This window comes from Solanum verrucosum, unplaced genomic scaffold, assembly GCF_900185275.1.
Source record: "Solanum verrucosum unplaced genomic scaffold, falcon-dt-bn FXZP01000016.1, whole genome shotgun sequence".
In the NCBI taxonomy this organism is placed as follows: domain Eukaryota; kingdom Viridiplantae; phylum Streptophyta; class Magnoliopsida; order Solanales; family Solanaceae; genus Solanum; species Solanum verrucosum.
In genome coordinates, this window is record NW_026020243.1 from 444,534 (window position 1) to 554,482 (window position 109,949).

General features: G+C 33.2%; 14 protein-coding genes and 2 pseudogenes across 16 annotated transcripts; 10 read left to right on the plus strand and 6 right to left on the minus strand.

Moving 5' to 3' along the window:
- The first annotated feature begins 424 nt into the window (after nt 1-424).
- LOC125833015 (65-kDa microtubule-associated protein 3-like) lies at nt 425-7,153 on the plus strand. The gene is made up of 13 exons (XM_049512180.1): nt 425-527; nt 3,378-3,519; nt 3,683-3,889; nt 4,192-4,434; nt 4,519-4,728; nt 4,811-4,966; nt 5,055-5,214; nt 5,310-5,464; nt 5,547-5,634; nt 5,743-5,816; nt 5,915-5,989; nt 6,078-6,372; nt 6,576-7,153. The coding sequence occupies exons 2-13, from the start codon at nt 3,448-3,450 to the stop codon at nt 7,043-7,045; spliced, it is 2,205 nt and encodes a 734-aa protein (XP_049368137.1). The 5' UTR covers nt 425-527; nt 3,378-3,447; the 3' UTR covers nt 7,046-7,153.
- Nucleotides 7,154-7,573: 420 nt separating this feature from the next.
- LOC125832929 (hypersensitive-induced response protein 4) lies at nt 7,574-11,822 on the minus strand. The gene is made up of 5 exons (XM_049512108.1): nt 11,512-11,822; nt 10,077-10,197; nt 9,879-9,970; nt 8,775-8,871; nt 7,574-8,223 (listed from the first exon to the last, which is right to left on the minus strand). Exons 1-5 carry the CDS (start codon nt 11,704-11,706, stop codon nt 7,850-7,852), a joined length of 879 nt encoding a protein of 292 aa, XP_049368065.1. The 5' UTR covers nt 11,707-11,822; the 3' UTR covers nt 7,574-7,849.
- Nucleotides 11,823-12,947: 1,125 nt separating this feature from the next.
- LOC125833009 (probable calcium-binding protein CML13) lies at nt 12,948-16,307 on the plus strand. The gene is made up of 2 exons (XM_049512175.1): nt 12,948-13,438; nt 16,039-16,307. Exon 1 carries the CDS (start codon nt 12,986-12,988, stop codon nt 13,427-13,429), a length of 444 nt encoding a protein of 147 aa, XP_049368132.1. The 5' UTR covers nt 12,948-12,985; the 3' UTR covers nt 13,430-13,438; nt 16,039-16,307.
- Nucleotides 16,308-17,336: 1,029 nt separating this feature from the next.
- LOC125833008 (40S ribosomal protein S13) lies at nt 17,337-20,540 on the plus strand. Of its 3 annotated transcripts, none has more exons than XR_007443282.1 (6): nt 17,337-17,470; nt 17,548-17,620; nt 18,523-18,661; nt 18,863-19,049; nt 20,275-20,415; nt 20,465-20,540. XR_007443282.1 is itself a non-coding variant. In XM_049512173.1 (5 exons), the coding sequence occupies exons 1-5, from the start codon at nt 17,448-17,450 to the stop codon at nt 20,306-20,308; spliced, it is 456 nt and encodes a 151-aa protein (XP_049368130.1). In that variant the 5' UTR covers nt 17,356-17,447; the 3' UTR covers nt 20,309-20,540. The 3 variants fall into 3 exon arrangements, 1 of the variants encoding a protein (XP_049368130.1); XR_007443283.1 differs by having other exon boundaries at nt 17,356-17,470; nt 20,275-20,418; nt 20,469-20,540; XM_049512173.1 differs by having other exon boundaries at nt 17,356-17,470; nt 20,275-20,540.
- A 4,205-nt stretch (nt 20,541-24,745) lies between these two features.
- LOC125832996 (uncharacterized) lies at nt 24,746-30,025 on the plus strand. The gene is made up of 4 exons (XM_049512162.1): nt 24,746-25,792; nt 26,022-26,217; nt 28,300-28,382; nt 29,924-30,025. Exons 1-4 carry the CDS (start codon nt 24,884-24,886, stop codon nt 29,996-29,998), a joined length of 1,263 nt encoding a protein of 420 aa, XP_049368119.1. The 5' UTR covers nt 24,746-24,883; the 3' UTR covers nt 29,999-30,025.
- A 1,826-nt stretch (nt 30,026-31,851) lies between these two features.
- Nucleotides 31,852-36,247, plus strand: LOC125833007 (calmodulin-like). Its single transcript, XM_049512172.1, has 3 exons — nt 31,852-32,020; nt 33,784-34,153; nt 36,123-36,247. The coding sequence occupies exons 1-3, from the start codon at nt 31,945-31,947 to the stop codon at nt 36,217-36,219; spliced, it is 543 nt and encodes a 180-aa protein (XP_049368129.1). The 5' UTR covers nt 31,852-31,944; the 3' UTR covers nt 36,220-36,247.
- Nucleotides 36,248-36,972: 725 nt separating this feature from the next.
- Nucleotides 36,973-38,526, plus strand: LOC125832997 (glucan endo-1,3-beta-glucosidase 2). The gene has a single exon (XM_049512163.1). The coding sequence runs from the start codon at nt 37,049-37,051 to the stop codon at nt 38,267-38,269; it is 1,221 nt and encodes a 406-aa protein (XP_049368120.1). The 5' UTR covers nt 36,973-37,048; the 3' UTR covers nt 38,270-38,526.
- Nucleotides 38,527-38,889: 363 nt separating this feature from the next.
- LOC125832993 (ubiquitin-like-specific protease 1D) lies at nt 38,890-47,517 on the minus strand (annotated as a pseudogene).
- On the plus strand, nt 41,978-42,915 carry LOC125833003 (uncharacterized; annotated as a pseudogene).
- LOC125833010 (uncharacterized) lies at nt 43,489-44,006 on the minus strand. The gene is made up of 2 exons (XM_049512176.1): nt 43,874-44,006; nt 43,489-43,703 (listed from the first exon to the last, which is right to left on the minus strand). Exons 1-2 carry the CDS (start codon nt 44,004-44,006, stop codon nt 43,489-43,491), a joined length of 348 nt encoding a protein of 115 aa, XP_049368133.1.
- A 6,900-nt stretch (nt 47,518-54,417) lies between the features above and the next one.
- On the minus strand, nt 54,418-55,830 carry LOC125832992 (zinc finger protein ZAT9-like). Its single transcript, XM_049512160.1, has one exon. The coding sequence runs from the start codon at nt 55,828-55,830 to the stop codon at nt 54,418-54,420; it is 1,413 nt and encodes a 470-aa protein (XP_049368117.1).
- Nucleotides 55,831-65,087: 9,257 nt separating this feature from the next.
- Nucleotides 65,088-68,356, plus strand: LOC125833001 (hyoscyamine 6-dioxygenase-like). Its single transcript, XM_049512167.1, has 4 exons — nt 65,088-65,385; nt 66,004-66,311; nt 66,949-67,267; nt 67,807-68,356. Exons 1-4 carry the CDS (start codon nt 65,194-65,196, stop codon nt 68,044-68,046), a joined length of 1,059 nt encoding a protein of 352 aa, XP_049368124.1. The 5' UTR covers nt 65,088-65,193; the 3' UTR covers nt 68,047-68,356.
- Nucleotides 68,357-75,677: 7,321 nt separating this feature from the next.
- LOC125833006 (elongation factor 1-beta 2) lies at nt 75,678-79,301 on the plus strand. Its single transcript, XM_049512171.1, has 6 exons — nt 75,678-75,842; nt 75,921-76,040; nt 77,071-77,152; nt 78,396-78,513; nt 78,722-78,835; nt 78,933-79,301. The coding sequence occupies exons 1-6, from the start codon at nt 75,757-75,759 to the stop codon at nt 79,094-79,096; spliced, it is 684 nt and encodes a 227-aa protein (XP_049368128.1). The 5' UTR covers nt 75,678-75,756; the 3' UTR covers nt 79,097-79,301.
- A 1,057-nt stretch (nt 79,302-80,358) lies between these two features.
- LOC125833004 (THO complex subunit 7A-like) lies at nt 80,359-84,718 on the plus strand. The gene is made up of 3 exons (XM_049512170.1): nt 80,359-80,473; nt 81,302-81,914; nt 84,366-84,718. The coding sequence occupies exons 2-3, from the start codon at nt 81,321-81,323 to the stop codon at nt 84,513-84,515; spliced, it is 744 nt and encodes a 247-aa protein (XP_049368127.1). The 5' UTR covers nt 80,359-80,473; nt 81,302-81,320; the 3' UTR covers nt 84,516-84,718.
- Nucleotides 84,719-86,478: 1,760 nt separating this feature from the next.
- On the minus strand, nt 86,479-95,167 carry LOC125832991 (uncharacterized). The gene is made up of 14 exons (XM_049512159.1): nt 94,827-95,167; nt 93,942-93,982; nt 93,171-93,263; nt 92,812-92,886; nt 92,432-92,481; nt 91,962-92,051; nt 90,738-90,794; nt 90,006-90,075; nt 88,777-88,878; nt 88,644-88,696; nt 87,850-88,000; nt 87,663-87,747; nt 87,118-87,246; nt 86,479-86,912 (listed from the first exon to the last, which is right to left on the minus strand). Exons 1-14 carry the CDS (start codon nt 95,122-95,124, stop codon nt 86,731-86,733), a joined length of 1,476 nt encoding a protein of 491 aa, XP_049368116.1. The 5' UTR covers nt 95,125-95,167; the 3' UTR covers nt 86,479-86,730.
- A 1,713-nt stretch (nt 95,168-96,880) lies between these two features.
- On the minus strand, nt 96,881-101,548 carry LOC125832989 (uncharacterized). Its single transcript, XM_049512157.1, has 2 exons — nt 101,481-101,548; nt 96,881-99,308 (listed from the first exon to the last, which is right to left on the minus strand). Exon 2 carries the CDS (start codon nt 99,282-99,284, stop codon nt 97,026-97,028), a length of 2,259 nt encoding a protein of 752 aa, XP_049368114.1. The 5' UTR covers nt 99,285-99,308; nt 101,481-101,548; the 3' UTR covers nt 96,881-97,025.
- Between the last annotated feature and the right edge of the window lie 8,401 nt (nt 101,549-109,949).

Here is a 109,949-nt window from a genome sequence, read left to right on the forward strand (position 1 = left end):
ATCTCGCTTGCTTTCCTCCTCATCTTGCTTGCCTCTCTCCCTATTTAGTGTATCTGGTAGCACAAATACATGTATGTAGGTATATTCTCCTCAATATATGGTAGAAAACTCTTAATTAATGATAAGCTATGCACTATTTTGGAAGTATAGTTAATAATAATATATATGGTAGTGGAGTATGTCGAATTATATAGTTTCCCTAATTCAAATACTGTCACATAAATTGAGACGAGGGCCGAGGGGTAACTACTTAATTGGGCTAGGTTTGGCCCAACTCCATAGCCAAGGCTCAAGAAAAAACATTTTGGTTTTTGTGGATTTCTCACTCATAAAGCCCAGTTCCACAATATCCGTTCTCAGTTTCTTTCCATTATTATTTATTTCACTTTTAATAATTGACGCCAAATCAGGAAAACCCCAAATTTTCAAATTTCAAAATTACTTGTTGAAGAGCCAAGCTCATCATCTCTCTCTGCTGCCGGAAACTCCTCCGGCGATTTCTCTTTTTCCGGCGAGAATATACTGTTGTGAGTTTTTCTCTTTCTCGCTTTTTTATTAATTTTTTCAAATCATTTTCCGTGCTGAAGTTACAAATTATGAATTTCGGAGCTTTGTCTCCACAATTTTGTACGGTTTTTTTCGATGTGTTTCTGGCCTATTAGTATGCATTTCACGTTAGAAAAAAAAAAGCTGTAGAGCTATCGCCGTCGTCTGCAAGTTTTCATTGCTCAAGTGCGAATTATGAATTCTGAAGCTGTGTCTCCACAGTTTTCACTCAGTTTTGTACCTTTTTTCAATTGTTTCGATGTGTTTATGACCATTTAATATGCATTTCACTTTAGAAAAAAAAGTTGTAGAGCTATTGCCATTGTCTATGTGTTATCATTGCTCAAGTACGAATTATGAATTCTCAAGCTGCGTCTCCACAGTTTTTACACAATTTTGTAGGCATTTTTTCAATTGTTTGGATGTACTACTGGCCTATTAATATGCATTTCACTTTAGAAAAAAAAGTTGTAGAGCTATCGCCTTTGTCTACGTGTTTTCATTGCTCAAGTGTGAATTATGAATTCTCAAGCTGTGTCTCCACAGTTTTTACACAGTTTTGTACCTTTTTTCCTATTGTTCAATGTGTTTATGGCCTATTAATATGCAATTCACTTTAGAAAAAAAAAAGTTGTAGAGCTATCGCTTTGTCCACATGTTTTCATTGCTCAAGTACGAATTATGAATTCCCAAGATGTGCCTCCACAATATTTACACAATTTTGTTAGCATTTTTTCAATTATTTCGATGTGCTACTGGCCTATTAATATGCATTCCACTTCCGAAAAAGAAGCTGCAAAGCTATATCCGAGTTTTCATTGTTGAAGTACGAATTTATGAATTATCAAGCTGTGTCTCCACAATTTTTTTACTAGTTAATATGCAAGTTTTCATTTGGTTTTGATGTGTTAACTTTAGAAATGAGCTGTAAAGCTATTGCATCTACACGTTTTCATTGGTCAAGTACAAATTACGAATTCTCAACCTGTGTCTCCACTATTTTTTGACTAGTTAATATGCAATTTTTCATTTGTTTCGATGTGTTAATGGCCTACTAATATGCATTTCATTAAGAAAATGAAAGAAGAGAGATTAGGTCCATGAAAGCTGTAATGCTATCATTGTCTACAAGTTTTCATTACTCATTTTCAATGCTTAAGGTTTTCTGACAAGTTAATACACAATTTTTCATTTGTTTCAATGTGTTAATGGCCTACTAATATGCATTTTATTAGAGTCTCGTATTAGTTTGAGAATGAATTGGTGATTTGCTTATATGGACTTGGGCAATCTTGCCCTCTTGAGCTAGCATTTGGGGTTGAGTTAGGCTCATATGTCATATCTTTACATATTTCAATTGGAAAAAGGAAAAAAAATCAGAGACTAAGGCCATAATAGCTGTAACGTTAGCATTGTCTACAAGTTTTGATTACTCATTTTCAGTGCTGAAGGTTTTTGACAACTTAATACTTAATTTTTCATTTGTTCCAATGTGTTAATGGCCTACTTATATGCATTTCAATTGAAAATAGGAAAAAAATAATCAGAGATTAAGGCTATAAGTCTATAATAGCTGTAACCCTATCATTTTCTACGAGTTTTCTGTATGAATTATGAATTATGAATTATGAATTCCGAAGTAGTGTCTCCTTAATTTATTGATAAGTTCATATGCATTTTTTCATTTGTTTTGATGTGTTAATGGCCTACTAACATGCATTTCATTAAGAAGAGGAAAAAAACATAAATTCTATAAAAGCTGTAATGCTATCATTGTTTATGATTTTTCAGAACTCATTTTCAGTGCTGACTGCTGAAGTATGAACTTTGAATTTCAGAGCAGTGTCTCCACAATTTTCCCATTTGTTTCAATGTGTAAATGGCCCATGGATATGAATTTCACTTAATAAAAGGAGAGATTAAGGTCAGAAAAGCTGTAACACACTACCTACGAGTTTTCAGTACTTTTTTTTGAGAAAGATAATGTTGTATTCCTCAGCATTAAGGATATGCCGGAGACCTCCAAAAATTGGTTTCCAACAAGAGAAAAAAACAAAAAGGCTAATAGATTACAAAGTGCCTATAAAATCCAAAATTTGTGCAGCTTCTTCTATCCCTTCCTCTTTACACCAAAAATAAAGAGCTTAGTAAGAACTTGATAAGAACTTAGTAAGTTTCAAGTAGAATCCTTTTGATTATCCAATGACAAGTTTCGAGTTTAGGCAATCTGAAAATTAAGCATTTGATCAATTTGTTCAAGTGAGCACTGAGCACTTAATTATTTTAATAAGTTAGAGGAATAGATACTCATGATATCTCTAGAACTTAAGAATTCTCTTGATCATTTAATTATAGAGTTGAATATAGCTTAACATTTGAAGAATCATTGTGATTATCCCAATGGCAAGTTTCGATTTTTGGTGATCTGAAATCTAAGCATTTGAATTAGCTTGTTCGAGTGAGCACTTAGTTAATGTTAATAAGTTTGAGAAGTAGATGTTTGATATTTCAAGAACTTAAAAGAATTCTATAGATTATAGACTTGGCTATAGCTAAAAATTTGAACTATTATTAGTGAGTATGAGAATGGAAGGTGGAGTCTTTTTTTTAAAAATAATTAGGAGAGTTATGTCTTTTGAAATTGTATCTTAGGTGAAAAATATTGGGACTAGGCATGCTTTTTTGAAGATAAGACATTAGAAGGACATTACAAAATTGTTACTTCCTTGATCATTCATCATAACAATTGCTTCTTTACATTCCAGGCTGCAGTACTGTTTATGACTAATGCTACAGTTGATGACGAGTGAAATTGCTCACTTTGATTTCAGATTATACATTGTTTCTTTGAAGATAATCTTGTAAGAATTGCTCTTATTTGGTGATTGAAATATCTTTGATATGTCAACTCCTCAAAATGATCCACTCCTGCAAACGGAAACAACATGTGGGTTGTTGCTACATGAACTGCAGGTAATTTTCATGAATATAATGCCACTAACATGTTCATAATTTATTTAGTGGGACCTGCCTTTCTCTTCATGTATCTTTCTTTACTTGTCATATGTTATCTTCTTGATTATTTCATGATGGATAGCATGTCCATTGTCTAATTCTTGCTTTTTTGTTTTTAAAGATTATATGGGATGAAGTTGGGGAGTGTGATACTGAAAGGGACAGAATGCTATTTGAGATTGAAAGAGAATGTCTAGAAGTGTATAGACGTAAAGTGGACCAAGCAAACAAAAGCAGAGCTCAACTAAGGCAGGCAATTGCTGATTCTGAAGCAGAGCTTGCAGCTATCTGTTCTGCAATGGGGGAGCGACCAGTGCATATCAAACAGGTTAGGAATGATGTAGTCAATTACCTTTACAATTTTCAATGTGTGCTTGTTGTATGAAATAGTTATATCACAGTGGCCTTATCTGTAAATAGAAAAATAAACTGTATTGCACTAGTGCAGGTTGGCTTTATTCTTGCAACAGTATTAACTATTAAGATGACCAAGCCAGGCTCCTCTTATATTCTAGAATATACAGAAAACGTTGAATTTCAATACTCTATATATACATATTTAAAGTAAGGTTTGCATTTACCTTCCACTAGATCAGGTAAGGATTTATTTAATGAATATCTTGTATTCAGTCTGACAAGAGCCAAGGAGGTTTGAAGGCGGAACTTAGGGCCGTTCTTCCAGAGCTTGAGGAGATGCGGAAGAGGAAATCCGATAGAAAGAATCAATTCATTGAAGTTATGAAGCAGATAACGAAGATTAAGAATGAAATCTATAGGTTTACTTCTGCAAGCTTGGTAGTGGATGAAAGTGATTTATCATTACGAAAGCTTGAAGAATTGCATACGGAACTGCACACACTTCAAAAAGAAAAGGTTAACAATTTTTCTATCGCATCAAGCCAATTGTTCTCCGACCCCGTCCTTTGACTTAAGACTATTTATTCTCTTTTTTGGCAGAGTGAACGTTTGAAACAGGTTCTGAATCACTTAGGTACCTTAAATTCACTTTGCTCGGTTCTTGGCATGGATTTCAAACATACTATCAATGAGGTTGATCCAAGTCTTGGGGAATCAGAAGAAGCTAAGAACATTTGTGATGATACCATCCAAAATTTAGCAGCTACAATACAAAGACTACAAGAAGTTAAGTTACAAAGGATGCAGCGGGTATGCGGTTGAGTAAATTCTTCTCGAGTTACCTAGCCTTTTTTTAACTCTTTAGACATTGATGACCTACTGGATTTTGCAGCTGCAAGATCTTACTACGTCCATGTTGGAACTATGGAATTTGATGGATACACCTATTGAAGAGCAACAGATGTTTCAGAATGTCACATGTAAAATAGCTGCCAAAGAACATGAGATAACAGAGCCTAACATGTTGTCTATGGAATTCATTACTTATGTGAGTATAGTATCTTTGTGATCATTCTGCTTGACTTTGAAATATTCTACTTTGGGCCTGAATATGATGGATTTTTTTTACTATCAAGGTTGAGGAAGAAGTGGATCGTTTGGAGGAATTGAAAGCAAGCAAAATGAAGGAGCTTGTTCTCAAGAAGAAGTCAGAACTAGAGGAGATCTACAGAAAAACACATATGGTTGGGGATTCAGACGGTGCAATGAATATAGCTATTGAAGCTATTGAATCTGGTATCTAAGTAGTAATCACGTAGAAATTCAATTGATTATTACGTCCTTGTTATGAGATTACTTATATGCTCTTCTTTGTTCATATCTCTGAAAAGGAGCTGTCAATGATGCTGATGCTGTCCTTGAACAAATTGAACTCCAAATAGCTCAAGTTAAAGAGGAAGCTTTTAGCAGGAAAGACATTCTAGACAGAGTCGAGAAATGGATCGCTGCATGTGAGGAGGAGTGTTGGCTTGAGGAGTATAACAGGGTTTGTTTTTCTTTTAACTAGCATTTACATGTTCCATGAAGTAGGCCCAAATGCTTATTCATTACCTTGATTTATTGTCTAGGACGAAAATCGCTACAATGCTGGACGAGGCACCCACCTAACTCTAAAGCGTGCTGAGAAAGCTCGTGCTTTGATTAATAAACTTCCAGGTTTCTAATAATTTCCTCTCCATTTGTTAATGCATATTTGTTCCATATAAAGGTTAGAGAATGATATTTAGTGGTGAATGAATGAAATAAATTAATGTTGTTCAACAGCAATGGTGGAGGCATTGGCCTCAAAAACAAAAGCTTGGGAAAACGAGAGAGGAACTCAATTCTCTTATGATGGTGTAAGCATTTCGTAGCTTACTTTTTAAGATATGATAATGTTGAGGTCCAAGGTTCCATACATGTAGATCTCCCTAAAGTGGTTGTTTCTTTTTGTTAGATTCCTCTCCTCTCTATGCTTGAAGAGTATACCATTTTGCGTGAAGAAAAGGAGCTAGAGCGTAAGAAGCAAAGGGTATGAACTCTCAACTGGCTTTTGGTTGACTTTATATCTTTTCTATTACGGGAAGCCATTAACTTGCACGTGATTCATCTTATCTCAGGACCAGAAGAAACTTCAGGGACAGTTAATGGCAGAACAAGAGTCTCTTTATGGCTCAAAACCCAGCCCTATGAAGAACCAAAGTGCCAAAAAAGGTCCAAAATTGTCATGTGGTGGTGCTCCGAGCAATAGAAGGCTTTCGCTTGGAGGAACAATGCAGCAAACTTGTAAAACTGAACTCCCTCATTCCACTAAAGCTACCCCAAACACACGTCAAGCAAAGAAGTCTGAGCGCTTTCATCAACTTGACCAATTTAATCATCCTACCGATGATGGATTTGGAGCTTTATCAGCAGGTAATCTTCTCCTCACCTCTCTTGAAATACTTTTTAGAACTCATTCCTCTGGAAATTCGGCCCGAGGAAAAAGTCTTGACATACATCTTTTGTACAGATGCATATGCTGTTTGTAAATTCTAACTAGCTTTCTTTTATCATATTAAAGAATTCAAGTGTACTACCCCTTATTCTATTTAATCTTGTTATACTTCTTTGCTTAGGGAGGAGAGGAGGTTTGGGTATAGATGAACTTCCTTCGAAAAAGCAGCCCATCAGTGCAGTAAATGGTTCAGAAGTCGAGACAGCAGTAATGCGGAAGCCTTTCTCACCCATTTCTTCCAAAGGTTCTTCTAAGTCCAATGCAACAAATATATTGGGAGATATGAACAGAAAACATAGTGAAACGATGATAAAGACCCCGCTAAGTAACCATACTACACCAGTCTCCACACCTGTAAAGTCAATTTCTACTTATGAAGAAGAGAATAGAACTCCTGCTAAAGCAATGCCAATTCCTGTGCCTTCTACTCCATCAACCGTATCTGTTCCAATGCAGACGACAACACCAGGTCCTGCTGTTGTTACACCTTACAATTCGAAGCTCGTTGAAAACACCCATGTGGAGGAGGAGATAGAGTATTCCTTTGAGGAGAGTCGGCTTGAGTTTTACCTTCAGAGAACACATATCTAGTAAGTTGTCATACAAGTTAGATACCAACTCAACTATAGACTAAATTGATTGTTAATTAAATACTTTCCGTCTTTTGTATAGACGTCTATACATTTTTGTTGCTATGGTTGAGAAATGTGTAGATACGAAAAAGTAACTGAATTTGCTAATACTTGTCCCCTGATTAGTACAAGATGATGGAACACCAATATTGTTAGGACTATATTGCCTGGACTCTCCAAAAATGTTGATGCACCCATGTCGAATCCTTCCAAAATATGCAACTTTTAAAGGATCCATCAAATATCTGTTGACAATTTTGAAGAGTAAGTCTGACATGGCAGTTGAGACTTATTCTTGTTTTTGCATTTCGTTTTCACACACCTTTGATATAGAGTTGGCATACGTACTTGTTGTCGAACAAATATTTGGCCAACTCAACAACGAGGATATGTACAACTCAAAGAGCTCAACTTTGCACCACAAAAAATTTGGAAATTAAGGGACTACATCGAGTAATGAATAAAAAGAAGACATGGTAAATATGGCAAAGAAGCACATATCAACAACATATCTCGTGTAATTTTACAAGTGGGGTTTGAAGAGTGTATGTAGCCGTTACTCCAAAAATTCACTATACTCAAATTTCACTTTCCATATACACACTGTTATAACATCCTGAAAATATCACAGCTGATGGGTAACGAAGACGATCCATCCAAACAAACCTCGAAGGAAGCAGCTTTATTGTTTAGTCTTTGCCCAGAGGCAAGTGAAACATATGCATTCATCACAAGGGTATTATTTACTGAGAGACCAAAAGAACTATTCAGTGTTGACATGTTGTGCACTGGCTGCCTCCATCATCCCGTTGCGTATTTGCTGACTGATGTCTCGGACATGGCCAGGACAATGTGGTAAGAAAACAGTGGTGTTCTTTGAAGAATTTCCAAGTTCTTTGATTGTATCAAAGTACTGTGTAATCATTATGAGATCCATCACTTCTTTAGCCGAGGTGCCTTCCACTTTGTGAGAGAAATTCAATATGTTCTCTCTCAATCCATCCGTAATCGCCTGCCTCTGCCTAGCGACTCCAACGCCGCCTAAATACTTGGCTTCCGCCTCAGCTTCTGCTTTCTTAACTTGGAGAATCTTTTCTGCTTCTCCCTTGTATACACTAGCAAGTTGCATTCTTTGAGCTACAATACAACATACGACATGCAAAGGAGAAGAGTACACATTAGAGCCAAGAACAGTTTGTCTGCACGATCAACACAACAACTACTTGGAAGCTATGTTGCTCAAACTCTTCAAAATAATCGAAGGGTGTGCGTCAAATCCTCCAAAAGTAGTGCATTTTGGAGGATCTGACATGGGTGTGGCATCATTTTTGGAGAGTATGGCAACATAGCTTGGAGGCACTCTTTAAATCGAAGTTATCAACACTTGAAATTTCCCTAATATGTTTGCCCATCTTTATCATAAATTCATGAAGTACTTTCAGAAATGGCATAAATATAAAAATCTTTGGCTTTCCCCACACCAGATGCATCCGTTATCAGCACAACACACAATTATATTCCGATATGTACGACAGAACTTTGAAAGAGCAAATACTCAAGTAAATATAACCAACAATCTATTTTATACCTACTGAAGAGGTTGGGAAAAACTCCTTTTGAATTAGGGTGTGTTAAATTGTTTAAACTAGATATTGTGTTCATTTGCAACACTAGGAGCATTCCATTACCTGCATTTATCTCATTCATTGCTTTCCGTACAGAGGAGTCGGGAATAATGTCAACCATCAGTATGTGCTCAATATTGTATCCATATGCTCCCATCACCTGACAGACACACTAACATCAGGATATATCTTGAAGAGGAACACAAATTTCTATTATATAGTTGGAATTTCATGACCTTTTTGGCTCTACAATGCAAAACTGTCAAGTACCAAAAGATCAAGCAAAAATAAACAGCATATTTCCCTTTCAATATTGGTGACGACAGAAACAATTCTATGGAAGTGCAACATTTGGAATGCGAAGCACCTTCGCCTGAATTGTGAATATAACCCAATGAAAATCTATATCATAGGTGGAAGAAATAAATAAATAATAACTTAGAAACAGAAGAAGTGCTGAAAGAAAACCCCAAGAATTTGTGGAGTACTTCAAATAATTATTTTCTACTGAATCGCACTCTAGTACATGGATATCCACAATGAGAGGCACTTGCACGAACAGATCTCATCAAGCAAGCACGTGCCAATGGTCCAAGACAAGTCATCCGATGGATCTAAACTTTTTCATTTCTTGTTTAAATTTTAATGGCATTTGAAGCCTTAAATTCCAAAAGTGTGGACTTTGATATTCAGAAAATACATGAAGAAAAGAAAAACACAAACATAAGCAGCAGCGACATTTCTTTTCTCAGTTATAAATCAATCATTCAACTGTGCGCCAATCCTAAACGGCGAACAAATTTGAGAAAAGCACAAACAACCCCAAAAATATTAGGCAGAAGATCCTATTAAGCAGGGTACTAAACCATAAAATTGGAAGAGGACAGCAATATAAGATGATGTAATGCACCTCCACATTGCGGGACAAAAGGAAATGCAGAATGGTCATAGTGCGTGTACAGGCTTGTTTTGGAGTAACGTTATTTTCCTTGTGCCTAACCTGTCCAGAGCGATTTCTCCACTCTCCTATGTCATTTTGCATAGATAATAAAGTTTAAAGATTCTATTCACCTAAGAGTCAAAATACAAAAAGTAAATAAGGGAATTGTACAGGATCAGCTAAAACCTTCAGTTGAGCTTAGAAGGATCTACAGAGCATGAAATTACCTTCTCAAGTTCCTCCAAGACGGCCTTAGCAACTTCATCCTTCTGTTCGAAAAGCTCGTCCAAATTCAATTTGGGTACGTGGGCTCGAACAACTAGAATAGATATAAGGAACATCGAAAGAGATGTGTGTCATCAAAATAGCATAAATAGACAAAATTCTATGCCATATAAAAAGGGATGCGTAACACAGCAAATTACCATCGAACACATAAGCCTGAATCTGTTCCCTTGGATTTTGCAACTCATAGAAAGCATCATCAGCATTTTCCCTGATTACTCTATATTGGATTGAGCACAGCATTTGAACAAAAACATTGTCCTGAAAATTTCATTCCAGTCAAAGTTCTCCGAAGAAAGAAAAGAATCGCTCATTTTTATCTAAAGTTCCTAACATATAATTTTTCATCATCCATCATGTCAACTACTTTTTACCAATTACCTAAGTACTACAAGAACAGTAGCTTCATAGCGAAGAGTGAAGACAATAGTAAGCTCACAGAGACCTCACAATACCAGCCATTAAAATACATAATCTAAAAATTTTACCACTCTTCATGCAGCCAAAGAGTGGTAACTAGACATTGATGCTTGTGATAATGTAGGCTGCCTACATTACACTTCCTTGGGGTTCGCCCTTCAGCATCGTGCATGAATGCAGGATATTTCACATACCAGTGACTGTCTTTTTTTATGCAACCAAAGCCCCAACTATTATGTTTTGATGATAGTGGTGTCCGTGCCTGCACCTTAACTAATTGCAATGCTGCCTCTCACTAACAGGTAATTTTATCCACCAAAGCTTGGACAAATGGACAAAACTCACTTAGTGATTTTGCCTCCACCGGTGAATGTGAGACCTCGTGGTTCTCGACCACTCCATTGACCACTAAACCACCCCTTTGGATAACCAACGTCCCAATATTTAATAGAGACAGACCGACTGAAACATGATAGAGTGCAAAATACAATAGGAAAATCCAATGAAAATCAGGAATTATTAGCATTGTAAGGCTCTCTTACTCTGGGTTTAGTCTCAATTTCGACATCTAGAGAGCAGGTCCTAGTTGAGAGAATTCCAGAAAGGCATTCACCAGCCAAGAATTGAAGAAATGGAGCCCCAGTTCTTCGATCCTATCGAAGCGACCCCATTTCTCCACCACACTTGCGTTCTCTTATTCTATGCATCCACAGAATGCGCAATATACATTCCCTATTTGCCCTTCCCCGAACCCTATGTGAATGCGGGATGCTTCATGCCCCAGACAACTCTTTTCTATGCAACTAAAGCCCCAATATTCTTTAATTTTTAATAATCATGGTGTCCAGGCTAGTACACACGTGCCTCGACTAATTCCACAAGCATCATCTACCTCACACCAAATACAGGTACCAGGTAACTCTATCCATCAAAGCTGAGATATATGAATAAATTCAACTAGTGTTATTGCTTCTACTCGGATTTGAACATGAGATCTCATGTTTCTCAATCCACATTATTAACCACTAAACAATGAAGTGCAATATTTAACAGACATGATAGAGTGAAAATCACAAAAGGAAACATACATTAGACATGAAGAAACACAAATTAAAAAATAATAATCAGAAATTGGCATGGTAAGTCTTCTCTTACTTTGGTTTTCGTCTCGATTTTAACATCAAGAGAACAGATCCTAGTTGAGAGAATTCCAGAAAGACATTCACCAGCCAATGGATTGAAAAAATGGAGCCCCGGTTCTGCAAGCCTATCGAAACGTCCCCATTTCTCCACCACACCTACACTCGCTTGTTCTATACATCCGCAGAATATACAATATGCATTCCCCATTATCCTCTTCCTCCTCCTCCTCCTTCTGCTGTATTTGCCTTTGCCGTTGCCCGACGACGGAGCAAGCGGAATTGCACCGATCTGACTACCGCCTTCTCTTCGCGGGTTTTGTTTTCTCTAACTTGTGTTTTTTCTTTACCTTGGAGGTTGGGGATAAATTCAAATGTTAATTACAAAATAATCACTTTTTAAGATAAAAAAATATTTTCACTTAAAATATAAAATATAAGTTGCGAGTTTTTTTTTTTTTTTTTTTTTTTTATGACAAGGGAAATCCGCAGCCACTACCCTTTGGGTGTGCTCAGGGCAAAACCCCCGCTCCTATGCAATAGCTCGCAAATCACATAGAAGAAATAACCCGCACTAGGCAAGCCCGGTGCGACGAGCTCGACCCAGAAGGAATGAGTTATATGGTGTAAAAGAAGGAATTCATTTTTTATTATATGGTGTGTTTGGATTGTGAAATTTCAATATCGAATAAGTTAGGAATAGCCTTAATGGAAGATAAGAGGTTGGAAAAACGAGAGTGAGAAATTTGGGAATATGAACGGAAGATATACGTGTTTCAATGTAGACGTGTGAGGTTGGATATGAATAGCTTCAAAAGAGAAGTATAGGAGATCGAAGAAATATTAACACAACTTCAATTTATCGATAACATAACTTTAAATTGAAGGCTACTGAGGATGCACACTAAGTTGAGGACTAGTAGATAGTTATCATTGTGTCACTTATCGTTCAATACTAGTAGTTGTAGTTTTTAAATTTTTAAATTTCTTTTTTTCGATCTAGTAGATAGTTGATCATTGTATCACTTATCCTTCCACTTTGATTGTAATATTATTTTGTAGTTAATATTCTTTTTTTTTAAATATTTTGTCATGCTAATTTTAATAATGTATTGTGGCTTCTTTATTTTTGTATTTCTTTTACCAACCTACTTTTTATGTTTTTTCTCAAACTAAAAATCCTTCGCAAACAACTTTTCTACTTACAAAATAAGGGTAAATCTCCATACAAATTATATTTTTCATACTTTATTTGTAAGATTACACCGACATATCTTTGTTATTGTTGGAGTGAAGTTTAGTTAGATAAAAATAGAATGAAAATTAAACTATAAAACTCACATTTTTTTTTAATAATTTCATTAATATGGTTTTGAAATTTGAATAAATTAGTTAAACACCCCTCAAGTTAATATAATCACAACCCATTTCATCTGACAAAATCCAAAGAAGAAAAGAAAAAGAGAAAGACAAAGAAGACGAAGAGCACAATGGGGAAAGATCTGAGCAACGATCAAATCTCCTCCATGAAGGAGGCATTCACTCTCTTCGATACCGACGGCGACGGCAAAATCTCACCGTCGGAGCTAGGTATCCTAATGCGTTCACTTGGAGGTAATCCGACTCAAGCTCAACTCAAATCAATAATCGCCGAAGAAAAACTCACATCGCCGTTCGATTTCAACCGGTTTTTGGAACTCATGTCGAAACATCTAAAGCCAGAGCCATTTGATCGCCAATTACGCGATGCGTTCAAGGTACTTGATAAAGACTGTACTGGTTACGTTGTTGTTTCGGATCTAAAGCATATTTTAACTAGTATTGGTGAGAAGCTTGAGCCTTCGGAATTTGATGAGTGGATCCGAGAAGTTGATGCTGGATCCGATGGTAAGATCCGGTATGAGGATTTCATTGCTAGGATGGTTGCCAAGTGATTTTTGCATGTGAGTTGCTTCTATCAAACTCCCTTGAAATTTTCATATTTGCAATGTCTTATCAAATATTTTGTTTTAGCTTGTTATTCATATCATTTTCAGTAGTTATACATATATACCAGTTTTTGTAAATTCAAAATTCAATGTAGTCGTTACAATCAGTGGCCTAGGCAGAATTTTCAGCAAGCAACGTCGATATTTGTAGAAGAAAGTAAGAAGTTATCCTTGACCCATTGGTTTAGACTAGCCTTAAGCTGGAAGAGCTCTTGGGCTCAATACTACTTAGCCACAATCTTAAGTAAGTAGCATGTTATATTTTGTAAAAATATACTTGGGGTTGAGGTTCGAATGTTTAACCTCAAACAAAAATACTGGACGCTGAACCAACACGCCAAGTTTAAGACCTTTGTTGTTGTGCTGATGCCTACTTTGCAATTTCATATTTGGAAAGCAAAGAGATGGAGGAAAAAGTGTTATTGTTGGTTGGAGGATGCATGTACTAGGTAGGATAGTCGAGAATCATGCTAGCTAGCTCTACCACCACCAGTATCCTAGAAAGAAAGAAAAAATTGTGGCAACTACATGACCCTAAGCTCAACTTATCATGATCAAGGTTATGCTGAACTATAAAGTGCAAGTTTTATGAAGTACATGGTTTGGTAAAACTAGGTGGAATAGTGCATCTTATTTCTTTGCCCGGCCCCCTCTTTGTTTTTCGGTTGGATATACATCCCCCTAAAGGATTGAAGATTAGTTGCAGTTGCTGCATGCACAGGTAGAGATAGAAGCCCGGATACGGGTTAGGTCGAATCAAGTGGCTTTTGTTCAAATAGTGCATTTGTGTTAAGAAATTCATTTAAATATGTATACATATTAAATATAGAGCTTAGTTATTACCAATTGAAGCCATTCTTATAAAATTTAGATCCCATAAATTTGGAATCCTGGATCCACCTTTGGCCGCATGTTTCATATTTATATTTCATGTTGAAAAATATTGTGTCAAGTCTTTTTGGGGAAAATCTTGGTGTTTCATCTTTTGATGGTTGATATGCTAAAAAGCTCATCTAAGGTAAGTGCACAATGACAAGTGGGGTGGGCACAATATTGAATGGCTGTGTGGGTGCTGAATAGTTGCAGCAGAGTAATGTTGTTAGAAACAGCTAAGGGTGACCCTCACCATAAATGGTGATTTTCAGATAGCTTTTTGGTGCATTCAGAATGAATGATAATAGAGCTAAGCATTAACTTATCAAAAAAAATAAAATGATAAGCATCAATTTGGATCTTCCGTGGTTATGCATTTTAGTCAATTTGGAAAAGGGAGAGATTAGCTTCATCCGACGAGTTGCATCGTTGTTTTTTCCACTCATGTGACTTTGTTAAATGAAGCTAGAATGATGTTCTTAATACCTTTTTTTTTTTTTTGAGAAAGCATGTTCTTCTTAATACCCATGCAACTTCATTTGTTGTATGTGAATGTTAAGGGAACAATAACTTTGGATGGTTCATTTAAGTGATGAATAATCGACTTACTAAGCACTCACCAAAATGACTTGAAAAATGCATGGGGAAAAACAAAAATATAAGAGGCTACGATAGAGAATGGAAAGTAGAATTAAAAGAATATAACCAATTTTCTGCAGCAGATCCCTTGAATTGCATCGTTGAAAAGAAAAATTATTAGATACTTTATAATTGACCATTTCAGTTAAACCTAAACACCATTGTTATTCCTTTATATTTTTGCTTACAGTTGAGGTGCTCACATGATGACTTGGATACCTCCGTTATTAAAAAATCAAATCAAAGATAACTTATAAAAACTTAAGGGTGTGACCTAGTGGTCAATAAAGTGAGATTTTAGAGCCCGTTTGGATTGGCTTAAAAGTTGGTCAAACCTACTTTTAAGTCAGTTTTTGACTTCTGGAAGTGTTTGGCAAACATAAAAAATAACTTAAAATAAGTCAGAAACCAAAAGTAGGTCTCCCCCTACTTTTTATTTTTTGACTTAAAAGTCATTTCAGTTTGGCTTTTTATTTTTGACTTAAAAACTACTTTTTTTAAGCCAATCCAAACGGGCTCTTAATCATGGAAGACCACAATTCAAACCCTAGCAAAAGCAAAGAACGCTTGATGATTTCTTTCCCATCTACCTAACCCTTGATAGACAAAGTTGCCCGGTATACTATTCAGAGATAACAAATAACAAATACCCTGGTGGTATAGTCAAGGTACAAAGAAAGCTGCTCGGACACCACCATAAAAAAACTCAAAGATAACTTGAGTTTTGAGAAATAGACAACATGCAAGACTGATAATTAGTTATATAGTTATAACCGAGTAAATCCTGCCTCCAAATTGCTTTACTTGACCACCATATTTGGTGTTGGGAGGTTGGGGGAATCATGACCTTTATGTATTATAACCTAATATATTTAACACTAAAAATAAACTTGAGGCGGAATGGAAACAAGTTATTTGCTGATGTTAAGATGCAGGAGTAAGAAGTTATAAGAGATGACATGTATCATGCTTAATTTTGATCAGTAATAAGATTGAGTTAAATGTTCTTAACTTTCCTGACTTTGCTTAATTCTTACTTGCAGGAGATTTGCATCTTTGGCTATATTACTCAATAGCAAGAAACAGGACCTAACTTTGCCCTTGGTAGCTTTGCCCTTTCATTTGTATGTTTAAGTGTATCTTTCATTAGCCATTTTGCTAATTGTCGATTTTATTGTATTTTCCCCTTGCACTGTCATGGAACAACTCATTGTTCAGATGTTTGGATTATATCCGAGTATGTGGTATACAATCGCTTCTTGCAATGTTAAACCAGTTATGTATAGTTCAGATGCCATGTATCTTTAACTCAGCGCGTCAATGCTTTTACTTGTTGTAGTGGAATCTCTTGTTCAGTTATTAAATCAAAACTTCAGCAGTGATGAATTTTTATGTGTATTTATGGAGTAATTTTCATGTAACATCAATCGAAATAGCAAGAACCGTATGCTTTGATAGTATTATTTCTGCTAGTGTATGCTATAAAGGGTTGTTTTTTGAACTGCTTTTACTTGAGTGAAGGTCTATCGGGAAAAAAACATCTCTACCCCCAAGGTAGGGGTAATGATTGCGTATGCAGTACCTTCCTCAGACCCCATATATGAAATTATACTGGGTATGTTGTTGTGAATGCTAAAGGGTGACAATTTGGGATCATCATCTTATTACTACTTGAACAAAACAGAACTGTCAAAATAGGAGTTAAAAGTTCAAACTTTTAAGAAGCAGCAGCAGCAAGTCCAGAAATTTGTCAAAAATCGGTTAATATTTAAATAACTTATATAAACCAAATAGTATATTATAAATTGGGGTACTACAGCCCGGGAATTACGCCTAATGACATTGGAAATAAATGATCTTGAACTTTTGAGACGCTCTGATAACGAGATCTTCAAGCTTAAAAAGCCAAATTTGTTAAATTAGAAATTTTGCCTATGAAGCAAAGCAAGGTTAAAAGTTCAAGATCATCCACTTTTAAAGTTACTTTTTTTATAAATCACCCAATTACGAGAGGTTACCTAGTGTCATTTCAACCTGAATGACTCCTAAAAGAGTACGAGGCTTAACTATAACAACGCACTCCATTAGTGATATTATCAACTTTTGATCTAGACTTGCACGATTTGACAGCGTGTTGTTAAAATTGCGATTTAATTCATGTCTAATGAAGCGTAAGTTATACGATACAAAAAGCATTAAGTTACGTTTCGTGAATAAAATGATTTGTTATTTCCATAAATTAAAACAAAAGTGCAAATGACCCGTTGGATATCTAAAGATGCCAGACCCAGAATTTAACGGCCCAATCCTTTCAGCAAAATTGAAGCCCAAAATACCGACTACTCCCATAAACCCTAGGAGAAACAACCATTTAGGGTTTGTTAACTTCCTTCAACCGACCGAAGCTACGCTTTGAGCAACACAGTTCAGTGAGCTCACTCTAATCTTCGCCATGGGTCGTATGCACAGTCGCGGGTGAGTATTTTCTCCATACTTTTACTTCGAAGCAAAATAATTATTTTTTTTCACCATTTTTGGTTGTTGGGTTTCAGTAAAGGTATCTCAGCGTCGGCTCTTCCTTACAAGAGAACTCCTCCCAGTTGGCTTAAGATCTCCGCTCCAGATGTAAATTATCTACTCTTTTGTTGTTTTCTGTTTTTAATAGGCGTTTGGACATGAATTTGGTGATATTTGAAAATTTTAGTATTTAAATTAAGTTAAAAAAGTATATAGGAAAATTGAATTTGTGTATCTGGAATGTTGAAGTTTTATTAGTGAAAAGAGTTCACTTCAATGTATAAGCAATACACTTTATATGTCCAAACAGTCCCTTATGCTTTGATTGAATGGTTGTTACATATCTTTTCATAATATATTGTGTCGTATTGTATTGATGAATGCAACTTTTAGGTAGATTGTATAGTTTTCCGTGGTTACATAACGGCATACATGTGCAATTTGAAATACCTACTTATAAGAAAAGTAGGGCATAGGTTAGAGTTATTATAAAAGAGATAGGGTATAAATAGTGAAATGTCCAAACGAGTTATTAAGGTGGATACATAGTGAGCAAGTGATTCTGCTTAGAAGATGCTTCATTCAAAAGAATTGGCAAAAGAAGGTAGAATAAGACTATTAGATATAAGTAAAGATAAAATGAGAAGAAAAAATAAGGTAACAATGCGATCACACCAAATTAGTTGTTACATGAAATGGGTACATTTCATCATTAGGTAATGATGGATTTAACGATACAATACAATAAACTTTAAATAACAATCAAAACAAACATTGTATTTAAATTAACAATATAATTCAACAGGTAACAGCCATCCAAACAAGCTGTTAATGTGTACATCCTTATATAGGAACAACGAACAAATAGATATTAAGATCAATAAATGAATGATTGTGTTTAGGTAACAACCATCCAAACAAGCTGTTAATGTGTACATCTTCATATAGGAACAACGAACAAATAGATGTTAAGATCAAATATATGATTGATTGTGTTTTGATAATTTTAGGTTGAGGACAATATCTGCAAGTTTGCGAAAAAAGGATTGACACCTTCACAAATTGGTGTGATTCTTCGTGATTCTCATGGAATTGCTCAAGTTAAGAGTGTCACTGGGAGCAAGATTTTGCGTATCCTCAAAGCTCACGGTATTTTATTATATTTTTCCAGATCATCAATGCTGCTAGAAATTCAACTGTGGTTAGATTTAAATAAAATTTGGTTTAATATATCAATTAGAAGGAAATGTGCCCCAATAGTATGGAATATATCCATAATTCACTGTTTAGTTTGGAATTAATGAGCAGTTGATTGATTTAATATATGTATTTTTTTTGACAATTGGATAGGACTTGCTCCTGAGATCCCGGAGGATCTATACCACCTTATTAAGAAGGCAGTTGCCATCAGGAAGCATTTGGAGAGGAACAGAAAGGACAAGGATTCCAAGTTCCGCTTGATTTTGGTGGAGAGTAGGATTCACCGCCTTGCTCGTTATTACAAGAAAACTAAGAAGCTTCCACCTGTCTGGAAATAGTAAGTCTCTCTCTTTCACTCCTAACAATGTGACTTTGCATTTCCCCTTATTCCGTGGTTTGGTTGCTTTTGGGGTTCGTTATTTTCAGAAATATTAATCTTTAACTTTTGTGGTTGTGTCATTCTTTGTGGCTTATGTTTGCTATATGATTAAGGGATTGGATGAACCGTAAGAAAAGAGAAGGAATAGATAGAACATTAGTACTGTATCTTTATAAAGATAACCTATCTTAATGTTCCCTGTCTATTCCTTTCTTGTGCGGTTCAATGTGAATGGCTTCTAAATTATGATTCGCTAGTTATGGTGCATATTTGTTCCACATGGCAAGGATCTTTTTGAAGAATAAAGATGAAACATTGCTTTCTTTGTTGTATTCCTATCTTACTACTCCAAATGAGATACCTTTTAGTCAGTTCTTCTTCATCCTGGTAAGGACTTTTATGAAGAGTCGAGCTAAAATGCTGGTTTACTAGTGTTATGATTCTGGTACCAATTTGAAGGCCAAACATTTATTGACATGTTGCTATTGTTTGATGCTGATTTATTCCACCTTAGAGTTCCACCCCAGAAAAAATTAGTCGTTGGGTTTGATTTGCATACCTGGGTAAAACCCTTTGTTGTTACTCATAAATTTTTTATATGACTTTTAGTTCATAATATTTTACTATTTCATTATACTTTGGCTGTAAGTTAGCACAGCCAAGTTACCCTTATTCCCTCAAAACCACTGAACTATAGTCCAAGTAGCCCTTTTCATAGTCTCCACACTCTTGTCAGTACCTTTTCTTCAGGAGCCAGCTTGCACTAACTCAAGCCAATTTCAAAATCTACTTTGAGAAGTGCTTTTTGTTAGAAGTGTTTTCGGACTCTTAGAGAGTAGTAGTTTGTTATTGGCTAATTAATATGAAAAACCCCTTTATAAGCATGAGTAACAAATATTTCAACAAAGAATTTGAGAAAAAAAAAAACTAATCCTAAAGTGAAAATATCAATTGTTTAGCGTCACCTCTTCAAAAGATGCTCCTTGGCAAGAAAACACCTTAGAACCTTGATGATGACATTGAACTCACATTAAGTGAGATCAAGTGCACAACTCGTTTCAAGCCTTGCTTTAGGGCTTAAGCGCACTTTAAGCATGCCTTTGACAATTGATCAAGCTAGTGTATTCTAGCGTTCCTATAAACAACCTTTTTACTGATTATGAATGTTTTCATTATTTTACAGTGAGTCTACCACAGCAAGTACACTAGTAGCTTAAACTGAGACATGGATGGATTATAATCTTTGAGAAGATTGATCAGCTGAAGTTTCTTCTCTATGTATTCGAATAGTTCTCAGGTCCATTTTTTTGAATTTTGATACTTAATGGTGATAGTTTCTGGATACTTTCTCCAACTTTTACTAAATGTTATGCATAGATGCTTTAATTTGGGTATTGATGTCAATTTCTTTCGACTACTCAATAAATATCCAGCTCTACTCAGCCTTTTCTGGTTCACCCCAACATTCCTCACTTGTTCGATTGTTGCTAAGCCTTGGGATGTGACGGTGGACTTAAAAAGCCACCTATAGACGCTTTATGCCACTCACCACTTTGGATAATGCTTTGTATTATTACTATGGCTGTTGGCTGGCACAGAGTTAATCGATGCTTATTCCCTAGACTAGATACTTAATGGTGATAGTTTATGGATACTTCAACTTTTGCTAAATGTTATGCATAGATGCGTTAATTTGGGTATTGATGCCCAACCTTTTCTAGTTCACCCCAACATTCCCCACTTGTTCGATTGTTGCCAAGCCCTGGGATTTGACGATAGACTTAAAAAGCCACCTATAGATGCTTTATGTCAATCACCACTCTGAATAATGTTTTGTATTTTTACTATAGCGATTGGCTGGCACAGAATAAATCGATGCTTATTCCCTAGATATTATTATTTGCTTCCTTGAGGATATTTATATTAATTATTCTAATCGTGAATTTTCAAATATCTCAAAACGATATGAACTAGTAATTTTGAAAAGGAAAATTTTATAATAGAAAAACTAGAACAGGTAAGAGAAACAATAAAGGGATGTTACAGATAGTAATTACTTATTCATGTATGATATTTATGTCAAATAAAGCAACTTAATTGTAGTAATTAAATGCTTATTTTAAATACATTATTATGTGATAAATATATTCATGAATGACATATATTTTATATATAAAAATATATTCTTACTCTGAAGAGAGGAATCGTAATGTTCATATATTTCGATTGTAATGCTGATTTTCTCTAATGGGTAAACGTTTATATAACGATCACAATGTGAATTACAAAACTCGAACTCAAATGGTTGAGAAAAATCTTTTTTCTTTTTGAAAAACGATTGGATATCATTAATAGTGCTAAAGTGTTGATATCTAATTTTAAAAATAAAGAAAATAAATAGTATACATTAAGCACTATTCATAAATTTAGACCACTAAAGAATGTGAAAAAAAAAGGAATAAAATTCAATAAACAAAAAAATATTTTAAGGGTAAGAAAAAAATGACTAAGAATATTAAACTAATTGACAAGCTAATGAAAAAATTATATTATTATATAAATATGCTAGTGAATAAGATAATAAAAACAAATAAACAACAAAAAATTACAGTAACTATATGATTGGTTTCCTTTAATTTCATAAAGTTCTGGTATTAAATACATTGTAGTGAAAAATAAATATTATGATGATATATGTAAGAATGAAAATAAAAATCCAAAATTGGGACATTCATAACAAACGTTTCAAATTTTATAATAATAAATCATTTTAAAGGCAAATCAACACACTTAACTCAGTACTAATGAACAATTTATTAATGGCTTGGAGTTGGTAATACAAATATTAACATACATAAAATAAAGTAAATAAAATTGCTGATAATTTGCCAAATATGACTAATGCAATTAATTATTTTTTTTACCATAACTTCATAGTATTATATTTCGATTCACTATCTTTTATTTTATAGTCTTTTTTTACTTATAGTATATAGTAGGTAATCATGCATTGTCTTGTTAGTTATTTATGCTAGTATTCTTGTTATTGGTCGTGTAATTTTTTTGTCCATTTTTTTACCTCAATTGTCGTGTTAATTTTGTACTTTTTTATTTATTAAGTACTATTTGTTGTTTTAATTACTACTGATTCCGACTATTTTTTCTGGTAATTGCATTAATGGTCGTGTAATTATTTTATTTTTTAGTTTCTATTGATTCAAAATATTTTTTCTTGTAATTGCATTAGTGATCGTGCAATTATTTTGCTTTTTAACTTCTGTTAGTACTATATATTGGTTTTGTGTCTCAACCATCATATTATTGTGCTGTAATTTTGTTTTGTTACTATTTGTTGTTTCATGTACTTCTGTTACATTTTTTTATGCTTACTTTTGAAAATGTTTTTTCCTTGAACCTGAAGTCTATCAGAAACAAGTTGTTGTTATTAATTTTAAGTGAATACGACAATAACTACCCATTATTGTTCCATAATGTGAGATTTAATGAGGATAAAATGTGTGCACACCTAATTTCTACCTTAGCACTACCTAGACAAATAATTAATGAAAATAGAAAATAAAGAAAACAACATACTAACAATAAAATAGCAGAAAGTAACAAACCAATACTACAACAAAATAATACCATAATCAAACTATACAAACAACATATAATAACATAAATAGAAGAACAAGAAACAATAGTAACACTACGACTACTAAAATAGACAACAAATCAATATGTACCTACTAATATAGATATACTCTTACATATTACCATCTATCCTTCACACCAAAGCAAACTATGTAACAATAATAATAACAATATATTCAATATAATCTCATAAACGGTGTAGTTTAAAAAAGAAAAAAGGGAAAAGAAGTGACTAACAATAATGAAAAGACCAACAAGAATTGTCGTGGAGTGGTAAATATCCATTCATTCTTAATCAGAGTCTCAAGTTCAAGTCCTCTTATACAAACTTGCTTTTATTAGGGAGTGAAGAACAAAGTAATGAAAAGAAGTTTGCAACAAAAATAGACACGAGGCTCTAATGTGGATACCAAACAACGGTTGAAAAACAAAAATAAAATAAAATAATGAAAAGCCAAATTGTCGTGAATCTAAATTTAATCGGATTCCAACATGGATACAAACCAAGAATAAGAAGAAAAAAAAGTTAGTACCCCTTTGTCCCAATTTACATGACACTTTTTATTTTTCGAGAATCAAACAAGTCTATAAAATTTTTTCGATATAGTTATTTGAATCTCGAAATCCACCAAATGAAAAGATGTTTGGAGCCAAAAAAAAAAAGAAAAAGACGGCTTTCCATAGGAACAAGTGCTCGGTTTCGCCATTAAAGCAATTTTTTTTTTTCTTCCTTCACTTCTTCTTCAGACAACACAGAGAAAACTTAGTGTGGGTATTTTCTCTTTTCTCTTATTTTGCAGGTAAAATTTTCACGTTTCTTTTACTTTACTAAAAGCCCTTTTTTGTTGGATTCTTGAGTTTATTTCTTGGTATTGTTCACGATTGAGTGTGTATTTGTCTGTTCTTCTTTTCACTAAATGGTATACATTTTATTTCTTGTTTATACCCATGTGTTTGTTTTTGTTATATGTTTATATAGATGTTTAAAAAATTTGATCTTTGTATATAAAATTGTAATTTTAGGTCCCCCTAAGCACAACCCTTTTCCCTGTTTGATGATAAGATTACCATGATAGTTAAATTTTCTAAACAACAACAACAAACCTAATGTAATCTCACAGGTGGGGAGTGTGGTGATTACGCAGTCTTAGCCCTACCTTGGGAAGGTAGAAAGACGGATTTCGATAGATATTTGGCTCAAGTAAAACACATCAAACTTAAGTATGGAAAGAAAATAGATTTTTTTTTCATTTTCTTTTGGGTATTCTATACATCTTGAGTTTGTCCTAGCCTTGGTGGGAGGTGACATGTATCCTATGGAATTAGTCGAGGTGCGTGAAAGCGGGCCCGAATACCACAGTCATCAAAAAAATAATTCTATACATCTTGAGTTCTTGGATTTTAGTTTTTTTTATGGCCAGAGTATATGAACCTTGAATGAAAAGTCTTTTGAAGTATTATTGACAAACTTACGTGTACCTAGCTGTCAATGAAGTTGGTGAAAACCACGGGATACCACAATTTAGTGTTAGTGGATACCTGTGTTGGTGCCTGGTGGAAGGTAGTAGGTACTTGAAGGAATAGTTAATGCGTGCACATGTTGATCTGAACCCCTCTATTAAAAAAGAATCTTTGATCTATCTAAGTACAAATATTTAGTACACACTCTGTCCGTATATATCTAGTGCGAGTGTGTTCAACTTTGAGAAAGTTTGTAGTGTATTTGGAAATATCCCTACAGAGTCCCAATACATATGGCATACCATCTAATGCTGGTATGACAAGGCAATGAAGAGTTTGTTTAAGTGCACAACACATGGATTATGTATATAACTATATATGTATGTACATACACGAGTTCTTGGATTCTAATTTTTTTCGTTCTCATGGATTTTGTGTCCTTGGACATTGATTTTATTGTTTCCATTTTTTATGAGAAGTTTTTTATGGTCATTGACTATTCCTTTTGTTTTCTAGCAGCTGAAGTTTTCAGAAAAAATACTTGCACTTCATGTAGATGGTGAAATTTATGAAGTTTTTTACTCTATCTCTATGTCTATGAATGAGGGAAATTGGGGTGAAATAGCAGTGAATTTTTGTTGTGAGCTGTTCGTTTGTTGGAGCTGAATTCCATTATAATGGGGCGACCAGGATTGAGGAATTATGATGATGATTATGAAGCAAGACGTGGAAACAGAAAGAGAGCAAAATATTCCGGTGAAGTAAAGATTAGTGACAATCTCACGCAAAAGATTTCAAGATTAGAGAATGCTGATGAAGATTATGTTGAGTTTTTGAAGCTACTCTACAACTATGATATAAATTCTCAGTCATACACAAATGAACATGGAAATGATGTCAGCTATGATGAGGTTGAGGTTGAGGATGAGGATGAGGATGAGGATGAAACTGACCCGCAGTACAAGATATTTTTGGCTAATGCTAAGCGTGATGGGAGGTCATATATCCTTAACCTCAATAGAAAGGATGAGTTTCCTGTGTCCATAAAGTATGAAAAAGAGAGTGAGTGTAATAATGGGTGCAAATGTTTCTGTTGTAAAAAACAGAAAGATATGGAGACGCAAAAGGATGCTGTGGATGAGGACATCTCACTCAATAAATGTAGCAAAGATGAGCTAAAAAATCGGAGATTTCCAAGGACTGATCCCAGGTATGATAGCAATAGATCCATGGGAGGCATGGATGTGATATTTGAGCCTTCCGATCCTACTTCTCAGAGAAACAATGGGAATATGAGCCGGAAGCTTAGCACGGGGAAATGTGGTGCATCCAAGAGGCAGGGGAAGTGTGAGACTAAGATAAAGTCGTGTGAGGAGAAGATGATGGAAAAAGGGAGTAAACTAGTTCATGTCAGAGACAAAGAAAAAGCATCTGATGTAGGTGAAGATTATGCGTTACTCCTGGAGAATCTTCAATGTGAAAAATGGGGCATGAAAGCCTCGTTAAGAAGCGGTTGCAATATTAAGTATGAAGCTACTGATGATGACCTTGAAATCCTTTACGACAGTAATGATATGCTCAAGAAGGTTGAAGCTTTAACTTTACAGCTTTTTCTGCAAAAGACCACTAGAGTGTCTTCCGTCCTTTGTTTCTCCTCCCTATTTTACTCTTCCGTCCTTTGTTTCTCCTCCCTATTTTACCCTTAGTCCTTACCTGCTCTGTTTGTTAGTTTGACGTCTGTGGAAATAGTTCTTCGTGATGCTTGTATGTGAATGAGCTTCAATGTATACTAAGGTCAAGGATGTATATCAACAGAAATGTGAGCCGTCTGAGTTCAGGAAGAAAGTCACGGATCTTCTGAAGAAGCCTTACAATCCAAAGGAGTACAAAGAACTATGGACATATGTCAATGATCAAAAACCAGTGGAAAGGAATATGGAATCGCGTAGAGGGGGAGTGAAGTCTTACAAGACAAAAAAAATGGGAAAATCATATCTGGAGTACTATACAGGTAAGTTCAACATCCTGTAAGTTGCATTTTCATTGATAGTACGATTTCCAGTGGTTTCAAAGTTTTGGTACCACTGCACCTTTGCTTGGTTTCTGTTGTGTATGTCTAATATATAACCTGTTGTTCTGGTGAATTAATGCCCTCTCAAACATTAGTAAATATTTGGGTAATGGTCCTCACCTGTCATTGAGCTCAAAATGCTTGGAGTAATTTCCTTCTTTTATCTTAAAACACTTTAATTTTGCAGTCTCTGATATCATCTTTGAATGTCTTGCTAGTTTCTCTAAAGTATGCTGTCAAGGCAAAATAATAATGCAAAATGTTTTAAGATTTTACGTAGTACAAAGGCTCAAAACATGTGAGTGCTTTGCCTCACTTAATGGGCGCTTCAGTGTCATCGTAGGACACTAAACAACTGATATTTCACTCTAGGGTAAAAAAAAATTCAAAATTTCTTTGTCTATATATTTGTTATTCAAGCTTATAATTATTAGTCTTGGACTAAACATATATATATTTGTAAATTTTCTCCATTTGCCCCTTTTTTCATTTAAAGGCCATGTTTTATTTGCACTTAAAGCTCCAAAGATCCTTAGAGCTTTTTTGCGCTTTTCACTTTTGATATCACTGGTTGGCTTTAAGTTTTATGGAACCCTGGTCATTTATACCATCCATAGGCCATAGCATAATTAGTAATTTAGGTTGACTGCTGACTAGTAGCTCCAAGCAAGATGTAAAATTAGTTTTAGTATTGCTTCATACTTCTACAAAAAAATAAATTAATTTGCCTATTCCTTCTTAAAAGAATTATGAATTTGTCTATTTGTGTTACAACCTCCCAAGTATGAGGAGGTCAATTGCTAAGTGATGTTTAGGACAGTTGGCTAATTTGTGAACTAATTACGGAAAGAAAAAGAAATAGAGAATATCATGAACTACGAACAGTAAGAAACTAAGAATCCTTTTTTCAAATTGTTCGTTCGCAAAGTTTTGTACTTCTCCTACAGTGAGATCCTCGTTCCTAAGTACATCTTCACAAAAGATATGGGAATTTTTTCACCCTATATTACATTTGAAGCCAATGTCCGTCAAGCTGGAGGACTTCTAGGTCATTAATATGCACCATCTCAGGGATACTTAGTGATGGCAAACAAAAAAAAGGAAAAGCTTTCATAAAATCTGTATACTGTTGGAATTTATACTTATATCTTTCTCCAACTATGGAATTACACCCATGTTATGAACCATCAATGTCATGTCGCTAGGTTTTAATATTGATATAATGCTCCAAATGGATTTTGTCAGGAAATCTATTTAAAATTTTATTCCTCTCAACCAAAATTTGTGTACCATCTTACCACTCAAGAAAAATGGAACAATGTGATATTGTACTTTGGAGTCGTCTTAAAATTTCCACTTTAAACTTAAGAAATCTTCTGTTTCCTACGTTTTATGAAGAAGTTTACCATCTAGGATATCACTAATAGACTATATGAGAAGTTGACTATTTGTAAATAGTGCACCACAGATCAAAACTCTAGCAGTACTAAAGCAGCATTTGAAAATTATTTTCGTTTGTATGCCCACCAAGAACTCATCGGCCTCTTTTTTCTATTGGGAATAGGAACCTGACAGGCATAGAAATCATGAAGGAACCAGATTATATTTAAGTTGCATCACACTGTTCCTTTAACCAAAATAATTCACGTTTCCATAAGAACAGTTTGCCCAATGAAACAATGGAAGCTCAGTGTTGAGAGCTAGTTGTTCTTTGTAATTTTGGGAAATTTGGGATTGTCTTGCTAGAAATGTGAACTAGTTGTTCTTTGATAATTTGGGAAATTAGGGATTGTCGATTGCTAGAAACATTAATTGAGCTAGGTGATTTTCTTGTTTTCTTCTTTTGCAAGTTTGATGTATTCATATCTGCTGTATATCAATGACAATCTTCAACTTCACCTCTCTCTGAGTTCTCAGCAGTTTGGGTACTATGAAGTCATTCAAATTTGTGGTTGAATTTTCACTTTAGTTGCACTCACCATTTACATAATAGTACATCTTTTCAATTTATTTATACTGCAGACCTTAAGGAAAGGCTTAAAGAAGTTGGTAATAACGAGAGGAAGAAGTTGAAGATCATGCGTGGCTTTTCGTTTTGGTTACAGGTTAGTGGCTCATCTCAGCCCTATTTATGGAGAATAGATTGATGGTTTTCTTTCGGCATGTGCTTTTGATATGTGTATGTCCATCTGTTGCTAATCAATGAAAGAAGGTTGTTGGTCAAAAGATATTGTTGATCTATGTTTTAAATACAAGGATTAAAGCTATATCAGAAACTAATTGCTAGTTCGAATTTGATTTTCTTCATAGCATTTTCTTTCTAACTGTCCAGAAAAAACGATTTTCTTGAGCCGAGGGTCTATTGGAAACAACCTCTCTACCTCACGAAGGTAGGGATAAGGTCTGCGTACACCCACTCTCTCCAAACCCCCAATTGTGAGACTATACTGGTCATGTTGTTGTAGTTTGAATTTGAATTCTTGAAAAAAAAAGTAACACTGCAATCATTTTATTAACAACATTAACAAAAGAATGATGATGTTGATACTTTATCCAAAAAAGAAAGAAAAAAAAGGCATAAAACTTTGCCTCAACTGACAACTAAACAATCCAACTTTGAGAATGCACATCTAAACATCTCAACTCGTCCCTGTTGTGTCTCGTGGACACCCGACACTCACGTGACACATAAATTTTGGAGGTGTCTAGATGATCATTTTGTAAGTTGGAGTTTTCGACTGATACAGTGGAGACGAGTTGACGTGTCTAGATGTGCATCCTTAGAGTTGGAGTGTCCAATTGCCAGTTGAGGCCAAGTTAAAGTGTCTATCCATATTTATGCCAAAAAAGAATGATGTTGATTTGATCAGGGGGCAATCAGCAAGTACCTGATCACCTCACTTTATGAGAAGTAGCTATCGCTCTGTTTAAGTTTTGTTTGAGCTAGTTACCTATGCATTTTTACTAAAATACGTAAGAATTAAATCGATATCGAATTTAGAACTAGCAAAAGATATAAAAGGGCATACCATGAGTTGTGCTTTTGTAGCTAATGTCAGTTTCATCGTCTTCATTTTTTTTCCCTCCAAATGATCAATTTCAGTAACTTAAAAGTAAGGATGTTTTCTTCGTTATAATTAGAACTACGTTTCAGAGAAACACTCAGTGTGTTAATATGAGACGACAAAATCATGCGACTCTTTTGCATCTTGTCCTAGTTCTGCAGTGACCTAAGTTTAAATGTTCAAGTGATTCACATAATCAAGACTATTTTGGTGATTGAGGACTTCTTCCTGTTTGAGCTTCCAAAATACTGAAATTATTATATTCATATACTGGTTAAATATGAGGATTATGAGTTACATGAGCGTTGATCCCATTTGGCTAGTAAACAGAGTTTCATGATGAGTGATCAATGATTTAAATCCCATTCTACTTTTTAGTCGGCAACCTGCTTTTCACTATGAAATGTATATTGCATGTATGGTGATAATATGAAATGAGCTTAAATGTAGAAGTGAGATTCATATAGCCGACCCCAACTTGTTCAAGGACTGAGACATAGTTATTATTGTTCTATTTATTGCATCCTAGTTGTTTATAGACAAGTTTTAGTAACGTACTTTCTCATTTGGTGTTTTGCTAGAATCTCACTAATGCAGGAGCCTTCAAACCTTGGAACGATACTGAGTTTCTTGCACGGGTACGTGAATCTAGTTAAGAAGTGATGCACTTCCAGTCCAACTTTTTCCGATTGATCACTCAAACACAGCCACTGGAACATGTATATGATGTATGTTGTGGTGAAGACTGAAATCATGGACTCCATTTTATAAAAAATCAGTATATCATACAGGAAAGCAAACGTAGACGCGGATCATCTTGTGAATTTTCTGCATAGCCGCGGAACTTTTTGTTTCTTATTTTTGTGATACTTCCTAGCTTTCCCTCCTGTCCTTATTTTTTGAAGGCCCTGGGAATTTTGTACATTCTCAAACAAGGATGTAAATGGAGTTGATTCAGTGTATGCAAAAGTTTGCATATTAGTCTTTTTTGGACTAATTTTTCCTTTGTAAGGTGGCAAGGAGAATATCATAGTTCTGGGAATGGAGTCGCCTTTAGTAGGAAAGGATGTTAATAGCGCCACTTATGTAATTGCCCCTTGTTAATATCGCGATTTTGAAAAAGATCTACAAGCATTGACCCTTTGGGGTGGCCCAGTGGTTTGGGCTTGGGACTTTCATGTTGGGGGTTTCAAGTTTGAAACCCCTTGCCAGCGAAAACAAGGGGTTTCTCGGTTGAGCTCATCGCACCGGGCTTGCCTAGTGCGTGTTACCTCTCCTATGTGGTTTGTGAGCTATTGCATAAGAGCGGGGATTATACCCTGTGCGCACCTAAAGAATAGCGGCTTTGGGTTTCCCTTTTCATTGAAAAACAAAAAAGATATACAAGCATTTGGACAAAATAGAATTAGAATTTTTTGATTAGTTACTAACAATTTATTGGAAGAGGAATTTTGGAGTTGTCTTAGTGTGCCTTATTAGAGAAAATTGTTCAATTTAATCATCTACGTATAACCGATCACAACTGTATATTCAATTCAAACTTTATAAATTTTATTTAAAAAAATGAAAAATATTTGAAATTTATGGTCGCCTATTTAATATTTGCATTATAATCTAACGAACCAAATTATTTATTTTGATTTCTCAACCCTGTTGTTTGTTGAATCATACCTTCTACTAACGTCGGCTTATTTGTCAGTCGTGTCGAATTGTTGTTCAATTGAAAACAATGAAATAATCCGATTTATTTTTATATTGCACATAGTATATATCTTAACTCGAACGTCCTTTTGACCATTGCAACATTATAATTATCTTTTGCTTCTTTAAAATTCCGTTTACGATAGTTACATGATAACTATCAGAACATCGTTGTTAAAGAAAAAGTAGGAGAGTGTCGAGCATGATTTACGTGAAGCTGAATCAAATTCCTTTTTGGTGTTCTCATTGTTATCCGATCCGTTGTGGTTCAAATAAATTCTTACTTGCATCCAAAATGTCACGTACAATACAATTATGTTTCTTAAGATTCTGTTTACGACAATTACATGATAACTATGAGAACATCGTTGTTAAAGAGAAAGTAGGAGAGTGGCTAAGCGTGACTTTATATGGAGCTAAATTAGATTCCTTTTCGGTGTTCTCGTTGTTTTGTTCCGTCCGTTGTGGTTCAAATAAATTCTTACTTGCATCCAAAATGTCACGAACAATCCAATTTACTTCTTAAGATTCAGTTTATGACAGTTACATGATAACTATCGAAACATCGAGTACATTTATGTGGAGTTGAATCAAATTCTTTTTTTCAGTGTTCTCATTGTTATTCGGTCTATTATGGTTCGAATACATTTTCACTAGCATACAAAATGTCACATACAATTTTATCATATCAAAGCTCGAACTCAAAAACTCGGGATTACGAAGTATTCCTTTCTTGACTTAGATGAGTAATTTTGAGTCAAAAAGGAAAAAAGAATAAGATGCTTGGCCACCCACTATGTACCCTTTAGGAATTTTTGGACCATTATAATAACACCTCTTTGCCTTCTCCATTTTCTCACACACACACACACTAAAAAAAAGCTCTGTGAATTAATCGATAATGGCGGATCAGCTCACTGACGATCAGATCTCGGAGTTCAAAGAAGCTTTTAGCCTATTCGACAAGGATGGAGATGGTCTCTTCCTTTTCCCTTTTATGACTTTTGTTTTTACCTCAGATCCAATCGTTGAATTTTTCATTTTTTATCCTCCAAATTGTTGAACAGTGTTTTGATCTATGATTTGATGTTGATGTGCTGCTAATTGTCGTGTTCCGTGTTGGGTAGATTCATTTTTTGTGTTTGGATTTGATCTGATGAATTTATTTGTGAAACTGACAGATTCTGAGTCCAGTGTGTTGAATTCTAATGGTTAATGTTGCTTTCGATTGACAGTGCTGTGATCTATGATTTGATGTTGATGTGTTACTGATAAGAGGTTTGTTTATTAAGGGAATATTGTTGGATTTGGTGTTTTATTCTTTGTTATGCTGTTTTGATAGAAATGGATATGAAGATGGGTTTATGTTAAACTGGTAGCTTCTAGAATTTGGATTGACAGTTGTTTTGATACATGATTTGATGTTGATGTGCAAACTATGAGATTTGTGTTCATTACGGGGAAATTCTGGGATTCGGTGTTTGATCCTTGGACATGCTGTTTCTTTAGCTGGGTAGTTTCAATTTGTGTTTGGATTTGGTTTTTGATGGATCCATTGTGAAGCTGGTGGCTTCTAGATCCTTTTTTTCTTTTGATAATGGTGGTATTGGGTTAGTTTGCACGCATTTCGACTAATTCATTAGGTACTTTTTACCTCCGCCACAAGTACTGGTTAAGTGGGAAGAAATCACCTATTGTTTTTACCTCCGCTGGGATTTGAACCAACTCACTGCATTGACAAATGACAACTAGGCGATACCCTTGGGTGCAAAAGAAATTGGTGGCTTCTAGATTTTGGGTCAATGTGTTGAGTTCTTTGGCTGATATTTCTTGGTAGTTAGGGAATTTGTTTGTTTGGCAAGTTTTGAAAAACGTGTTTTTGGATGTTGCATTTTTCTTGATTATATCAAGTTATATAAGTCAATTGCCTTTTTTTTTTTTTCTTTCTATTTGTGGATTTACCTAGTTTATCATGATATCTTTGACTTTATTTCTTGATGGATTGTCTCCATTTTGTTCAATGTGGTAATGTGTTTGTGATGGTGGTTTTCACAACCTTCCCATTCATTGCTTTATCATGGGAGGGAAAGTGCGTTCAAGTCTATAGATGTGCTTGAGAAACACCCAAGTTTGTAATTATATGTATGTAACTATAAACATCCACTGGCTGGTAGTATGCCATTGGAATATAGCAGTAATAAGTAAAATATAGTGGTAGCAAGAGTAAGTACTCGAATATGAGTAGCTACTGCCTTTTGAAATAGTTGATGCTTTTAGATGAATGGAATTCAAGTGATTTTGCCAATTTTATTTCTGTTCTGTTTGGAAATGAGTTTCCATTTGATCTTCCTTATATCTGGAGATTGATGCGTAAAATTCTTATTAATGATGGTTAACTGTATTCCTCATTGTTGGGATCATTCATAGGCTTCTTATATCTGGAGATCGACTCCTAGAATTCTTATTAATGATGGTTAACTGTCTTGTGATGAAACTTGTGTTTCTGTTTCTCCTTTTCTTACATTCTGAATGGAGGAGTGAGGTAACCGGTCCCAACTTGTTTGGGATTGAGGCTTCCGTATTGTTGTTGAAGCCTTTTCCCATCTATACATAAAGAAAAACCAAAAAGAGGCCGGGGGGGGGGGGGGGGGAGGGATGTGAATTGCTAGTTGTAAGTGTTCGTAACTTGTAAGTTCTTAAAACTTAACATGTCCAATAACTATGTGCAACTGTGCTGCAGGTTGCATCACAACTAAGGAGCTTGGAACTGTGATGCGGTCATTGGGGCAGAACCCAACTGAGGCTGAGCTTCAAGACATGATCAATGAAGTTGATGCTGATGGGAATGGGACCATTGACTTCCCTGAGTTCCTTAACCTGATGGCTCGCAAGATGAAGGACACTGATTCCGAGGAGGAGCTCAAGGAAGCTTTTAGAGTGTTTGACAAGGATCAGAATGGCTTTATCTCTGCTGCTGAGCTTCGCCATGTCATGACTAACCTAGGTGAGAAGCTTACAGACGAAGAGGTTGATGAGATGATTCGTGAAGCTGACGTGGATGGAGACGGACAGATCAACTATGACGAGTTCGTCAAGGTCATGATGGCCAAGTGAGAATTGATCAACTCATCTTAATCTTTAAAATTGGAAGTACAACATAAAAGGCAAAAAAAAGGAACGGCAGATAAGTTTGATGAGGTTTCTGTTTCCGGTTAGGATGTGTTCTTTGACATTATTAGCTTTGTTTTGGTGCTTGCCTGTTCTCCTAATTGCATTGTTTTGTAGTGCTGTTCTTTGGTATATGCTTTTCTGCTCTATTCCCATTTTAGTAGTTTGGTTGTTAGTAACTCTTCAACATTTGGTATTCAAACTTTTCTACAATTAGGGACCTTGAATGTCCTTTTTAGAAACCTTTTGATTGAGTAATTTCATTGGTATTTCATATTCTTGCATTTGTTTGTTTTGCCTTTTTAACTCTGGTGTTTACTTGCTCTTTATGGTCTAAGAATATTTGAGTTTCGAGGGACTTGTGTCACTTGTGTCGTAGGTCACAAGTTCGACTCTTGTGCCAAGCGATCCAAGCATAATGTGTAAGTGAAGAAGGATAGGGGGTTGAGCCCATTGTTCCTCAGTCTCGAAGGCTATGGTTTCATGAAGTGAAAGGTTGCGGAATGAAGTTCAAAATTGTCTGCCAAAGGTGCTAGCGCGTACCTTGGGGTGATCATCACCACTTGTATCTCGGGACAGTGGAACGTGTAACCCGCCTGCTTCTAGTTTTCGTTCTCGCTTGATGATATCACTGAACTTTTTACATGCCTTCTACTAATATCACTTCCATAATTCTCTTTTTCCCTTCTATCTTCTTCAATCTCGTCCTCTTTCTTTTTATTCAAACAAATCTCCTCTGTCCAAATGCCATTTTCAAGGTGTATAGAATCTAGTTCTGAGGAAGGGAGCGTTGGAGCAATGATTTAGTTATCTTCGTATGGTATGTAGGTCACCGGTTCAAGTTGTGAAATCAATCATTAATGGCTGCGTATATCACACTTCTTGGATTGCGGCCTTTCTTTGAATCATGCGTTTACGCGGCAGTCCTTGATGTTTGAGTCATGCCAGGTTGTTTGCATTAACTTCTTTGGAGTGGTTCTTCCTTGAGCCTTACATTAAAGTGGGATTTTTTGTGCATCGAGCTATCATTTTCGCTTGATTTTTCGGTTTGAGGCATAGTTAATTATTGCAAGATATCTGATAAAGTGATAAAATCTTTAGAAAAAAAAAGTTGATTTTATTCAGTTTAGCTTATTCTCAACGCATAACTAATTGGATTTGACTTTTCACTACTTTTTGGAATAAATATATGTTATTCCCATTTAGTTGGGTTCTCTTGAGGGGGAATACTCTTTTTTTTTTTTTTTTTTTTTTTTTACAGAAAATCAATAAGAAAAAAATCACACATGATTTTCTCAAATAAAAAAAATAGAGAAATTTTTGGTAGGATAATTGTTTCTTTCCATATTTAACATTAAAGACTTATTAGAAAAGAAAGAACTATTCGTCCAGTGGTCATTAAAATCGTGCACGTGATGTGTGAGTTAGATACACGTTATAATCCAAAAGTTATCTCAAATAAAAGTTTAATATTTAACTTATTTTCTCTCATTTATATTTTAGTATGAAAATGGCATTAAAGTTAAATGAGAAAACATGATTAATGAAGATTCATTGACTGAGCTAACTTGTTTGTAGACATAACTATAGTTATTGTATTTAAGTTACAAATAGTAGAAGGGTTGATTTATTATCTATTGAATTTTGAATCGTAAAATATTTATTGATGTGCAAATAATAGAATAGATATATAGATTATAGGCTGGTCAATCAAACAATCTTCGTCAGAAAAATATCCTATCTCTATAAAGAATAATATTGTGTATATTGGTCAAAGTTTTAACTTCTAACTCCTCAATTCACATTTAGTGTTGCTTTGATTTTTACTATACACCTAATGTTTTCTAAAATCTTTGTAAATTTTTTCATAAGTTTCGTGGTTTAAATTCGCCATTTATATATCGACTACAGGAGGCGAATGAAGAAGGTACAAAGTACAAGTGTGAAACCAATTTCACAGAGCAATGGAAGAAAAGGCCGGAAGAGAGACCGATGCATAATCCTTTGATCCAAAGAAGGTTCTCTTTGGGATCGTTTGGTTTGGGAACTAAGTTATTTCAAAATTATAGTTCGTGAACTGGTTTATTCCACTTGAAAGGTAGGTTGAAATAACACCAAATTTGATGGGATACTTAAATTAAATTTGTAATTGAATTTATACTTTGTTTGATCGAGGTGACTAAACGAAGTGCAAATTTAATTTCAAACTTAATTCTGAAATATCCTATCTTATTCCATGAACCAAATGACTTGTATTCTTACTGTTGAAAAAAAAGAGATTATTATAAGTAGCTTTGTGGGTCTTTAATTTTCTTATTAGCTTATTGTATAATGTACTAGCCTTCAAAATTATTAAATAAAATTATAATGTTATAACTGCTTGAATTTTGCACCAGTCATCCTTGTAATATCCTCATTTTCACTTTCTTTTTTTCTTTTTTTAAGCACCAAAAACAAAGAAAATATAACATATTATATTATATAGAAATAAAGAGACATCTTAAATATCCAAATGATTCATAGTAATTTTATCTCGACACAGGAGAGTGTTGGAGCAACGATTTATTTGTATTTGTATGATATAAGATATAAGTTTAAGTGATGAAACTGTCAAATAATTCCTCCTCGAGTCTTAGTAGTATTCTTTTCATGCATCGAGCTATTATTTTTTCTGTAGGGAAGCATAGTAATTGCACTTTTAAAATATAAAATACAAAAAATATTTTTACGAAAATTGTTTTTTTTTCTATTAATAAAATAATTAAAAACGGACGTATATAAGAATAGAAAAATCTAAAAAAGAAGTTAGTTAGTTAGTTCAAGGCAGTGTTATTTTCATGATGCTTCCCTCGAGAACTGCGCTTTTCTCTCTCTTCATTCTCTCTCTCTTAACCGGAATCCTCCCTTCCACCGCCGTGCCAGACACCGGCGGCACTACTACCATCGGCTTCACCTACTCCGCCGCCGTGGACAATTCTCCACCGCCTGAGCATGTCGTTACCGCACTTCAATCTCTCAATATCCCCGCCGTACGCCTCCTTAATCCGAGTCCAACTTTAATCCGAGCATTTTCCTACTCGAACATCTCCCTGCTACTCACCGTCCCAAATTACCTCGTCGGAGCCTTCGCTGCCAATCGCTCAGCTGCTACTCTATGGGTTTACAACAATGTACTTCCGTTTCATCCCCGTGCTCGGATTTCACTCATTTCAGTCGGTTCCGACGTTATCTCTTCCACTGGCGGCCCCGGAATTTCTGATCCTACCACTGCCTTAGTCCCTGCTATGCAAAACTTACACCACGCGCTTATTGATTTGGGAATCCGTACTGTTTCAGTTTCTACTACTTTCTCCTTCATCAACGTGATTACGACGGCGTTTCCTCCGTCTTCAGCTGAGTTCCAAGAGCCTGTTAACTCGCTTGTTATCAGACCTGTACTTGAGTTTTTGGAGGAAACGAATTCATCTCTGTTAATGAATGTGTATCCGTACAATGTGTATCGACTCCATGGAGAGATTCCGATTAGTTTCGCTTTGTTCCAGGAAGGTCCATTTAACTTCCGTGATGATGTTGTTACAGGTGTTCGGTATCATAATCTGTTTGATATGATGGTTGATGCTGTAATTGCTGCAATGGCGATTTCAGGCTACGAGAATGTTCCCCTGATTTTGACGGAAACAGGGTGGCCAAGTAATGATGAGCACATGAATGCAGAGGAGAGTCAGATATACGCTGAGAAATACTTACAAGGACTGATTTCGCATTTGAAATCTGGCCTTGGAACTCCACTCAGGAAGGAAGGTGCTGCTCAGGCTTACATTTACCAGCTGTTTGACGATGGGCCTGAATCGAATTCGAAGAAGAACAACTTAACCTCTGATGGTGGTGAAACAGTGCATCAGTACTGGGGAGTGATGTACCACAACCTGACCATGAAGTACAACATCAAGTTTGACAATGCTCATCAAATTTCCACAATGCTTGGTTTACTCGTTCCCTCAATCTATTTTCTATGGCTTCTTTACCATTTCTTCTTCTGTCTGTTTGGTCTGGATTGATGATTGACTAGTACTAGAGAAATCTTCATGTTAATACTAATTCATTGCCTGGAGGGTAACTTTGCCTGAACCAGATCTCTGGTTCTTTCTTAAACTACAAATTAGTCTACTGATGATTGCAAGCACAATCAAGAATAGCATGTATGATACCTAGAGATTTCTGTTGCTGTTGATTGAATTTCTGTTGTAGTATTACAAGAAAGCATACAAACAATGTAGTTGTTGTATTCTTAGTCTATCTGTTGCTGTTGGCTTAATTTCTTCTTCTGATATGATATGATCACTATTGATCCCACCATGATTACTGATTCATGCTTCCATGTTTATTGAAGAAGATAACACATACTTGCAAGAGCTTTGATCTAGTGGTAATTAGAACCGTGCACGTGATGTGTGAGTTAGGTACACGTCATGGTTCTAATCTTATCTCGGAAGTAACTTATTATGTTGATAATATTAATTGAGGATAAATGAGAAAACATGGTCTATGAAGATTCATATAGTCGAAGTTTAACTTGTTTAGAATTGAGGCATAACTATAGTCGAAAAAAAATTAAATATCCAAATGAGACATAGTTACCTGTCCTTTCAATTGTATCTTTTTTTTTAAATAAACAGTATGATGCACGAAGCATCCCGAGTTCATATAGGAATCGGTAAAGATCTAAAGGTGTAACATTGTCAGCCTACCATGATCTGATTCCACAGCTCAAATCTGTGACATATAGGTTACTCAAACAAGTTTGGACCTATAAGGTCACACAATGACGAAACCCATCGTTGTTCTGAGGCTCCCCTTGGGGTAGTATCATATTTTTGTAAGAAAAACAATCTAAATGCCCCTCTTAGTCTAAACATATAACATCATCAGAATCTGAGGAGTTTCCATCAGCAGATGATGAGTTCTTGTTCACAGTCTGCAGGTCTTGCCAAAAGCTTTCTAACTGGTCATGAGTAAACCAGTCTTCCTTCATCTATAAAACAGAAAAGATTATGAGGATTTCTTGATATGAAGATTGTTGAAGAGAACGACCATATCGTCTAAAAGTTTAAACTGTTACGAGAGGGGACACTTTTATTTATTCAATTATGTCTTCAACGCGCCCCCTCACGTGCTGGCTTGATTATTTTTTCAAGAGACAAGCACGTAGATATACTTTTTGGGTGGCGATGAGACTCAAATTCAGGACCTTTGTCTGCTCGGATACCGTGTTAAGTGTGTGAGGGAACACTTCTATTTATTTGATTATCTAAATAGTTTGACAAAGTACTCACAAAGTAAGGGTAGCCTTCTGAAATGCTAAAAATTTCTGGAGCATTCTCTAGGAAAAGGCTAATGTAGAACAAAACAAATTTACCACAGTCGGTAGCATTTCTCTGTTGCGGTACCTGAAACGTTCAAGTCGTTCTGAATGAGAGGCCATCATATTGAATGTTTACATCAAGTCGATAATTGCATAAGGTGTTCAAACACACATAGTAAGTAACATCAGAATCAAGAGTGAAAAGTATTGTGACCTGAGGAACCAATAGTGGGATTTTCTTAATCAGCTGCTTGCTCTCTGGCCTCTCTTCATTGTTGAATATGCTGGAAACAAATCTACAAATCGAACAAAACAAAGCATAAACAGCAAAATAACTAGCAAAACCAAAATCATAAGGTAGGATGTTGGTCGAGGAAAATACTTTCTTATCTCAGGTGCAAATCGCGAGGAGTCTGCTATCTGCAACGAATCCAGCAACAACAAACAGGGAGTTGTTGATTCTGACTCCAGACTTTCACCGAGATGGCAAAAGATCAAAAGACACCAATGACCCCTGATGAATGACATCTCAGTCAACAAAATACAACCTCAAATGATATGTAACTTTGGCAAAGCCAGATAACAAATCAGAAACACATACCAGAGAATGATGGGAACAAAAACATATTTTTTCGAGAATATGTCTTTGTTCTTTATCCATCTCAACACCTTAGACTCATACTGTTTGTTTCTGTATGAGGAAAACCACATGGAGTCGAGGCATGCAAACGAATTTTTCTTATCCTCTGGTAGTTTCCTCCATATATTCCTACATTATCCCAAAAAGATATGTTCAAAACAGAAACTGGAAAACATATACCCAAATAGCATAATTTAGTACACAAAATCACAACCTTACTCCAGGTAACAGTCAAAGTTAATCAAGTTTAACTTTCCCTCTGATCTGGAGTTCCTTCTTTTTGGCAGTCCACGGAAGCGTTTTCCCTCTGATCTGGAGTTCCTGCTATTTGATAGTTCACGGAACCGCTCTCCCTCTGATCTGTCGTTCCCCGTGCGTTCTCCCTCTGATTGGTCGTTCCTCATGTGTTCTCCCTCTGATATGTCGTTCCCCGCGTGTTCTCCCTCTGATATGTCGTTCCCCGTGTGTTCTCCCTCTGATCTTTCGTTCCTTGATCTGGAGTTCCTGCTTTTTGACAGTTCACGGAGCCGTTCTCCCTCTGATCTGTCGTTCCCCGTACGTTCTCCTTCTGATCTGCCGTTCCCCGTGCGTTCTCCCTCCGATCTGTCGTTCCCCATGCGTTCTCCCTCTGATATGTCATTCCCCGTGCGTTCTCCTTTTGATCTGTCGTTTCCCATGCATTCTCCATTTGATATGTCATTCCCCGTGCGTTCTCCCTCTGATCTGTCGTTCCGTCTATTTGACAGTCCACAGAGACTTTCTCCCTCTGATCTGTCATTCCTTCTATTTGACAGTTCACAGAGGCGGGAAGAACGATGTGGCTCAACAGCTGAATCAAGTGTAGAAGCTACTTGAGTGCGCTCTCCTTCTGATCTGTCATTCCTTCTATTTGACAGTTCACGGAGGCATTCTCCCTCTGATCTGTCATTCCTTCTATTTTTCCAGTTCATGGAGGCGGGAAGAACGCGGTGGTTCCACAACTGAACCAAATAATCAGTCTATATAAGTAAATGTAAAAGAAAAGAGAAAATAACAGTAATTGGGATGATAAAAAAAGGAAGGAAAAGAATTAACCATTTCGGCTTCTTTTAGGCATCAATCCTGAATTGAGGGATGAAAAGGGATATAGAAGTAGGACTTCGAAAAGATTCCTGTTCCCGTTGATTCTCTAACAGAAACAAAAGAACAATTTCAGAGAAGCGTTATCAAATCTTCTTGACTGGGAATAAAACTTAATTATAAAGATGACAAAGATGATCGCTGCAGATGATCTTCCTTATCAAAAGTTGATAAAACCTTGGCTGAGAAATATAGTCCGGATTCAACCTTCCAAAAACCATTCATTAATGCATATTTAACACAAACGAATTAATGATACGTATCATATAAAAGTGAAAATAAACAGGAAATGAAAATGTTTGTTCTGTAACCCTGCTAAATTCAGCAAAATTTTGAAGGTGAAGTCCAAAAATAGAAAGTAAGATCGCATAGTTTGCCAATTACCAAGCATGATAGTGAATGTACACTCACTTGTTCCATGACAAAAAAGGATCGAAACTAAAACCACATTAATGAGCTGCTGCAGGACATTTTCAACTTAAGCAGTAAACACTAAACTGCTTGGATCAAATTACCCAAAAAGCTGTTTTTTCCACAATAGCCGGATTCAGATTAAAGAAATTAGTTGAATCAGCAAACCAGGTATAATTATCCAAACCAAACAGGGCCCTGGTATAACCAGCTAGACTTGATTCAGCAGTTGAGCCACGGCGTTCTTCCCGCCTCCGTGAACTGGAAAATAGAAGGAATGACAGATCAGAGGGAGAATGCCTCCATGGACTGTCAAATAGTAGGAATGACAGATCAGAGGGAGAGCGCACTCAAGTAGCTTCTACACTTGATTAAGCTGTTGAGCCACATTCTTCCCGCCTCTATGAACTGTCAAATAGAAGGAATGACAGATCAGAGGGATAAAGTCTCTGTGGACTGTCGAATGACAGATCAGAGGGAGAACGCACGGGGAATGACATATCAAATGGAGAACGCATGGGAAACGACAGATCAAAGGGAGAACGCACGGGGAATGACATATCAGAGGGAGAACGTATGGGGAACGACATATCGGAGGGAGAACGCACGGGGAACGGCAGATCAGAAGGAGAACATACGGGGATCGACAGATCAGAGGGAGAACGGCTCCGTGAACAGTCAAATAGCAGGAATTCCAGATCAAGGAACGAAAGATCAGAGGGAGAACACACAGGGAACGACATATCAGAGGGAGAACACACGGGAAACGACATATCAAAGGGAGAACGCATGGGGAGCGACTAATCAGAGGGAGAACGCACGGGGAACGACAGATCAGAGGGAGAACGCACGGGGAACAACAGATCAGAGGGAGAACGCACAGGAAACAACAGATCAGAGGGAGAACACACGGGAAACGACAGATCAGAGGTTGAACGCACGGGGAACGACAGATCAGAGGGAAAACAGCTCCGAGAACTGTCAAATAGCAGGAACTCCAGATCAGAGGAAGAACGCCATGGACTCCATTTTGAATTCTTTTAGAATTTGGGGAAAATGTGGAAATAAATCTAAGATTCCTCTTTGATAGCAAAATGCATAGAGGATCTGTATGGAAAAGTGAAGGAAGATTATGGGTTTCGAATGGGTTACAGGCTATGTTGCTCGGACTCTTCCAAAATGTAGACGGGTGTGTCGGATCCTCCAAAAATAGTGTATTTTTGAAGGATCCGACACAAGTACGGCCTCATTTTTGGAGAGTGCGAGCAACTTAGGTTACAGGCAGGGGCGAATTTATAGGCTAAAATATGGAGCATGTGAACCTGTGGTCTCTCCGTAAAAGTAGGTTTTTATGTATATACAACAACATTACTAATGAAATCGCACAAGTGGGGTCTAGGAGGGTCGAGTGTACGTAGACCTTTCCTCTATCTCGAGGCTATTTTCGGGAGACCCTCGACTTGAGAATAACAAATCAAAGTAGGTATAAAAGGAAGAAAAATGATAGTGAAGAAAACATATCAGGTAGTCAAAAGAACAATAACAACAACATAGTGCGATAACTGAAGCACAAAAAACACATATGATAAAGGAAATCAAAAGCAATACACTAAAAAAATAAGGCAATTACTACAACAAACGACACGCCACTACCCTCTATCCTTCTATCCTAATCCGTGACCTCCACACCCTCCTATCTTGGGTCATGTCCTCGATAAGTTGGAGTTGTGTCATATCTTATCCAATCACCTCTCTCCCCAATAGTTCTTCAGCCTACCACTACCTCTCCTCTTACCCACTACATCCAACCTCTCACACCTCCTCACTGGGGCCTTTGCACTTCTCCTCATCACATGCCCAAACCATCTTAATCTTGCTTTCCTCGTCTTGTCCACAATGGAGGCATCTCCCACCTTGTCTCGGAAATCCTCATTCCTCCTCATTTTTGATCCTATCGCTTCTAGTATGTCCACACATTCATCTCAATATTAATATTTCCGCAATCTGCATCTTCTGAACATGGCAGTTTTTGACTGGCCAACATTTCCGCAAAGGCTCATCCATAATATTTTTTAAAAAAAAAAAGGGGTAATCAAAATTATCTTCTTATGGATCCCTTCAAGACTGTACCGCCAAAGTCCCCAAGGCCTAGCTCAAATGGCAAAAAGTGGAGGATTTGTGGCTTAGGTCGCAGGTTCAAGCCCCACACCATGCAAAGCGAAGCCCGGTATTTAAGTGGAGAAAGGTAGAGGAGCGGGCCCATTATCCACCAAGTTTAGAAGGTTGTGATTGGTTCAAAGGGCGGGTCACAGACGGATTTCTCGGTTATCAAAAAAAAAAAAAAAGACTGTACCGCTAAAATACTTGCGGAAAATACTATGAAGCCGAAGAGCGAGGTGTATTAACTTACATGAGCTAAGCCCAAAGGTAAACACATGAATATCATTCAACTTATCATAAACATAACATATGATTAGACACAAGGTAAATTTATGTTTATATGGAAGAGGTATCAAAAGCCACCAGCTTAGTGGATTCTTCCACGACAACTTAATATTTAACATAATTTAGGACGAGTTTTGGGATACCAAAATGATACGGAAATTAAATGGTAGTAATTAACAGACATTTCAGTTACTAAAGGTACGTGATTATGGAATGATAATAAATCACGTCATCGTAGTTAGAAACAGGATACTTATGGTATATCATATTGGCATCAAAATCAGATCAAGATCACAACCAACGAATAAATCTGCATGTCTAATTTTGAAAACTCTTCTATGTCTCAAGAGTATTTGCTTAGCAGAAAGCAGTATTTGGAGTTCCACCTATTGATCTTCTGCAACCAGTAATTGGAGTTCCACCTATGACGCTACTTGCTTGATCAGTTTTGGATCTTAGTTTGGAGATTCTATTTCTTCTACTAGCTTTGATAATTTCCTGCATTTGATTCACAACTGAATCTATGACAGCTGCAAAGCAACAAACAACCCTTAATTCTATGGTATAACTAGAAAAGTCATGAGGATCACTAATATGTTTTAAGAATTTCAACAATTGGAGAACTTTACTTATTTTATGTTACTCGAAACTCTTATATTATGAACCCCCTTGCATGATAACTCAACCAGGATTTTCCTTTCTTTTATCTTTGTATGCAGTATTAAAGCCTGAATGCCCTCAGCGGTTTCTTTTTCAGCAAATTCTTCCCATCGTCAATGAAATCAATCCAGAATAATTTCTTGCACTCTTGTCCCCGAGGGAATAGTTCGTACAGTTGAGACAAAGTCCCTTAAACCGTATTTCATCCATTTCAGATCTGGTCAATTTCTACACAAATATAGTGGGTTGTTGAGGTGAGAAATCCGTTGTCTTTGATCTACCGACATCTAACTATTGCGAACAAAGGGGTTGTTCCTTGCGTTCATAAAGTTTGGAAATACTCATCACCATGGCCAAATTTGGAGGATTACGCAATTCTGCATCAATAGCTATGTAATCAGCAAGACTACTAATGTAAAGTTCATTTTTTTGCACTTGTGTAAGGGTACCAGCCGCGAAACCAATTGCTCAAACCTTTCTTCGTAATCTGCCATAGATCCAATTTGGCGTAGCCATTTCTCCCAACTTTTGACTTCTAATTGCTGGTCCAAAATGAAGGTTGCATCGACATTTGAACTCATCCCAAGAGCATTGAGGCATATCTTTCTCTAATTGAAGAAACCAGATGCAATTCCTTCAAATGAAGGAATTTTTTCTTCTTCTGGTACTTGCCGGTGTCGAAAGAAATGCTTGAACCTGTTTAGCCATCCCAGAGGGTCCTTGTGGCCACGAAATCGTGAAAAAATCCAACTTTGTATATTTAGGAATCATGAAATTCCCAATAGTTTCTGATCCCGAACCTGCAGCCATAACCACTGCTTTGCCTTCCAATCTCAATTATGACTACCATTTTCAATTGCTTCAACATCTGCCTGAATTTGCTAAATCCTTCCTGAGTGCATCCAAGTGAGCACTTACGGCCTCTTGTCTTGCTAGATTAATTGTGCATTCTTCTTGAAACAAAGTCAACAATAGTATCAATTGTTGTTGGATTAGATCTCCCATAACTCCTATCTCTAATACCAAATTGGTACGGTCCCCTTGGACGTTGTTAACTGCCAATTCAATGAGTCTTTCCTCACTTTTATCTTCTCAAAATCACTACTAATTCAAATATCCATCAATATCATAACATATTCTAGAAAACTAGTTTCACCTAATATTTTGCAGCATAACAAACTTCTCTGTGGCAAACAGAAGAAATTGGGGATGTAGTACAATTGGCTCTGCTGCTCTGTAGCTTTTTAAGTGTTCAACTATTGCTCATAATCAAGAACCTAGTGGTTTGTGTTTGAGCTTAAGAGGGAATATCTTATCTGATTAAAGTTATAGCTCAAGAGTTGATTTGCATACGTATTTACGTGACAAACTAATGCACGCTACTACTTCCTTTTTGTGGACTGTGGGCGTGTTTGCTGGGTCGGGCCCCTAATCCCTTTTGGAATCTGAACTTGTTACTAGCACTAACAAAGGGAGAAAACAATATAAGAAACTTCCAACATGTACAAGCCACAAATCAATCTAATGTAACCCAAACGTTGTCTTGTTCTCCCTTGATTCTTCATATTCATATGATGAAAAAAACTCGGATAACCATTTATACATTTACATACCTCGACTAATTCCATGGTACCTGCTATCTCCCATAAGCAGCTAACTCTGTTCACCAAGCCTAGGACAGATGAAAAGAAATCGCCTAGTATTTTTTTTCTTTGAAACATTAACTAAAATCAAGAAGAAAGATCAGTCTAAACTTATTCCAGCTATCACCAAAACCATTTTAATGATCTCTCCAAGATTCCTACTTACCCATAACCGAACAATAGATAGAAAAAATCACAGTCCAAAGACAATAACAAAATGAACAATTGTACAACAATACCGTAATAAAAGCACCACGATACACTCACAAACAGGGGGCGGAGCTAGAGGAACTCGAAGTGTTCATCTGAAACACTCACAAACATACAAGGGCAGAGCTAGGGGATGCAAGACGAACCCCATTCGCTAGAAAATTATATGTGATATATACAACATCAAGATTTAATGTACATATAATAGATGTTGCATCCTCTTGGCTTCTTCTTCTTTATCTTTCTTATTTTACCCCTCCCTAGGAGCTCCCTTGGCGACTCGAACTCACAACCTTAGGGTTGAGAGTGATGAGTGTTTATCATTCGAGCAACTTCCTCTTATCTCCTCTTGGCTTCTTCATACGTAAACTTTCTTTATATATCGAATCCCCTCAACGAAAATCCTGACTCCACTTCAACTCACATAGAATTGAACAAATTTAACCAAATTAAACTCAAAGGTAACATGATCCATCACAAAGATTTCTATTCATAAAACAAACAAACAAAAAAAGCAAAATTTGAGCATTTTCAAAGACACCCAAATAGTAAAAGTACCAAAACAATCATTCAATTGCATAAACAAGCTAAAAACAAAAATAAAAAAAACCTGATATAGGGGTTATGACACAGAGTTCCTTCTTCATCACCATTTTCTTCATCTTGTGTGCTTTAAGTTTTGATTTTCTCCCTTTAGAAAACCCCAAATTGAAAACTTTGCACAATATGAGAAAACCCCAAAAAAAGATTGAAACTTTTTGAAATTTTTTTGGATTCTTTTGCTCTTGTACAGGTATGATCATCTTCATGTATATTTGTTTTTTCCTCTCACTGAAAACAAGAATTGAGATTCCAGTAATCCAGTATTTCTTCACTATTTATATGAAGTTGGGTTAAAAGACAATTTTGCCCCTTGAGGTTATGAAATAGTACAAAAAAAATTATTTATATTTTTTTTGCAATTTTTTTGACCGGCTTGTATTGGGTCGCGATTAAATTTGAATTTGTGCATTCTTAGAAAGCGTGATTCAATATGATTTCTTTTATTCTCGTGAGGTAGAATTTTGAGACTTGTAATTAAGGGTGGATGGATTTGAATCATTTCACCGCAATACATATGTGGTGAAATATTACAATTTTTTTTCCACGTTGTCAATGATAAAATGGACCACATCATTAATTAAATCCGTTATATTAAAAAATCCTCCTAAATTAAAACACCAATCCAAATTTAATTTACCCGATCAACATTCCCTTTTTAACTTATCACAACACTTCAACTCTCATTCACTTCTTCACAACAACAACAACAACACATTATATAACATTCCATCTAGTGGAATTCGAAAAAATTAATATGTACATATTCCAATCCTTATTTTGTGAAGGTATAGAGACGATTTTTGATAAACCTCGACTTAAGTTATACTTTTTTATTAAACTGACATGAGAAAAACTATAAGTTATAGTACTTTGTGTATAATTTTTAACAATCAATTTAAAATTATAAAAATATTAAATTAATATAATTCAATTTAGTTTCAAAAATATCTAGTTAACCAACAAAAAAAAAGCTTTAAAAACTAATTAAATTAATTTCTTAAAAGAAAATATGATAGCTAATTTAAGACTAAGGGTGGTAAATTTGGATAAACTCTCGTCCTACTTGACTACGCCCCTACTCAAAAGGGTGATAGAGAAGATTGAGTATAATTGAGCTCAAGTGGAGTGCAGTGGCTCAGTCAAAGCATAAAAAAGGATCAAAGGAAATCGACGGACTTAGTCGGTCCAAAGAACTAAAGGATTCGAGTCAGTCCATTGATTTTTTATTTAAAAATTATTTATAAAGAAAATTGATGAATTTATTGGTGGATATCCAACAAAAAAATTTCGCGCAAAAATGTGTGAAAACTATTTCAAAAAATTGTTTTTTTGTAAAGAAAATCAATGGTGTTCCTTGGTTTTTATTATTTTTTTTACAAAAACTGAGAGACTCTATTGATCTTTGAAGTGAGAAATTATTATTGAAGAGTTTAAATTAAAAACATAGAAATATTTCATTAAAAAGAGCATGTGTGATCGAGTGATATAACTGTTCAATGTCATCTAAGTTTGACTCCAAGTAACTATATTTTTTATGTATATTTTTGAAAAATCAACAATATTTTAAAACTTTCTATATCTATTTTTAATTAATTAAAATTGAAGGACTCCCTCGACTTTAATCGATTCTATCTGTCAGTTTTGTGAAATTAACTCATATCAAACCAATGATGTATAGTCAATCAATTTATTACTATTTCATATTGGGGGCCACATTTTATAATTAGACCTATATTGTTTTTAGCTTGTTCAGATGCAATTAGGTTATTTCTATTTTTCTTTAGGCCTAACTTTCATAACATTATTCAAAATGTGACAAGTATTTTGAAATGAATGTAATATTAATTTTGATGATAACATATCAATATAATCAAAGCTCAATATTGACTTGATTCATTTTTAACGAAAGAATGTTTACTTGTAACGAATTTTAGTGTTAATTACATTAAATATCCCTATACTGTGATTTAATTATAGATAGACCCTTATGAACTTTAAATCAAATATTTAAACCTTATAAACTATGAAAAAATCATACATTTACACCTGTTACGATATTATTCCTAGTTTCTTCAAAACATTTATACTTTTTTATATTATGAAAATTCTACACATGAAACTTTATTTAACTAACTATATATAAGATCATTTTGAATGGAAAAAAATAAATTAAAAACTACAATAGAAAAGAAAATTTTTTATATGATAAAATGTTATAATGGAGAAAGAATAGTAGCAACAATATATATATATATATATATATATATATATATATATATATATATATATATATGATATCTGGAATAAAGAAAACAACATGTAATAATAAAAATAGAAAAATCAGATAATATGAGAGTAATAATAATAACATTGATAAGAAAAACTAGACAATATTCGACTACCTACTAACCTTCTACCCTAATTATTTACCTTCATATCCTCATATTTAGGGTCATATGCCCCTCAAAAATAAGGCCTTAAAAGGTATTCAATGGTAATATATATAAATATAAATTATTAAGTATTTATTGTTAGTATTAGTTGAAATTTTCTTAATGCAATAAAATTTGGAGTTACTTTCTACTTTTTAATTTGTCTAATTCACTTTAATTTGAATCAATCATATTTTAAAATTAGCTTTGTAAAACTGTCTTCAATTCTTTGAGGTGCCTCTTAGACATTTCAAGCTCAAGCTAATTAGATTATCAAATAATTAAATTTAAAAAGACATTGTCTTAACTTTGAATACCTTCTAAAGCGTAACAATCACTATGGTTTAGACCTATTTGTGTAATTAAATGTAATACAAAATATATATACAAGTAAAAATGATACTCTAATTGGTATACTCAATCAGGTGAAGTCTCGATTTTATTTTATTTTACTATTCCTACTACTTCTAGAATATTTTGATAGTTTGTATAACAATTGATTTAGTTGATAAAAATTTCAAAATTATAATCAATAAGAATTTATCTAAGATATAAACATTTGTAGTATTATATAACGTATAACAATTTATATATTTTTATTCGTGTCTTATAAATTATTACAAGAAATATTATAATATCAATTGAAAAAAAAAATTAATTACCATGTATTTTAAAATTTTATAAAAATGATATATATATTTATATATAAAAAAAGCATAAAATCTCTTTTTTTAAAATTTAGCTTTATGCCTTCTATTTATTGAGCCGCCACGTTTAAAATGGATGTGTGCTAATGTCTTATCTAATTATCTGTCCAAATATTTCTTCCGCATACATATGCTTCTCAGTCCCACTACAATCAACCTATAATATGGCACTTGCCACACCCATATTAACTTCACTCCCTCATGTTATCCATGATGAGATCACTTCCATATTGTACGTCCCAAATATTTAAGCCCTAATCCTATCTCGTTTAATCAAATGCTTGAAAAACTTACTCATATTATATACTGACATTTAGTACAAATAACCCTTAATTTTTGAAAAGTTCTACATGGAAAATATGGAAAATGATTTACTCAAATCAAGGAAGATTATATTTGGCAAAATCATACAAAAATTAGTAATTGTGGAAGAAAACTTTTTCGTTACGGGAAAGAGATTTTCAATTTTAAAATTGAATTTTGAATATATAATATAACTTCTTTATGCTAGTCATCCTATAACTGTCAGCTTGTCGAGTTTTTTTTTTCTGAAATCAATTTTTTATATTATGTTATATCATATATTTTCTCTAATAAAAAGAAATATATCAGAATAAATAATGTCACTATAAAAATATTTTACATATACTTGCTAATCATTAGGAAGAATGGTGTAGCTGGATTTACTACAAGAGAAAATGCATGTGAATAATGCAACACACTGATGTATACACGTGCAAGTTTTTCGATCTAATAAAATTTGTGAATAATTTAATAAGATAGGTAAAGCAAAAACATTATCAAGCGTCTTGTTTGTCTAATAAAGTTTGTGAACAAGAAGAAACTTTAATATGTCAATCCTATAAAACTTATAACAATTTAACAAAATAGGTAGAACGAAAATTAATCTCAAGTTAAGAGCGATTTGTTAGCATAACTTGTGAATAAACAAATTTTGTCATCCCATAAGACTCGTTAATAATTTAAATTATTCACAAGTCATGAAGATTGTAGTAAGGTTATAATCCAATCGGTAAAACTTGTGAACAATTAACAAGATATATGGATGAAGATATATAGTATCCAAGTGTAAAGGACTTAATCAATTAGAATTATCAAGCATCCTGAATGTCTGTTACAACAAGTCATTTTTGTTAAATCCGACAAGATTAATAAACAAGTTAGCAAGATAGATAGAATGAAAACAAATTCAAATTGGATCATTGGTGTAACTTGTGAATAAACAATTTTGTTATCTGATAAGACTTGTGAACAATTTAACAACATAGAGTAGATGAAAATTGTACTAAGGTTACGACTCAACTAATAGAGTTAGTGAACAACTAAAACAATATATAATATTGAAGTCTTTTTAGTCTGATCGAACTTGAGAACAATACAAACAATTAGTATTGTCAATCCGCAAGACTTATAAACAATTTAACAAGACAGGTAAAATGAAGATTGTACTAAAGCATGTAACTTGTGAATAAGTGTAAATGTGGTGATACTTGTGAACAGTTTAACAGTATAGTAGAATGAAGGATTGTATCGAAGTCGCATAACTTGTGAACTATGCAAGTTTTGTCAATCCAACAAGACTTGTGAACAATTTCACAATACATATAAAATGAAAAATTGTACTAAATTATTAGGCAAGTTTTCTCAATTTTGTAAGATTAATGAGCAATTTAGAAAGATAAGTAGAATGAAGATTGTGCTAAAATCAATATGGCATGTCGACATAAATTGTGATTAAGTAAATATGGGAAAGACTTCGGAACAATATAATAGTATAGTAGAATGAAAGAATGATTTGAAACCGACATAGCTTGTGAACAATGTGAGTTTTGTCAATCCAACAGAAATTCTGAACAATTTAACAATATAGGTAGAATGAAAAATTATATTAAAAATATAAGTCATGTGACATAACTTTTGAACAAGGCAAGTTTAGCCAATTATGTAAGATTTTTGAGAAATTTAACAAGATGGGTACGTAGAATGAAGATTGTATCAAATTTAATATGACCTGTGTAGATCAATCCAATGAAAATATTTATGAAAAAAATAATATAGATAAAATGAAACATTATACTAAATTCATTAATAAAATGAAACATTATACTAAACAATAAATTTATGACTCATCCAACCAGACTTGTTAAACCATACTTTTTTCTTTCTTTCTCAACTAGCAAGAATATTTTTGAACAAATTCCGTGAACAAAGACAAAATTTGAATAACAACCTTAAATTATACTATTTATACAAATTTCCAATTCGAAACATGTTTTTTTTTCTTGACTTGGATAATATATAAGGTCAAATAAGTAAAGTCATTGTAATTAAGTTTTAAAAGACTTAATAGAAGGAACTAAAAAAGGAAAGAAAATCAACTAATTAAAGGAAATAACATGTAATTGACTTTGAAACTTATATTAATAAGAAATAAACTTCTACTAGGAAAAGTAAACATCCTAAAGATTCAATAGAACCAAGTAATAAAATTCCCAAATAGAAACATGTGAACAATCAACAATATATATAGATAAAGATATATAGTATCCAAGTCTCTTTAGTTTGATCGAACTTGTGGATAATTGAACAATACAAGCAATTAGAATTGTCAAGCCACAAAACTTATAAACAATTTAACAAGATAGGTAGAATGAAAATTGTACTAGAATCATATGACCTATCAACATAACTTGCGATCAAGTGTACGTAAATGTGGCGAGACTTGTGAACAATTTAACACGATAGTAGAATGAAGGATTGTATAAGTGTATTGAAGTCGACATAACTTGTGGACAATGTAAATTTTGTCAATTCTATAAAATTGAGCAATTTAACAAGATAGGTAGAATGAAGATGATACAAATTCCGTTAAAGTTATATGATCCATCCAATTCAAATCATTTTTTTTGTCTTGATTTGGTTTTAACAGAATTAATACAAGGAACTAAAAAAAGAAAGAAAATCAAAAGAAACAACTACTATATATGATTAAAGGAAATTACATATAACTGACTTTGAAACTTATATCAATGAGAAATATATTTCTACTATTCCTAAGGTAAAGTAAACATCCTAAAGATTCAATAAAACCATATAATAGAATTGTGATTATGTAAATATGGCAAGACTTCGGAACAGTACAATAGTATAGTTGAATGAAAGATTGAATTGAAACCGACATAACTTGTGAACAATGCAAGTTTTGTCAATCCAACAAGACTTCTGAACAATTTAACAATATAGGTAGAATGAAAAATTATATTAAAAATACGACCTGTGTGACATACTTTTGAACGAGGCAAGTTTTGTCAATTATGTAAGATTTTTGAGAAATTTAATAATATAGGTAGAATGAAAATTGTGTCAAATTTAATATGGTATGTAGAGTGCAATAAAGTCGACATAACTGGTGAACAATGCAAGATTTATCAATCCAACGAAAATACTTAGGGAAAAAAACGAAAACAATATATATAAAATGAAACATTATACTAAAATCAACAATAAAATGAAACATTTTACTAAACAACAAATTTATGACTCATCCAACCAGACTTGTTAAACCATAGTTTTTTCTTTCTTTCTCAACTAGCAAGAATATTTTTGCACAAATTCCTTGAACAAAGACAAAATTTGAATAACAACCTTAAATTATCCTATTTATACAAATTTCCAATTCAAAACATCTTTTTTAAAAAATATATTAGGCCAAATAAGTAAAGTTATAGTAATTAGTAAGTTTTAACAGACTTAATATATATAAGGAACTAAAAAAGAAAGAAAATCAAAACAAAATCAACTACTATGATTAAAGGAAATTACATATAACATATATCAATGAGAACTTCTACTACCTAAGGAAAAGTAATCATCCTAAAGATCCAATAAAACCATATAATAAAATTCCCAAATATAAAACCTAATTTGATCATACTTTGGATTATTATTATCTATTACAATAATGTATCATCATCTAAATGAGGCAATTCATTAAGATCAAAATCAAGAACTTTACTTGCATTTTGACTTGATGATTCTTCTTGATTATTTGTCAAATGGCTCCTTTGATGACCTCCAAGTGCTTGTCCAGTAGGAAAAATCTTGTCACAAAATTTGCACTTATGAACATTATTATTATTATCATTAATAATAATCTTTCCATAATTATTGATTTCTTGATTTCCCAATTGAACATCTTGATGACCATGATCTTGACTATTATTCTCTTCTTGATTTCTACCCTTAATTCCATCGATCGTGTTCTCAATACTGATCTTGAACTTGTTATGACTCGATCTGTGACCACCTAGTGCTTGATGAGTCGCGAACATCCTTCCACACTCATTACATTTGTATTTGACCTCCACTGATTTCTTGAGAACCGGGATGTGGACCAAGTCCTGACCCGATTCCAATTTGACTAGCTCCTTCTCCCTCTTCCTCTTCTTGGTTTCTTCGCGATTCTTTTCTTCAGTATCATCAACAACCCCCTTTTTCTTAGATTTATCCTTCAAATTGCAAAAAACAGCTTCTTTAGGAGCACTGCCAACTGAATTGCTACTACTCATCATGACCTCTGACCTATTATTATTATTGTTGTTGTTATTGTTCACGTCTCCATTGACTAAACTTATAAGCTGTTGAACCGCGTCATGTAGCTCCTTATCATCATCCATTATAGTACTACTTACACTCCTCTTGAGAGGGGATCTCCCTCGTCTATCCTTCGCACCCCAATCCTTCAAAAGAGGTAGTTCAACCACATTAAAATGAATTCCTCCTCCTCCTTCTTCTTCTTCATCTCGAAGACTAGCAAAACGATCCTCAAATCCCTCATTCACATCCTCAAAAGTAGCTTGAAAACCCTTATTTTTCGATATTTTTTTACTAGGGGGTTTCATACCTCTCCATTCTCTATCAGGATGACATCTCATATGTCCAAATAAAGATTTCTTAGATGGAAAATTCTTATGACAAATTTCACAACTTACTACCACATCTCCTATCTCTTCTTCTTCTTCGAGAACAACTTCTTCTTCATCATCATAATCATCAAATCTTGATCTTTTTATCGAATACTTTTTTTTCTTCCAAGATTCTTCTAATCTTTGATTTGCTTGAACATGTGCACTACTCATATGTCCACCTAAAGCTTTTCCTGAGCTAAACTCTTTTCCACACTCACAACATATATGATCTTTCTTTTGCTTCATCAACAACAAGTTTTTCTCTTCACGCACATCCTCATCTCCGCAACTTTCATCTTTGTTTTTCTTGAGCTTAAGATTTATCTTCACCTTAAAGTTACTTGAAGATAAACCTTTTTCACAAGATCCATTATTTTCTTGATCATCTTCAGCTTCCATTTGCGTGGAGTTGAGAAATCAAGAAAGCAAGAGCTAAAATCAAGAAAATCCTTTTAAGGAGAGGAAAGCAATGAAACCCTAGAGGAAAAAGGGAAGACAAAAAGGTTAGTAAGGGAGTATAAGAGACATAAAAAATATGGCAAGTGAGTAGGATTATAGAATTAAAAAAATAAATTAATAAAAAATAAATTAATTAAAAAGTTGAGTAATATGGAAAGAAAAAAGAAATTTCATTTATAGAAAATTCACATCCCAAAATTCAAGCTCGGAAAATTAGCTACTTTGTAAGACGTATAAATGAAAAAAAAGAATATATATCCTTTAACACAAAACCTTTTTATTTGATTTCCTACTTGGTGTCCGGTACTAATAATGGGACGCACGGCTAATTCAAATTTACACTATATAAGACTCGTTATACAGATTAAAGGGGAAATGATTCATTATCGAGATTTTTTCCCATATTTTAGGCTAGAACTCGAGAGTAAGTGAGTGACAAGAATTTCATTAATTGTATTCAAGATTTAATATATACGTATGAAAAATATTTTTTGATCTTTATACTTTGTATAATTTCTATATAAATAGTACAATTTTTTGATAAAAGGTATTCGACTGATTACCATATTCCTGTTTAATTACTTATGCATATTAATGTATATTTTTAAAAGAATATTATACTATTATGTCGGATAAATGATAACTACAAATTAATCACCATGAATAATAATAAAAAGTGAAACTACTGATTTAAAATTTTAAATTCTTATATTATAGTAGTGTATATAAGTTAAATACTTTCAAAAAAATAATTCCTAAGAGTCCAAATTCTGTAGGATTGGTGCCAACAAGAATATATATCTCCTCTCTGTATAATTATCCCACACAAGGACAAACATCGAAAATATCTGAATAATAATGTTTTCTGTTTTTTTTTTCTCATTTAAAATCATTTTTCCCTCCAATATTATGTTTTTCCCTCCCATATATATATAATATTATGTAATCTTTATAGAGTATATATATACCTGTCTTTTTGTAGATTTTTTTATTATTAATGGTATTTTTTTTTCTTTTTATAGTTTAAGTTAAATATATTGCGCAATCTTTTAACAAGGTGAATTAAGGTGTAAGGTGAGACGATACGTTTTATATAGGTTTGGACGATGCGTGAGCTTTAGAGCATGGAGCGTAAACTCTATGGATTTAAAAATTATGCTAATTTTAATATATTAGAAAAAAATATATATAACAATTAAAAACATTGAAATAATACAATTTAAATGTTAAAAAATATACTGAGATAAATACTAGAAATTCTACAAAGTAATACAAAAAATATATATAAAATAAAGTATCATAATAAACCCTTGCTACTGATATCCAAACAACCCAAACATTATTTTTTTAAGGAAAAAAAATCACCTTAGGAAAAAGTGTTATCTATACCTCATATAAGTAAATGACTAAAGGAATATATTAATACTGTAAATTAAATCGGCTTAACACATAAATAATTTCTTAAACTTGTCAATAAACTTCACATAAATATTTGATCGAGAGTTTGTTCTAATTATTGGGCATCAGAACACACGATTAGATACTATTAAATACTTTCAATTCAAATCTTGAAAAAACTCCTAGCATATTCTTAAGTATTCATTAGGTAAATAAATTAACAAATTAAAATATATCATCATCTTTCGTTAGCCTCAGTAAACCATAAAACCTTAGATATGTTTCAATAATATAATTAAGAAGAGATGCAAGAAAATCCTTCCATAAACTCGGACTCAATTTTTTTTCTAATTTAATATTATGTTATGTATAATAGAGAAACATCTACTCTTTTTATCTTAATATATTCTGCAATGGTTATCTATGTACTCTCTATAGATTATATATCTACCTGTCTTTACTCTTTTTTTAGTTTTTCTTTAAAAAAATAATAGGGGAACTTACATAAATTTCACTAGTTTAGAAGCTAATTATTTCGATACACTCTAATTTGTAATATTACGTATCTTATCCGATTTTGGTACCTCCAGATAGATGTATCTCGGATATACGGGTCAAATTTAGGAATTAGGTATAAAATAATTTGTTCTAGATACATTGTATTCAAGTGGATTCGTCTGTATGTGGGAAACATAACAAATCTCGCTCGCCTCTCTCCCCTCTCGCTCACCACTCTCCCATGTATATGGTATCCCAAATATATGTGAATCACTCCAGATATATACAGATACATGTATCTAGTGTGTATCTGGTGTGATTTGCATGTATCTAGAATACATATGAATCTCCCTCGCCTCCCTCCCTATTTTTGTGTATCTGTTAGCAAAAATTACATGTATCTAAGTTTAAGATACGTAAAAAACTTTTAGTTAGTGGTAAGATACATAATATTTTAAAAGTATATATAGATAATAATAGTATATATGGTAGTGAAGTATGTCTATTTATGTAGTTTTCCAAAATACTATGATACTTTTTAATTTGTATAGCCTAAGTCATATATATCATATTGTTTTAAAATGTGAAAGCATAAGATAAGGCAAAACGTTTTATATAGGTATGGATAAGGTGTAAGCTTCGAAGTTCGAAGCATGAAACGTAAACCTTATGAATTTTTAAGTTATGTATTTTTTATTTATCAGAAAACAATATAACTGTAAAAAAATATTAAAATCATAAAAATTAAAAGTTAAATAAAAGAGAAACTACCTAATTACAGAAACATTCCTATCATATTTACTAAAAAAATTTATAGTTTAAAATAATTATATTTTATCTCACTATTTAATAATTTCATATAAGATTTCAAGTCAGATACATGTAAACACACTAGAAACACAATATATACATGTATTCGGTGTGATTCACATATATCTGGAACACTAGATATGCGAGCAAGATATGAGAGTAGCGAGCAAGATGTGAGGAAGGTGAGGGAGGCGAGCCAGCGAGCAAGATTTATATATGTATTCCACATACATGTGAATCATACTAGACACACACTGTATGCAAGTATCTAGATAGTGTGATTCACATGTATATGTGATACTAGATACGCAAGGGAGATATGAGAGTGACGAGCGAGATAGGAGGGAGGCGAAGTAGATTTATCTATGTATCTTAGATACATATGAATCCACTTGGATACAATATATCTATAATAAATTGTACCTAATTTTGACTCAATGTATATTGAGTTACATGTATCTTGACACACCAAAATTTGGCAAGATTCATCATATTGCAAACTAGCGTATATCTAAGTAATTAACTCCTAAACTACTAAAATTTATACAAGTCACCCTTAAATAAATATTGAAATAAATTTTAGGAGTTCTACCAAATAATACAAAAATGTATAAAGTAAAATATCATAAAGTTAAAAGTAGTGTTTTCAAAAACGTTCTTGGGGCGAGTCCCAGGGGGAGGGGGTACCAAAAACGCTCCGGGGCGTAAATTAAAGAGGTAGATCTATAAAACTGAATATACATGAGACTGCACCCCGTAGATCCATGAGACTTATGCCCCGTGTCTCGGGGCTTACGCCTCCCCCCATACTGTATAAAATGCCTCGCCTCACATCCCCGCCTTTTAAAACACTGGTTAAAAGTGTCATCTATATTCCTTTAATAAGTAAATGAATAAAGGAATAAATTAATACTATGAATTAAATTAGCTTAATACATGTTTAATCTCTTAAAATTTGTGAGTAAATTTCATTTAGATACTTAAATTATATCTTGTTCCAGTTAAGTGCGTGAACATATGATAAAACACTTCTATTAGGTACATCTTTTAGTCAAATTTTGAAAAAAAAATCTTTCAATGTGTATTCAAGTGTCCATTACGTAAATAAGTTAATCAATTAAAATATGTCTTCATCTTTAATTATATGTTTTAGTTTCAATAAATCGTAAAACCTCAAACATATACAATTAAAGTTAATGTGTATAATTAAAAGATGTGATATAGTTCAAGATACAATAACAATAAATTAAACCGCAATCAAACAAGCAAGATAAGATAACAATGATATAGTTAAGAAATACAAATGAAGGGAAATAAATTCACACAAAGAGTCTTTCTCTATCTTCAAAGTTAGTAAACTCTAATACAAAGACTTAAAAGACTATTTGTATTAGTCTAGAAAAATAGCTAAATTTCTTAAACTTATCAGCAAATTCCATTTAAATATTTAAATTACGATTTATTTCAATTGAGCACTTGAGCATGTGATAAAGTGTTCTTACTGGACACTTTTGATACAAATTTTGATTATTTTTTTGCTCGTGTTCTCAAACGTCTATTAGATAATTAAGTTAATCACATATTATGTCATCTCTTTAATTATAAACATCAGCCATAATTGTAACATACCTTAGATTTTACAGGTTGTTAAGGTTAATACATATAAGTGAAAGAGATCATATTAATCTATATGTAATGAATACTTGAGAATACACCCAGAAAAAATTAAAAATATATAATAAGAATGCTTTATGATGTGTTCAGTTGATTAATTAAAACACTAATTATAACTTAAATATCTAAATAAAATTTGCCAATAAAATTAAGTAGTTATTATTGTATTTCTAAGATCACCTATCAATAATCTAAGGACAGTTATATTTCTAAGATCACCTATCAATAATCTAAGGACAGTTATATTTCTAAGATCACTTATCAATAATCAAATCTTAAGATGGGAGGGAAAAAAATATATTTTAGCCTAAAATTGGAGGGATATACAAACTTTTAGAGTTAATGGTAAAAAAAAAAAAAAAACAAGCATCTAATTTATTTATTTATTTGGGGAGTTTTATAGTTTAATTATTCATTGTTTATTTATCTATTTAAACTATCATATTTTTGAGAGTTTCATATTTCAACTATCACTCTCTTTGTATTAAAACACGCCTCGATGTTGAGTTGACCTACACACGCATGTTATTGATTGAGAACAAATATTTGATCAACTCATCATCAAGATTTGTTTTAATAAAAAAAATGTTAATTTAAAGAGGTAAAAGAAAAACAATGGACAGTTAAAACTACATGAAACTCACAATTTTTATTTTTATTTTTTATCATTTAAGTCAAATTCTTAACATAAAATTGGAGGGAAAATAATGCCAACAATGAATTTTCTTCTAGTTATTAACTTATTATTATTATTATTAATTTATTCACTTATATTGGTGGGTTTGTCATTGTTTAAGATGTCAATTAATTAGGTAGAAGATTGAGTCGGAATAAAACACAGAAAATATTTTTACAAAAATTTAAGAAAATATTTTTCCTTTTAAAAAATATTGTAAGAATCAATGTTTAATTTTGACATGAGCAACATGTTTGTTTTTTATTTCTTACCGGGTGGAATCCGACTAAATTTAAATATGTGCATTATAGGCTACATCAAAAGTTATTTTAGGGGTAATTAATTAGCGGCAATAACTTAATTGCTGCTAAATATATATTTTTAGTAACAATTAACACTATTTGTAAATATCCCTAAAGCTTATAGAGACATTGAATCTAATAACAATTAACGAATGTCAGTAAAAGTTTTATCACCCTTTATTAATGTGCACATTTATTGCCGCTAAAAATTATTTTTGTTATAGTGGGGCAGGATCATTTTTGAGGACAACACCTTCAACTTAATTATTTTCGTTCTCAAAAATTCAAACTTAAAACTTCTAATTAAGATGGGAGAGACCGAATCATCCTACCACAACCCAGAATCATGTTAATTATGGTACAAATGATTTTACCAAGAAGAAGAGAATTTTTTAACGTGGTTATTTAATGTATATCACAACACAATCTTTTCAGTATAGCTTAAAAGGGAAATATAATATACTCCGGACTTATTCATAGAAAAAACTAGATGCAAAAGTAGTTTAAATTTGTTTCTTTTTTTCTTTGGGTAATTCAGTTTATCATAAAAATGTGTTGATATTCATTTTTTACTTTCTCACTTCGAGAAAAATGAAATTAGCTATGAAATTCCTTGTTAATTCACCGCTAAATAATATTAGCAATGATTTTATTGTTTAGCTACAAAATTTATTCGTCGCTAATTTCTATTTATTTTTTAATAGTGTCTCATGATTTTGTGGACTCTTTTTGTTTTCTAGTTATAGATTAATGAATTATAAAATACTTTTGAGATATTGTAATATATAAAAGAAAATATATTTAAAAAGAGATATTATTCATGAGTAATTCATCTCTACAAAAACTCTTCGAACTTTGGAAATACAATCAAGGTAGGATATTTAATTTAATAATTACTTCCGTAAATTTATTTTCATGTAAATCTCATACGGGTAATGTAGGATATTTAATGATATTTAATTTAATAACTTTCATGTATATTAGTACATTTAATGATATTTAATTTAATAATTTTCATGTATATTACATACGCTTCTCGAAGGGTAGAGGAATGTGAACTTTAACATTTATCTACTATAAATATATTTATCTAAGCAATTTCTTAGAGGAATGTGAACTTTAACATTTATCTACTATATAATATATTTATCAATTTCTTGTTTAAGTGACGGAGGTAAGATTTTCTAAAAATATAAAAAATAAAATGAGACGTATATAAGCCCAATTTTCAAAGACTAAATTAAGTGGATCAAAATAACTTCAATTAATTATAAATAAGTTATTAACCTGTTCAAAAATATACAAATAGACGGATAATGAAATTATGGATGAATTTGTTTTACTACATTAATTATATCACTAATTAATAGTTTCATATCAAATTTGAAGTCAGATACAGCTAGACACATGTTTTTTGCTATCACATACACTGAAATAGGGAGAGAGGCGAGCGAGAACAAGAGGTAAGCGAGTGAGATCTGTCTATGTATCTCAAATACATGTGAATCACACTAGATACACACTAGACTTGATATATGTATTTATATGTATCTAGTGTGATTCACATGTATCTGAGATACTAGATACATAGAAAAGTGGCAAACGAGATGGAAGGGAGACAAAAAAAACTAAGATATTTATCTATGTATCCCAGATATCTGGCATTTTATTACATCCCTTCTTATCATGATGCAATGGCTGCTAACATTTTTTTCCCCACCCATTAGAAAAATTAACAGTATTCTCGCTTTCTCGATATGACTTAAACCTTCAACCATTCGATTAATAATAAAGATGATCAATCACTAAAGTAAGCCTCACTTATCAACGACGACTAATTACACTAAAGCAGTATGTGAGGACAAATATTTTCTTTTTTATCTTATATTTTCTTTTTGGCAGAATTCACAATGGGAGGGACATTTTTAGGGGTATAAAATAATGTTTTTTTCAACAATTATTAGAACAGACAATTATTTAAATGATAAGGTGAATTTGATATTATTCAAGAGTAGGTACGATGACATTTTATCTTATTATCATGTTGTTATTAGTGCTTTCTATTATTTTTTTATTTTATTTTTTTAGTCGGGAATCTATCAAAAATAGTTTATTTATTTTTATTAGATAGAGATAAGATTTACGTGTATTCTATCTTTTTCATATCTCATTTATAATATTATATTGAATATATTGTTAGATACGATAATGAGTGAAAACGTACTTGAACTAAAAAAAAATCAAGCTAATAATATGTAGATATAGATCAATTTAGTTGGATTACATTACATCAAAAATGATATAGCTTAATTATCGCTAAATATATATTTTTAGCGGTAATTGAAACTTTTTTTTGTAAATGTCCCTAAAGTCTATAGCGATATTGGATCTAATAGTAATTACTAATGTAAGTAAAGGTTTAACACTCTTTGTTAATGAGTATAATATTTATTGTTGTTAAAAGTTGTTTTGTTATAGTGTTAAAATAGACTAAAATAATTAATTAACAGGTTTAAATGAACGGATTTAGTTGGGCTCTAATGTAGGTATCGGACACCGGGTGAGAAATAAAAGAAAGCGCTTGACTACCTACTAATCTTCTACTCTAATCCTCGATTGAATTTGTGAGGAAAAAAATAATAATAATATTTGCCTATCATTTAATATACATAAGTCATGCAGTTTTTGTATCTATGTTGTTTTCATACAGAAAAATTAGAAAAATATTTACTATTTCAACGAAAATCTATTTTCCAACATGTATTTTTTTCAGTGAGCCAATTTGACGAAAAATGATTGTAAAATCTTACTTTATAGCACAAATTTTTCATTACTTCGCAGTAGAAAAACATTTATTTCTAAGTAATAAATAAAATAAGACTATTTAATAATCTCCGACACGACCTCGTGTTTTTTCCTGAATAAACAGAGAAAATTAAAATTGTGACCTCATTATAATTAACTTGTAGTCAATTATTTCTTTTTAATTTAATTTTATTATAACAAATAATGTTTACGTCTGATTTTTTTCTTTAAAAAAATGTTATGAAGATTTAACGTGTTGCATATATAACAATCATTGTATATACCACCAAAAAGTTATAGAGCAGGTGTAATAATATTTTTTACATTCCCTGTCGAAGAGTTTGAATTCAAATTTTGAGTATAAATTTTTAAATATAATTAATTAGTAGAGGCAGATGCATGTTACATTATAGCACATAAATTTATCTGAATTTAATATTTTTAACAAGGAGCATAATTTATGTGCAAAAAATTACTAATATATGTAATGAATAGTAGATATAATAAACCCATAATTTTTAAATACGATGCATTCAAGCTAAAAATCTTAAAATTTGAATCCAAAAAGTTTAGACTCAAAATCCGTCTTTATTGATAGAGAGTGTTTTATCCTTAAATTAGGACTTTTTGTAACGCCCAGTCCATTAGTGATATTGACCTGAACCTAGATCCGTACGACTTTAAAACACGCAGTTAGTAGAGGATAAGACCTACTTACTTATATATTAAACATATCTCATGTATTTTGCTGATATAGACTTCGTATCTTAAGAAGGGGTGTCACACTTTTCAACGTAAATCTGAATTAGTCGAACTTTATAGCAAATATCATACAAAATTTTTTTTTAAAAAAAAACAAAGAAAGAAATAGATGTGTATATAGACATAGTTTGTAAGCGAAAAATGTTACATAAATCAAAATGAAACGAAGAAATAGTGTTTTGCATCCACACTAATCCACAACCGTTCACTTTTCCTACTTAATATTACATCGACCATTATTTACTATTACCTATCTGAAATATTACCATCGTTCACTATTCCCTACCAATCATCACTATAAATAAGTCCATAACAAAACCTTTGGAACCTCACAAATCAATTATTTCTAGAATTATTATTATCAAAGCAATTAATTAAATGGCATCACTAGTTTCAAGTTGGTCATCAGAAGTGAATTCAATTCCAGAAAAATATGTTGTTCCATTAGAAAAAAGAGTAAATGCAGATGTACCAATTGGTAAACATATTCCAGTTATTGATTTATCACAATCTTCAACTCAATCTATTCAACAAATCATCAAAGCTTCTGCTAACTTTGGTCTCTTTCAGGTTACACTTTTTCTACCTGAAATATTATCTTTGATGTTCGTTTTGGAACTCTAACTAATTTTTAGAAATTTTCACCCAATGTCTAATATATGTATTGAGATTAATATCGATCGATTGTTTTTGACATCATATAATAGGAGTCATTTGATTCACGAACAAGTTATACTGAGATTATAATATAGGGATTATATTGGATACTAGAATGTTTTTAGCTTTTTTATTTATTTCTTATCTGGTGTTTGATATCTTAAAAAGGGTTTTGACTAGCTTTTTTATTTTCCACCCGGTATCAGTATTTAGTATTAACTTTGGGGACTTATTATTATTATTTTGTGCGGGGGGGGAGACCTAGAATTTGATATCCACTTTGGGTCACTAACTAGTTCTTTTCATCCGCTTTGACGTTCGGTTGCTCTAACTAGCTAGTTATTGACAATTTTATACCATTTTTAGGGATCGTTTGATTTGAAAACAAGTTATACCAGGAATATAATGTGGTGATTACAATATGGAGATTTAACATATGGTCACTCTACTTTACACAGTAGATCACAATAAACTCATTAAATTACTCATTATCACGTTGATGATGTAACTGAACTTTACCCACTATTACAGGTGATCAACCATGGAGTGTCAGAAACCCTAATGGTTGATGCATTATCAGTTTGCAAAGAGTTCTTTAAGTTGCCAATTGAGGACAAAGCAAAATTTGTTGAGAAAGATGAGGGGTTAAGTGATTTTGAACCATCAATTGACCAAAGGCCAAAGCTTTACATTGAAAAAGAATACGCACCAAACAAGAATGGTTCAAACACTAATAATGTCAAGGACACTGTCTTTTGGAAAGACACTTTTGGACATGGTTGTCATCCTCTCACTCAAGATGTCATCAATTCTTGGCCTGAAAAACCACAAAAATATAGGTATATTTTATACATTGATTGTACTATATTGGTGTTCGATATCCATATTGAAGTGTGATTAATTGTAGTCTGTTGGACCAAACTTTTGGGAGCCCAAAACATGTTTTTGTTATTATTGGTTATGCGGTTTCAATAAAAGGCGATTATGAACTAAGAAAAATGTCCAAGGGTGTGGCTTAGTGATCAATGAAGTGGTTGAGAATTCAAAGATCTCAGGTTCAAAACTCAACGGATACAAAAAAAAAATTAGGTAATTCTTCTTATGTGTGTGACAGGTATCTGTGAAATTAATTGAGGTGCGGGAAGCTGGACCAAACACCACGGGCATGAAATAACTAAGAAATTTTTTCTTATTACTACTACTACTTAGGGCAAAATAGTTGAAAAGTTCTTATTATTAATGTTAGTTAATGAATAATGGCTAACCAACTGAACTACTAAGATAATCTGCTCCACCCAACTATTTAAACTAAAAATAGCATGTGAATGTATAATGTACATACAATTCATGTATAACACGTGTATAATCATGTATTAATCTATGTATACTAGTTAGAAAAAATAAACAGTGAATCGAATCGGCAATTTATGTAAAACATCCTTATATTAATCTTTTATTATTTGTTTTCATTTTCAGAGAAGTGATAGGTGAATATGCATTGGAGCTAAGGAAATTGAGCTTAAGGATTTTGGACTTAATGTGTGAAGGACTTGGGCTTGAAGTTGGGTATTTGACCCAAGAACATAGTCAAACTCAACTCATGGTGACCCATCACTACCCACAATGTCCAGACCCAAACTCAACAATAGGTATAGGTGAACATTGTGATGGTGCACTTATCAATTTGGTCCAACAAGAACTAAGTGGATTGCATGTGAGAGACAAAGATGGCAAATGGTTTGGTGTTGAACCAATTCCTGGTGCACTTGTCGTCATCAATGGTTTGATCTTAAAGGTATTGTACACTTCTTACTTCAAATCGACTAATTCAGGTTCACGTTAGAAAAAAGTTTATTATATCTAGTGTTAGCGCTCTTTGCCAAAATAGTTGAGATATTTGGTTTAGGGGATAAAATTCATTGTTAAATACATATGCATTCCTTATGTGGAAATATTTTATTATTCAGTCCGTTTTATAAAAGAATGACAACTTTTTAAATTTTGAAATGATTTAACTTAAACTTCTCTTTTAACATGTCATACAAATGTTATATAGTGTTTTAGATTACACGTTTCAAAAGTTTTATAATAACATAAATGTTATGACATGTTTATGACCACATGTTTGAAAAATCATTCTTCTTTTCTTAAACTCTATATCTATTCAAATTTTGTCACATAAATTAGAATGGAGATATTTTTTTTAATTTTTTTTTATGATACACAAGTTATACACAGGACATCAATGACTTATTAATTTATTCACTTCTTTAAATATTGATATCGCTTACGAAAAATTCTGCGTACGTCACTGCGATGTGATTGTGTGTGTAGGTTGTCACAAATGGAAAGCTATCATCTGGAGTGCATAGAGTTGTGACAAATTCAACATCTGATAGAACATCATTGGGCAGCTTAATAAGTCCAATTGAGTGCATAATTGAACCTGCAAAATTACTTATAAACGAGAACAATCCACCATTATTCAAATCATTTTCATATACAGAATATTTGGGATATTATTTTAGTGACACCACTGAAATTGAAGCAGCATTGAAACCATATAAGCTCTAGGAAAAGAGGGAATCAATAATTTTAATTAAGTTTTATGTTATAATGTATTGTTTGTTTGTTTGTACTATTTTTAATTTTCTACTATGTTGTATGGACTTCCCTAGTTTGATCTTTGTTCATGCTTGTCTGAATTTTAAGTGAATAAATTGGTTGTGCCAGTCCAGAGGCGGAGCTAGGTGGGGGTTTGTGGTGATTCAGACTAATCCAGTAGCTTTTCCATAGACCATGTATTTGTATTAGAAAATTAAATAAATATCTATGTATTTTAACTTGTGAATTCCTTATAAAATTGATTGAATATGGTTCAGTGATAAGAAAGGGATCGTGAAAATGCTTTTCACGCTAAAGTTATGGGTTTGTGTGCCACATATTATAATTTGGATGAGTAAATTTTCTAATACTTGTTTGAATTTAGAGTGAATAAATTTGTTGTGCCAAAATCATAATATTTTGGACAAGTTAGATCATCAACTTTTGGGGTCATATTTGACAACTCTAATTTTTAATTTTTAGAACTGAACCACAATACATTTTTTAAACTACATCAACATTTACATTTGTTACAATTTTATTCAGTTTATTATGTGTGTAAATAAATTTACACACATCGAAAATATTAAACTTAGATGAACTTGGTGAAGAAACGTTGCATCCACCTCTATTCCCCTAGTTTTTGGGAAAAGAGGAAATGTTGAAAATAACATTTTGGTATTATTTTATTGAGATATAGTGAAAGTCTGAAAGAGTTGTTCAAGAATAACATATTCAGCGAAATTTCATATACGAAATCTGAAAAAATAAAGTGTACAAATCTTATCCTAATTTTAATAGATATTATAAACTGTTTCCAAAGATCTTGACTCAAGTACAACAAATCAAACTAATATAAAAAAGGAAATATGACAATAAAAAGTATAGTAAAAAATTTCAAGAAAAAAACTAAACAAATAATTCTCTTCGATATTTGATTCTCTTTAATAATTTAATCAATGAAATATAGATGTGACATTTTTCTTTTTGGTGACTAAGGGGCAATTAGGTAGAGGAGGACAAGGAGCACCTCTCATAGGATGACAATGACAATTTTTAGTATCATCACAATAACTATAAATATCACCAACACCTTTGTAACATGATTCTATACAATGTTTTTCACATTCATTTGATGAATCCACACAACCAAAATTCTCAAAAATTGCTTCACATTTGTCTTCATTTGATGGAGGGTATTTTGGTGCATTTGCTTCAACTGTCATAAAAAAAAAACATAAAAAAGTTGAAATAAAAAATGTTCTGCAACTCAACACTAGTTGATAGTTCTATTCAAACTTTAATAGGCAGAATTATTTAATATTTGTGTTGCTGAAAAGATTGATATATATATATATATATATATTGGATAATTTACTACATGATTGTAGTATATAACCATTATACTCATTATTGATCACATTTTTGTAAATGTCTTTAAGGCATAAATATGAATTCGACTCCTTTCTATTTCTCTTCTCATTAATCTATCTAAGTTCTTTCTTGGATTGTTTAAACTAAAATAAATTATTAAGATTTAATTCACCAAAGTATCTAGACTATAATTTAGATATATATTTTAAATTAATTATATCTTATCCATTGATTTTAATTTATTCTATGTGTTGTCAATCTAGGCAAGAACTTAGAAAAAGTGGTGAGAAAAGAAAATGAAAGGAGCTCCATATACAAAAAAGATATCTAAAAATCTAGACGTGTTAGATAGATCAATTCTTTTTAATGTGTTTGATGTAAAGAAAGATGTTTTACACGAAAAATATTTTATGAAAAATAAATTATTTTTTGATTTTAATAAGTAAATAGAAAATATTATCTCAATAACATGTGAGCAGATATATATGATTGAGGGGTGGGGAGGTCGGGATAGGGACGAAGGTGGATATGAGGCGAAAGGGTGTGGGTGGGTTAGGGGATGATAGAGGGAGTTTGTGGTGTTGGGAATGGGGAAAAGACAACCAAATCAGAATATCGCTTTTGAAAGTTATTTTTTTCTACTTCCATCAAAAAAGACATTTTCTAGATTTAAAAAAAAACGTATTTATCTTTTAAAAATCAATATCTTCTTTCATATCGAATACCCTTTAATTGTAACTTTAAAGAAAAATGAGTAACAAAAATTGTATAAATACCTGAAGCCACAACTAGTAAGACTAGAAGAGAAGCACAAATGATCTTCATTCTTAGGCAAATAAAGGTGTGTAAAAGATGATTATTATCTTGCTTTATATAATGGGAATTAAAAATATTTTCAAGGAAAACTGTTTTAAATTAAATAATCTTCTTTAGGTGAGTTGATATTTTCTGGAAAATTTTAATTAATTTGGCATTTTCATGAATTTGACTACTATTATTGGATTTGACTACTATAATTAAATTTCCCCTTAATTTGTTTTCCTATTCATTTCCCCCCTCTTTTTCTATTTCTTCTAAATAAATAACTTTACAGATGTTCGGACAAATGATTTGAGATTTACATTTGTAGTTTTAATTTGAAATGAGTTTGTTGGTGATAAATGAGTGAACTGGATCAAATATGAACGATTTAAAATTAGATCAATATAAAATGGTTAATACTATTATTTTTTTATTTGATATAGACACACTTCATATATATTGGATAACTTACTACAAACATTGTATTCATTTTCACATTTTCTTATATGTTTCTAATGAATAAGTGGGTCGGAGACGATATTGGGATTTGAGGTGTTGGAAGTGAGGAGAAGACAATAATGTCACTTCTGAATTATATTTTTTCTATTTTCATTAAAAAAAAAAAAATCCAAATTCTAAAAAACTTATTTTTCTAAAAAATATTTTGCTTCTATTGAATACACATTTAGTTATAAATTTAAATTAAAAGGTTAATCAAAAGGAGAAAGAATAATAAAAATTATAAATGGGAGTCGAAGTCTTCTTAAGGTAAGTTGTTTTAGATTTTAAATAATATTTCTTTAGGTACGTTTATGATTTAATTCCAAATTTTAATTAATTTGGTATATTTACGAATATGATTATATTAATTACTAAATTGACTTCCCTCTGTTTATTTTCACCTTTATTTAAATAAATAAAAAAATCTAAATAATTTTTTTTTTTTTTTGGTTTCCCACCCGGTGCCCACATTGGAGCTCTGACTAAATTTGAATCGCGCTCTGCAGGGCCCATTCGGGGGTGACACTCCCAACATGATTTTCTCCATACCCAGTACTCGAACCCGAGACCTCTGGTTAAGAATGAAGCACTCCCACCAGTGCACCACAATTCATGTTGGTCTAAATAAACAATTTTATTATGTGTTCATACAAATAATATGATGTTCAAATTTAAAGTTTTGTTTTGAAATCAACGTTTGTTTTTATATGTAATGGTGGTAAATGGAGGTTGAATCAAATATTAATAGATTTAAAGTTTAAATTGAGTCAATATAAAATGAGCAATAATCTGACACACTTGTATTTTATATAATGTAAAAGTGGGTTAGGTGACAAAATGAATTGGGTAAAAGACGAGTCCATATTCACTCATATTTTCATCACTATGATATGCTAGTTTATAATTCAATATTTGAATAAAAGTAGGGATGATAACATCAGGCAATTTTGAAGTTGTCTAGGGCGGAGCTAAGGGTGAGTTGAATATAGATCAATTATATTTCTCGATATTTTAAGCTTATAAACCAAATCAAACTAACAAGACTTAAATCTATGAAAATAAATATGATTTGATTTAAGTTAGTAGAAATTTATGAGCTATAATTCTACAAAGACTTACTGGATCATTAAAAATTGTAAATTCAAACTTATAATGATATATTAAGAAATATGTATTATAAATATTTAATGAATAGTTACAAATTACATTATAATAAGTATTTCAAAATATAAAATTTATATAATGTTGGTTCGATTTGATTTCACTTTTAACTTATTTTATTAAAATCAAATCAACTATAAAAAGATATAATAATGGAAAAAAATTGATAGATAATTCTCATTAATAATTTAATCAATAAATTAAAATATTGATGTAACATTTTTCTTTTTGGTAACTAAGGGGCAATTAGGTAAAGGAGGACAAGGTGCACCTCTCATAGGATGACAATGGCAATTTTTTTCAAAATCACAATAACTATAAATATCACCTACACCTTTATAACATGATTCTATGCAATGTTTTTCGCATTCATTTGATGAATCCACACAACCAAAATTCTCAAAAATTGCTTCACACTTGTCTTCATTTGATGGAGGATATTTCGGTGCATTTGCTTCAACTGTCATAAAAATATCAAAAAAGAAAATAATTAATCGAGAGATATGCATAGACTAATTTTAAAACTATAATTATCAAATAAATCGATTCTAGAAAAAGTATCTTAAAACTCTAAGCACAACAAATAGGTTACAAAATTTCTTGAAAAATAAGTGATTTTCTTGTATCTGATAAGTAAATAAAAAATATTATCCCAATCAAGAATATGTGGGTTTGGGGTAAGGTGTTGGGGTAAGAAGGAGAGAATAAACATAATATTACCTTTGAAATTTATGTTTCCTGTTTTCATCAAGAAAGTTATTTTTCAGATTTTGAAGAAATTTACATTTCTAAAAAAATCCAAAGTATTCACCAATAGAACACGAAAAATTAAGAAAAAAATTCAAAATATTTTTCTTACACTCTTGGTTATAGTAATAAAGAAGAAAGATTAATCGAAAGGACAAAGAACAACAAATAATTGTATAAATCATATATACCTAAAGCCACAACAAGCAAAACTAGAAGAGAAATACAAATGTTCTTCATTCTGAATAAGAGAAAGGTGTGTAAGTTCCTGAGTCGTCTTTTTTAGAGAACACCTTTTCTTATAGAATTGAAGAAACGAGAAAAAAATAAATACAGAATGAATAGTTGTTCTTTGTGTTTACATCTTATTTATAAGGAGAATAACATAAGAAAAATAAGTTATTTTCCATATATGTACTAAACTAAAAGGAAACTAAATATTTTATAGATACTTAACCAAAAAAACTAAATATTTTGCCATTAATGTAAACTCTAACGAAAAGAAAAAGTAAATATTATAGAAAACTCTTAGACTAAAAAGGAAAACCTGAATTTAATCCCTATTTTACCAACCAATATTTATTAAAAAAACGTAATTCTTTCAAAATTGTCTCCCTCTCCAAAACCCAAAGTTACCTCCTCCTCCAAACGGTCACACATAATTGGTAATATTTTGATAGTTTTTACTTTTTATGAATTGTGGTATTTTTTATTTTTTTATTAAAGAAAAAATATAATTTATGAAATTTAAATTATATTTTCAAATAAAATTTTAACTTCAAATTAACCTATCTCCAAATTAATAATTTCAAATATAAAAAATATTATTTTTTAGATAGACTATAAATTAAACATACACATAAATTGAAGCTGAGAGAATATTTGAAATAATCTCAATTGAACCTGATTTTAAAATCAAATTGATTTGAAGTTGACTTTTTTTTATATGCAATTTGAATATCTTAAATTGTATTTCACTCCTCGTAAAATTACAAGTTGTAAAAACTATCCATTTTTTCTCAATTCTTAAACAATCTTAATTACTTACACTTTGTTTGGATGGTTGTTATATATTGTATTGTATTGTACTGTATTGTTTTAATGAATCATATTTGGATATATTGTATTATTTTCCGTCATTACATAATGACACACATCCATAATTTGAGTGATGAACCTACAAGAAATGTAGGATACGTAGTAGAGTTATTATGAAAAAGGTAAGATCACCTTTGTGGTGACCCAATGATTTGGGTTTGGGACTTCCATGTTAAAGGTCTCAATTTCGAAACCCCTTGCCTTAGCGGTTTGCCTTCTGAGTCGAGCTCGTCACACCAGGCTTGCCTGGTGCAGGGTTACCTCTCCTATGTGGTTTGTGAGCTATTGCATAGGAGAAGGGGTTTTACCATGTGCGCATCCAAAGGGTAGCGGCTACGAGTTTCCCTTGTCATAAGAAAAATATGGTTATTAAATATGATTATTAAATAAAGATAAAATGAGACGAAAATATCAAGGTAATGACGCAATCACACCAAACCGGTCGTTACATAAAATCGGTCTTTTCGTTGTTATCTACGATACAATAGAATTTAACTAACAATCAAAATAAACTTTGTATATAAACTAACAATACAACAAATACAATACAATACAATACAATACAATACAACAAGTAACAACCCTACAAACAAGGTGTTAATGAGTAAACCATAATTAATAAACATAATATCCTTAGGTTCTGCATTGATAACTCACATATCTTCATGTTCTTTTTATATAAAAAAACATTTATAAACACATAATTTTATAACTATCACTAATCAACAATAGTAATAATTAATTATTCTTTAATATAATTCTTTCACACGGTATAAATAATCTATTCACGCTAAATACAAATCATTCTTTTACAAAATATAATATTATGAATCAATTTTTTTTTTTTAAAGTAATCACTTGAAAACAAATGTTAGTCTGTAATTTCCTTCTTTTTTTTTTTGGCTATTTCTTTTAAATAAACAATTTTAGTTAATGGATTTTCAAGAAAAGCATATACCTCTAGGAGCCGTTTGGTTACTGGATAAGGGCAAAGTTAATACATGAATAACTTTGTTATTCATGAATTAATTTTGTACCATGTTTGGTTTGTAAATAGAATTAAAATTATTCATGTATAAATTTTATACAATGTTTGGTTGGTGTGTCTCCAATGTTGTATAAAAGTTATACATGTATTGATTTTATGTGGTGTTTGGGTGTATTTTTGTAATGCCACATAGCTAATACTTACATAACTTATGAAGAAATCTATGTATAATTTTATGCAGGGTAGAAGGTAGAATAAGTTATGAAGGTATTAGTTATACATGTATTAAAATAATAAAATTACATATTTACCCTTAATTTGTTTTCCTACTTATTTGTTTGTAAATAATAATGTATATTAATTTACAAAATTAAGGAGTTATATCTTTTCTTTTTTTAAAAAAGGATTTAATCTATTTCTGTAACTTGTAGTTACGTTATTCCACACACACAACCACCCAAAAAAAAACCAGAACGACCCCCTGGAGTGTTTTTGAGTTTCGTCGTTTTTACACCACCCACCCTCGAGAGACTGTTGCAATTTATTTATTTTGGATACTGCTTGTTTATAAGCATGGATTTTATAATTTCCGATTTTTTTAAAAAGTATATTAATTTATAATAAATTAAATAATCAATAAGTTATAATTTATGTAATATAATTTCTACATAACTAAATCCTACATAAATAATATCTATGAAACTAATATTTGTATAATTAATACCTACATAACTAATACCTGTATAACTAAACCCTGCATAACTAAACCCTCCATAACTAAACCCTGCATAACTAATACGCATAACTTTAATTTCCTTTTTTTTTTTTGGCTATTTCTTTTAAATAAACAATTTTAGTTAATGGATTTTCAAAAAAAGCATATACCTCTAGGGTTTCTTGAAATACCTCATATATAAATTCCACTTTTTTTCATCCCCAAAAGCCTTCTCTTTCGCCAACCAAAACCTTACAGCCTCAAATCTCAAATCTCCTCTTTTATTTCTTCAACAATGGCTGTAACTTTCTCAAATCTTCACACTGAAGCTGGTCTTAAGTCTGTTAATGACCATCTTTCTGGAAAAACTTATATTTCTGGGTAAGTTTTTTTTTTTTTTCAGATTTGTAATCTGTGTTATTTTTATTTTTTATTTTTTTTTGGATGTGTTTTTTACAGAGATCAGCTGACTAAGGATGATATTAAGGTATATGGGGCAATTTCTGAACAACCCAGTTCAGATCTTTACCCCAATGCTAGTAAATGGTACCAAGCTGTTTCTGCAAAACTTGCCTCAAGGTAGATTTTGTCTTTTTATGCTGTTTTTGTACTGTTTTTATTGATTTGGATAATGTTTTGTTGTGAAAGTTGGATTCTTTAGTGTGTTTGTGTGATTAGTGATGAATTTTGAAGCTCAATTGTCCTGGGAACGCTTGTGGGTGTGGGAGTTGGCAGTTGATTATTCTTCTTAATGTTTCTGGTTGTATTGTTCTTTGGTTGTTTCAATTTTTTTTTCTCTTTGGAAGATTGAATCTTTGGTTGGGTTTTTGTTGTCTTTTTGATGAATGATGAATCTTGGAGTTTAATTTTTATGGAAAAGTTGGGGTGTGTTAGATTTGATAGTCATTGCTTTTATTTGATTCTACTTTTTAATGCTACTGATTATATTGTTCTTTGAGTTTGTTGAGTGTTTTTGCTTTGGAAGTTATAATCTTTAGTGCCTTTTTTGTTGTCTTTGTGATTGATGATGAATTGTGGATCTTAGATGTGAGAAAAGTTGAATAACTAGGTACTTGTCTTAAGAGAAATTTGAAAGGTCGAGAGAACTGGAAATTCTTGCAGCTTTGAGCATTCGATCCATTGAGATTTGCTTTCAAATTTGTGAGGAAATTTATGAGTGCGAATTATAAACTAGTATCTTACAAGATCTCTTCCTCTTGCGGTTGGTTGGTGAAGTGTTACAATTTGGAGCTTGGAGTTCAGTTTTCCCAGGAAAGCTGTAGGTGTTAGAGTTGGCAGCGGTGACTTTTCTTTGAATATGCTTTTTAATGCTACTGTTTTTATTGTTCTTTGGCTTTCCAAGTGTTTTTGCTTTGAAAGTTGGAATCTTTAGTGGTTTTATTGGTTGTCTTTGTGATTGATGATGAATTTTGGAGCTTATTTTTCATGGGAGTGCTGTGTGTGTGAGATTTGGCAGCCACACCTCTCTTTGATTATTCTTCTTAATGCTACTGTTTATATTGTTCTTTAATATTTCAACTTTTTTGGAAGTCAGAATCTTTGTTGAGGTTTTGTTGTTTTTGTGATTAATGATGATCTTGGTGTTTAGTTTTCCTGGGAAAGCTGTTGGTGTGAGATTCGGAAGCCAAGCTGCTCCTGCTGAAGCTGCACCTGCTAAGGAAGCTGCCAAGGTACTTACTATACTGTTGAAGTGTTTTATCTGTTGGCATTGACCACTTTTGTTTTGCTTATTACTATGTAGAGAAGATCGTTAATAATTCAGTTCATCTAATAAGATGTTTGCATTTGCTTTTATTACAAGGATCTTGGTTGTCACTATTTTGTATCGGTGTAATTGGGTTTTATAATAAAAAAATTCCCTCTCCGTTTCAATTTATTTGTTTGGTTTCAACATGGCACAAGTTTAAGAAAGTAAAGAACTATTTTTTAATCTTGTGGTCTTAAACTAAATATATATATATATATAGATGTACCATAATGCCCTTTCATCTTGCTGTCGTACACATGCCATGTGGGAAGTTAAAATTAAAGAGTTTCTAATAAAGGAAAGATGCATTCTTTTTGAAACTAACTAAAAACGAAAGTAATACAAACAAATTGAAATTGAGGGAGTAAAATGTGTTCTATTACTTTCTAGGGATGTTTTTTATATTTAAAGTGAATTTAGCATGTGTTATTAACTTGTTTATATGGTTGTTTTCTGCCCATTTATCAATACAAAATTTATGACTTGAAAAAAATTGTTGTGAATACTGTCTATATGATACTTAAAAAAATAAAATATAATGTTGTCTGTGATATTCCACTCTGTTGTGGCAATAAAGCTCCGTGAATTGTATTGTTTTTGTTATTCTGTTTAAGCTGTTAACCAAGTGTCTCAACTTAAATCTCTTTTCCCCTTCTCTTTCTCTCTTTTGAGTAAAACTTTTAGAAGATGTGTTGAATTGTGAGGAAGAAAATAAAAAGAAGAGCATAAAGGCTGAGGTAGTGCCGTGGCTTCCTAGTAGCCAGTGACATTCGCCAAACCAAAAACATAATGGTCAGAATTCCACCTTGAATGGTTTGTAAATTTCAAGGCAGTTCATCAATGAAAATAACGTATATATCAAACTGAATTGAATGTATTTTTCGGAAAGCTACCTTGTATGGTCCTACGTGCTCGCACATTTGTTCTTCTAAATAGATATTACTGGATATGTTATGTATTGGTTATATTTCTGTATCAACCTTCTCGTGCTTGGTCTGCATAACTAAAGGCTTTGACGTACCACCGTTACTCAATAGTACTCAACTGATCTATTTTATTATATTGCGATGTTATAGTGGCAATTGTTCATTCATATAGTAGGGGACATTTGATTATCTTGATTTTCTCTATGTCCAAGTGTAGTTTGACACATGAAATGTTTGCAGCCTGCCGCTGATGACGATGACGATGATGATATTGATCTCTTTGGAGAAGAGACAGAGGAGGAGAAGGCAGCAGCAGAATCAAGGGAGGCTGCTAAGGCATCTACCAAGAAGAAAGAGAGTGAGCATTGACATTCCTTCTTAGTTGCTTTCGTATACAATGCACAACTACTTTTATATGCGAATGATGTATAAAAAAGTGAAGAAAGAAATTGACTCTGGAAAAATACAAAAAAACACTTCAGAATTGGATTATAGAAAGAAAATATGTTCGTTTGCTCAAGTACATCTTTAATCTGCTTCATTCTGATCTTCCCTTACTTTTGTAGGTGGAAAGTCATCCGTTCTTATGGACGTTAAGCCTTGGGATGATGAAACCGATATGAAGAAACTGGAGGAGGCTGTTCGTGGTGTTCAGATGGAAGGGCTTCTCTGGGGAGCATGTATGACTTATTATATCTATTCCACTCTTTACCCATTGCTTGAACTGTTGTATTATCTTAGTTTGTTACTGACTAGCTGTTCTCATCTCTTTGACAGCCAAATTGGTCCCTGTTGGATACGGGATTAAGAAATTGCAGATCATGCTTACCATCGTCGATGACCTTGTCTCTGTGGATACCCTCATTGAGGAACGCCTAACAGAAGAGCCCATCAACGAATACGTCCAGAGCTGTGATATTGTTGCCTTCAACAAAATTTAAGGTCAACACGAGAAGGAACTCTCTATCCGGATTGAGCCTTGTCAGGCTGTATTTTTGCTAGTTTTTGAGTTGTTCTGAAACTTTATTTCTAGTATTTATCGTCGCTCTTTTTGTTCAAGTGCGTTTACTCATGAAATGGAAATGTTACTCTGAAAGCATATGAAGCTGAGAATTATGATCATCCATTATACCTCTTCTTTATGGCTTTTTTTGTCAATGAGTAAATTTTGGAGCTCTCAGTTTGTTTTTCCTAGTTATGTTGGGAGGGATGATTGAAAGGTTAACCATTGGATAACAATGGCAGTGTAAAGAAGCAATAGGTTGTATGATTGCCGTAAGCATTGGTGGATAGAGTTACTTCGTACCTTTGTTGGTAGGTATCTCATGAAATTACTTTAGGTTTGTTAAGAGTAATTGTTGGTGAATGGTTACTTCACAGTTGTGTTGGATAGTATCTTGTGAAATTAGATGAGGTTTGTTCGAGTAATCGTTGGTGGATGGAGTTACTTCGTACTTGTGTTGGATAGATATCTCGTGAAATTAGTTGAGATTTATTCAAGTAAGTTCATGGTTATTGCTTTAACAGCCCCTTTGAAGACCATGTTTGATTGTCTGAGGCAACCAATTTTGCAAGGTTATATAAAATGTGCTATTAGTCACATTAATCAACAATTTAAAGAACATATATAAACCATGATCAAATATTTTCTTGTTTGACATTCTGAAATTAAATTATATCGCATAAATTTAGACAAAAGAAAGTAATAAAATTGTCTAAAAAAGAATTACCACCAGATCTATATGATTTAAGCAAAGTGTTATAAATTTTATTTATATTACAATTCTTGACCATTGTATAAAAATTTACTAGCTAAAAATAATGGTAAAAATATAACCATAATAAACAATTCAATCTCAAAAATAAGTTTATCGACTTATTGGTATTGAATTCGCATTAACAATTGGTGAACAAATTGATTGTATTGTATTGCATCAATAGTTTAAATATTATGTTTATTTTGATTGCATCTTAAATTATCTAATAGTGTATTCTTTAAATTCATAATTAGTTAACGATGAAAAATCTCATTTTATTATGTAACATTAATTTGATATAATAGCATCGTTATCTTAATTTTTTTTAATCTCATTTCATCTTTATTTTTCATTCAAATTATTGATGTGACATATTATATAAATATAATAGGCCAATATAATATGATACAATATATATTCACTACAATTACTGAAGAACACAATATATTCAATACAACCCTAAATTGAAGAACGGGGGCTTCTACTTTCGCCGGTCGGACAACGACGACATTTTTTCCGGCGAAACTTGTTCCGGCATCTACTCCAAATTCTCATTATCAGGTATATCCTTCTTTCTCTTTCACTCCTTCCTTATGATTGGACATCTTTTAGACTAATCACTGCCATACATTTCTCTTAATTTAGTTATATTCCATCTTTTCACTAACACCTGTAATCCGATTAAGCTTGTTATTGCTTAGGGAAAGTAGAAACAGAAGTCGAGTAGTTTCGAGTGAATGAATACTCCTAGATACAATGAGAAGAATTGAATTTGATTAATTCAGTTTATTAGACTTTGGAACAATTAGAAATTTACAAAAATGAAATGATTCTGCACAAAAGTCTATGAAAGAAAGACTTTTGAAATTTGTGGTTTAAAACACATCATGACATTTATGTGACTATAAATCATCTCACTAAGGGGGTAAACTGAAAAATTTCAAGTTAAGTTGTTTTCAAAATACACTAGGTGAAGCCTTGGTGGACAGAGTAATTTGATACTTGTTGCTGGTGGGAGGTGGCAGGTATCCCATGGAATTAGTTGAGGTGCGCAAAAGATGACTCGGACATCACGGTCATAAAAGAAATATAGAAACATACCTTTTCTCAAAAAAAAAAAGAAATATAGAAACATACCATTCTTTTTGTGACAAGCTAAAAAGGGAAATGTGTCAAATAAATTGTGGACAAACGGAATATTACTTGTAAAATAATATCAAACCTCTTAGAATATTATTACTTGTATTTCTTTAGTATCCTGATTTCACTAGATAAAGAAACAGCTGTCTAGCCATTTAACCTCTTTCAGAGGTGACTAGGGAAGCTATAAGTCTCTGCCCATGATCTAGTATATATTGGATGCTAATCTGTAAGAGATGTTTATTTCAGGATAGAAGAATCAAAATAAATGTCGATAAAAGGTAGGAAATTTGCTGGAAAGGGGGAGGCAGTGGCATCACATTATGCATTTGGCCCACTTGAAGACGATATAATTATTAAGCATAGACTTCTGACTCGGACAACCACCACCAGAGGTGAACCACCACTGAAGAAACTTCAGAAGAAGTTCACTACTTTTGCTTTGGAGATAGAGAAGGAAGCTGATAACTACAATGATTGTGAAAGACTTGCCAAAGCATTCTTGCAAGAGCTAAATACTTTTGAGATTCCGCTCCTAAAGAGCAAAGTAGTCATAGATGCGAATGTTAGAGAAAAGGAGAATTTTAATGACCTGAAGGGTGAAATCAACAAGCAAATTGTACAGGCTCAGGCTGACATAGAAGATCTCAAGAGGCAACTCGAAGAAAGCAAGGTTGAAAGGAAGCACAAAGAAGAGGGCGAGGCTATCAGGAAATTGATTGCTATGCAGCCTCCAAGATCAGAAACTCAGAAGGTTATAACAGAGCTTGAGAAAGAGATAGCTATGTTGGAAGCAGAGAATACTGCTAGTTCGAGGACATTGGACCTTCGTAAAAAGCAGTTTGCCCTTTTATTGCATGTGGTATGTATCTTGCTGCAAACTTACCTTCCGTTAATGCTTTTGGTTTCCTTAGCATTATCCCTTAGCTTAAAACTGATTCTTATTCTGAAGAAGCACAAGTCTAATGCTTCCTTAATTCCTTTTCCGTTCTTACATAAGTTCCGCAGCATATATCCAAACTTCCAAACCAACACATCTCTTTTTTATGTTGGTCTCCATTTTTCTAACTTTGTCTTTTTGTTTAATTTCTGGATTGGTCTCATTTTCTTAGCCAATATCTGCTATGATGTATTGTGCTATTTTTCTTGAATAAAAAACTGGTGGTGTTGCTAAAAAATATCCCAAATAAATAAGATTAATTGTGAGACCCACTTTTTAGTCTGACAGGCCCAAAACTGAAAAACCGAACCGATGAGACCAAACCGAAATTATTACGTTTCGGTTTCTAAAATCGAAAGTCAAAAAACTGAGTTGAACTTTTGCAAAACCAAACCGAACTGACCAACGCCACCCTTAATCTCAAGAGGTGCTGAAGTATGTGTACACATTAAATACTTTCGATTCTAATGCACAGAATCAGAGGAAGAGGAAAAGAGAAACTGATTGATTTTCTTTCCTAGTTTTGATTTTTTTTCTTGATAGGTTCTTGGTGTTTTGACTTCTCTTATTAGATTTAAATTTATTTACCGACAACTTAAAGAACTTTCACATTATCAATGACTTTAATCTATTATAGCATGTTATTATCTTGTTATCTAATTTACTAAATTAGGCTTGCTATGCATGACTACTTAAATCAGATGTAGTATGAGTGACATTTTAAGAATTAAGGTGTATGTGAGAAAAGGCGGACAATGTAACACCCCAATTTTCATAGAACATTATGATTGCCCACTTTTTAATTTATGTAAAGTTTTCCGGTTTTCTTGAAATCCAAATTTTCATGTTATTTAGAAACTTCTATTTAAAGAATATTTCTTTTTTTGTATAATCTGTGCTTATTGGTTAGAAAATTATGACCTCAGATATATATAAAAAAACAAATGAATTATGAGACACTAGCAATATTGGGATGCTTAGTTGATCTGTGGAGAACTTGCTTTTACCAAGGGATGGATGCTCAGTGAGCAGTAGAGGAAGTCTAAACCCCAAATAAAAGAAGTATCTTGTGAAGGTATAATGTAATTTTGAGAATCAAGACCGTGCTCGACATATTCTAAAACAAGGTGTTACGGTGCAAAATTTTCTATCTCCTTAAATTTGAGTAACTAGATCTTTAAGATTAGTTTTCCGCGTTTGGATAAAAGGGTACAAATTTTCATAGCAGTGACAATCATAGTGTGTGAAAATATGTTTGCTCATCCTTTGAGTCATCAAGTGATTGTAACCGGGTTTATTGAGATTGTCCCTTCATGGTTCAAAGTCTAAGACTTGATTGGAATGCCTTTTTAGGACTATGATGTTATAATTGGTAAGGATTGGCTCTTTAGATACTATGCATTGGTGGATTGTAAGTTGAAGCATGTAACTTTTTAAAGTTCTTATACTCACATATTTCAAGGAAAAAGATCGGTGATATCTAATATTATTTTTATTGTTTTGGCATGGAAGATGATTCACCATGATTGTGATGCCTATCTAGAATGAGCTTGACCTTTGAATCTATAGGAGTGTCAAAATATTTACCATCTAAGAGCTAGTTTCCTCCTGCATGTTCAAGGGTATTTTCTTTAATTTCCCAAGGTTTTGGTCTCTAAGTGGTTTAACAAATGTTTCTTTAATTGAGAAATTTCTTGGTCATTGCGGGTTATGAGAATATCATTGACATTAACAATCAGACTAGCATACATTGCTAGTAGTAGTGTCAGAGAGTGAGAAAGGATGGATCATAATTGGGTTGAGTTGTCATCCAGGCGAGTGTGATAAGAACTTCAGCAAATGGAGATACTGTAATTGTATCATCCGCTGGTTCATAAATCAAACTTTGGCAAGCTTGATCGACACATCGCAACCAACAGTGAGGATTTTGGCAATAGGATACTAGGATAAGGTTTGTTGGAGCCATGCAACTCTTTGCACAACTTGGTGCAGCTTCAATGTGGCATTTCACATGTTACAACTTTCACATCGCAAATCTAGGCATAGTTACAGCAATAAATCAAATTGAACCGAAACCTAATTAATATAAATCATGTAATATCCTCAACCAATCTCTTCATTTTAAATTCTTTTATTTATCCAATTGGTGTTTCTTTTATTTATCTAATTGAGCAGTTCTTAGGTTTTTATTATGGTTTTCATCTTTGACACCACTGCTAAGACTTGAATACGAGATTACCCATGTTTGGAAATACTGTGTAGATACATAGAACTTTTTAAGTAGTACTTCCATCTGCAATAGAGGAAACCTTAATTGGTGAAAGTGGCACAAATCTTTTCCTGAATGTTCAAAGCTTTTTTTTTCCTTTTCAGGTTGATGAGTTGCAGAACACAATAGAGGAAGAGCAAAGGAGTTTGGTCGAAGAGATGAGGAATGTAGTTGATGATCATAACAAGAGTGGATCGGAGGATGCTACCATGGGTCCTGAAGCAATGGCTGTTGATTACCAAGTGAATCCTTAGTTCTTGTATACTGGGTTACTCTTACGTTCATGTTTCATACTGGCTGGTCACTTATTGCAGAATTCTGTTTAACTGTACCAATAGATAAGTCTGCTTTTTAAAAGTGAGACAACGATTGGGGGTCTGGCTGTATATATGATGTTTCTGCAAGCTGTAAGAAAGCTTTGAATGCTGCTCGTTTTTAAGGTGTATTATCGGTATTCAGATCTTGGAGTGCTGCTAGGTTTTTCCAGGTAAATGTTTTTACTGCAATGAGTACGATTTGCAATCTCAGCATCCAGATAAAAATGCTAAGCTAGCAATGCAAAAATACTATTAGGTTGCACATCTGGTGTTACCGGAGAAACATTTGCTTCGTTAACAGTCTCTTCTATTGTGCTTACCAGGAATATCTTTGGATCGTTGCGAAAGCTTTATTTCTTTTGAGATTTGCTCAGGGTCTATTGGAGTTCAATCCTGTGATGTATAATACTTAGTGAGATGGATTTGATCATATTGTTGTGTAGGATTCTTTACCTTTTATATTGGATTTGGCATTCTAGTGTTCAATGGAACAAGGGTTAGTTCGTGTTTCTAAATTGGAAAAATCGAGAATGTTTTTACTATTTGTCCTTTTGGGCGTTAAAAGAGCTATGTGATACATATAAACGTATTTTTTACCTTGAGTTTAGCTGACATTTATGTTTTTTTAATTAAGGTGAAGTATTGCGTATAGTCCCACCATTTTAAGGCATATTTTCACACTTACGAGTCAACTTTTAGGAATTAGTCTATTCTTTTGTTTTTTCGTGTGTATTGGCTCATGGATCTGGCGCCTTGGAGCATCAATTTTTTTTTCTGAAATAAATTTATGAGGACTTTCGTAATGAGTTGGGAAAACATTGCATATAGTTCCATAATTTCGCATTTACGAGTCGTCTGTTAGGAATTAGATGACTTTCTATATTTTTCCGGTGTATTAACTCATGGATTAGACACTGGTGCACCAAAATTTTTTTCCCGATAAAACTTTATGAGTATTTTCGTAATGAGTTGGGGAAGCATCGCATATAATCTCACAATTTTAAGGCATATTTCGTATTTACGGGCCAACTTTTAGGAATTAACAGACTTTCTTGTGTTTTTCGTGTGTTAGGCCATGGATTTAGGGCCTTGGAGCATTCAATTATTTTTTCTGAAATATTTTTATGAGGATCTCCGTAATGAGTTGGGGAAACATTTTGTATGGTCCACCAATTTTTAAGGCATATTTTCGCATTTACGAGTCAATTTTTAGAAATTAGCCGACTATATTGGTTTTTCGTGTGCATTAGCCCTTGTATCATGTGCCTTGGAGCACCAAATATTTTTTTTTTGAAAAAACTTTATGAGGATCTCCGTAGTGAGTTGAGGAAGCATTGTGTATAGTCCCATCATTTTTTGAGATATATTTTCGCATTTACGAACCAACTTTTAGGAATTAGTTGATTTTCATGGTTTTTCGTGTGCATTAGCCAATAGATCTAGTGCTTTGGAGCACCCAAATTTTTTTGTGAAAAAAAGTTTATGAGGACCTCCGTAATTAGTTGGAGAAGCATTGCGTATAGTCCCACTATTTTTAAGGCATATATTCGCATTAACGAGCCAACTTTTAGAAATTGACAGACTTTCTTGATTTTTCGTATGTATTAGTCCATGAATCTGACACATTGGAGCACCCAACCCAAAAAAATTTCCGAAAAACTTTTGAGGATTTCAGTAATGAGTTGGGGAAGCATTGCGTATAATCCCACCATTTTAAGACATATTTTTACATTACGAGTCAACTTTTAAAAATTAGCCAATTTTCTTGGTTTTTTGTATGTGCGTATGTAGATATACAAATTTGTATAAAGTTGAACAAATAGTCATGTCGTGTGAGATACACGTGAATTGATTTGTATTATGCTGTGTTTATTTATTTAATATTGGAACAAAACAAAATAGTTGACAATGATTTTCTTTCATAATTTCAGTGAATACAACATGATGAATCCAATCTATGAGAACTTTATTCCATAGTTGTTTCTATCTACCTGATCAGAGTCTCAACAATTTCACCAGTATATATACAAATAGTACTTCATACGCTGCAAATTAGCTAGCATTTGTAGAAGCAATCTGGGAAATGTGGTAACTCGAGACGAGACGAGACGAGCGGATACAACATAAATATTATCACCTCCATTGTCAACAGCTATGTATGTGCAAAGTTCCCTACTATTTCTGAAAGAATGACAAATGCTGCACCTCCGAAAACAAGTGAAATGGTGATCTTTCCTCCGGGAACCAACGGAGGTAAGTTTGGAGTTTGAGTTGATTCCGAATATCTGTCTGACCAGGACATTGCAGCTGGAAGAAGTCCAAAAAGCACCAAAACTACAAAGACGCGAACACACAAATTAAATAAATTGTTCAGATCGGTATTGAATAAACGTCTAGATGGACATTGATACCACATCTAAGTATGTCCCAAAATGAAGTTGAAATTTAAGCAATACTGTAGGTAAATCTTCATACAGTCCGAATAATAGCCGCATCCCAAAGAGGTATCAAGCAATACTGTAGGTAAGAATCTCCATACCTCCATAGGTTCCAGCAAAATCCAACGCTTTGAAGAATATCTCTGGATCTAGCAGTGAAAGTATCAGCGGAGGAACCAAAGTAAGTAAGTATGGCAGAGGCCTGTTAGGACCTGACGGGAGTTTCAGCACTGCCAGCAGTTCAATAACAAAAGTAAAGCATAAGTTAGACCTCATAAAGAGAGCTAAAATTAAGACTTACTAAAGTGATCAGAGTCTCAGACCAGATTATATAATATAGTGAAATCTACAAGGTAATAATAATGTTGCTGGTGGAATTAGCTCAAAAACGTTTATGAAACGGTAACAAAGAATATATAGTATTTGAGACATACTTCTATTCATAGACTCCACAAAGAGAAGCTAAATGGGGAACAAACTTGGTATAAAATAGAACTGTCCCACAAATAGTGATCCAAAAAAGAAGATTTTATGCAAGACAATTGCTCACAGCTAAACTAACTGCAACCAAAATTTAGCTAACAAGAGAAGTCTTGAAAATAGTACATGTTCATAGATTGAACAATTACAGAGCTAAGTCACTCACAGTCAGCAAGAAAGTCCACAAGGCCCAAGACAAATCCGATGTAAGAAGTAGCAATTGCCAGAAGTGAAAAGATATCAACTATTGGCTGCAAACACAATGTTAAGATAAGAGGAGAAAAACTCAGTGCCTAACTATTTTACTTAATTTCAATAAAGAAATATAGTTTCTCATTGAAATAAGTACCAACCCCAACAATTCCATTAGTAGACCGCAATAGTTGTAGTGGATCCGCAATCTTGTCTGCTTCAGTTCCAAGAGTTGTAATTGTTCCCAAAATGACTCCATCCCAAACAAGAAATAGAGCAAGGGGAATTGCTGTCCCAAAAACGATAGCGCTCCTGCAGTGCCATAACCATCAATTTATTTAGAATGTAGCAATAGCCAACTGCATAATACGACCTGAAATACTGATAGGACGTTAAATAAAGAATTAATGATCAAAAACACACCTAAACTATCACTTTTTCGCGAGTTACATACCTCATCTACCCATTGTTCTCTTTATCTACCTCAACTATCACTCACTTAGTATTAAAACACACCTCAATGTTGAGTTGCCCAAATATTTGTTCCCAATCGACGACAGGCGTGTGTAGGCCAACTTAGCATCAAGGTGTGTTTTAATACAAAGGAAGTGATAGTTGAGGTATGAAACTTGCAAAAAGGTGATAGTTTAGGTGGTTTTCTTTTTTATCATTAACTGTTACATAAAGCAAAGATGGATTGAGTGAAACAGCCTATACAAAGGAAACTGACCAAATTTTCAGAATGTTGTGAATGATTTCTCATAGCAATAAAGATTTAAATACAAGTCAAATTATTTCCAAAATTTAGTCGTCCAATCAAATGAATCATATTAAATAAAGAGTGACATTATGTTATTAAATGAACAAGAAATATAGATTCAGAATTATGTGTTCATAAGGTATGTCAAGTGTATACTATATGCTGCAGTAATGAAAGCAAAATACTGATAATCACCTTACTTTTGACAGGTCCCCTTCAAGATTTGTACAGAGAACAGGTACAACATTCTGAGAACAAAAGGCAATTTATTAACTTAAGACACACAATCCCAGGGTGACTATATGAGTTGATTGAAAAAATGTGTTACCTGATAAACAAAAGAAAGTGCAATTATGGGTATACTTTGAGGAGCAGCTTCAAAATTAGCTTTTAGAAGAGCCTCCCAGTGCAAGTCTCCACTGGCGACAACCTTAAGTATAAAAGATGGGATATTAATATTTCTCTCTCAGCCATTTCCAGTGCTTTATGTTAAGCTTGTTGCAGGTGTTTTTGAGATATGATATATATGGCACAAGTTTGTCATTGACTTTTTAAAGTTATCAACTTTAAATCATCTTTTGTTTTTCAAGTATCACATTTGCGACAACAACAGAACATATCCAGTGTAACCCCACATGTAAGGACTGGGGAGGGTAGAGTAGATTGTACACAGACCATACCACTACGTCATGGAGGTAGAGAGGTTGCTTCCAAAAGACTCTCGGCTCAAGTGCATCAAATCAAAATAGTTGTGAACAAGGAAATACGGCAATGAAGAAAACATGGCAACTAATACGGAAAGCAATACAAAGCATACAAAAAAGGATATCACATGATTTATGAGATTGTATTAAATCCTTTATCATCTGAATAGTATAAATAAACAAACACATAATTGGGATCATGTCTAAGCATTAAGAAGCTCAAATGGACCAATAATCATCTATCAACGTAATACACATGGTAATATGATGCCATGTGAAATTATTAATTCCTTTACATGTTACAACATAGCCTCACGACCTGCCATTGAGAAAATTTGTCGACACGAACATTTACCATCTCATGCAAGCATCTGAATAATCAACATTCTATTAATGAAGAATTCTCAGAACTTGTTTTGCTGGTCTGCATGTGATGTATGAGAATGTATTATGTATGGACTCCTTTGTCGTGTGTATAGCAAGTATAAACAACAAATAAAGCAGACCATGTTTGTTAAGAAACTCATCTTAGTAGCTTCAGGAACTTCCATTAAACAGGCCTGTTGGCAAGAAACATTTACAATTTCATATAATATCTCAAATAAAAATTCTATTAATGTCGTTTCAAAGAAATTTATCAAAAAGGAAGTACAAAATATCACGTCTACAGCATATATAAACAAGAAACAAAGATGAACATGTTCAAGCGTTAAGAAGCTCAAATGAACCAATAACTGCAGCCTAAAAGGGAAATGCAAATAAGCTAGATACCAAAAGGGAAATGCAGAAAAGCTAGACAATCCTAAAGGTAATAATAACAGCTTTTTTCTAATTGATCAAGAATGGAAATTACCACAAGAGCTGTGAAAGAGGCAATGATACCAAACACAAGGACACCGTTTACCGCCCCGATAGTCCGCTGGCTAAACAAAATTAGAAAATGTGTTACTTACAAAATTTCAAAAGATGAAAATCATGTATCATTGTTCAAAAAGGGAAGGAATTATTCCTCCATGACAAAGAGAACAATGATAAGATCAACTGTGAAGAATACAACACCGGGGCACACGATATTGCTTTGTCATTATTTAGCAATGTTTTCCTTTACCAACAGTTCAAAAGAGAGTATAGGTTTCCATGAATTGACTTTCACACACAATGTGCTTGGTTTAAGCAGAAAGGCATCCTATCTTTGAACAAGGAAGAAAAAGATTAGGGGTAATAACAAGTTTTTCTTCATTTGTTTATATGTCGTTTTATCTTTTGACAAGATTAGTTCATCAGATGTAATAAAGAATTAAGAAGCCATAAAGCACAGGAAGGTCACATACCAAAGAGTACAAGTTGAAATTAAACCATTTATTACAGAAATTCTTTCATATGAATATCAAAGCATGTCAGAAAAATCCATTTTGTAGACAATTTCTTTTAGACCTTCTTACAAGAGTCACTATACCTTCATGGATCAAAGCTATCTTGAAAGGCAAATCATACTTGTAGTCTTTGGTTTTTAACAAGGGGTTACTAATCATGATACTAAGAAAAGAGGAACTTGATCAACAAAAAATGAAAAAGCAATGTGAACCTTCCAGAGAAGCAAATCCCTCCAAGAAGCAGTGAAAACAAGGTCGCGGTTTCCCATCTGCAATCATAATGCTGCCATCAACACCTAAAAATCATATGAAACGATTTACAATATTCTCCAAGAAGCTATGATAAATTAATGCCAAACTTATGGTGCTTTTAAATAACACATACAGGAATAACAAAACATCCCAAAGACATCCTTTTGTTTTGACTATTTAGAAAACTCTACATGATTATCAGTTGTCTACTGCAGATGATCCTTCTGGAAGTAAATTTCACCATTTTAAAAAGAAAATCACACTGCATTCGATGAAATGAATGTAAAACTGCTGCATAAAATGTAGCCATCTCATCATTTTCCTTCATAGAGAAGATCATGATTGTGTAACGTCAAATAAACACCAAAGACAAATTCAATTTTTTTTTTTTTTTTTTTTTTTACCGTGGTTTCCGGGCGTCGCTTTGCGAACCCGACTAGCTGTACCCACCGGGTCCCGCTGTTTCAAGGCGGGTCCACCACGGTTAGTTCCACGGGGCCCTGGAGACGCGGCCGGTTTGTAATGCCTCCAGTGGCCCTGCTGGGGCTCGAACCGGCGACCTGAAGGACTTTGTCCCAGGCCTTTACCAGCTGAGCTACCCCTCAGGGTTAAGACAAATTCAATTTAAAGCATTTAAACCAAAAAAAAATAAAATCTATTAGCAAAGTTTAGATCCTCGATTTAGACATTGCAAAAGGATATGAGGAATAATTGATTCCATTTCCAAACAAACCTTTTATTTACTGATACTTGCAACAGGAAACAGCCTCTCTACCCCCGTAGGGGTAAGGTATGCGTACTCTCTACCCTCCCAAACCCCACTTATGGGATCATACCAAGTATGTTGTTGTTAGTTGCAATTCCTAAAATGTCTGGTCTCAAGTATATTCAGTACTGGCAGGCAGCAATGCAGGTAGAACCTCCAAGACCAGAGGTAGCACAAGGACATAGTCCACACTGACATCAGGCATCAACCATTTCTCGGGAAGTATTTATTGGAAAGTCGAATTCTTGAGAATTGTAAAAGCCCAGGACTCACCACAACATAGTATTTACTTTTCTTATTAAACAATTAATTTATATGATTACCTGATAAAAGATATTTTAAGACCATCATCAACTAATGCATAGAAATTATAAAACTGATGATACAATCAAAATTGTTAAGGGAGATTTGAACATACAATGGAATCCCGGTGAAGGTTGTCAATATATCTGAAGAACGAGCCACATAAGCAACAAGAAGGGCGTAATGGATGAAAATGTAGGGCCAGCTGCCATTAGAAAAAAGTTTTATCAGATGGAAAATTATTCAAATCAAAAGTTTCAGGGAGTGATCGGATATGAAACTAAAATGGGAACTGTTATTGCTGACTGGTTATGTGTATGTAAAACTAATAAGATTTGATCCTAATAACTAAGAAAACATTGTTTTTGCGTTGGGAGGGAAGGTAGATCAATTAATGATAGGTTAACATACATCAATGAAAACCAATACCATCAAATGTCAACTACTACACTTTTATTTCCTTTTTCTCTCAAGGCAGCCGACAAATCATTATTGTAACAAGATTTGTGTTTACTGGAAAAGTTTTGGGATCTAAGAAATAAGGATAACCAGTTTTTGCAGGATTAACAATGTAAGATCACCTACCAAGCTACTTGCACTCCTGTATTTCCTAGGGTTCTCCTGACCATTGACACCTGAAATAGCCATGTCCCATCAATATAAGAAATGAATGGAATTAGTTGAAAAGCAAAGTAAGCTTCTCGGATTCACAAGGCTACCACATCCAGAGGAAGTGAGTAACAGGTTCAACTAAAGTCTAAGCATGATGAGAAGTATAGATCATACTACCTTAAGTTCATAAGAAACTAAGACCATTTATTTAAAACATTTTAGATGTAAAGACAATCCTTGTTTCCAATTTAATATTGGATAATGACAGATGTCATCTGGTTTGAGTAATTTAATAAAACCATTTTTTTGAATAAGGAAGAAGGAAAAGTTTATGCGAAGATCAAGTATCTTACCAATGAAACACCACCTGAGCCAAGCTCACACATCGTCTTCACATTTACTTCTGCAATAAGTAGTCCAGACGCCACCTGCACCATTTTGGATTTCTAAGAATCTTATTAGTGCAGAAAATTGAGGACTGGTTTGTTTATGAGTGGGATGGAGGAAAGATAAGAGGAATCAGATGTAGCTGTCAGAATTATAAACAATAACATTCTATTTATGTGGAGGTTATTATATAGAAGGAACCATAAGGGCAACTAGAATTAAGTAATCGACTTTTACACGTGGACTGGTTTTCCACAGATTCTTGAGAAACCAGATAAGAAAATGAAAAAACTGACAAAAATAGAAAGAATGCTGAATCAATTACCATATAAATCCAGCATATAATGCAAACTACTGCAGAGGCTAGAAATCCAGATTCTTGTGTGACTGCAGGAATAGCAAGAATACCTGCACCTACCTATTCAAGACACAAAGATGTTACTTTCCTGCTAGTCCTTTCATTCATGTTAATTAAGAGTAAAAACATAGGTGATACGATATCAACCGAGAAAGATTCTGCAATCAGAATATGCTCGTGAATTGTTGATATTCGTGGAAGAAAATTTCTAGAACAATCAAAATACAAATAATGTACATAGCTAGGAAAAACTCATGTATTCATATTTTGAAATTTGGCAACCACCCTCTTCGTCTTCGTGCAATTCACATTACTTTCTCATACTCAATTTAGGACAATCAAAATCTTTCACCTTAATCAGGAAAATATATTAAGAAATGAGTGGCCATACAGGTTGCTTCATTACTTCCTCATACTTCTAAATACATGCTTTAAAGTTATACTAATATTTAATAAATTGAAGTTTCTGGTAGAATAACACTGGATAGGACACTATATTTCAGTAACGGAAATTTGGAGATTTATTGAATATCATGAAAATGATGATGTCCTGAGAGAGGGAAAGCAATTTCGGGACAGATAGAAGATCAGTTGTTTCGAAAGCAGCAGAAAGTTGACCGTGCAGAATTACCAGCTTTGATATGTACATAAATTTTTGGATGATGCTATGTGCATATATATAAATAAAGTACATACACATGCACAGTTCACACATTGAGAAAGGGAGAGAATACGTACAGTGGTACCAGCAACAAGAAAAATGGCACTGCTGAGACTTCCTGGAGAATTGAGGACAACAGTTAAGAAAATACATAAAACGTCAAGATCTCCATAAAACAAAAATTTCTAAAAGAACTTTTCTTTTACATTTCGAGCATAAAGAGCACAGCTTTCGGCTTTAACATCAGCGCCAATACCAATCCAACTAAAGTATTTGAAGGCAAAATTTTCTTTAAATAAGGTAATCCTACAAAACATTTCATGGATTGTTATTCATCCCATTAAAATTCCTACATTATAATTCACCACATTAAACAATCCATGCATTATTGCATAACTAACATGGCAACCAAACGACCCTCCTAAAGTATTATTTTTACCTAAGCTAAAAGTTTCAATATTTAACTTAAGAAAACGTCATTGATCACTGCAGGGGCAGATGGAGGCCTTAGGTTACAGGTTCAATAGAACTCAGTATAGTTTGAGCAAATCCTTTATGTATTAAAAATAATTACTTTCCTTTTTAGTCCATTTCAAAAAATATGTCTCTTTTATTTTTTCGGAGCTCCTTAATTCTAACCTTTCACATGGCCACAAGATTATAGATCATTTTAGTACATTCTACGAATATTTAGTTTATAAACACATTCTTTACTTTCTTAAACTTCATGTAAGTCAAAACTAAACAAACAAATTGAAACGGAGTGAGTACTAAATATACTAAGATATCATTCTTTTCGGGACTAACTAAAAAGGAATTTAGTACTAAATAAGTACAAAAATTAAGTTGAGAACTCAATTACCAACTTAAGGTCATTGTAATTACAATTCAAAACCACAAAGTTCAAATCTTGAATTCGCCTCTATCCCATTATAGTCAAGGCATATGAAAGAGTGAAATACCTGGTTCCCTCTTCAAAGTAGCTTGATTGAGGTTAGAAAAAAGTCTTTCAAAGTCGTAAACTTGTTCCTGATACCCATTTTTTCCTTCAATTTCTTCAGTTTTTTGTTCAGTGGACTGTCTTTGAGAATAACACTTGAAAAAAGTTGATGACTTTGAGCTTATAGAACAACATTTTGGGAAAATCTTTGTGGGTACCAAACAAGAATTAGAAGAAAATCTATGAAATGGGTTTTTAGTATGAGGAATAGTAAGCTTGAAATGAAGTAATAGAGAAGAAGATGATGAAGAAAAAGCCATTTTTAGGTGTAAGGGGTGGAGGGTTTGCCCTTTTCTTGGGTTTTTTTCTCTACAACTCTCTCCCTCTCTCTCTCAGAGCCAATTTCTTTTTGGCTTTGGGTTGAATGGGTGAAGAAAAAGGACCAATAAGAACATAATGTCTCGGGGCGGAGCTAGTAAGAGTTCAAAATCGAATCAGTTCGGAGTTAGATATGTCGATTTGATTGACATGATTTAGATTAGACATAATACATAAACATGACTCTCAACTTAGTTTTAGTTGACAACTATGTCCTCTAATTTTGGTTGTGCACAAGTAGACACTTAAATTTGTATAAAATTGAATAAGTAGACACACATGTCCTACGTGGCATAATACACGTAGAACGCCACATAGAACACAAAATTGTTATATAGGATGAATGTGTATATTTGTTTAATTTTATATAAGTTTAAGTCTACTTATGCACACTCAAAGTTAAAATGTCATAGTTATCAACTGAAATCAAGTTAAGTGTCATATTTTTGTATTATGTGTTTAGATTATAATGAGTTAGGTTTTGTATTTAGTCTGAATCAGTTTAAGTTATATGCTGACTTGATTGACATGACGCTAAATAACCATGATTTATTGCATGCATCAAAGGAATAAGTAAATTTGTATGTTAATTCAGATTTGTGTTTAGTTTGGATTAGTTCAATTTTTGATTGATATGAATTATGATCATAAATCATCAAGGTTTATTGCATCCATCAGAGGAATAAGTAAATTTGTACGTTTAGATTATTTATGTAATTTCGAAACTTTTAAATTTATTGACTTGATTGACATGACGATATATTATTGTGATTTGGGGCATGCATCAAATGCATAAGTAAATTTGTTCGTTAATTAAAATTATGAATTTACACTAGATAAGTTTAACTTTAGATATGTCGACTTAATTGACATGACGATAAATTAGCAAAATTTATTGGAAAGTAAATTGATATGTTAATTTGGATTATAAACTTAGGTCAGAATTTTTAGACTATTGACATAACGATAAATTACTTTGATTTAATATATGCATCAAAACACAAGCAAGATTTATTGCATGTATTGAGGAAAGTAAATTGATATGTTAATTTTAATTATGATTTGGTTTCTCTTTTGTACATGGTTCAATTATAGTAGTTTTCTTACTATAAAATTGATTTTTGTCATTTTTATTTTATTTAATTTAGTTTGTGGTCGGCCATGAAAATTATGAAATTTGAAGAGAATGGTTTTTATTTTCAAAGTAAAAATAGTATTCAAAAATTAAATTATGTTTGACTGTAAATATAAATTAAAATTAATTTTAATTTTTTTACAAATTAATTAAGATGTATTCTATATTTTCTTAGAGAACATTTTTAAGAAAATAATTAAATTTTTATTTATTCTTTTGTGTTTGGCACGCAAGCAAAAAGTAAATTCTAAAAAACGTTTATGCATAATCTAAACAAATAATATGCCAGATGAGGTGGATAGTGGGGATGCGAGCTACGGGAAGCAGGTAAAGATGAGATGTACTGGAGAATGAGAAAGACACAAAAAATGAGAAATGACACTCATTTTCACTACTTCCATTAGGAAAATCATTTTCCTGAATTTTATTTTCCTAAAAAAAACATTTTCAAAAAAACTTTGACCAACTCAAGAAAATTATAAAACATTTTTTCTAAAAAATCTCCACAATACTGATTTAGCAGGAACTTACTTGATGTAAAGAGGAGAAAGAGAAAAGAGGCATTAAACCAAGCAATTGCATGCTTTTTTTTCATAATATGAAGATGGTAAATGCATCATAAGAGCCAACATACATAAACAACATTTTGCTATTCTCTTTTTCACATCACTTTGTTTTTTATTCACCCAAATCCTCTACCCCTATTTTCTACAGGGAGGGAGAAGAAACAAACTGCCTTGGTAAGCTAAAAAGGTCTCTCTCTTCAAAGGGAGAGGTCCAGTGATGATAACCACCCGTCGCCGACGTCCACTCATGGGAACCACCCACCACAGTCTGCTGATGAGAACCACCTGCTGCAGACATCTGCTGACGAGAACCACCCGCTGCAGATGTCTGCTGATGAAAACCACCTGCTGCAGACGTCTGCTGACGAGAACCACCCGCTGCAGATGTCTGCTGATGAAAACCACCTGCTGCAGACGTCTGCTGACGAGAACCACCCGCTGCAAATGTCTGCTGATGAAAACCAACCGCCGCAGATGTCTGCTGATGAAAACCACGTGCCGCAGATGTCCACTCACGAGAACCACCTGTCACCGATGTCTCTGCTGTACTCACTCCTCCAACCTGCAACCCAGGGTTCGGAACTCCAATCTCATTGGTCAGAACAGGTTTTGAAGTAGACTTTGCAGCGATTCCACGGTAAAATGAATCATATTTAGGATCATAGTGTTCCAATAAAGAGTTTGTTGTTCGCCACATACCACCTGTTCCTGATGATGACGAACCGTGATCTAAACTCCAGTCTATGTTTTTGTAATCTAGGTGCAGAACTGTACCACCACCGCTGTTCCAGTCAACAGGAGACGGCAGCCCATAACTACCATGGGTGCCCAACCCAGAGAAGAGTCCGAGTGATGAAGTTGCAGGAACCAATTGTGTCTGTGATGAACCACCTGTCCAACTCCACAAATTATTTCCCCAGCTAGTTCCTGGAGATTCGAGTGTCCCGTAGATGGAAACAAATTGTTCTGGTTGTTGGTGCTGTTGATAATGAGGTTGGTTGTACAATTGGTGGTTAGAGCTGACATCATTAGTGATCAAGCTTCTTGTGCTAGTTATATGTGGATTCATACCACTGGGTCTCACTGTTCCAACAATATTAATAGGAAAAAACGGCTCTGCTGTTTCTGGAAGTGAGCTTACATTTGAGTTGGGAGTGTGCCTGGCATTGACAGACGAGGGTTGTTGCATGACTATAACTGGTTCTCTCACAGTTCCTACTGGTAGATTCTTCAATTCATTTCCAGCAGCCACATAATGAGCTTCTGTCTTGGCGGGTGGAAGTGACACCTGCAAAGAAGATGACAAAGAACAGGAAACAGAAGGATTTGATCCGGGATCTGGAAACCTTTTGTCAACAGGTACTGACACCTGAGGTGCCTTGCCCCGGTCCAATTTTGGCTCAGTCCTTTCCAGCAAGGGTATGTTGTTGCTCCCAGGATCCATAGAAGGCCTTACTGGGGTAACAACTTTACTATAATTGAACTCTTTATCATCTGTCTTTGCTGGTATTGTACTAGATGATGAAGGTTTAACATGTATCCTTGTTAAGTTCTTGGTGGCGCCAATTGGTATCTTGTTGTTGCCCATAGTAGGAGGATGGCTAGTTTCTTCTGGCTTGGGCAGCACAGAGGGGGGCTCCTGCTTTTGTGATCTCAACATATCTTCAGCCCTCTCAAGATCGCCCTCACAGGTTACTATTGCTCTTTCGACATCCTGCTTGGAGCAATTAAATCTAATTTCCATGTCCGCAATGCGAGCAAACTCTTCTGATACGTCAATTTTCAAATTACCCTCAGTATCAGCACTTCGTGTCTCGTATTTGTTTGCTTCTTCGCCTCCTTCTAATAACCATGCTACTGATTCTTCTACTTTGCCTTCATTCAGAATAAGAGCCAAAGTTGCCTGTTCCGAAGAGAACCCCATAGCCACAAACTGCCCAGCAAGTGTTTCAAGCTTTCTTGACATGAGATAGCCACTACATTTCTCATGCAGCTCTTGTGCTCGTCTTTCCTTCTGACGTTGATGCTTCCTCTCATTTTTCTGACGGATTTTTTCTCGCTTGTCATTATCAGTGCCAACTGAGATTTCTTGTCGGAGAGGAAGATTAGAAGTTTTCTCTTTGTGGTCCTCCTCACCAGACCAGCTACCATTATTGGAAACATTTTCATACTCTCCACCAGCTCCATGAGAGTGCCCACTAAGGTCATCTCTCTCATCAATGCTTCTGAAACGACCATTGATGTGGAGAGCAACATTTGCAGTCACAGGAGCTGGGTCAAATGTTTGGAATGTCCCAAAAAGAGGATTGTATCCACTACCACTAGAAGGCTTTGAAGCAATTTTGGGTGGTTCTTTACTCACCTTTTTATCCTTTGACTTGGACCTGGCTGCTCGAGACATCACTGCAGCTTCTAATTCCGAGATCTACAAAAGTTAGGAGCTGATTAGGTAAGCAAACAACTAATGCAACTTCAAGCAGACAATAATTCTAAAGCAAATATTTTTTCACAAGTCAATTCTAAAGCATCACAAGGAGCAAAAACCAAGCTATTTAACTATTTGAACCAGCCGACATCAGCAAAAATAAACATATCGAGTTGCCCAATTTTTTAACTAGTTTGATGAGAAAAGTATTTCTCAGACATGCAGGATCAGAGGAAATGATCGATAAGTAGAGGTCTGCACCCATCCCAAATATACAGTAACATCAAAGACAAATAATATTTTCTTCTTTCATTTTCTAGGTGATAGACATCTCCTATCAACTGTAGACAAGATATGACTACAAATGAGAAAGGGCAACACTTAATCGCTAAACAATTTTAAGATCTTTGCCTAGAACAAAAGTTAGGTTTTAGCTAGCCAGCCATGTACTAGCAAATGTCTACATCGGTATCTCAACAGACCATATAAAATTCATAGTAATCAGAAAAACAAGTTCTAAGATTCAAATAGTTGATAATTCAAGGGGTATAGGCTAAAACATTGTCCAAAGTCACATGAGCAAAGGAAAATGACCGACTTGCACATGAAAAACTGTGAACATGTGTCATTACAGTATGCTTTCATCAATTATATAAACATGATGAGAAGATGATCAGATGCCAAAAAGATTCCTGCTAAATGTGGTGCTAGTGACAGTATGGTCATAATTGATGAAAGCATACTGTAATAGTGCGGTCAAAAAACAAGAAAAGATATCCAAGTACCACCACATCAGAGTGCCAAAGTAAAGCAAATATAGATTAATATGTGAAAGAGCTACGCCAACAGGAAAACCAAGGCCCAACATAGGTAATTAGCAGAGGAACATCCATTCAGGTAATCAAACTTACAAAGAAGGTTTGTTTCTACTTCATCAATAAAAAAACCGTGGTTTTGTTTCTACCACCCATTGGTTTTGTGCCCTTCAGCAGTTGTAAGTATTTTAATGTTATTTCCAAAATTATCTGTCCACCCCCAAAGTATTGGTATCTGCTTTTAATGATCGATCACCGAATTACCGGAATATGAATATCGTACCGAATGCTGAACGCCCACCTGTAATGAATTGTTTACCGTATATATGGGTAACATTAATGAGTGATTTAGATGTCCTAATTGACCTATGCCGACAAATTCATAATATTAGGGCTTGAGAGTGGAGATCTGACTCCAATACATGAATTTCTCTAAAAACTAACATGTCAAATTTTGGACAAATTGTGAGCATATCTTGTCAAAACATTTTATCCTTCACTACGTAATTACTGAATTACCATACCAAAGTTTGATTAACCTAACCAAACTTTCAAAGTTCAGTATTAGGTATCTACTTTCAATTCCCGATTACCGCCCACCTCTAATACACAATATAGTCCCATAAGTGCGGTCTGGTGGAAGGTGGCAGGTGGCAGGTGGCAGGTGGCAGGTATCCCATGGGAAGAGAGGTGATTTCTTCCCATATTTGTCTTAAGCCTTAGTGGACAGAGTAACCTAGTACCTTTTGCTGGTGGGAGGTGACAAGTATACCATGGAACTAGTTGAGGTGCGCGAAGAAAAAAAAAACTTAAGTGTTTACAAACACTACACATTCCTTCACTTGCCATAGGTAAATTCTTACTTGAAATGAGCAATCTAACCATGGAAACCAACATTCCCTTTATCATTTTACTATCATAAAGAAAGAAGACCCCATAAAAGAGAGATGAAAATCAATCTTTTTTCAAATGAATATAGCTACCAGAAAGCTCAATCCTTTTCACTTCTCAAATTCCCATTTCACACACAAACCTCCCCCCTCCTTCCCTCCCATCCATTTCTTCAGCTGAAAAAAACAATTCATGCACCTCTATACACAACTTCCACTCTTCATTCAACAAATCAAACCATTCCTCCATTACCACAACAAACCCCAAACCCTAAACACAAAAATTCAAAACATACAAAAAAAAAAAAAAAAACTGAAAGGTAAACAATTTCATAAAATTAACCAAATGGGTATTCAAAAAACACCCAAAAAAACAAAAAATTCAGCATAACATCAGAATAAAAAAACTCCATTAAAGATTGATCATAACAAGAACTTCAAAAAAGAGAAATGATAAGCAAACATACCTGAATAGGACGGATCGATCGATGAAAAAGGGTGTTGAAGAAGATGAAGAAAAATTGTGCGAAAAATGCGGTGTAAGAAAGAAGAGAACTTGTAAGAATTGTATATATATAGAGAGAAAATACAAATAGGAAATACTTAATAGAAAAAGAAAGATAAATGCAATATAATTACAAGATATATGTAATATAGACCAATTTTATTTTTTATTTTTTTTATTTTATTTGGGGGGTGGATAGGAGGGGAGGGGGCTGTTGGTGGCGTGGGGGGGGGGGGAGGAAGAAAAAAACATGTTTTTTAGGGAGAGAGTTTTTGGTTTTATTCGAAAATATTTTTAAGCAAAGGTATTTATGCGTGACTTCTTTTATTTGGTTAACTAGGGATTTGTTTCTTTTTTGTTTGTAGTAATGGAGTAGCTTTGTTAAAGATAACTATTTTTTTTTTTTTTACCGTGGTTTCCGAGCGTCGCTTTGCGAACCCGACTAGTTGTACCCACCGGGTCCCGCTTTGTTAAAGATAACTAGGCATGATACTTCACGTGAAACTAATATCAAGGACAAAAATTGATATGGAAAATTGTGTTTAAAAGAAGAGATGAGTAATAATGAGATAAAACCAAATGAAGTTTTTTTTCCTTTTAAAAAAAAAAAAAGAGCTTTTCATTAAATATATTTTCTCTTCTTTTTCTTGTTTTATTGATCTAAATTTTAGACTAATAAATGTCTTTCTTTTTAATCCTTCTATAAAAAAAAGTGTTTTGAAATACAAAAATAGAAAATGAGTGTGAAGCAGAAATTAGAAACTGAAAAGTGATTTTTGAAATTGATGATAAATGATGATGAAAAGGGAAATGTATTTTTTTATAGAAAAGTATAGATTATTTTAAATTGATTCAAAGAAAGTTATTTAAACATGAATATATATACAAAATATATATGTATTCAAGCAGAATATATTTGTATGGTACTTCTCGTAAATTTTATATCACATTAATAAATTATAATAGTAATTATTTTTTTCTACAAGTAGAACACAAGAATGAAATTAAAATAAAAAAGACGAAAATAAATAAATATAATTGTCATCTTTTCGATTTTCATCTTCATATTCTTTTCTTTTTTTCCGTTATCGATCTAACATTTCAAATTCAATATCTTTCCATAGCTCACAATGTTTCATTTTCTAATTCTTCTAATCCTAATGTATGCAAAAAAAAGTTCCTGAAATACAAAAATAAGACATGAATGCAAAACATAAACTCAAACATAATTTCTGAAATTAATAGTAAATCGTAATGAAAAAGAAATTAATGGAAGTATTGCGATGTTGATGGTAGATTTATTTTTAAACATATATACTTTTATAGTATCTATTATTATTATTTTCAATTTAGTATTTTCCTTTTTTGGCTATTGAACTGGGAAAAAGGAGAGGAACTTACTAAGTGAGAATAATAGGAAAAAAAAATAGCAATGAAAATTAATACTACAATAAAAACTGACGTACTAAAAATTAAAAAGAAGAATGGTTTAAGAATGAAAATAAAATCAAAAAATATATATTTGCCACATTTCGATCCTACATCTTTATATCTTCTTAAGTTTTTTTTCTTCTTCTTATTATTAATGTAAAATTTTGGATTTAATATCTTTATAAGTTCTTAACCCTCTATTTTTATAAATAATTCTTTTAATTCTACTTTGTATAAAAATACAATATTTAAAATAAATGTGGAGCATAAATTGAAAAATAATTTGTGAATTAATGATAAATGATGAAGAAGAAGAAATTAATTGAGGTATTTTGATATTGGTGGTGGATTTACTTAAACGCGAATACTTTTACAATTTTATTACTATTTTCTTGTTTAACTTAGGTCTTACTATTTTTCTAGGGTTTAGGAAGTGGAAGGAACTTGCTAAATAACTGATAGAAAGAAAGGACGGCGGCAATCATGCATGGTACTTCTCATAAAATTAATATTATAATAAGAATTGACGTGACAAATAACTTTTTATTGCGTAAGAATTTGACTAAGCCAAAAAAGGAAATAATGTATCTTTGTCACCTTTTAATTCTCCGTCGTCACATTTCCATCTTTTAAAAAAAAAAATCTCATTGTCAATCTAAAATGAAAACATTTGATCGTCTATATTTTGAATGTCCAATCACAAGGGCATTAGGGAGAAGACTATGTCACTGGATGGGGATATATAGGATCATTCAAGACTGTAATGTGGATGTGTATGATAGCTAGGAGGAAAACATGAAGAGTTGAAATTCCACAAAAAGGATAATCAACTCCGCAAATATCGATCGAAACTTGAACCCTTGTATAGGTATGCAATTTCATAAAGCACAATAATTGAAATAGGTAGTCCGTATTGCCGTATTAGTATCAGATCTATTCTCATGTTTCGATCTTTTTTCTTTTTGATCCATTTCTTGGGTAAAGTCTTCCAACTATATTTGAAAATGAATTGGTTATCCTTAAAGAGAAAGAAAGTTTTCTTCTAGTTCCGCTTCTTGCTCTTCCAATTCAGAAAGACATGTCGGAAATCACCGATTGGGTTAGTCCGACCAACAAAGGCATGAGACTTTTGGGCATTGATTGGGTCGAGCTAGGCTACCTTTAAGTGTAGCTTTATATATATACATATAAGAAGCCAAACAAAGAAATATGACAACAAGATCTCCAATAGTTTAATGGCAATCCTTAGGACTAGATGAAATTGAGTTTGTACAGTTAATTCTTGATGTATTCATAGCTCTATGTAGGAGTTTGTTTTATGAGAGAATAGGTAATCAAAAACCCTATTTTGATTTGTAAGTATACTTTTGAATATTGATGCAAAATCTAACTTTAACCATTAAAAAAAAAAAAGTCGCATAAAAATGAAATGCTTCTTTTTTAAAACAATTCTTTTGATATTGAGATATTTTTTTATGATTGCATTATGACTTTTTTATGGTAGTATGAATGGAGATAGAGTGATATGTGAATATTTATTATTGCTAAAACTTATTTTTGTAATAGTGTAATTAATTCTATAAATGTATTTTAGTAAAAAATGAAAATAAAGTCATGCTAATAAAAAAAAAGTTTTTTGTTGTATATTGAGATGTACCTTTGAAATAATCAAAAATCAATGATCTCCCTATCCAATGTTACACCAAACTCAAACTAGGTAGGAAATATTTTCTTAAAAAATGTTGTTAAATAATTCTTTAATTCTTCTTTATATAAAATGTGTCTAAAAATACAATATTTAAAAATAAATATATGGAGCATAAATTGAAAAGTAATTTGTGAATTAATGATAAATGAGGATGATGAAAAAATTAATTAGTATTTTGTTGTTGGTGGTGGATTTATTTAATCGTAAATACTTTTTCAATTTTATTATTATTTTGTTTGACTTAGCACTTACTGTTTTTAGGGTTCAGGAAGTGGAAGGAACTTGCTAAACAACTGATAGAAAGAAAGGACGGTGGCGATCATGCATGACACTTCTTGTAAAATTAATATTATGATAAGAATTGACGTGGCAAAAAACTTTTTATTGCGTAAGAATTTGACTAAACCAAAAAAGGAAATAATGTATCTTTGTCACCTTTTAATTCTCCGTCGTCATATCTTCTTCCTTATTTTTAAATCTCATTGTCAATCTAATGAGAACATTTGATCATCTATATTTTGAATGTCCTATGGGTTTTTAAGAAATTTAATCTTCTCATTGTGCTCGATATTATAGGTTACTTACTCCTAGGATAAAATGGATAAACCTATAAGACTCAATTTTTATGTGTATGAGGAACTCCGTAATAAGTTGGATGAGCATTACGTAGAACCTCACTATTTTTAAGGCACATTTTTGCATTTAGGGGCAAGCTTTTAGGAATTACACGTCTTTCTTATTTTTTTCATGTGTTAGCCAATTGATATTGGCATCTTATGGCGCCTAGAAGGTTTTTCTGAAAAAATATTATGAGGATCTCTGTAATGAGTTGGGGGAGCATTACATATAGTCTCACTATTTTTAAGACATATTTTTGCATTTAGGGGCCGACTTTAAAAGTTACGCGATTTTTTTTATTTTTTCGTGTGTGTTAGCCATGGATATTGGCGTCTTAGGGCGCCTAGAAGGTTTTTTTGGATAAACTTTATAAGGACTTTCGTAATGAGTTGGGAGGCATTACGTATAGTGTGACCACCTTTTTAAAGCATTTTTTTGCATTTAGGGGTCAACTCCTAGAATTACACGACTTTTTTGGTTTTTAGTATGTGTTTACCCATGGATATTGACACCATATGGCGCTCGGAAAGGACTTTTTGAAAAAACTTTATGAGGACCTCCGTAATGAGTTGGGGGGAGCATTACGTATAGTCTCACCATTTTTAGGTATATTTTTGCATTTAGGGAACATCTTTTAGAAATTACGTGAATTTTTTTGTTTTTTCAGTGTGTTAGCCCATGGATATTGGCGTCTTATGGCGCTCGGGAGGATTTTCTGAAAAAACATTATGAGGACCTCCGTAATGAATTGGGGGAGCATTATGTATAGTCCCACTATTTTTAAGGCATGCTTTTGCATTTAGGGGCCAACTTTTAGGAATTACGCGACTTTCATGGTTTTTCGTGTGTGTTAGCTAATGGATATTGACGCCTTATGGCCCTCAAAAAAAAAATTGAAAATATTTTATGAGGATCTCTGTAATGAGTCATGGGAGCATTACATACAATTTCACCATTTTAAGGCATATATTTGCATTTAGGGTCAACTTTTAGAAATTATGCGACTTTCTTGATTTTTCACGTGTGTTAGGCCATGGATATTGGCGCCCGAAAGGTTTTTCAAAAAAACTTTATAAGGACCTCTATAATGAGTTATGAGAGTATTACATATGGTCTCACAATTTTTTAAGGCATGTTTTAGAAATTACACGTCTTTCTGGGTTTTTCGTGTGTGTTAGCCCTTTGATATTGGCGTCCGGAAGGTTTTTCTGAATAAACTTTATGAGTACAACCGTAATGAGTTAGGTGAGCATTACATATAGTCTGACCATTTTTAAGGCATATTTTTGCATTTAGGGGCCAACTTTTAAAAATTATGCGATTTTTTTATTTTTTCATGTGTGTTAGTCCATGGATATTGGCGCCTATAAGGTTTTTCTGAAAAAACTTTATGAGGACATTTGTAATGAGTTGGGAAAACATTACGTATAGTCTCACCATTTTTAAGGCGTGTTTTTGAATTTAGGGACCAATTTTTAGGAATTACGCGTCTTTTTTTATTCTTCGTTTGTGTTAGCCCATAGAAATAGGCGCCTTATGGCTCCCGGAAGGTTTTTCTAAAAAAACTTTATGTAGACCTTCGTAATGAGTTGATGGAAGTATTACGTATTAGTTTCACCATTTTTAAGGCATGTTTTTGCATTTAGGGGCCAACTTTTAGGAATTACGCGACTTTCTTGATTTTTCGTGTGTTAGCCCATGGATATTAGTGTCGTATGGAGCCCATATGATTTTTCTGAAAAAACTTTATAAGGACATCTGTAATGAGTTGGGGGAACATTATATATAGTGTCACCATTTTTAAGGCATATATTTGCATTTTGGGGCCAACTTATAGAAATTACGTGACTTTCATGATTTGTCATGTGTGTTAGCTCATGGATATTGACAACTTATGGCGTCCCAAAGTTTTTTCTGAATTTTTTTTAAGAGGGTCTCTGTAATGAGTTGGGGGAACATTACATATAGTCATGCCATTTTAAGGCATATTTTTGCATTAAGGGTCAACTTTAAGAAATTACGCGACTTTCTTGGTTTCTCGTGTGTGTTAGCCCATAGATATTGACAACTTATAGTGCATAAGGTTTTTCTGAAAAAACATTATGAGAACCTCCATATTGAGTTGGGGAACTTTATGTATAGTCTCACAATATTTTTAAGACATGTTTTTGCATTTAGTGGCCAACTTTTAGGAAATACACGACTTTCTTGATTTTTCGTGTGTGTTAGCCCATGGATATTGGCACCTTATGACGCCTGTAAGATTTTTTGAAAAAAGACTTTATGAGGACCTTCGTAATGAGTTGGAGAGCATTACGTATAGTCTCACAATTTTTTAAAGCATATTTTTGCATTTCGAGGCCAACTTTTAAGGATTATGCAACTTTCGTAGTTTTTCGTATGTGTTAGCTGATGGATATTGGCGCCTTATGGCGCTCAAAAGGTTTTTCTGAAAAAACTTTATGAGGACCTCTGTAATGAGTTGGAGGAGTATTACATATAGTCTCGCCATTTTTAAGGCATATATTTGTCTTTAGGGGCCAACTTTTAGGAATTACGCGATTTTCTTGATTTTTTACGTGTGTTAGCCCATGATTATTGACGCATTATGACGCTCGATAGGTTTTTCTGAATTTTTTTTATGAGGACCTCCGTAATGAGTTGTGGGAGTATTACATATAGTCTCACCATTTTTTTAAGTCATGTTTTTGCATTTTGGCGCAACTTTTTAGTAATTATGCGTCTTTCTCTTGTTTTCGTGTGTGTTAGCCCATTGATATTGGCGCCTTATGTCGCCTGAAAGGTTTTTCTCAAAAAACTTTATGAGGACTTCCATAATAAGCTTGGGGGGGGGGGGGGGCATTACATGTAGTCGCACTATTTTAAGGCAATTTTTGCATTTAGGGGACAACTTAAAAAAATGACGTGATTTTCTTGGTTTTTCGTGTGTATTAGCACATGGATATTGGTGTCTTAAAGCGCCCGAAAGGTTTTCTTGAAAAAACTTTATGAGGACCTCCGTAATAAGTTGGGGGAGAAGTATTACGTATAGTCTCACCATTTTAAGGCAAATTTTTACATTTAGGGGCCAACTTTTAAGAATTACGCGACTTTCTTGATTTTCGTGTTGTTAGCCCATGGTTATTGGCGCCTTATGGTGCTCGAAAGGTTTTTCTACAAAAAACTTTATGAGAACCTCCATAATAAGTTGTGGGAGCATTATATATAGTCTCGCCATTTCTAAGACATATTTTTGGACTTAAGGTATAACTTTTAGGAATTACGCGACTTTTTTGGTTTTTCATATGTATTAACCTATGGATATTGACCTTATGGCGCCTGAGAGGTTTTTCTGAAAAACTTTATGAGGACCTCCGTAATGAGTTGGGGGAACATTACGTATAGTCTCACCATTTTTAAGGCATGTTTTTGCATTTAGGGGCCAACTTTTAGGAATTACGCAATTTTTTTAGTTTTTCGTGTGTGTTAGCCCATATATATTGGCGCCTTATGGAACACGAAAGGTTTTTCTTAAAGAATTTTATAAGGACCTTTGTAATGAGTTGGAGAGTATTACATATAATCTCACTATTTTTAAAGCATATTTTTACATTTATGAGCAAACTTTTAGGAATTATGCAACTTATTTTATTTTTCGTATGTGTTAGCAAATGGATATTGGCGCCTTATACATCTATAAGGTTTTTTAAACAAATTTTATGAGGACTCCCATAGTGAGTTGGGGGAGCATTATGTACAGTTTCACCATTTTAAAGGCATAATTTTGCATTTAGGGGCCAACTTTTAGGAATAATGTAATTTTTTTTTCGTGTGTGTTAGATCATGGATTTGGTGCCTTTGAAATTTCGATACCATAATTTTGATATTCGATTTTTAAAAATATTATACCATTACCATACCGATTTAATTCGGTATTGTTCAGTATTTTGAAGTTTGATTTTGATATTTTGTGGTATGGTAAATCAGTTAGCATAGTTTTTTCAACATCGACTAAAATATACTTGTAAATTAAAATGTATACCATATATCATACTAAATATCATAATATTAAAAATTACGATATCAAAAGTTTCGATATGGTATGATAATTCGATATATACCATATCATGCCTTTCCCTACTTCACACTCTCATATCAAGTGTTCCGTTCTTAATGAGCTAAATATGTATGATATGCTATCTAACCAATTCTCTCTAAATCTTTTTTGATCAAATATTACACATTACGAATCTAAATTACTCAAATCCATGACTCATAAACATCTATCCAAACTGTTCACACTCTCTCGTCTAGTATCATATCTTTAATGAGCTAGACATATATAATATATACTACTCCCTCCGTCCCATTTTATGTGACACCATTTCCTTTTTGATCAGTCCCAAAAAGAATGTCACATTTCCTTATATGATAAGTATTTAAAGGTACAATTCCTCTTTTATCTTTGTTGGTCCCACTTAATCTTAAAATAATACTCCAATACATTTATGAGGAGAGAGAAAAGTGAATCTACTTTTTAAAAGATAATTTGGTAAACATTTCAAAGTCTTCATTTATTTCTTAAATTCCGTGCCCGGTCAAATGTTGTCACATAAAATGGGACGGAGGGAGTATATATTTGGGAGTGCTTTACCTATCAATGTGCAACTTTCC

Coding starts and splice junctions, on each gene's coding strand:
- LOC125832989 (XM_049512157.1), bottom strand. CDS start 99,284: ATGTCTCGAGCAGCCAGGTCCAAGTCAAAGGATAAAAAGGTGAGTAAA.
- LOC125832992 (XM_049512160.1), bottom strand. CDS start 55,830: ATGGAAGCTGAAGATGATCAAGAAAATAATGGATCTTGTGAAAAAGGT.
- LOC125833006 (XM_049512171.1), top strand. CDS start 75,757: ATGGCTGTAACTTTCTCAAATCTTCACACTGAAGCTGGTCTTAAGTCT. Junction 75,843..75,920: donor GGAAAAACTTATATTTCTGG/GTAAGTTTTTTT, acceptor TGTTTTTTACAG/AGATCAGCTGACTAAGGATG. Junction 78,836..78,932: donor AGGGCTTCTCTGGGGAGCAT/GTATGACTTATT, acceptor TCTCTTTGACAG/CCAAATTGGTCCCTGTTGGA.
- LOC125833007 (XM_049512172.1), top strand. CDS start 31,945: ATGGCGGATCAGCTCACTGACGATCAGATCTCGGAGTTCAAAGAAGCT. Junction 32,021..33,783: donor ATTCGACAAGGATGGAGATG/GTCTCTTCCTTT, acceptor ACTGTGCTGCAG/GTTGCATCACAACTAAGGAG. Junction 34,154..36,122: donor GTCAAGGTCATGATGGCCAA/GTGAGAATTGAT, acceptor TATCGACTACAG/GAGGCGAATGAAGAAGGTAC.
- LOC125832929 (XM_049512108.1), bottom strand. CDS start 11,706: ATGGGGAATGCATATTGTATATTCTGCGGATGTATAGAACAAGCGAGT. Junction 9,971..10,076: donor TCAGGCTTATGTGTTCGATG/GTAATTTGCTGT, acceptor TATCTATTCTAG/TTGTTCGAGCCCACGTACCC. Junction 8,224..8,774: donor AATGAATGAGATAAATGCAG/GTAATGGAATGC, acceptor GTTGTATTGTAG/CTCAAAGAATGCAACTTGCT.
- LOC125833008 (XM_049512173.1), top strand. CDS start 17,448: ATGGGTCGTATGCACAGTCGCGG. Junction 18,662..18,862: donor GCGTATCCTCAAAGCTCACG/GTATTTTATTAT, acceptor ACAATTGGATAG/GACTTGCTCCTGAGATCCCG. Junction 19,050..20,274: donor CTTCCACCTGTCTGGAAATA/GTAAGTCTCTCT, acceptor ATTATTTTACAG/TGAGTCTACCACAGCAAGTA.
- LOC125832996 (XM_049512162.1), top strand. CDS start 24,884: ATGGGGCGACCAGGATTGAGGAATTATGATGATGATTATGAAGCAAGA. Junction 25,793..26,021: donor GTAATGATATGCTCAAGAAG/GTTGAAGCTTTA, acceptor GTATATCAACAG/AAATGTGAGCCGTCTGAGTT. Junction 28,383..29,923: donor GCTTTTCGTTTTGGTTACAG/GTTAGTGGCTCA, acceptor GTGTTTTGCTAG/AATCTCACTAATGCAGGAGC.
- LOC125833001 (XM_049512167.1), top strand. CDS start 65,194: ATGGCATCACTAGTTTCAAGTTGGTCATCAGAAGTGAATTCAATTCCA. Junction 65,386..66,003: donor CTAACTTTGGTCTCTTTCAG/GTTACACTTTTT, acceptor CCACTATTACAG/GTGATCAACCATGGAGTGTC. Junction 67,268..67,806: donor TCAATGGTTTGATCTTAAAG/GTATTGTACACT, acceptor TTGTGTGTGTAG/GTTGTCACAAATGGAAAGCT.
- LOC125832991 (XM_049512159.1), bottom strand. CDS start 95,124: ATGGCTTTTTCTTCATCATCTTCTTCTCTATTACTTCATTTCAAGCTT. Junction 88,001..88,643: donor GGGGACCTGTCAAAAGTAAG/GTGATTATCAGT, acceptor ATGGCACTGCAG/GAGCGCTATCGTTTTTGGGA. Junction 87,247..87,662: donor TGTGGACTTTCTTGCTGACT/GTGAGTGACTTA, acceptor AACTGCTGGCAG/TGCTGAAACTCCCGTCAGGT.
- LOC125833009 (XM_049512175.1), top strand. CDS start 12,986: ATGGGGAAAGATCTGAGCAACGATCAAATCTCCTCCATGAAGGAGGCA.
- LOC125833004 (XM_049512170.1), top strand. CDS start 81,321: ATGTCGATAAAAGGTAGGAAATTTGCTGGAAAGGGGGAGGCAGTGGCA. Junction 81,915..84,365: donor TTGCCCTTTTATTGCATGTG/GTATGTATCTTG, acceptor TTTCCTTTTCAG/GTTGATGAGTTGCAGAACAC.
- LOC125833015 (XM_049512180.1), top strand. CDS start 3,448: ATGTCAACTCCTCAAAATGATCCACTCCTGCAAACGGAAACAACATGT. Junction 5,465..5,546: donor GGCTTGAGGAGTATAACAGG/GTTTGTTTTTCT, acceptor TTTATTGTCTAG/GACGAAAATCGCTACAATGC. Junction 5,635..5,742: donor TTTGATTAATAAACTTCCAG/GTTTCTAATAAT, acceptor GTTGTTCAACAG/CAATGGTGGAGGCATTGGCC.
- LOC125833010 (XM_049512176.1), bottom strand. CDS start 44,006: ATGGGCCCGCTCCTCTACCTTTCTCCACTTAAATACCGGGCTTCGCTT. Junction 43,704..43,873: donor AGGCCTTGGGGACTTTGGCG/GTACAGTCTTGA, acceptor TGGACATACTAG/AAGCGATAGGATCAAAAATG.
- LOC125832997 (XM_049512163.1), top strand. CDS start 37,049: ATGATGCTTCCCTCGAGAACTGCGCTTTTCTCTCTCTTCATTCTCTCT.